The sequence below is a fragment of the Oncorhynchus tshawytscha genome, linkage group LG05 (assembly GCF_018296145.1).
Source record: "Oncorhynchus tshawytscha isolate Ot180627B linkage group LG05, Otsh_v2.0, whole genome shotgun sequence".
NCBI lineage: Eukaryota > Metazoa > Chordata > Actinopteri > Salmoniformes > Salmonidae > Oncorhynchus > Oncorhynchus tshawytscha.
In genome coordinates, this window is record NC_056433.1 from 26,538,911 (window position 1) to 26,683,089 (window position 144,179).

Here is a 144,179-nt window from a genome sequence, read left to right on the forward strand (position 1 = left end):
TCTCAATCCTGGTCCTGGGGACCCAAAGGGGTGCACATTTTTGTTTTTGCCCTAGCACTACACTCCTGATTCAAAACATCAAAGCCTGATGAGGAGTTGAAAGAGGAGGAAGGGAAGCGCTACTAAGGTACACAATAGTACATTTTCGTAGATAGAAGGTTCTCTTTGGTAAAAGGGGTAAATTGGTCATCAAAAAGAAAGGAGGACCAAGGCACTCTTCATATAATTAATTTAAATGCCTTTATTAGTATGGCATGTTCAATAGAAACAAAGTTTTTTTTTTAAACCGATGCGTTTCGGCAGCATGGCCTTCGTCAGGGAGTTGTTTATTTGAATCAGGTGTGTAGTGCTATGGCAAAAACAAAAATGTGCACCCCTTTGGGTCCCCAGGACCAGGCTTGAGAACCACTGGCCTATATGAAGGGAGGAGCAAGATGGAGTCTTTTTACCGAAGAGGTCTTAAACTCGCAATTTTACATCTAATTAAGAGGTTTGGTGCAGTATTTCTCAAGTGGAAAAATGTGCTTGGAAAGTAGTGGTCGCTCGATGAATGACAAACGCTTCATTGAAGAATCAGGTTCATAGTTCCCACTCCTACTAGGAGTAGTACTGTTGACCAATCACAGCCCCGAGAAAACATGTTGCGTTCACAAACAGCCAAAACGAACAAACATTTTGTAAGATCACTTTTTGTGAATTTTGATGCATTTATGTTATCAAAAAAGGCACGTAAAGCACAATTACAGCTGTGAGTCTCTAAGATCATTCCACACCTGGATTGTACAAACATTTGCCCATTATTCCAATTCAAAATTCTTCAAGTTCTGTCAAATTGATTGTTGATCATTGCTAGACAACCATTTTCAGGCCTTGCCATAGATTTTCAAGTAGATTTAAGTAAAAACTGTAACTTGGCCACTCAGGAACATTCACTGTCTTCTTGGTAAGCAACTCCAGCGTAGATTTGGCCTTGTGTTTTAGGTTATTGTCCTGCTGAAAGGTGAATTAAGCTCCAAGTGTCTGGTGGAAAGCCGACTGAACCAGGTTTTCCTCTAGGATTTTGCCTGTGCTTAGCTCCATTCCATTTCTATTTTATCCTGAAAAACTCCCTAGTCCTTAACGATTACAAGAATACCTAATAACATGATGCAGCCACCACTATGTTTGAAAATATGGAGAGTGGTACTCAGAAATGTTTTGTATTGAATTTGCCCCTAAAAAATATTGTATTCAGGACAAGAAGTTAATTGCTTTACCACATTTTTTTGCACCATCATTTTAGTTCCTTGTTGCAAACAGGGTGCATGGTATGCATTGTACAGGCTTCCTTCTTTTCCCTTTGTCAATTAGGTTAGTACTGTGTAGTAACTATAATGTTATTGATCCATCCTCAGTTTTCTCCTATCACACCATTAAACTCTGTAACTGTTTTAAAGTCACCATTGGCCTCACTGGGAAATCCCTGAGCCGTTTCCTTCCTCTCCGGCAACTGAGTTAGGAAGGACGCCTATATCTTTGTAGTGACTGGGTGTATTGATACATCATCCAAAATGTAATTAATAACTTCACCATGCTCAAAGGGATATTCAATGTCTGTATTTTATTTTATTTTGTACCCATCCACCAATAAGTGCCCTTCTTTGCGATGCATTGGAAAACCTCCCCGGTCTTTGTGGTAGAATCTGTGTTTGAAATTCACTGCTCAACTGAGGGACCTTACATATATTTGTATGTGTGGGGTACAGAGATGAGGTAGTCATAAAAAAATCATGTTAAACACTATTATTGCATTATGGCAGGTTGAAGTGGCCAGAGTCAAAATAGTGCAGAAGGTGTCATATGCTGAGGCAGTGAAGAAAGTAGAGGAGGACGGGTCAAGGAGGACGGGTGCAGGAACAGATAGGGTCAAAGTAGTGGAATGGGGTAGTCGGTTTTTAATGATTGTAGGTGGCAGCTGCAGAGCAGTACCTGTGTGTACGAGATTTTACGGCAGTAAAGTTATAAGATGTTTAGAGATATTAATATTTTAGGGTTAGTTGGTGGTGCAATTAGTTGAAAACATGTTTTTATCTAAAACCCTGTTTTCACTTTGTCATTATGGGGTATTGTGTGTAGATTGATGAGGACACTTTTTTTTTCATCCATTCTAGAATAAGGCTGTAACGTCACAAAATGTGGAAAAGTCAAGGGGTCTGAATACTTTCCAAATGCACTGTATATAAACTATTACTAAGGAATTATAATTCCATGTCTACCCTAAGACACACACGGTAAGGCAAGGACAATAAGCTACTGCCTGAGAAGCCCAAAGTTCAAGCACAATTACTTTGTTTCTGTTCACACCTCCAATACACTATGACTTTGTGCACCTGCCACATGCATGCAAGCCCGAAAGAATGGCGCTATGCAGCCTCACAGTGATCATATGATTCCAGTCTTGGAGAGATGACAGTATCAGGAAGCCGTCCACACCCCATCTTTTTACGACCTTATCCATGAATAGGTTGGTAATGAGTAATGCAAATGAGGTTAAATATTTGTCACGTCTATGTTTTTAATACAATAATTGACTATAATTGTTATTCATCCTCATTAACCCATATGAACTTTAGATGGGATAATTACATGGATAAATAACCAAGCTGTGGATAGGCCACACTAAAAAAAGACAGAAACAACATTTTTATGTAACCTTTATTTAACTAGGCAAGTCAGTTAAGAACAAATTCTTATGTACAATGACGGCCTACACCGGCCAAACCCGGACGACGCTGGGCCAATTGTGCGCCGACACTATGGGACTCCCAATCACGGCCGGTTGTGATACAGCCTGCATCGAGGAGTAGATTATTCTGCTCTGTAGGCTACAGTAAACATTCCAGTGTAATAACAGTCATTGTATTAAGACTCATTCAACCCTCTATTTTTACCACTGTAGTCTCTTCACGGAACCATGATAGATTTTTGCAGGGACGGTCAGCCTTCGGAATGGGGAGGTTCTAAATTCCTCGCCGCTGGTGCGTCTTGCCCTGGTGGTGGAAACTGGGAAGGGCTGAAGAAGAGAGCCCAGGTATAAAAGCACCACTATCCCATTCCAACGAAGTGTGAACAGTTTCCAGTATTGAGTGAAGGTAAAGACAAGTTACAGGCAGTCATCATGAGTCGCAGCCCAGAAAGGATGTCTTCTTACCGCCGCCACTTCGAGGGCGCCCTTACCTCCTCCTCTGCTTCCTACCAGGTGCGGGTTTCGAGCCCTTCACCGACCCGAAGGGATGTACGTCACCGCTCTGCCAGCTACAGTCGCAGCGGTGGAACCATGGGTAGGAGGAACCCCTCCAGCAGCCGTAAATCCCGTATGACCAGGTAAAACAACTCTCTTGAAGTTGTATTCTCTATGGATAGGACCATTATAGGCTACAGTTTAGGTTTTAATGCAATATCAGCATTAACTATCCATTTGTTCTTTCACAGCAATAATGCCTCATTTATAATTGTAGGCTTAGCCTAATACTCACTGAATTGATTCCTAATGGGACACTTATTTCTATTGATAAAATATATTTCACTTTGAGTATCAGACCTATTCTGATTATTTCATTACCTGAATAATCCAGATTAAAAATGTAATGAAGTCAAATATAGTGGATAGTTGATGACTGGCCTTGTTCACTCCTGTCCTCACCACAGCAGTGTGAGTATGGGGGCCCTGTGCTTCGGAATGAACAAGGGCCTGGGGCCCAGCCTGGACCTGGATGCAGCTGCAGCAGAGAACCAAGAATTCATGAGCACCCGCACAGGCGAGAGGAAGGAGATGGTGGCCCTCAACGATCGCCTGGCTATCTACATCGAGAAGGCAAGACCACGCCTCATCTCACACATTCTGTCACTCATACTCTCCTCTCTCTCACTCAAACTCTATGCCACACCCAGTCACACTTTCATGCAAACCTATATTTTCTGTGCTCTTTCTCACTCACAAACCCATGTTCTGTCCCAGGTGCGTACTCTGGAGGGGCAGAACAAGCTGCTGGAGGCTGAGATTGATGCTCTGAAGAACCGCTATATGAAGCCGTCTGGGCTGAGACAGCTCTACGAGGGACAGCTGAGAGAGCTCCACCGGATCGCGGAGCAGATGAGAGTACAGAGGGTGAGCTTTATGACCACCAATATGGCCCACCTATAGCCTATGCATGATATTTACTTTTACAATGGTGGACTGGGATGAGACAGACAGGTTTTGGGTTTGACTGTGTTTTCTCCACCCTAAGGACCTGGCTGTAGCGGCCAAGGGGGCCATGGCAGGACAGGTGGAGGTGCTCAAGGTCAAATATGAGGAGGCTCTGGAGGCCAGGAAGAATGCAGAGTTGGAGATCGAAGCCTTCCGCCCCGTGAGTGAAACACAGATGCAGACATAAACATTAAACAATGAAGTCAACATGAACTCAAATTGTGTACACACAGAATCACCTACCTCATTTACCAGGCTGTCATGAAACAATTCACTGTCTTCTCAGTTATTCCTGTGTATAAACTCTAAACTAAACAAATAATTCATCCTCTAACCTGTCTGGCAGGATGTGGATAGAGCCACCTCGGCCCGTATCGGCCTGGAGAAACAGCTGGAGAACCTGGAGGTGGAGCTGGCCTTCCTGACCAGAGTTCACAAAGAGGTAACACGTCTGGGTCTATATCTATGGCTACGTCTGTTTTCCCAACGAGGAAGGTAGCTGTATTCACAGGTATAAGTGTCTTTCACTGTCTTGATTCACAGAGGGGCAAAATACCTTTGTATCTATTTTCAGATGGAGGTAGTCCTTTTCTATCTGTGTAACATACTGTATCTTACATACTGTATGTGTCTGTAGCAGCATCTGTTTATTATGATTTGTGGCCATCACAGGCATGCAGCTGGATTCACACATTACTTATGACAGTGTATGAGTTAAAGTGGGAGAGTTTGTATCATGGGCCTAGTGATTGACAGTTTTGTGATGCAAACTTTATCGACTAACTGTGAAAACTGCATGGCGGGCTGAGTTAGGAAGTTAGGGTTTCCACAGATAAGAATGAAAGTGAAATTCACAGAAGGAATCAGTAGTCTCCATTTTATTTGCCCCGGTCAGGAAATTGAGGAACTGATGCAGCAGATCTATGTGGCGGTGGCGAAGGTGGACATGACCTTTGCCCTTCCTGACCTCTCCTCCGCCCTCAAACAAATCCAGTCCCAGTACGACAGCATCGCTGCCAGAAACCTACAGGTACCAATTGCAGATATTATTACATATTTATTACACATAACTTCATACTTGATTACATAATTACACAGAAAACTGAATCCATTTTGTTTCTGGTCTTCCTCAGGAGATGGACGCTTGGTACAAGTCAAAGTTCCAGGACCTGAACAATGTGACAACCAAACACGTTCAAAGCGTTCGCAGTGTGAGGGAGGGAATCGCAAGTTACAAGAAAGATGTAACTGGGACCCTCTTTTCTTATAATCGATAATACTGTTATTGACACCAATAGGCAATAGATTGGTGTCAATAAAAGTTTGTCTCTTGTGTGTAGAGCTTAAACCTGGAGCGTGAGTTGGAGTCTATGAAAACGAGAAATGAGTCTCTGGAGGTTCAGATTCGTGATGCTGTGGCGAGACACAAGAAAGAAGAGGAGACACTGCGTGTGAGTTGTACTACTCTCACGACACACCTTTACTGTAGAAAGAAGCATGGGAGGTCAGAATGGATATTTGCTCTACAAAGTGGGCAATAAGTGAGAGTACTTTCAAATGGACTCTAACAGCCGGTCACAATTGGCTCCCTATGACCTAAAAGCTTGTGTGTGTTTCCCACAGGAGCGTATTGAGGGGCTGAAGATGGAGCTGATGGTGATGAAGGAGAAGATAGCTCTGCTGCTGAGAGAGTACCAGGAGCTACTCAACGTCAAGATGGCCCTGGAGATTGAGATCACCACCTACAGGTGACAATCATAACTCCCCTATAGTCTAAACAGGCCTTTTCTGCTCATCATTTCCCATTGAAGAGAAAATAACTGGACAGGTAAATGCAGATTGCACCAAGTAGGTGTCCTCCATATTGCTTTCAGCTATCCTGGGTTTGTGAAATCTGTAGAGATGAAAAAGAGGAGGCATGCAGTAACAACTCTTTTGATATGCAGCCTACTTTATAGTTGCTAAGTGTAATCTGTGATTTTGCGCGTCTTCTCTGTGGTTGTGTATTTGGCAGGGCGCTGATCGAAGGCGAGGACACCCGTCTCAGCACCATGGTACAGAGCATGTCCCTGGGTGGAGGAAGAGGAGGTGTGGCCATCAGCGCTAGCTCCACCTCTGCCTCGGTTAGTGCCGCCTCTGTCAGCGGATACGGGGCCGGGCTGGGCAGAGCCCCTGGTATTGGATACGGAGGCACCAAAGAGGCCCCTGGCGGGGCGGTGATATCACCAGAGAGCCAGACGGAGAGCTTTGAGGAACAGTCAGTGGAGATGACTGAGCGGAAGACTCTTCTCATCAGGTAGAGCAAGCCTTGGTCATAATTTAAACCATACTGGGAGATAATCTTACCAATAATCTGTGGATAAAATATGGCATACTGGTAGTCTGTTTTGTCATCTGAATAAGTGATTAAGGACATTTTTATATATTTGTATAAAATATATTTGTCACCCAGTGTTGTTTTCAAACCCCTTTTTCCCTGCCCTTTCCCATTTTCTCTCAGAACAGTTAAGACAGATGACATGTATGAGAGCGACACACAGGAATGCACCATTACCATCTCTGGAGCTGCTGATGACACAGACGAGGACTAGAGATGGAAGTCCAGGCTCCTAACTCCTACACCACCGAATGAATGTTAGACCCCTTGAGACCTAAGCCCCAGCCCTTCCACCCTTGCCCCCAAAAATGTAACCCACACCAACCCCCTAGGATAGTGGTCTTCAGGATCAGGACCCCTATGGTCCTCTTCTCTGTGTCTCTTTCTCTGCCTGCACTAAACTCCCTCTTAGCCTCACATTGCCTTTCTGTTAGCCTTTAACTCCCTGTGTGTGTGTCTGAGAACCATATCGCTCTACAAGCAAGAAATTTTAAAAAAACAGCAAAGCAATTATAGTATTTTTCTCTCGATGTGGTAATTTTCAAACATATTTAGGTCAACAACAAAAAAAACTAAAAAAGTTGGACAAATTTGATGTCTAGTTTCCTATTTTTACTCCTGGTGTTCAACAATTACATCAAATCAAATGTATTTATATAGCCCTTCGTACATCAGCTGATATCTCAAAGTGCTGTACAGAAACCCAGCCTAAAACCCCAAACAGCAAGCAATGCAGGTGTAGAAGCACGGTGGCTAGGAAAAACTCCCTAGAAAGGCTAAAACCTAGAGAGGAATCAGGCTATGTGGGGTGGCCAGTCCTCTTCTGTCTGTGACGGGTGGAGATTATAACAGAACATGGCCGAGATGTTCAAATATTCATAAATGACCAGCATGGTCAAATTATAATAATCACAGGCAGAACAGTTGAAACTGGAGCAGCAGCATGGCCAGGTGGACTGGGAACAGCAAGGAGTCATCATGTCAGGTAGTCCTGAGGCATGGTCCTAGGGCTCAGGTCCTCCGAGAGAGAGAAAGAATTAGGGAGAGCATACTTAAATTCACACAGGACACCGGATAGGACAGGAGAAGTACTCCAGATATAACAAACTGACCCTAGCCCCCCAACACATAAACTACTGCAGCATAAATACTGGAGGCTGAGACAGGAGGGGTCAGGAGACACTGTGGCCCCATCCGATGACACCCCCGGACAGGGCCAAACAGGAAGGATATAACCCCACCCACTTTGCCAAAGCACAGCCCCCACACCACTAGAGGGATATCTTCAACCACCAACTTACCATCCTGAGACAAGGCCGAGTATAGCCCACAAAGATCTCCGCCACGGCACAACCCAAGGGGGGGGGGGGCGCCAACCCAGACAGGAAGATCACATCAGTGACTCAACCCACTCAAGTGACGCACCCCTCCCAGGGACGGTGTGAGAGAGCCCTAGTAAGCCAGTGACTCAGCCCCTGTAATAGTGTTAGAGGCAGAGAATCCCAGTGGAAAGAGGGGAACAACCGGCCAGGCAGAGACAGCAAGGGCGGTTCGTTGATCCAGAGCCTTTCCGTTCACCTTCACACTCCTGGGCCAGACTACACTCAATCATATGACCCACTGAAGAGATGAGTCTTCAGTAAAGACTTGAGGTTGAGACCGAGTTTGCGTCTCTCACATGGGTAGGCAGACCATTCCATAAAAATGGAGATCTATAGGAGAAAGCCCTGCCTCCAGCTGTTTGTTTAGAAATTCTAGGGACAATTAGGAGGCCTGTGTCTTGTGACCGTAGCGTACGTGTAGGTATGTACGGCAGGACCAAATCAGAGAGATAGGTAGGAGCAAGCCCATGTAATGCTTTGTAGGTTAGCAGTAAAACCTTGAAAACAGCCCTTGCCTTGACAGGAAGCCAGTGTAGGGAGGCTAGCACTGGAGTAATATGATCAAATGTTTTGTTCCTAGTCAGGATTCTAGCAGCCGTATTTAGCACTAACTGAAGTTTATTTAGTGCTTTATCCGGGTTGCCGAAAAGTAGAGCATTGCAGTAGTCTAACCTAGAAGTGACAAAAGCAGGGATAAATTTTTCTGCATCATTTTTGGACAGAAAGTTTCTGATTTTTGCAATGTTACGTAGATGGAAAAAGCTGTCCTTGAAACAGTCTTGATATGTTCTTCAAAAGAGAGATCAGGGTCCAGAGTAACGCCGACAGTCGTAAGCAGCACAGTCTTTGTAGTTGAGGTCCGTTCAAAGCAGTGCAATTACTCCACTATAAAACAGTAATACAAAATTGATCTACAATAACTGCTAATGTAAACATGTACATAATTACCACTACTTTGACAGAGGATTAAGGTTGGGTAAAAAAAGAAGAGGATTACAAGTCTAACCTTATTTAGCATATTTCCCCTTCATTGTCCAATACAGTGATTCCCTTTCATTCACATTGACAAATCAAATTGTTCAGACTCATTGAAAAGTGATAACACAGTATTAAATGCAGTGCACATTATAAAATGATTTGGCACCTGATGAAGACTACAAATCTGACGTAGAATCATGGGTTGAGGAAGTTGTCATTAGATGCACGATTAAAAAATGTGTTCGACAGACATTGCATAATGCCTGTTTATAAAGGTTTGGCCTCCTCTCCCACTCCTCCTGCGACAGGTACACTGCCAGGCTAACTTCATGTGCCAGGGCATCAGCACTCTCCTGAAACACACATCACCCTCAGACAGTGAGAGAACAGAAAAAGAAAGAGTAAAGAAAGGTAAAGGCATAGTAAGTGAACAAAGAAATGTGAATTGAGTGAATCCCTATCGCTCAGTGTTTTTTTTTATTCAAGTAGGTTTGAGTGTCAGCGTCTAAGTCCCACCTGTGTGTCTGCCTCGGCGTACACTCGGACAACATCCTCAGTACCTGAGGGGCGGACAAAGGAGCGTGCCTGTCTGTGCTTATTCACCAGGCTGTCTATGGCCTCCTGCAGACCTGCTGGACTCACTGTTCTCCTCTCTGCATCTGTAGTGTCAATCACACGCCGGTCTGCCACCTACAGGCCACACAACAACACTGCAACTGAGGCACTGGAATAAACAGTGTTAAACATATATACAAGATTTCCTTATTATACAGGCATTTAAAGTAACATACGATGCAACCACCCACGCAAACACACACCTTGACTTGAGCTGTCTGTTGGGCAGATCTGTGTAGATGGCATCCTATTGTAGTACGGTCTTCCCTCTGATGGTTAACACTGCCTCAATCAGTAGCATGTCAGAGATAGCATCTCCTACGGTCTACAGTGAGAGCGAGAGAAAATGTCAGTTATGCATACAGGATTGGACCCTTAAATTGCAACGAACGTGTGTAGTCACTATTGCTAAAAACGGTTGATTGTGTTGCCATGGCCGTGTGTGGTCATACCTGGTTGATGAGGTTGACCGTGTTCTGCAGTAGCAGTGCAGCGTTTTCCCTCTCATCGTTGGTGTTGGAGTCCCGGGCTAGCTGCTGGATCTTCACTTCTGCTTCTTTACTGAATCTACCCATCACAGATCAGTGTATAAGCATGTGCAAGTCGGTTTCCTACACACAGTCCCGTGGCCGTTGGCCTCGAAGTAAACACCAATGTCAAACTCCTGGGCTGCATGGTGAAGGTGTTTCACTCCGGTCTTGGTACACCGCACTATTACCTGGAGGGAGGAGAGGTCAGCACTGATCGCATGTGTGTTGGAGCGACTAAGGTGTGTGTGTGTGTGTGTTTGTGTGACCTCACCTTCATGGTGTCTTCCAGGTAGTGTGTAGAGCTGCCGTTAGCGTATGCCACCTGTACTACGGCTATTTGTAGGTCAAGACCAGCCTGCGCAAATCAAAACACACACAGGGGAACATGTCAGTGTGCACACTTCTGAATGAGGAGGAGTTGGTGTGTTATGTAGGGGCATGTTTAAGCATCACAGGTGAGTATAGCGAGTGCGTGGGTGTATACCTGTGTAAGCAGTTCTTTGAGGTATGTGCTGATGAGGGTGGCAATCTTGTCTCCTGTCTAGCAGGTGAAATCTCCCTGCTGAGTCGCAGTAGTAATAAACAATACGATCAGCATCACCATCATACGAACAGCAACGCTCCCCTGCACTCATCTCCACACCTAGAGAGAGATGTGAGACAAAAGAGCAGAAAGATTGGGATGGGAAAACGAGGGAGAGAGCAATACAGACAGACAGAGAGTGGATGGCTCTGACCCTTCTCTAAAGGAGTTTGGCTGAAGCCAGCAGTATACGTAATGTGATTCATTGAGATGTCTTCCTCTCTGGTGGACAAACATGGGAACAGCATAATAATATAACAAATCAGAGTGTCCTGTATTTCATTATGAGATAAAAAAGTTTCAGTCACCTGTAGCCTGAGAGAGACACCCATGGGTGGAAGTTCTGTTACGATCTCACCATAGATTTGGACACACCCAGAGTTGAGACCTGCCTCTGCCAAGGATGCGTCTCAATCATAAATAGCTTCCTTTCCTAGTTTGTTTCACTTTCCCTACACACAGCTTGCTTTTTAAAAATGAAATGTATATATATATATATATATATATATATATATATATATATATATATATATATATATATACATACATACATACATATATATACACACACACACACACACACACACACACACACACACACACACACACACACACACACACACACACACACACACACACACCTCAATACAGATGTAGTGCAGATTAAAAAAAAGAAAAAAAAAGGAAACTGGGAGAGGATGCTATTTGGGGTCTATTGAGATGCAGACATAGATAGAAAAGAGACAAGTTGAGGTCAACTCGTCTCTTTTCGCACCTATGGGAGCTTTGTTGTACTTTGACGTAGTCGGCTCCACACAGGTGGTTGAGTTTTCCGCTGGAGCCGTTGTTGAAGAGGGACAGCTGCAGCTCTTTCTTTAGGTAGGTCTCCATCTCACACACCTTCAGAGCACCAATACCATTTGCCCCATCCACCAGCAGGGCCTTCTGATCATCTGTACGGTTAGGCACCTGGAGAGAGGGGTTGAATGGGTAACATTCATTTGAATGAACAATTATTTATTATTTTACCTTTATTTAACCAGGTAGGCCAGTTGAGAACAAATTCTCATTTATAACTGCGACCTGGCCAAGTTAAGGAAAACAGTGCGACAGAAACACAGAGTTACACATGGAATAAACAAACGTACAGTCAATAACACAATAGAAAAAACCTATATACAGTATGTGCAAATGAGGTAAGATTAGGGAGGTAAAGAAATAAACAGGCCGTAGTGGCGAAGTAATTACAATTTATCACTGCCGTGATAGATGTGCAAGTAGAGATACTGGGGTGCAAAGGAGCAAAAAAATAATAACAATATGGGAATGAGGAAGTTGGATGGGCTATTTACAGATGGGCTATGTACAAGTGCAATGATCTGTGAGCTGCTCTGACAGCTGATGCTTAAAGTTAGTGAGGGAGATATGAGTCTCCAGCTTCAGTGATTTTTGCAATTCATTCCAGTCATTGGCAGCAGAGAACTGGAAGGGAAGGCGGCTTTGTGGGTGACCAGTGAAATACACCTGCTGGAGCGCTTGCTATGGGTGGGTGCTGCTATGATGACCAGTGAGCTGAGATAAGGCGGGGCTTTACCTAGCAAAGACTTATAGATGACCTGGAGCCAGTGGGTTTGGCGACGAATATGAAGCGAGGGCCAGCCAACGAGAGCATACCGGTCGCAGTGGTGGGTAGTATATGGGGCTTTGGTGACAAAACGGATGGCACTGTGATAGACTGCATCCAATATGCTGAGTGTTGGAGGCAATTTTGTAAATGACATCGCCGAAGTCAAGGATCGGTAGGATAGTCAGTTTTATGAGGGTATGTATGGCAGCATGAGTGAAGAATGCTATGCTGCAAAATAGGAAGCCAATTCTAGATTTAACTTTGGAATGGAGATGCTTAATGTGAGTCTGGAAGAAGAGTTTACAGTTTAACCAGACACCTAGGTATTTGTAATTGTCCACATATTCTAAGTCAGAACCGTCCAGAGTGGTGATGCTGGACGGGAGGCAGGTGCGGGCAGCGATCGGTTGAAGAGCATGCATTTAGTTTTACTTGCATTTAAGAGCAGTTGGAGGCCACGGAAGGAGAATTGTGTGGCATTGAAGCTCGTCTGGAGGTTAGTTAACACAGTGCCCAAAGAAGGGCCAGAAGTATACAGAATGGTGTCATCAGCGTAGAGGTGGATCAGAGAATCACCAGCAGCAAGAGTGATGTCATTGATGTATACTGAGAAAAGAGTTGGCCCAAGAATTGAACCCTGTGACACCCCCATAGAGACTGCCAGAGGCCGGACAACAGGCTCTCCAATTTGACATTCTGAACTCTGTCTGAGAAGTAGTTGGTGAACCAGGCGAGGCAGTCATTTGAGAAACCAAGTACTGCCTGTGATAGGCTCTCACTACTGGGCCTGATGTAACACAACCAATCACATTGAGTCTGCCGATAAGAATGTGGTGATTGACAGGGTCGAAAGCCTTGGCCAGGTCGATGAATATGGCTGCACAGTATTGTCTTTTATAGATGGTGGTTATGATATCATTTAGGACCTTGAGCGTGGCTGAGGTGCTCCCATGACCAGCTCGGAAACCAGATTCCATAGTGGAGAAGGTATGGTGGGATTCGAAATGGCAGTGATCTGTTGAAATGGCAGTGATCAGTGATCTCTCTTGGCTTTCGAAGACCTTAGAAAGGCAGGGTAGGATAGATATAGATCTGTAAGAGTTTGGGTCCAGTGTCTCCCCCTTTGAAGAGGGGGATGACCGCGGCAGCTTTCCAATCTTTTAGGATCTCAGGCGATACAAAAGAGAGGTTGAACAAGCTAGTAATATGGGTTGCAACAATTGCGGTGGATAATTTTAGAAAGAGAGGGTCCAGATTGTCTATCCCAGCTGATTTGTAGGGGTCCAGATTTTGCAACTCTTTCAGAACATCAGCTATCAGGATTTGGGTGAAGGGGAAATGGGGAGGCTTGGGCAAGTTGCTGTGGGGAGGTGCAGGGCTGTTGACTGGGGTAGGGGTAGCCAGGTGGAAAGCATGGCCAGCTGTAGAAAAATGCTTATTGAAATTCTCAATTATCGTGGATTTATTGGTGGTGACAGTGTTTCCTAGCCTCAGTGCAGTGGGCAGCTGGGAGGAGGTGCTCTTATTCTCCATGGACTTTACAGTGTCCCAGAACATTTTGGAGTTTGTGCTACAGGATGTAAATCTCTGTTTGGAAAAAGCTAGCCTTTGCTTTCCTAACTGCCGGTGTATAACTTCCCTGAAAAGTTGCATATCGCGGGGGCTATTTGATGCTAATGCAGTACACCACAGGTTGTTTTTGTGCTGGTCAAGGGCAGTCAGGTCTGGAGTGTACCAAGGGCTATATCTGTTCCAGGTTCTACATTTTTTGAATGGGGCATGCTTATTTAAGATGGTGAGGAAAGCACTTTTAAAAAACTACCAGGCATCCTCTACTGACAGAATGAGGTCAATATCCTTGGGGTTGTACCTGGTAGGTTCATTGATAATTTGTGTGAGATTGAGGGCATCTAGCTTAGATTGTAGGACGGCCGGGGTGTTAAGCATGTCCCAGTTTAGGTCACCTAACAGTACGAGCTCTGAAGATAGATGGGGGGCAATCAATTCACATATGGTATCCAGGGCACAGCTGGGGGCAGAAGGTGGTCTATAACAAGCAGCAATGGTGAGAGATTTGTTTCTGGAAAGGGGGATTTTTAGAAGTAGAAACTCAAATTGTTTGGGCACAGACCTGGATAGTTTGACAGAACTCTACAGGCTAACTCTGCCCCCTTTGGCAGTTCTATCTTGTTGGAAAATGTTATAGTTAGGGATGGAAATTTCAGGATTTTTGGTGGCCTTCCTAAGCTAGGATTCAGACACGGCTAGGACATCCGGGTTGGCAGAGTGTGCTAAAGCAGTGAATAAAACAAACTTAGGGCGGAGGATTCTAATGTTAAAATATATATATTTTTTAAAGGTTACCTTTATTTATACAGGTTTTTTCTCTGAGATAACATCTCTTTTCCAAGAGAGACCTGGTCCAATAGCAGCAGAGGCAACAACGTTACTGACAAAACAACTTACATACACTAACACAACATTAAACAAAACTATAAACACGCATAGAGTACAACAAAAATATTGTACATTAAAAACACAAACATGCATGAAACCAGAAGTCAACAAATGAGAGCGCCTGGGGACTGGGAGTGGAGCTAGGCGCTGAAGGGCCTGGATTAACCTTTACATCACCAGAGGAACAAAGGAGTAGGATAAGGGTACGACTAAAGGCTATAAGAACTGATCGTCTAGTGCATTCGGAACAGTAAAAGGAGCAGGTTTCTGGGCGCGGAAGAATAGATTCAAGGCATAATGCACAGACAAGGGTATGGTAGGATGTGAATACAGTGGAGGTAAACCTAGGCATTGAGTGACGACGAGAGAGGTTTTGTCTCTAGAGACATCATTTAGACCAGTTGAGGTCACCGCATGTGTGGGAGGTGAAACAAAAGGGCTAGCTAAGGAATATTGAGCAGGTCTGGAGGCTCTACAGTGAAATAAGACAATCACTAACCAAAACAGCAATATGGACAAGGCAGATTGATATTAGGGAGAGGCATGCGTAGCTGAGTGATCATAGGGACCAGTGGGTAGCTAGGCGAGCTGGAGACACGCCGATTCAGACAGCTAGTGGGCCGGGGCTAGCAGAAGGGCCTTAGGGGGACGTTGTGACGGAAGAGTCTGTTGTAGCCCCCTCAGAGTTTACGTTGGTAGTCCAGTCGTGTTTGATCGGCAGGGCTCCGTGTTGGCAGTAAAAGGGTCCAGGCCAATTGGCAAAATAGGTATTGTATCTCAAGAAATTGGCTGATGAACCTCTAGACAGCTAGCGGGCCGAGGCTAGCAGGCTAGCGGATGGGCCTTCAGGGGACGTCACGACGGACAAGCCTGTTGAAACCCCTCGGGTGGATTACGTCGCTAGACCAGTCGTGATGGAACGGCGGGGCTCGTGTCAGCAGTAAAATGGGTCCAGGCCAATTGGCAAAAAAGGTATTGTCGCCCAAGGAGTGGCTAATGGACCTATTCAGCTAGCTGGGGGATAGGCCTAGCACAAGGCTAGTTCCAGGCTCACTGGTGCTTGCTTCAGGACAGAGACGTTAGCCAGGGTGTAGCCACTCGGATAGCAGCTAGCTAGCTGCAATGATCCAGGTGAAAAGGTTCAGAGCTTGCGGTAGGAATCCGGAGATGTGGAGAAAAAGCAGTCCGGTATGCTCTGGGTTGAATTGCGCTGTGCAGACTGACAGGAGTTGAGGGCTAAGGTTAGCTGATGGCCGCTAGCAGTGGCTAACTGGCTACTAGCTAGTTAGCTGGCTAGCTTCTGTAGGGGGTTCCGGTTCTTAAGTATAGAAAATAGGAGATCCATACCACATTGGGTGAGGCAGGTTGCAGGAGAGTATGTTGAAACTGAGGTTAAAAATATAAAAAATATATACAAAGGAAAAAATATATATACATGGGACACGACAAGACAAAGACATCTGAACTGCTACTAGCAGTGAACTGCTACTTGGTTTAACCTTATAATAACAAGCAAGCAATTATAACAAGCAAGTATAAGTTCTTGCAAATGAATAAACTTGCTTATAACTGCTGACCAATTTTTGTAATTCAAACCAACAATCAAATATCAAGGTGTAGTTAAACCCAAGAGTTAATGCAACTTTACTGTGGCTTTCCAGGGCGTGGACTCCGTCCAGTACTGCCTGTGATAGGCTCTCACTACTGGGCCTGATGAAACACAACCAATCACATTAAATATCTGAGGTAACTTTGGTTGAGTTCTTATTGCATCACCTGGTGCCCCGGATGGGGTGAGTATTTTCGATCATTCCATTGGTCCTAAAGTGACATTTTTACCCACCCAGGACACCGGGTGATGCAAAATGAACTTGCCCCCTGTTATATTGCTAACCCTTGACATTCAAGATTATAGTTTACCGTAATTGCTGGACTATTAAGCGCACCTGAATATAAACCGCACCCACTGAATTATAAAAAAAATATGTATTTTGTACATAAATAAGCCGCACATGTCTATAAGCCGCAGGTGCCTACCGGTACATTGAAACAAATTAACTTTACACAGCTTTTAAACGAAACACGGCTTGTAACAAAAATAAATAGGCTTTAACGAAACACGGCGTTGTAACAAAAATAAATAGGCTTTAACGAAACACGGCTTGTAACAAAAATAAATAGGCTTTAACGAAACACGGCTTGTAACAAAAATAAATAGGCTTTAACGAAACACGGCTTGTAACAAAAATAAATAGGCTTTAACGAAACACGGCTTGTAACAAAAATTAAAACAGTAGCCTACCAAGAAAGTCATTGGTCACTATCTTCCTCCTCCTGTGCACTGAAACCACTGAAGTCATCTCCTTCGGTGTCAGAGTTGAATAGCCTCAGAATTGCTTCATCCGTGTTGGATCGTTTTCATTGTCGCTCTCGTCACTTTCATCCGGAGGCAAATACCCCGCTGAGCTCATGCTGCCCCTTCAACACGCAGCAGTCCAGCCTTTCGAAACCCGTTGATGATAGTGGATTTTTTGACAATGCTCCACGCTGTCAGGACCCACTGGCAGACTTGACCATAAGATGCTCTTCGCCTGCGGCCCGTTTTAGTGAAGGATTTCTCCCCACTTGTCATCCAAGCCTCCCACTGAACAAGGAGCGCCACCTTAAATGCACGATTTACACTGATGTCGAGTGGCTGCAAATACTTTGGGCCATCTGCTTTTCTTCCCTCTGAAAGCTTTTGTCAGTTCCTCACGCTGCTGTTTCCAACGTCTTATCATCGACTCATTAAGGCCAAGCTCCCATGCAGCAGCTCTATTTCCTTTTCCAACAGCCAGATCGATCGCCTTCAACTTGAAAGCTGCATCATATGCATTTCTCCGTGTCTTTGCCATGATGAGGGTGACAAAATTACTACCGTAATCAGAATGATGGGAAGTTTGAGCACGCTCGATTTACGTCACATTATGTGACGGTGCTCAGTTTTTTGGCGGCATTAATCTTGTGAAAGCGGGAAAAATCCATAAATTAGCCGCGTCATTGTATAAACCGCGAGGTTCAAAATGTGGGAATAAAGTAGCGGTTTATAGTCCGGAAATTACGGTAGTTTCTAGACTAGAGAATGTTAATACCCCAGTACCTTGTGTCTTTACTCACAAACACGCTGGCCTCCTGGGCCATGCTGATGGCCTCTCTCTCGATTACGTCCTTCAGGGCGGTGAGGAGCCCCTCCTCCTCTGTTTTGGCCAGCTGGGTGGCATAGCCCTCCCACGCAGGGGTCACCATCTCCCCCATGGTGTCCACCAGCTTAACCCCGTTATCCTCCTGGAGAGGGAGGGTGGAGGGATATAGTGGATGGGAAGGGAGAGGAGGAGAGAAGGAAGGAAGGGGTAAGAAAGGAACAGGAAGGGGTGATTGTAGTATAGTGTGGATATTAGGGGTGAGGTAGATGGAGAGAGGGAGGAGGGGAGAGATAAAGATAGAGATTGGGATATTGTGTAAGTCAGAAAAGCAATAGTTTCCATGAAAGCAAATCAATTCCAGACAACCTTTTTCTAATAATATCAGCAGCTTTATTTGTGGCCCTCAGAGCAGACCAGAATAGAACCAGGGACTATCGGTCAAAGACCGATCGTTCCACCTTAAAAAGCACAAGTAAGAGGATTGACACCCACCATCTCAGATTGTTCTGAAATGGTTTCTGTTGTTAGAAATATAATTTGATTTGAGCAATTAAGCACCCAAATTGGCCATCTTAATTTATAAGATTCATATAATATTATATAAATATAATACCTAACATCCGATTTGGACCAAGCATGGGTTGCTGTCATAACTTGTCCATAAACTGCTGACAGGGTAAGGAAACCAATATGTAATTTGTGTGAACTCTCCAACATTGGGGGGATTATTATATATATTTTTAAATCACCTAATAGCAGGAAGACCACCATCTAGTGGTCAGAACCTGGTATTATAAGGATGTAGGATGGGACACAAACCTAACAGCTTCAATGACTAACTTCTCTGAACAGGGTTGGAAAAAAACTTCCCCAAATTCACTGAGAATATATTACATAGTATGAAAAAACAATACTCCGAGCTGCAGCTCCATAGTACTTGTCAGAAAGAAAACAGACACAGATTATTGGTTGTTGGGGAGGGTTGGGGGAAGGGGGGTCCATGTGTGGCTTTTGACCATTTCTTTGGATTCTTCATGTCTTAATCATTGTTTTTTTCTAATTGGTCCAAATCAGATGTTAGGTACTACATTTATTGAATATTACATGAATCCTATAAATTAAAATGGCCAATTTGGGTGCAATCAATTAGCTTAATTTATCATAGATCAAATTATATTTCAACAAAATAATGTTGCAGGAATGCTATTATCTGTTTCTAACTACAGAAATTATTTCAGAACAATCTGAGATGTCATGGTTTGCTTGAAATGACATGGAATGACCCTGAAGCCATATAGGTACAGCGAAGGGTATTAAAAGGAAGCAAGTGTTAGGTTTGGCACACCTCAGGGTTGTGTGACGCAGTGACCATGACTCCAATGGTGGCCTTAGTCTTCTTGGAGCGGAGTGTGGCCAGTAAACCCATTCGGAACATGACATGGTCTAACTGCTTAGAGTTGGTGCGGAACCCAGCAGTACCATACTATAGGACCAACCCTACAGGTTTAGGATGGACAGCAGACTTCTGGGATACTTCCTCAAACTGGGCCATTCCTGAAACACCAAAACAGAAAAACAAAGGGGATGTCTCAATAATTTGAATTGGGTTCCTCTCTTCAGCTCATCTCCTTCATAAAATGTAGCCTGTATTAATCAGGGGGCTGAACATGTTTAAAATACCCCAAATAATACAAATGTGATAATATATTAATTTTGAACAGTTTACAATAATAATGATAGCCACAACCCTTTATCAACACGATTTCAATATTTGATCTGTCAATTTAATGAGGGCACTGAGAAACCATGTTCACTCATTCGTCCTAAATCCACTATGATGTAGCCATGGCACTACCAGGTCATACTCTACGGGGCAAAGTTTATTTCAAAGGTGTATCTGTGCTGCTGCTGACCATTGATAGCTAGGTAAACTAAATCAACTCATGCAGAAACATGATTAAGCTCCTTCCTCTCTATTGACAGACTGATATTGCAACATGCGTGCAAGGTAATTTACTTGTTACAATACAAATAGAATACCGGCTATTAATTTCGAAATATTTACTAAACGTATAAATAGTTTCACTTACTTGCAGTTGTTGAAGGAGTGAATTGAAAGCCTCTCGATTCTACTTGCGACGTGGCTGCAGTTCCTTGTACGTCCCTTGACCACGCCCTTGAACTGTCATGCTTTGCTACACCGCACAAAACCAATCATCTGAACACATAGTAGGCTGGGCAGATTAGACATGTTTTGATGCATTTATTCAGTGGGCACAGCTTTAGAGGACGATTTCCCCAAGGACAATTAGTGGGCTAAAAGCTTTACCCAATGTTTTTACCGACTCAAGACAATTCAATATACATATCGATTTAATTATAAGACTGTGCCCGGAATAAATGCGCCTATATAAAATGCAGTTCTTGCCTATTGTACACTACATGGCCAAAGGTATGTGGACACCTGCTCATCGAACATCTCATTCCAAAATCATGGGCATTAACTCCACTCTTCTGGGAAGGCTTTCCACTAGATGTTGGAACATTGCTGCGTGGACTTGCTTCCATTCAGCCACAAGAGCATTAGTGAGATCGGGCACTGATGTTGGGCGTTTAGCCCTGGCTCGCAGTCGGCGTTCCAATTCATCCTAAAGGTGATTGAGGGGGTTGAGTGCAGGGCTCTGTGCAGGGCTCTGTGCAGGCCAGTCAAGTTCTTCCACACTGATCTTGACTAACCATTTCTGTATGGACTTCGCTTTGTACACAAGGGCATTATCATGCTGAAACAGAAAAGGGCCTGCCCCAACTGTTGCCACAAAGTTGGAAGCACAGAATCATCTATAACGTCATTGTATGCTGGAGAGTTAATATTCCCTTCACTGGAAGTGAGGAGCCTGAACCATGAAAAACAGCCCCAGACCATTATTCCTCCTCCATCAAACTTTACAGTTGGCACTATGCATTGGGACAGGTAGAGTTCTCCTGGCATCCGCCAAACACAGACTCCTCCATCGGACTGCCAGATGTTGAAGCGTGATTCATCACTCCAGAGACTGTGTTTCCACTGCTCCAGAGTCCAATGGCGGCGAGCTTTACATCACTCCAGCCAACACTTGGCATTGTTCTTGGTAATCTTAAGGTTGTGTGCAGATGCTCGGCCATGGAAACCCATTTCATGAAGCTCCTGATGAACAGTTATTGTGATGACTTTGCTTCCAGAGGCAGTTTGGAACTTGGTAGTGAGTGTTGCACCCGAGGACAGACGATTTTTACATGCTTCGCACTTCAGCACTCGATGGAACGGAGTAAATTGAATGACATCAAACACAGAAACCATGTGTTTGATGATTTTGATACCATTCAATGATTCCGCTCCAACCATTACCACAAACCCGTCCTCTCCAATTAAGGTTACACCATCCTGTTGGTGGCCTACCACTTCGTGGCTGAGCCGTTGTTGCTCGTAGAGGTTTCCACTTCACAATAACAGCACTTACAGTGTTATACATCTGTCAGCAACGGGTGTTGTAAACTAAAATGAATCATGAAAGAACACTATAGTAAACTGAAATAAAATAATTAACAAACCCATTCGAAAAACTAAAACTACACTGAAACAGTTATCTTTGACTCCAAAAATTTACAAAAATAAAAAACAAAACTAGGATGAATGTGTGTTTATTCAATCTGGTGGGTAAATGCAACCAGGAGACAGAAATGTTTCAAATACGCCTAGCTGTGAAGGTTATGCGTGAAGGGCTATAGGAAGTCAGGCGCAGGAGAGAAGATATTTGGTAGCAAAACGGAGCCTTTTATTTGGCGAACCAAAAGCACACAGCACAAACGAACACAAAATGCAAATACAGGTTGAACATAATCCAGCACAACCAGCCTAACGTGCACATACATGAAAACAGATAAACAATACCACACAAAGACTTGGGAGAAACAGAGGATTAAATACACAACAGATAATGAGAGAAATGAGAACCAGGTGTGTGGGAAAACGAGACAAAACAAATGGAAAATGAAAAATGGATCAGCGATGGCTAGAAGGCCGGTCTACGTCGACCGCCAAACACAGCCCAAACAAGTAGAGGCATTGATTTTGGAAGAAGTCGTGACACTAGCTTGCACGTCACTATCACTAGCTATCACCTGGCTATCACTAGCTAAGAGGGAAATAAAAAATTGGCTAAGTAGCTAACTCTATTCTTCTTATATGTACAACTAAAGTTGAAACGCCTTCGATTGGTGTAAACATGGGCGAGAGAGAGTTTCTTCCACCATATGTTTTGTCTTGGAGCTATTCCTTTCAAATCAAGTCACATTGAGATTGACTATATAATTTAAACCTAACCTAACCTATGACCTGACCCATGACCTTACTGTGCATTCGGAAAGTATCAGACCCCTTGACTTTTTCAACATTTTGTTAAGTTACAGCCTTTTTCTAAAATAGATTCAATCGTTTTTTCCCCCTCATGAATCTACAAGCAATACCCCGTAATGACAAAGCAAAAACGTTTTTATTTTTGCAAATGTATTAAAAGTAACAAACTGAAAAATCACTATTACGTAAGTATTCAGACTCTTTACTCGGGACTTTGTTGAAGCACCTTCCAAACTTCTTCCTTTTAAGAATGATGGAACCCACTGTGTTCTTGGGGAACTTCAATGCTGCAGTCATTTTTTGGTACATTTCCCCAGATCTGGGCCTCTATACTTTCTCAGAGCACTAGGAACAATTCCTTCGACCTCATGGCTTGGTTTTTGCTCTGACATGCACTGTCAACTGTGGGACCTTATACATTGGCTTGTGAAAATCCCCCTCCTGGCATTTTTCCTATTTCGTTGCCTTACACCCTGGAAAAAAAATGGATTTTTGGGGGAGGTTGTATCATTTGATTTACACAGCATGCCTACCACTTTGAAGATACAAAATATTTCTTTATTGTGAAACAAACAAGAAATAAGACAAAAAAACAGAAAACTTGAGCGTGCATAACTATTCACCCCCCCAAAGGCAATACTTTGTGGAGACACCTTTTGCAGCAATTACAGCTGTAAGTCTCTTGAGATATGTCTCTATATGCTTGGCACATCTAGCCACTGAGATTTTTTCCCATTATTCAAGGCAAAACTGCTCTAGCTCCTTCAAGGTGGATGGGTTCCGCAGCCTACTATGTGCTCAGATGATTGGTTTTGTGCGGTGTTGCGGAACGTTTAGTAAATATTTCGAAATTAATAGCATGTATTCTATTTGTCTTGTAACAAGTAAATTACCTTGCACGTATGTTGCGATATCAGTCTGTCAATAGAGAGGAAGGAGCTTAATCATGTTTCTGGATGAGTTCATTTAGTTTACCTAGCTAAGTCATACCACATATTCTCAATTGGATTGAGGTCTGGGCTTTGACTAGGCCATTCCACCCGAGTGTTGCTTTAGCAGTATGCTTTGGGTCATTGTCCTGCTAGAAGGTGAACCTCCGTCCCAGTCTCAAATCTCTGGAAGACTGAAACATGTTTCCCTCAAGAATTTCCCTGTATTTAGCGCCATCCATCATTCCTTCAATTCTGACCAGTTTCCCAGTCCCTGCCAATGAAAAACACCCCCACAGCATGATGCTGCCACCACCATGCTTCACTGTGGGGATGGTGTTCCCTGGGTGATCAGAGGTGTTGGGTTTGTGCCAGACATAGTGTTTTCCTTGATGGCTAAAAAGCTCGTATTTAGTCTCATCTGACGAGAGTACCTCCTTCCGTATGTTTGGGGAGTCTCCCACATGCCTTTTGGCGAACACCAAATGTGTTTGCTTATTTTTTTCTTTAAGCAATGGCTTTTTTCTGGACACTCTTCTGTAAAGCCCAGGTCTGTGGAGTGTACGGCTTAAATTGGTACTATGGACAGATACTCCAATCTCCGCTGTGGGTTATCTTTGGTCTCTTTGTTGCCTCTCTGATTAATGCCCTCCTTGCCTGGTCTGTGAGTTTTGGTGGGCAGCCTTCTCTTGGCAGGTTTGTTGTGGTGCCAAATTCTTTCAATTTTTTAATAATGGATTTAACGGTGCTCCGTGGGATGTTCAAAGTTTCTGATATTTATTTATAACCCAACCCTGATCTGTACTTCTTCACAACTTTGTCCCTGACCTGTTTTGAGAGCTCCTTGGTCTTCATGGTGCCACTTGCTTTGTGGTGCCCCTTGCTTACATCAAATCAAATTGTTAGCAGATGTTAATGCGAGTGTGGCGAAATGCTTGTGCTTCTAGTTCCGACCATGCAGTAATATCTAACAAGTAATCTAACAATTTCACAACTACCTTATACACACAAGTGTAAAGGAATGAAAATATATGGATGAGCGATGTCCGAACGGCATATGCAAGATGCAGTAGATGGTATAGAGTACAGCATATATATATGAGATGAGTAATGAAGGGTATGTAAACATTATATAAAGTGACATTGTTTAAAGTGGCTAGCGATACATTTATTACATCAAATTTTTAATTATTAAAGTGGCTAGAGTTGAGTCAGTATGTTGGCAGCAGCCACTCAATGTTAGTGATTGCTGTTTAACTGTCATGTTCTGACCTTAATTCCTTTGTTATGTCTTTGTTTTAGTATGGTCAGGGTGTGAGTTGGGTGGGTTGTCTATGTTCGTTTTTCTATAATTTGGGATTTCTGTGTTCGGCTTAGTATGGTTCTCAATCAGAGGCAGCTGTCAATCGTTGTCCCTGACATACTTAGGTAGCCTGGTTTCACTTTTGAGTTGTGGGTGTTTGTCTTCCGAGTCAGTGTTTGTTACCACACGGGACTGTTTCGTTTATTCACGTTTATTGTTTTGTTCCAGTGTTCTGTTCTGTTTGATTAAACATTATGGACACTTATGACGCTGCGCATTGGTCCTCCGATCCTTCTCGCTACTCCTCCTCAAAGGGGAGGACAAGATCTGTTACATTAACAGTCTGATGGCCTTGAGATAGAAGCTGTTTTTCAGTCTCTCGGTCCTAGCTTTGATGCACCTGTACTGACCTCGCCTTCTGGATGATAACGGGGTGAACAGGCAGTGGCTCGGTGGTTGTTGTCCTTGATGATCTTTTTGGCCTTCCTGTGACATCGGGTGGTGAGGTGTCCTGGAGGGCAGGTAGTTTGCCCCCTCTAGAGAGCCTTACAGTTGTAGGCGGAGCAGTTGCCGTACCAGGCAGTGATACAGCCCGACAGGATGCTCTCGATTGTGAACCTGTAAAAGTTTGTGTGTTTTTGGTGACAAGCCAAATTACTTCAGCCTCCTGAGGTTGAAGAGGCGCTGCTGCGCCTTCTTCACCACGCTGTCTGTGTGGGTGGACCATTTCAGTTTGTCCGTGATGTGTACGCCGAGGAACTTAAAACTTTCCACCTTCTCCACCACTGTCTCGTCGATGTGGATAGGGGGTTGCTCCCTCTGCTGTTTCCTGAAGTCCACGATCATGTCCGTTGTTTTGTTGACATTGAGTGTGAGGTTATTTCCCTGACACCACACTCCGAGGGCTCTCACCTCCTCCCTGTAGGCCGTCTCGTCGTTGTTGGTAATCAAACCTACCACTATAGTATCGTCTGCAAACTTGATGATTGAGTTGGAGGCATACATGGCCACGCAGTCATGGGTGAACTGGGAGTACAGGAGAGGGCTGAGAACTCACCCTTGTGGGGCCCCAGTGTTGAGGATCAGCGGGGTGGAGATTTTGTTTCCTACCCTCACCACCTACGGACGGCCCGTCAGGAAGTCCAGGACCCAGTTGCAGAGGTCGGGGTCGAGACCCAAGGTCTCGAGCTTGATGACGAGTTTGGAGTGTGCTATGGTGTTAAATGCTGAGCTGTAGTCGATGAACAGCATTCTTACATAGGTATTCCTCTTGTCCAGATGGGTTAGGGCAGTGTGCGGTGTGATTGCAATTACGTCGACCTATTGGCGGGGTAAACAAATTGGAGTGGGTCTAGGGTGTCAGGTAGGGTGGAGGTGAAATGGTCCTTGACTAGTCTCTCAAAGCACTTCACGATGACGGAAGTGAGTGCTACGGGGCGATAGCCATTTAGCTCAGTTACCTTAGCTTTCTTGGGAACAGGAACAATGGTGGCCCTCTTGAAGCATGTGGGAACAGGAGACTGGGATAAGGATTGATTGAATATGTCCGGAAAGACACCAGCCAGCTGGTCTGCGCATGCTCTAAGGACGTGGCTAGGGAGGCTGTCTGGGCCGGTAGCCTTGTGAGAATTAACACGATTAAATGTTTTACTCACGTTGGCTGCAATGAAGGAGAGCCCGCTGGTTTTGGTAGAGGGCCATGTCGGTGGCACTGTATTGTCCTCAAAGCGAGCAAATAAGTTGTTTAGTTTGTCTGGGAGCAAGACATCGAGGTCCGCGACAGGGCTGGTTTTCTTTTTGCGGTCCGTGATTGACTGTAGACCCTGCCACATACCTCTCGCGTCTGAGCCGTTGAATTGCGACTTTACTTTGTCTGTATACTGACGCTTAGCTTGTTTAATTGCCTTGCGGAGAGAATAGCTACACTGTTTGTATTCGGTTGTCACGTTCTGACCTTAGTTCCTTTGTTTTGTCTTTGTTTATATGGTCAGGGCACGATTTGGGGTGGGCAGTCTACGTTTGTTTTTCTATGTTTGGTTTCTGTGTTCGGCCTAGTATGGTTCTCAAGTGTGTGTTGTGTTGCTAGTGTTGCAGGTGTTGTTAGTTTTTTTTTTCCAACTGGGTTTGGTGGGTGTTTGTTTCCGTGTGAGTGTTTGGGCCACACGGTACTGTTTCAGTTTTGTATATTTCACGTTTATTATTTTGTTCCAGTGTTCAGTTGTGTTTTTTGAATGAATCAATATGGACACTTACTACGCTGCGTCTTGGTCCGATACTTACTCCTCCTCAGACGAAGAGGAGGAAAGCCGTTACATCGGCCATGTTTCAGATCGCCTTGCCCTGATTAAAAACAGTGGTTCACAGTTTCAGCTTTGCGTGAATGCTGCCATCAATCCACGGTTTCTGGTTGGGGAAGGTTTTAATAGTCGCTGTGGGTACAACATCACCAATGCACTTGCTAATAAACTCGCTCACCGAATCAGCGTATTCATCAATGTTATTGTCCGATGCTATGCGGAACATATCCTAGTCCACGTGATCGAAGCAATCTTGAAGCGTGGAATCCGATTGGTCGGACCAGCGTTGAACAGACCTGAGCACGGGCGTGTCCTGTTTAAGTTTCTATGGTCAAGGGGTCTGAATACTTTCTGAAGGCAATGTATAGACAGGTGTGTGCCATTCCAAATCATGTCCAATCAATTGAATTTATCATTAATGCCATCCAACCAAGTTTTAGAAAGATCTCAAGGATGATCAATGGAAACAAGATGCACCTGAGCTCAATTTCGAGTCTCATGGCAAAGGGTCTGAATAGTAAATAAGGTATTTCTGTTATTTATTGTTAATACATTTGGAAAAAAATCTGAAAACAGGTCTTCACTTTGTCATTATGGGGTATTTTGTGTAGATTGAGGGCAAAAAATATTAAATCCATTTTCAAATAAGGCTGTAATGTAACAAAATGTGTAAAAAGTAAAGGGGTCTGAATACTTTCCGAATGCACTGTATGTATTACATCCCCAGTGCCCCCCAGTTGCAAGAAATGACATCCCAAAAAAACTTAAACAAAACTATAAAACACAAATGGCTCCTAGACTCCCACGCATGCTTTCTGTACTCAACACCTAAACTGAAACTAAAACGAAATACTATAATAATACCTCTGGGATGCGTGCTCAGTCCCCTCCTGTACTCCCTATTCACTCATGACTGCACGGCCATACACGACTCCAACACCATCATTAAGTTTGGCGATGAGACAGTGGTAGGCCTTATCACCGGCAACAATGAGACAGCCCATAGGGAGGAGGTCAGAGATCTGGCAGTGTTGTGCAAGGACAACAACCTATCCCTCAACTTGATCAAGACATAGGAGATGATTGTGGACCCCTTTCTCATCAACGGGCTGTAGTGGAGCAGGTTGAGAGCTTCAAGTTCCTTGGTGTTCACATCACCAACAAAATAACATGGTCCAAGCACACCAATACAGTCGTGATGTCAGGCGTCAGTGTGCAGAGGTGAGGATGGAGTCAGGCGCAGGACACAGAACTGAGTAAAATAACGCACTTTACTCGAAAAATAAACAACCATAAATTCCACGCAGGGAAAACACACCATAACACAGAAGACTAACACTAAACAAGAAACAATCACGCACAAAACATCATGGGAACCAGAGGGTTAAATAGGAAAAATAATTATTATGTAATGGGGACCAGGTGTGTAAAATCAAGACAAAACAAATGGAAAAAGAAATGTAGATCGGTGGCGGCTAGAAAGCCGGTGACGATGACCGCCGAATGTTGCCCGAACAAGGAGAGGCACTTTTACAGCTGCACCATCGAGAGCATCCTGATGGGTTGCATCACTACCTGATATGGCAACTGCTCAGCCTCCGACCGCAAGGCACTACAGAGGGTAGTGCGTACGTCCCAACACATCACTGGGGCCAAGCTTCCTGCCATCCAGGATCTCTATACCAGGCGGTGTCAGAGGAAAGCCCTAAAAATGGTCAAAGACTCCAGCCACCCTAGTCACAGACTGTTCTCTCTGCTACCACATGGCAAGCGGTACCGGAGCGCCAAGCCTAGGTCCAAGAGGCTTCTAAACAGCTTCTACCCCCAGGCCATAAGACTCCTGAACATCTAATCAAATGGCTACCCAGACTATTTGCATTGCCCCCCTCCCCCCTTCTACGCTGCTGCTACTCTCTGTTATTATCTATGTCACTTTAATAACTCTACCTACATGTACATATTACCTCAATTACCACGACACATTGACTCTGTACCTGGTACCCCCCTATTGTTATTTTACTGCTGCTCTTTAATTATTTGTTATTCTTATCTCCTACTTGTTTTAGGTATTTTCTTATTAGTGCATTGTTGGTTCAGGCCTTGTAAGTAAGCATTTCACTGTAAGTTCTACACCTGTTGTATTCGGTGGATGTGACAAATGCAATTTGATTTGATTTGAAAATATAAATATTTGTATATAACTAAACTAAAATAAAAACTATCAAATCAGGTCTGAAAACGAACTGAAAATAAACTTACTTCCAAATAATAATACAAAAACGAATAGAAATAAAAACGAATATAAAAACACAAAACTATAATAACTTTGCTCTAGGCAATACATGCTAATTATAGCGCATAATAAAGCCTATACGTGTGTGGCAACGTGTCTATGACCAGGGTAAACAACCGCAGGGAAGGATACTAACAGTAGTAATGGGAGAGCGAGTAGCATCACGAGGGCACGGGTCATTTGGAAAATATAATTCCTGTGCGCAGTGGGTTCAAATCTGTCTCTTTAATATTTTGCACCATTGCAGTAGTGCTCACTCGTAAACCCCTTGACATATTAATGATATGATTGCTAGGCTATACAGTAGGCCTAGGAATATTCCCCTTTAAGAACGCGCCACGGTGAGCGTGGGATGGACGTGTGTCGGTTTGTTAATGAAGTGTCACCTGACCCTGTCCTAACATTGCACGGGGGGAGAGGATATATAGTCCAAATAAACATACATTCGAGTGAGTGGAAGACATAATTATTTCCAACATCTCCATACAGTATAGCCTAGTAGCCTATTCAGCCTCCTTGGATTGGTGCGCCGGTCAGTGTTGGCTCTTGGCACAGGGGTTAGAGGCACATCTGCTGTCGACAGAGGCTCGTTGTCCTTCTCTATCAGATATTCTTGATCGGAAGAAAACGTCCGGAGCGAAGATTTTAATCAACGAGCCGACTGTGCGTCACTACAAAATCGTTATTTTGAAAGCGCCCCCGTGCATTTTACTCCTTCGGTTTGCCTTTTTTCCGTGCGTCGTGGAGAAGGAAACACTGACGGTGTATCCGATGCTCCTGCAAAACGGATAACGGAATATTCTATGTATGCTTGACGAAGGTTGGACATTTGGCCAAACCCATTCATTGTAAGGATAAGAAACGCTGCGCGGTCGCAACGTTTTCAATCTCCTGATTGCTTCTTTATTATTGCTTTATTGCTGTGGTCTGAGGAAATACATTGTATTTCTAGCGTAGTGTTACGTAAGAGTGACTTTATCCAAGGTGCTGAATTGAACGGTATAGTGGGACACAGAAGAAGGCAATCTTGTTTAAGTCTACCCAGGTCAGAGCACACATCAACGTGACCCAATTATTTAATGTCAAATGAAATATTGATTTATTTATTTGAGCTAATATTGCAAATTGTTCGCCCATCCAGAAGGTCACAGGCCTATACGTGGGAGACTTGGAGAGGACCGCACAGCACTGGCATCGTTGATACCCGTATTCCTGTAGCAAGACCGCCTTTTATTTCTCTCTTTGGTTAAATAAATTCTTAAGGTGGTCGACTACACGAGGAGAAAATGTCGGGGCAGACGCTCACGGATCGTATTGCCGCTGCGCAGTACCAGTTGACGGGATCAGAGGTATCTCGCGCCGTCTGCAAAGCCACCACTCACGAGGTGATGGCGCCCAAGAAAAAGCACCTGGAATGTAAGTGCATTCTCGTCCCCACCCTTTCTCTCTCTCTCCCTCACACACACACACACACTATCAGGTGAAGAACACTGCATCATGAATTGATTAGATATCTATGGGGGAAAAATGGTTGACATCCATTGTAAACATATGCCTCTGGTGCCAAACGTTGCATGTTCGAATCCAGCCATAGAACGTTGTTTTTGAGATTTTTGTTTTAAGACTATCCCAAATCTCATGCCTTACCTTAACCATTCAGAATTAATACATAACCTTAAGATTTCCCAGTTAATGCCTAAACTTAACCCTAAACATTTAGAAATGTGATGTTTGGAACCACTTAGAAATGTTGTCTAATTCTGATGTGAGACTGAGAGCTTGTTGAATCATCAACCAATGCATTACATTTCTATGCTCCTGCCCTGCATGACCAGAGGCCTACCATGTATTGATGTTACCATGGAGATGACTCCAATGGTGACCCTTAGTCATCCTACATGTGTAGCTCACAGTGATTGGAGAGAAAGGTGGTCATGACTCAAATCAGACTGACTCACACAGAGGCCTAGTCACAATACATGACATTTTCCCTTGTTCACTTGTCCTTGCACACTACACCTCCCAAGCTTCCCTTAAGTGATACATATGGCAGGAGTGGATGTCTTCAACGGCTGCAGTGTCTGCTACTGTAGTTGTCTGTGTTATTGATAAGCTAAAGAGCTTCCTCACTTGGTTTCAAAGGTGTAGCCTATACACTATATCAAGTGTGAATTAAATGGGCAATGATTAGAAAACATATAGATGTAGGCCTACTGTAGACCTATAGACCTTAATGTCCAATTCTGCTTATTCACCAGTATCCAATTTTCCCTGCATCAGCGCTACTTCCATAAAGAATCAGGGTCTGCCTCATGACAAGACAATATGAATTGCTGGCATAGGGCCTAGCAGCCCGAGTCAAACTAAAGCAGTCGTGGATGAATGGTGTTCCACCTGCCTGTGTGTGTGGTCAGGTGGCCGGCCCAGTCTCAGGCTAGGTCTAGCAAGACTCAGAACTTATGTCGTGTGATACGCTCCCCACTGAATAATGCATTAATCAGCCAATGACTGGCCTCTATTATTTACACAGCCAAAGGTGACCATGCTAATGCTAAAGTAGGCAGGAGACTGCTGGGGATTAGCATAGCATTGCACAGAGCGAGAGGCAGAGAACACAAGAGTATGGCTGTCCAGAGAAGGGAGATTCTTACCCAATAAAATACACATATGTCCTGCTCTTTCCATGGCACAAACTGACCAGGTGAATGCTATGATCCCTTATTGATGCCACTTGTTAGGGGAGGAGAAGAAGAAGAAGAAGGATCTTTAAGACTGGGAACAATTGAGACACGGATGGTGTAGGTGTGCCATTCAAAGGGTGAATGGGCAAGACAAAAGATTTAAGTGCCTTTGAACAGGGTATGGTAGTAGATGCCAGGCATACTGGTTTGTGTCAAGAACTGCAACGCTGTTGGGTTTTTCCCACTCAACAGTTTGCCGTGTGTATCAAGAATGGTCCACCACCCAAAGGACATCCAGCCAACTTGACATTGAAGCATTGGAGTCAGAATTGACCAGCATCTCTGTGGAACGCTTTCGACACCTTGTAGAGTCCATGCCCTGACGAATTGCGTCAGAGATGCAAGAGATGTCTCTTGCCTTGCAGTTAATCCTAGTGCATGTACAATGTTTATGGATTTCATGGCCCTTCAAAACTAAATAAAAATAGGGCACAATGTCTCCCTTATCTTATTTTCTTGCCACATAGTTAATGCCCTCAAGGCAACATTCAAGGCTTCAAACACCAAAACATTTAATTAGGCCAACATTTTTAGGCAAGGGCTCCGTCTAACCTAAATATATTATTGGAAACTCTAGTAGGGCATATTATTTGTCATCTCCTCAGGGATAATCCAATTCCAAACTTGCCTTGAGGCCTCAGGTATGTGATGCCGTAGTCAGACGCGCTTCCAAAGCAACCACAGAACAGAGCGTTCAAAGTTCTCCAAACAAAAGGTCATTTCATAAGCTATATTCCATAGATAATCAACGGCAAAGCGGTCAGATTTAAACTGTAAACAAAGGTATAGACTAGTAGCAGCTTAGTGGTGTAGAGGTCAAAAAACTGTATGGTGCCGCCATACGTGAGGCTTAGTAGACCCGTTCTGCCAACAACCTAAATAGGTAAAGGGAAGGGGAACACATAATGCTTTTAGAAAACCAAAAACAACGAGTTCATCAACCATGCTCTATAATGGATCATTCCATATTTATACTGATATTCAATAATAATAGTTTTCTAAATGGAGCAAAAACAATACATACAGCACAAATAAAGAAGGTATGTCTTTTACCAAATAGGGCCATCTTCTGTATACCACCCCTACCTTGTCACAACACAACTGATTGGCTCAAACACATTAGGAAGGAAAGAAATTCCACAAATGAACTTTTAACAAGGCACACCTGTTAATTGAAATGCATTCTATGTGACCTCCTCATGAAGCTGGTTGAGAGAATGTCAAGAGTGGGCAAAGCTGTCATCAAGGAAAAGGGTGTGTACTTTGAAGAATCTAAAATATATTTGGTTTTGTTGAACTTTTTTGATTACTACATGATTCCATATGTGTCGTTTCATAGTTTTGATGTCTTCACTAGTATTCTACAATGTAGAAAATAGTACAAATAAAGAAAAACCCTGGAATGAGTAGGTGTGCCAACTTTTGACTGGTACTGTATATTACATATCTCTTGGCCTTAAGTTTGATGGCATAACGCATAGATTCCACAGATAATGGTCTAGACATGGAAATGGAATAAGAGTATAGTACATCTCAATGACCCTATACACTTTGCCACAGACATTGATGTGCCAATATGATGATACATCAAACATTACCCCTCTAGTCTTTGTGTGAAGCCATTATAACAGAGAAGATAGTTGTTGTCCATCATCATTGTGTCTTGATTGCTGACCCTTGAGAGGCAGTCCGGTTGCCATGGAAACAGATTGTAGAGCGGGTCAAAGACTGGGGCTGACACAAAGGGGGGTTCTGGAAAGGCACAGTGGCGGGCAAACGACTCCAGAGTGCTTCAACAGATAGTCATTTTGGGCAGTAGCAAATCCTTAGAATGATATTTTCTGTCTTGTTTTGGTGTTTCAGAGTGAGAAATGGGTTTCAATGTTTTTTTTTATTGGTTCTTACTCTGAAGGAGCGAGATGGCTGAAATATATTTCATTTTGATTGGACTCTTCTTGTTCCCTCTTGTGGTGAAACACAGTTCGTTAAATTTGACAAACTTGTTCCTTCTGAGCAATATGATAAAAATACATTGAAGATCAGTGATGCGACAGAAATCACTGGTTTAGTGGTCAGTGCAGCCTATACCCGCATGCATGTTTTTATGCATGGGCACAGCTTGTGTGTGTGTGTGTGTGTGTGGGTGTTTTCAGTCATCTGCTAAGTGAATCATTGAGCTGATACCTCTGGACAAGCTTAACAAGTGTGTGTGTGTGTGTGTGTGTGGTCTCATAGGAGTGTTGTTAGGGTAATGGGTTGGCGTCTATACTCTGGCTTCTAGTTGATTTTAATCTGACCTATTCCAGTCACTCTAACCTCGGAGAAGTCTGGTGTGTGAGTACAACAATACACACACCCAGGCAGGCCACAAGCATATGCATGCCCGCACACACACGCACATGCACACACACAGTCCTGTGTGCCTTGTTATAGACTCCCCTACCAGTTAATTTTTACAGCTCTCCTGTCTGCTGTGGATTACTGAGTCTTTATTTAGATCAGTCAATCATCATTAGACTTACACACACACACACAAACGTGTGTGTGTGTGTGTGTGTGTGTGTGTGAACACGTTTGTGTGGGAAACAAAATAGTGGGCCACAAATATTCCACACACAGGGTTGTCTGTTGAGATGGAACATATGGTTGAGCTGTGTAGGAAGCCGAGCAAAGCAGGGACAGACATGAATATTATGGCTGTCATCACCAACTGTTTTACTGAGAGAGGCTGACACATTTAGGAGAGAGAGAACATAAAAGGGTTCTTCGGTTGTCCCTCTGTGGAAAGGGTTCTTCATGGAACCCAGAGGGGTTCTACCTGAAACCAAAAAGTGTTCTTCAAAGGTTCCTCCGGTGGGGACTGACGAAAAACCCTTTCAGGCTCTAGATGGCACCTGTTGTTTATAAGAATGTACAGGCAGTACATCAGTCAACGTTTACCAAAAACTGGACACAAAAGCTTATAATTGGAGACGTGTGTTTTTGTTCTCGTGTGTGTGTGTGGCTGTTGGGAGAGGGGTCACCACACCAGACTCCTTACTGATTTATATTAATCTGTGGACAAAGCCCCTGCCCTTTGACCATGAAATGACTAACAAGCCTTCATCATGCATCCCCTCTCTCTTTTTAGTCTGGTCAGTGTTGTTTGATAATATTGCAGCTTTCCATCCCTTGGCAGGACAAGCTTCCGCCTTTTGGAAGTACAGAAACACGGTTTGGCTATGATTTATAGCCACCTTCCCGATCTCATATCCCATATCTCATATCCCATATCCCCCTCTCTCTTCCGAGCAGCTAATCTGTCATGTACTGTATCCCAAAGAGCTGAGTTGAGGTGATTGCTCTCTGAGGCAGACCTGTCGGTCAGTCTGTCTAAATGGCAGTCTGTTTGTCTCTTTGTCTCTGTGTGTGTGTGTGTGTGTGCAATACTTCTATCGGTGTGTTGGATCCTTTCCAGCAGTTGGTGGCTCTTTGAGGCTTGGTATGTGTGTCCTGACTCCCAAATGGGTTTCTGACTCGGCAATGCCTAGCTCCACTAGGTACACAGTGAAGTGAACAACCCCCAGAGGCTGTTTTATGGCTTTCACACATTCCAGTAGCAGAATTCCCCCCCCCACACACACACACACAGCCCAGCAGTCCTACTCCAAAAATCACAGAGCACATGAATGGAGCAAGGGAGACTGAATCTCATTTGACCTGGGGTGAGGCTTCACTATCAGCTACGGCAGCACATTACACATTTTCTTGGCAGTCAGCATGTCTTAACACTTTGAAATTGTACTTACTCATCATGATTTTACAACTCTTTAAATACCTTGAGATATCCTAACAAATCCTGCTATATTCTACTGTCTCAAAATCTCTGACCGTTTCACGGATCGACAATCAATAAGAGAACCGTTTCACTGAGCTGAACAAACAGCCTCTCCCCACAGTACTAACAAACCTATCTGTATGTGTTTCAGATCTGATATCGGCTACCAATGCGACCAACGTGAACATCCCTCAGATGGCCGACACTCTGTTTGAGAGGGCCACCAACGCCAGCTGGATTGTCGTCTTCAAGGCCCTAGTCACCACACACCACATGTGTGTCCATGGAAACGAGGTCAGAGGGCAGCAATTTAGTGCACAACCACAATAAAACCAATTAGGACTGTTTGAGCACCATGGACAGCTACACAGCTGTCTTGATTCATCCCAGGGGAGCTGTGAGTGTGGCTGTCCATGGTGCTGGAAACAGTGCTATTAGTATGGCTGCAGATTAGAGCTCGTTCTGAAACATGGTTTCATGTTTCATCAATCACCATTGTGTTTGTCTGGAGCTATATTTACTTATTGAGTTGCTGTATTGCAAAAGACATGCTTTCACACACTATAAATTATAAAGTCTCAATTTTGGACTAACATACTAGCACTCAATTTGTAGTTGACTATTTCAGTAAATATGCCCTAATTTGTCTTGATTTTTTTTTCATGGATTCTGGTTTTGTTTAATCAGCCTATTTCATTGTGAGGTGTTTCAGAGTGTCAGTGCCTTATTGTCATTCTGCTTCCTCAGAGGTTCATCCAATACCTGGCCTCCAGGACCGCTCTGTTCAACCTCAGCAACTTTATCGACAAAACAGGCTCCCACGGTAAGTGCACTTCCTGTATGTTTGTGGAGGGAAGCAGGTGAGAGAGAGAGAGGCGGAGACAGGAGGAGAGGCAGAGAGAGGGGGAAAGAGACGGTAGGTGAGGTCAGAGATTGGAGAAGAGGTGGAGATGGGAGGAGAGGCAGAGAGAGGTGGAGATGGGAGGAGAGAGGTGGAGAGAGGTGGAGAAGCAGAGAGAGGCGGAGACGGGAGGAGAGGCAGAGGGGGAGGAGAGGCAGAGAGGGGAGGAGAGGCAGAGGGGGAGGAGAGGCAGAGAGGGGAGGAGAGGCAGAGAGGGGTAAAGAGGCAGCGAGAGGTGGAGAGGCAGCAAGAGGTGGAGAGAGGTGGAGAGGCGGAGACAGGAGGAGAGGCGGAGAGAAGAAGAGACAGGAGTAGAAGAAGAGACAGGAGTAGAGGCAGAGAGAAGAGACAGGAGGAGAGAAGATGAGACAGGAGGAGAGGTGGAGAGAAGAAGAGACAGGAGGAGAGGCGGAGAGAAGAAGAGACAGGAGAGAAGAAGAGACAGGAAGAGAGGTGGAGAGGCAGCGAGAGGTGGAGAGGCAGCGAGAGGTAGAGAGAGGTGGAGACTGCAGGAGAGGCGGAGACAGGAGGAGAGGCAGAGAGAGGGGGAAAGAGACGGTAGGTGAGGTCAGAGATGGGAGGAGAGGTGGAGATGGGAGGAGAGGCAGAGAGAGGTGGAGATGGGAGGAGAGGCAGAGAGGGTGGAGACGGGTGGAGAGAGGTGGAGACTGGTGGAGAGAGGCGGAGACAGGAGGAGAGGCAGAGAGAGGGGGAAAGAGACGGTAAGGAGGTCAGAGATGGAGAAGAGGTGGAGATGAGGAGAGGCAGAGAGAGGAGGAGATGGGAGGAGAGAGGTGGAGAGAGGTGGAGAAGAGAGAGACAGGAGGAGACGGGAGGAGAGGCAGAGGGGGAGGAGAGGCAGAGGGGGAGGAGAGGCAGAGGGGGAGGAGAGGCAGAGAGAAGAGAGGAGAGAGAGGGAGAAAGAGGCAGCGAGAGGTGGAGAGGCAGCAAGAGGTGGAGAGAGGTGGAGAGGCGGAGACAGGAGGAGAGGCGGAGAGAAGAAGAGACAGGAGTAGAGGCAGAGAGAAGAGACAGGAGGAGAAAGAAGAGACAGGAGGAGAGGTGGAGAGAAGAAGAGACAGGAGGAGAGCGGAGAGAATAAGAGACAGGAGAGAGGCAGAGAAGAGACAGGAAGAGAGGTGGAGAGGCAGCGAGAGGTGGAGAGGCAGCGAGAGGTAGAGAGAGGTGGAGACTGCAGGAGAGGCGGAGACAGGAGGAGAGGCAGAGAGAGGGGGAAAGAGACGGTAGGTGAGGTCAGAGATGGGAGGAGAGGTGGAGATGGGAGGAGAGGCAGAGAGAGGTGGAGATGGGAGGAGAGGCAGAGAGAGGTGGAGACGGGTGGAGAGAGGTGGAGACGGGTGGAGAGAGGCAGAGAGGGGAGGAGAGGCAGAGAGAGGTAGAGAGGTGGAGACGAGAGGTGGAGAAGGGAGGAGACGGGTGGAGAGGCAGCGAGAGGTGGAGAGGCAGCGAGAGGTGGAGAGGCAGCGAGAGGTGGAGAGGCAGCGAGAAGAAGAGACAGGAGGAGAGAAGAAGAGACAGGAGGAGAGAAGAAGAGACAGGAGGAGAGAAGAAGAGACAGGAGGAGAGGCGGAGAGAAGAAGAGACAGGAGAGAAGAAGAGACAGGAGGAGAGGTGGAGAGGCAGCGAGAAGTGGAGAGAGGTGGAGACTGCAGGAGAGGCGGAGAGAAGAAGAGACAGGAGTAGAGGCAGAGAGAAGAAGAGACAGGCGGAGAGAAGAAGAGACAGGCGGAGAGGTGGAGAGAAGAAGAGACAGGCGGGGAGGCGGAGAGAAGAAGAAACAGGAGGAGAGGCAAAGAGAGGTGGAGATGGGGGAGAGGCAGAGAGAGGTGGAGACGGGGGGAGAGGCAGAGAGAGGTGGAGACGGGGAGAGGCGGAGACGGGGAGAGGCAGAGAGAGGCGAAGACGGGGAGAGGCAGAGAGAGGCGAAGACGGGGGAGGGCAGAGAGAGGCGAAGACGGGGGGAAGAGGCAGAGAGAGGCGAAGACGGGGGGAGAGGCAGAGAGAGGCGAAGACAGGGGGGAGGCAGAGAGGCGGAGACGGGGGGAGAGGCAGGAGAGGCGGAGACGGGGGAGAGGCAGAGAGAGGCAGAGACGGGGGAGAGGCAGAGACGGGGGAGAGGCAGAGAGAGGCAGAGAGAGGCGGAGATGGGGAGAGAGGGGAGGCAGAGAGAGGCGGAGACGGGGGAGAGGCAGAGAGAGGCGGAGACGGGGGAGAGGCAGAGAGAGGCGGAGACGGGGAGAGGCAGAGAGGCGGAGACGGGGGAGAGGCAGAGAGAGGCGGAGACGGGGGGAGAGGCAGAGAGAGGCGGAGACGGGGGGAGAGAGGCAGAGAGAGGCGGAGACGGGGGAGAGGCAGAGAGAGGCGGAGAGAAGAAGAGACAGGAGAGAAGAAGAGACAGGAGGAGAGGCGAAGAGAAGAAGAGACAGGCGGAGAGAAGAAGAGACAGGAGAGAGGCGAAGAGAAGAAGAGACAGGCGGAGAGAAGAAGAGACAGGAGGAGAGGCGGAGAGGCGGAGAAGAGAGGCAGAGAGAGGCGGAGACGGGGAGAGGCAGAGAGAGGCGGAGACAGAGAGAGGCGGAGACGAGGGGGGAGAGGCAGAGAGAGGCGGAGACGGGAGGAGAGGCAGAGAGGGGCGGAGACGGGAGGAGAGGCAGAGAGGGGCGGAGACGGGAGGAGAGGCAGAGAGAGGCGGAGACGGGAGGAGAGGCAGAGAGAGGCGGAGACGGAGGAGAGGCAGAGAGAGAGACGGAGACGGGAGGAGAGGCAGAGACGGGAGGAGAGGCGGAGATGGGAGGAGAGGCAGAGAGGGGCGGAGACGGGGAGAGGGGCGGAGACGGGAGGAGAGGCAGAGAGAGGCGGAGACGGGAGGAGATGCAGAGAGAGGCGGAGACGGGAGGAGAGGCAGAGAGAGGCGGAGACGGGGGAGAGGCAGAGAGAGGCGGAGACGGGAGGAGAGGCAGAGAGAGGCGGAGACGGGAGGAGAGAAGAAAAGACAGGCGGAGAGAAGAAGAGACAGGAGGAGAGGCGGAGGGAAGAAGAGAGAGGAGAGGCAGAGGGGAGAGGCGGAGAGAAGAAGAGACATGGGAGAGAAGAAGAGAGGCGGAGATGGGGAAGAGAGGAGAGAGAGAAGAAGAGACATGGGAGAGAAGAAGAGAGAGGCGGAGAGAAGAAGAGACAGAGAGAGGGCGGAGAGAAGAAGAGACAGGCGGAGAGGCGGAGAGACAGGAGGAGAGGCAGAGAGAGGAAGAGACGGAGGAGAGGCAGAGAGAGAGGAAGAGACAGGAGGAGAGGAAGAGAGAGGAAGAGACAGGAGGAGAGGCAGAGAGAGGAAGAGACAGAGGAGAGGCAGGAGAGAGGAAGAGACGGAGGAGAGGTGGAGAGATTAAGAGACAGGAGGAGAGGCGGAGAGAGGAAGAGACAGGAGGAGAGGCGGAGAGAGGAAGAGACAGGAGGAGAGGCGGAGAGAGGAAGAGACAGGAGGAGAGGCGGAGAGAGGAAGAGACGGGAGGAGAGGCGGAGAGAGGAAGAGACGGGAGGAGAGGCGGATAGAGGAAGAGACGGGAGGAGAGGCGGAGAGAGGAGGAGACTGGAGGAGAGGCAGAGAGAGGCGGAGGCAGAGAGAGGCGGAGACGTGAGGAGAGGCAGGGAGAGGCGGAGACGGGGGAGATGCAGAGAGAGGCGGAGACGGGGGAGAGGCAGAGAGAGGCGGAGACGGGGGGCAGAGAAAGAGAGAGGCGGAGACGGGGGAGAGAGAGAGAGGCGGAGACAGGGGGAGAGAAAGAGAGCGGGCGGAGACAGGAGGAGAGGCAGAGAGAGGCGGAGACGGGAGGAGGGCAGAGAGAGGCGGAGACGGGAGGAGGGCAGAGAGAGGCGGAGACGGAGGAGAGGCAGAGAGAGGCGGAGACGGGGGAGAGGCAGAGAGAGGCGGAGACGGGGGAGAGGGAGAGAGAGGCAGAGACGGGAGGAGAGGCAGAGAGAGGCGGAGGCAGAGAGAGGCGGAGACGGGGGGAGAGGCAGAGAGAGGCGGAGACGGGGGGAGAAGCAGAGAGAGGCGGAGACGGGAGGAGAGGCAGAGAGGGGCGGAGACGGGAGGAGAGGCAGAGAGGGGCGGAGACGGGAGGAGAGGCAGAGAGGGGCGGAGACGGGAGGAGAGAAGAAAAGACAGGCGGTGAGAAGAAGAGACAGGAGGAGAGGCGGAGGGAAGAAGAGACAGGTGGAGAGGCGGAGAGAAGAAGAGACATGCGGAGAGAAGAAGAGACATGCGGAGAGAAGAAGAGACATGCGGAGAGAAAAGAACAGAGACATGGGAGAGAAGAAGAGACATGGAGAGAAGAAGAGACATGGGAGAGAAGAAGAGACATGCGGAGAGAAGAAGAGACATGGGAGAGAAGAAGAGACAGGCGGAGAGAAGAAGAGACAGGCGGAGAGAGGAAGAGACAGGAGAAGAGGCGGAGAGAGACAGGAAGAGACAGAAGAGAGACAGGAGGAGAGAGAGAGGAAGAGACAGGAGGAGAGGCGGAGAGAGGAAGAGACGGGAGGAGAGGCGGAGAGAGGAAGAGACAGGAGGAGAGGCAGGAGGAGAGGTAGAGAAGAGACAGGAGGAGAGGAGGAGAGAAGGAAGAGACAGGAGGAGAGGCGGAGAGAGGAAGAGACAGGAGGAGGAGAAGGACAGGAGGAGAGGAAGAGAGAGGAGGAGACAGGAGGAGAGAAGAGACAGGAGGAGAGGCGGAGAGAGGAAGAGAGAGGCAGAGAGAGAGACAGGAGGAGAGGCGGAGAGGAAGAGACAGGAGGAGAGGCGGAGAGAGGAAGAGACAGGAGGAGAGGCGGAGAGAGGAAGAGACGGGAGGAGAGGCGGAGAGAGGAAGATACGGGAGGAGAGGCGGAGAGAGGAAGAGACGGGAGGAGAGGCGGAGAGAGGAGGAGACTGGAGAGAGGCAGAGAGAGGCGGAGGCAGAGAGAGGCGGAGACGGAGAGGCAGGAGAGGCGGAGACGGGGAGATGCAGAGAGAGGCGGAGACGGGGAGAGGCAGAGAGAGGCGGAGACGGGGAGAGAAAGAGAGAGGCGGAGACGGGGGAGAGAGAGAGAGGCGGAGACAGGGAAGAGAAAGAGAGCGGCGGAGACAGGAGGAGAGGCAGAGAGAGGCGGAGACGGGAGGAGTGGCAGAGAGAGGCGGAGACGGGAGGAGAGGCAGAGAGAGGCGGAGATGGGAGGAGTGGCAGAGAGAGGCGGAGACGGGGGGAGAGGCAGAGAGGGCGGAGACGGGGGAGTGGCAGAGAGAGGCAGAGACGGGAGGAGAGGCAGAGAGAGGCAGAGACGGGAGGAGAGGCAGAGAGAGGCGGAGACGGGAGGAGAGGCAGAGAGAGTCGGAGACGGGGAGAGGCAGAGAGAGTCGGAGACGGGAGGAGAGGCAGAGAGAGTCGGAGACGGAGGAGAGGCAGAGAGAGGCGGAGACGGAGGAGAGGCAAAGAGAGTCGGAGACGGGAGGAGAGGCAGAGAGAGTCGGAGACGGGGGAGAGGCAGAGAGAGGCGGAGACGGGAGGAGAGGCAGAGACGGGAGGAGAGGCAGAGAGGGGGAGACAGGAGGTGAGAAGGGGAGAGAGACAGGAGGAGAGAAGAAGAGACAGGAGGTGAGAAGAAGAGACAGGAGGAGAGAGACGGAGGAGAAGAATAGACAGGACGAGAGAGGACGGGACAGAGGAGAGAAGAAGAGACAGGAGAAGAGGCAGAGAGAGGCGAGATACGAGAGAAAGAAGAGACAGGAGGAGAGAAGAAGAGACAGGAGGAGAGGCGGAGAGAAGAAGAGACAGGAGGACGGAGAGAGAGACGGAGAGGGGAGAAGAGACAGGCGGAGAGAAGAAGAGACAGGAGAGAGAGAAGAGGACAGGAGGAGAGGCAGGGGTGGAGACAGGAGGAGAGGCAGACAGGAGAGAGGCGGAGACAGGAGGAGAGAAGAAGAGACAGGAGGAGAGGAAGAGAGGTGGAGACGAGAGGAGAGGCAGAGAGGCGGAGACGGAGGAGAGGCAGAGAGAGGTGGAGATGGGAGGAGAGGCAGAGAGAGGGAGATGGGGAGGAGAGGCAGAGAGAGGTGGAGACAGGAGGAGGGCAGAGAGAGGTGGAGACGGAGGAGAGAAGAAGAGACAGGAGGAGAGAAAAAGAGACAGGAGGTGAGAAGAAGAGATGGGAGGAGAGGCAGAGAGAGAGACGGAGACAGGAGGTGAGAAGAAGAGACAGGAGGAGAGGCGGAGAGAAGAATAGACAGGACGAGAGGCGGGGACAGGAGGAGAGAAGAAGAGACAGGAGAAGAGGCATAGAGAGGCGGAGACAGGAGGACAGGAGGAGAGAAGAAGAGACGGAGGTTAGAAGAAGAGACAGGAGGACAGGCGGAGAGAAGAAGAGACAGGCGGAGAGAAGAAGAGACAGGAGGAGAGAAGAAGAGACTGGAGGAGAGGCGGGGACAGGAGGAGAGGCATAGAGAGGCGGAGACAGGAGGAGAGGCATAGAGCGGTGGAGACGCAGAGGAGAGGCAGAGAGAGGCGGAGATGGGAGGAGAGGCAGAGAGAGGTGGAGATGGGAGGAGTGGCAGAGAGAGGCGGGAGACGGGAGGAGAGGCAGAGAGAGGTGGAGACGGGAAGAGGCAGAAAGAAGAAGAGACAGGCGGAGAGAAGAAGAGACAGGAGGAGAGAAGAAGAGACAGGAGGAGAGAAGAAGAGACAGGAGGAGAGAAGAAGAGACCGGAGTAGAGGCGGAGAGAAGAAGAGACGGGAGGAGAGGCGGAGAGAAGAAGAGACGGGAGGAGAGGTGGAGAGAAGAAGAGACGGGAGGAGAGGCAGAGAGAAGAAGAGACAGGCGGAGAGAAGAAGAGACAGGAGTAGAGGCGGAGAGAAGAACAGACAGGAGGAGAGGCAGGTGGAGAGAAGAAGAGAGAGGAGTTGAGACAGGAGAGAAGAAGAGACAGGAGGAGAGAAGCAGAGACAGAGAGGAGAGGAAGAGAGGGAGGAGAGACGGAGAGAGGAAGAAACAGGAGAAGAGGCGGAGAAGGCAGAGACAGGAGGAGAGGCGGAGAGAAGAAGAGACAGAGAGAGGCGGAGAGAGGAAGAGACAGGAGGAGGCGAAGAGACATGAAGAGACAGGAGGAGAGGCGGAGAGAGGAAGAGACAGGAGGAGAGGCGGAGAGAGGAAGAGACAGGAGGAGAGGCGGAGAGAGGAAGAGACAGGAGGAGAGGCGGAGAGAGGAAGAGACAGGAGGAGAGGCGGAGAGAGGAAGAGACGGGAGGAGAGGCGGAGAGAGGAAGATACGGGAGGAGAGGCGGATAGAGGAAGAGACGGGAGGAGAGGCGGAGAGAGGAGGAGACTGGAGGAGAGGCAGAGAGAGAGGCGGAGACGTGAGAGGCAGGGAGAGGCGGAGACGGGGAGATGCAGAGAGAGGCGGAGACGGGGAGAGGCAGAGAGAGGCGGAGACGGGGGGAGAGAAAGAGAGAGGCGGAGACGGGGAGAGAGAGAGGCGGAGACAGGAGGAGAGGCAGAGAGAGCAGCGGAGACAGGAGGAGAGGCAGAGAGAGGCGGAGACGGGAGGAGTGGCAGAGAGAGGCGGAGACGGGAGGAGTGGCAGAGAGAGGCGGAGACGGGAGGAGAGGCAGAGAGAGGCGGAGACGGGGAGAGGCAGAGAGGCGGAGACGGGGGGAGGGCAGAGAGAGGCAGAGACGGGAGGAGAGGCAGAGAGAGGCAGAGACGGGAGGAGAGGCAGAGAGAGTCGGAGACGGGAGGAGAGGCAGAGAGAGTCGAGACGGGGAGAGGCAGAGAGAGTCGGAGACGGGAGGAGAGGCAGAGAGAGTCGGAGACGGGAGGAGAGGCAGAGAGAGTCGGAGACGGGAGGAGAGGCAAAGAGAGTCGGAGACGGGAGGAGAGGCAGAGAGAGGCGGAGACGGGGGGAGAGGCAGAGAGAGGCGGAGACGGGAGGAGAGGCAGAGACGGGAGGAGAGGCAGAGAGAGGCGGAGACAGGAGGTGAGAAGAAGAGACAGGAGGTGAGAAGAAGAGACAGGAGGTGAGAAGAAGAGACAGGAGGAGAGGCGGGGAGAAGAATAGACAGGACGAGAGGCGGGGACAGGAGGAGAGAAGAAGAGACAGGAGAAGAGGCATAGAGAGGCGAGGAGAGAAGAAGAGACAGGAGGAGAGAAGAAGAGACAGAGAGGAGAGGCATAGAGAGGAAGAGACAGGAGGAGACGGAGAGAAGAAGAGATAGGAGGAGAGAAGCAGAGAGAGACAGGAGATGAGAGGAAGAGACAGGAGGAGAGAGAGACAGGCAGAGACAGAGGAGAGGTGGAGACAGGAGGAGAGGCATAGAGAGAGGTGGAGACAGGAGGAGAGAAGAAGAGACAGGAGGAGAGAAGAGAGGTGGAGACGAGAGGAGAGGCAGAGAGAGGTGGAGACGGGAGGAGAGGCAGAGAGAGGTGGAGATGGGAGGAGAGGCAGAGAGAGGTGGAGATGGGAGGAGAGGCAGAGAGAGGTGGAGACGGGAGGAGAGGCAGAGAGAGGTGGAGACGGGAGGAGAGAAGAAGAGACAGGAGGAGAGAAAAAGAGACAGGAGGTGAGAAGAAGAGACGGGAGGAGAGGCAGAGAGAGGCGGAGACAGGAGGTGAGAAGAAGAGACAGGAGGAGAGGCGGAGAGAAGAATAGACAGGACGAGAGGCGGGGACAGGAGGAGAGAAGAAGAGACAGGAGAAGAGGCATAGAGAGGCGGAGACAGGAGGACAGGAGGAGAGAAGAAGAGACGGAGGTTAGAAGAAGAGACAGGAGGACAGGCGGAGAGAAGAAGAGACAGGCGGAGAGAAGAAGAGACAGGAGGAGAGAAGAAGAGACTGGAGGAGAGGCGGGGACAGGAGGAGAGGCATAGAGAGGCGGAGACAGGAGGAGAGGCATAGAGCGGTGGAGACGAGAGGAGAGGCATAGAGAGGCGGAGAGGCAGAGAGAGGTGGAGATGGGAGGAGTGGCAGAGAGAGGTGGAGACGGGAGGAGAGGCAGAGAGAGGTGGAGACGGGAGAAGAGGCAGAAAGAAGAAGAGACAGGCGGAGAGAAGAAGAGACAGGAGGAGAGAAGAAGAGACAGGAGGAGAGAAGAAGAGACAGGAGGAGAGAAGAAGAGACCGGAGTAGAGGCGGAGAGAAGAAGAGACGGGAGGAGAGGCGGAGAGAAGAAGAGACGGGAGGAGAGGTGGAGAGAAGAAGAGACGGGAGGAGAGGCAGAGAGAAGAAGAGACAGGAGAGAGATTAGCAGGAGAGAGAAAGAACAGACAGGAGGAGAGGCAGGTGGAGAGAAGAAGAGACAGGAGTTGAGACAGGAGAGAAGAAGAGACAGGAGGAGAGAAGAAGAAGAGACAGGCGGAGAGAGGAAGAGACATGAGGAGAGGCGGAGAGAGAAGAAACAGGAGAAGAGGCGGAGAGAGGAAGAGACAGGAGGAGAGGCGGAGAGAGGAAGAGACAGGAGGAGAGGCAGGAGAGAGGAAGAGACAGGAGGAGAGGCGGAGAGGAAGAGACAGGAGGAGAGGCGGAGAGAGAAGAGACAGGAGGAGGCAGAGACAGGAGAGAGGCAGAAGAGACAGGAGGAGAGAGACAGGAGAGAGGAAGAGACAGGAGGACAGGGAAGAGAGACAGGAGAGAGAGGACAGGAGGAGAGACAGGAGGAGAGGATGAGAGGGAAGAGACAGGAGGAGAGCGGAGAGGAAGAGACAGGAGGAGAGGCGGAGAGAGGAAGAGACAGGAGGAGAGGCGGAGAGAGGAAGAGACAGGAGGAGAGGCGGAGAGATCAAGAGACAGGAGGAGAGGCGGAGACAGGAAGAGACAGGAGGAGAGGCGGAGAGAGGAGGAGGAGGCGGAGAGGCAGGAAGAGACAGAGGCAGAGAGAGGCGGAGGCAGAGAGAGGCGGAGGCGGAGGAGAGGCAGAGAGAGTCGGAGATGGGGGAGAGGCAGAGAGAGGCGGAGACGGGAGGAGAGGCAGAGAGAGGCGGAGACGGGAGGAGAGGCAGAGAGAGGCGGAGACAGGAGGTGAGAAGAAGAGACAGGAGAGAGGCATAGAGAGGCGGAGAGAAGAATAGACAGGACGAGAGGCGGTGACAGGAGGAGAGAAGAAGAGACAGGAGAAGAGGCATAGAGAGGCGGAGACAGGAGGACAGGAGGAGAGAAGAAGAGACAGGAGGAGAGGCAGGCGGAGAGAAGAGACAGGAGAGAAGAAGAGATAGGAGAGAAGAAGAGACAGGCGGAGAGAGGAAGAGACATGAGGAGAGGCGGAGAGAGGAAGAGACAGGAGGAGAGAGGAAGAAACAGGAGGAGAGGCGGAGAGAGGAAGAGACAGGAGGAGAGGCGGAGAGAGCGGAGACGGGAGGAGAGGCAGTGATAGGAGGAGAGGCAGAGAGAGGCGGAGACGGAGGAGAGGCAGAGAGAGTCGGAGATGGGGGAGAGGCAGAGAGAGGCGGAGAGGCAGAGAGAGGCGGAGACGGGAGGAGAGGCAGAGAGAGGCGGAGACGGGAGGAGAGGCAGAGAGAGTCGGAGATGGGGAGAGGCAGAGAGAGGCGGAGACGGAGGAGAGGCAGAGAGAGGCGGAGACAGGGAGGAGAGGCAGAGAGAGGCGGAGACAGGAGGTGAGAAGAAGAGACAGGAGGAGAGGCGGAGAGAAGAATAGACAGGACGAGTGGCGGGGACAGGAGGAGAGAAGAAGAGACAGGAGAAGAGGCATAGAGAGGCGGAGACAGGAGGACAGGAGGAGAGAAGAAGAGACAGGACGAGAGAAGAAGAGACAGGAGGAGAGAAGAAGAGACAGGAGGAGAGGTGGAGAGAAGAAGAGACAGGAGGACAGGCGGAGAGAAGAAGAGACAGGAGGAGAGAAGAAGAGACAGGAGGAGAGGTGGAGAGAAGAAGAGACAGGAGGACAGGCGGAGAGAAGAAGAGACAGGCGGAGAGAAGAAGAGACAGGAGGAGAGAAGAAGAGACAGGAGGAGAGGCGGGGACAGGAGGAGAGGCATAGAGAGGCGGAGACAGGAGGAGAGGCATAGAGAGGTGGAGAGGAGAGGCATAGAGAGGCGGAGATGGGAGGAGAGGCAGAGAGAGGTGGAGATGGGAGGAGAGGCAGAGAGAGGTGGAGACGGGAGGAGAGGCAGAGACGAGAGGAGCGGTAGAGAGAGGCGGAGACGGGAGGAGAGGCAGAGAGAGGCAGAGACGGGAGGAGAGGCAGAGAGAGGCGGAGACGGGAGGATAGGCAGAGACGGGAGGAGAGGCAGAGAGAGTCGGAGACAGGAGGTGAGAAGAAGAGACAGGAGGAGAGGCGGAGAGAAGAATAGACAGGACGAGAGGCGGGGACAGGAAGAGAGAAGAAGAGACAGGAGAAGAGGCATAGAGAGGCGGAGACAGGAGGACAGGAGGAGAGAAGAGGAGACAGGAGGAGAGAAGAAGAGACAGGAGGAGAGAAGAAGAGACAGGCGGAGAGGTGGAGAGAAGAAGAGACAGGAGGAGAGAAGAAGAGACAGGAGGAGAGGCATAGAGAGGCGGAGACAGGAGGAGAGAAGAAGAGACAGGAGGAGAGGCATAGAGAGGCGGAGATGGGAGGAGAGGCAGAGAGGTGGAGATGGGAGGAGAGGCAGAGAGGTGGAGACGGGAGGAGAGGCAGAAAGAAGAAGAGACAGACAGCGGAGAGAAGAAGAGACAGGAGGAGAGGCGGAGAGAATAAGAGACAGGAGGAGAGAAGAAGAGACAGGCGGAGAGAAGAAGAGACAGGAGTAGAGGCGGAGAGAAGAAGAGACGGGAGGAGTGGCAGAGAGAAGAAGAGACAGGCGGAGAGAAGAAGAGACATGAGGAGAGGCGGAGAGAAGAAGAGAGAAGAAGAGACAGGAGGAGAGACAAAGAGAGGAAGAGACAGGAGTAGAGGCGGAGAGAAGAAGAGACAGGAGAGAAGAAGAGACAGGCGGAGAGAGGAAGAGACATGAGGAGAGGCGGAGACAGGAGGAGAGGCAGAGACAGAGACAGGAGGAGAGGCAGAGACAGGAGGAGGAGGCAGAGACAGGAGGAGAGGCAGAGACAGGAGGAGAGGCAGAGACAGAGACAGGAGGAGGAGGCAGAGACAGGAGGAGAGGCAGAGACAGGAGGAGAGGCAGAGACAGGAGGAGAGAGGCAGAGACAGGAGGAGAGAGACAGGAGGAGAGGCAGAGACAGGAGGAGAGGCAGAGACAGGAGGAGAGGCAGAGACAGAGACAGGAGGAGAGGCAGAGACAGAGACAGGAGGAGAGGCAGAGACAGAGACAGGAGGCAGAGACAGGAGAGAGGAGGAGAGGGAGAGACAGGAGAGAGGCAGAGACAGGAGGAGAGGCAGAGACAGAGACAGGAGGAGAGGCAGAGACAGGAGGAGAGGCAGAGACAGGAGGAGAGGCAGAGACAGGAGGAGAGGCAGAGACAGGAGGAGAGGCAGAGACAGGAGGAGAGGCAGAGACAGGAGGAGAGGCAGAGACAGAGACAGGAGGAGAGGCAGAGACAGGAGGAGAGGCAGAGACAGGAGGAGAGGCAGAGACAGGAGGAGAGGCAGAGACAGGAGGAGAGGCAGAGAGACAGAGACAGGAGGAGAGGCAGAGACAGAGACAGGAGGAGAGGCAGAGACAGGAGGAGAGGCAGAGACAGGAGGAGAGGCAGAGACAGGAGGAGGAGAGGCAGAGACAGGAGGAGAGGCAGAGACAGGAGGACAGAGACAGGAGGAGAGGCAGAGACAGAGACAGGAGGAGGCAGAGACAGGACAGGAGAGGCAGAGACAGAGACAGGAGGAGGCAGGCAGAGACAGGAGGAGAGGCAGAGACAGGACAGGAGGAGAGACAGAGACAGGAGGAGAGGCAGAGACAGAGACAGGAGGAGAGGCAGAGACAGGAGGAGAGGCAGAGACAGGAGGAGAGGCAGAGACAGGAGGAGGAGGCAGAGATAGGAGGAGAGGCAGAGACAGAGACAGGAGGAGAGGCAGAGACAGAGACAGGAGGAGGAGGCAGAGACAGGAGGAGGAGGGCAGAGACAGGAGGAGAGGCAGAGACAGAGACAGGAGGAGGCAGAGACAGGAGGAGGAGGCAGAGACAGAGACAGGAGGAGAGGCAGAGACAGAGACAGGAGGAGAGACAGAGAGGAGGAGAGAGGCAGAGACAGAGACAGGAGGAGAGGCAGAGACAGAGACAGGAGGAGAGAGGCAGAGACAGGAGGAGAGGCAGAGACAGGAGGAGAGGCAGAGACAGGAGGAGAGGCAGAGACAGAGACAGGAGGAGAGGCAGAGACAGGAGGAGAGGCAGAGGCAGAGACAGGAGGAGAGGCAGAGACAGAGACAGGAGGAGAGGCAGAGACAGAGACAGAGGAGGAGAGGCAGAGACAGGAGGAGAGGCAGAGACAGGAGGAGAGGCAGAGACAGGAGGAGAGGCAGAGACAGAGACAGGAGGAGAGGCAGAGACAGAGACAGGAGGAGAGAGAGACAGAGACAGGAGGAGAGGCAGAGACAGAGACAGGAGGAGAGGCAGAGACAGAGACAGGAGGAGAGGCAGAGACAGAGACAGGAGGAGAGGCAGAGACAGAGACAGGAGGAGAGACAGAGACAGGAGGAGAGAGGCAGAGACAGAGAGAGGCAGAGACAGAGACAGAGACAGGAGGAGAGGCAGAGACAGAGACAGGAAGAGAGGCAGAGACAGGAGGAGAGGCAGAGACAGGAGGAGAGGCAGAGACAGGAGGAGAGGCAGAGACAGAGACAGGAGGAGAGGCAGAGACAGAGACAGGAGGAGAGGCAGAGACAGGAGGAGAGGCAGAGACAGAGACAGGAGGAGAGGCAGAGACAGGAGGAGAGGCAGAGACAGAGACAGGAGGAGAGGCAGAGACAGAGACAGGAGGAGAGGCAGAGACAGAGACAGGAGGAGAGGCAGAGGCAGAGACAGGAGGAGAGGCAGAGACAGAGACAGGAGGAGAGGCAGAGACAGGAGGAGAGGCAGAGACAGGAGGAGAGGCAGAGACAGAGACAGGAGGAGAGGCAGAGACAGGAGGAGAGGCAGAGACAGAGACAGGAGGAGAGAGAGGCAGAGACAGGAGGAGAGGCAGAGACAGGAGGAGAGGCAGAGACAGAGACAGGAGGAGAGGCAGAGACAGGAGGAGAGGCAGAGACAGAGACAGGAGGAGAGGCAGAGACAGGAGGAGGAGAGGCAGAGACAGGAGGAGGCAGAGACAGGAGGAGAGGCAGAGACAGAGACAGGAGGAGAGGCAGAGACAGAGACAGGAGGAGAGGCAGAGACAGGAGGAGAGGCAGAGACCGGAGGAGACGGGCCATCTGGAAAGAGAAGAAATTGCTGGCCTTTTAATTGCATAATGAACAGCAGCAAGCATGCAATGTGCACACGTGAAACATAGTACTGTACGTGTACAGATGTGGTATCTTAATCAATCATTCAATCAATCAAATGTATTTATAAATCCCTTCTTACACCAAGTGCTATACAGAAACCCAGCCTAAAACAACAAACAGCAAGCAATGCAGGTGTAGAAGCACGGTGGCTTGGAAAAACTCCCTAGAAAGGCCAGAACCTAGGAAGAAACAGAACAGTTGAAACTGGAGCAGCAGCATGACCAGGTGGACTAGGGACAGGAGAAATAATTCAGATATAATAGACTGACCCTAGCCCCCCGACACATAATCTATTGCAGCATAAATACTGGAGGCTGAGACAGGAGGGGTCGGGAGACACTGTGGCCCTGTCCGATGATATCCCCAGACAGGCCCAAACAGGCAGGATATAACACCACCCACTGTGCCAAAGCACAGCCTCCACACCAATAGAGGGCACGAACTCGGAGAGGAAGATAACATCAGACTCAACCCACTCAAGTGATGCACCCATCCTAGGGACGGCATGGAAGAGCACCAGTAAGCCAGTGACTCAGCCCCTGTAATAGGGTTAGAGGCAGAGAATCCCAGTGGAGAGAGGTGAACCGGCCAGGCAGAGACAGCAAGGGTGGTTCGTTGCTCCAGTGCCTTTCCGTTCACCTTCAAACTCCTGGGCCAGACTACACTCAATCATAGGACCTACTGAAGAGATGAGTCTTCAATAAATAAAGGTTGAGACCGAGTTTGCATCTCTCACATGGATAGGCAGACCATTCCATGAACATTGAGCTCTATAGGAGAAAGCCCTGCCTCCAGCTGCTTGTTTAGAAATTCTAGGGACAATAAGGAGGCCTGTGTCTTGTGACCGTAGCGTACGTGTAGGTATGTACGGCAGGACCAAATCAGAGAGATCGGTAGGAGCAAGCCCATGTAATGCTTTGTAGGTTAGCAGTAAAACCTTGATATCAGCCCTTGCCTTAACAGGAAGTCAGTGTAGAGAGGCTAGCACTGGAGTAATATGATAAAAAGGTTTGGTTCTAGTCAAGATTCTAGCAGCCGTATTTAGCACTGACTGAAGTTTATTTTGTGTTTTATCCGGGTAGCCGGAAAGTAGAGCATTGCAGTAGTCTAACCTAGAAGTGACAGAAACATGGATATATTTTTTTGCATAATTTTTGTACAGAAAGTTTCAGATTTTTGCAATGTTACGTAGATGGAAAAAAGCTGTCCTTGAAGCAGTCTTGATATGTTCGTCAAAAGAGAGATCAGGGTCCAGAGTAAGTAAGTATCCGAGGTCCTTCAGTTTTATTTGAGACGAATGCACAACCATTAAGAGTAATGTGTCGATTCAACAGAAGATCTTTGTTTCTTGGGACCTAGAACTAGCATCTCTGTTTTGTCCGAGTTTAAAAGTAAAACATTTTCCGCCATCCACTTCCTTATGTCTTAAACACAGGGTTCCAGGGAGTGCAATTTTGGGGCTTCACCATGTTTCATTAAAATGTACAGCTGTGTGTCGTCCACATAGCAGTGAAAGTTAACATTACGTTTCCGAATGACATTACCAAGAGGTAAAATATATAGTGAAAACAATAGTGGTCCTAAAACAGAGCCTTGAGGAACACTGAAATTTACAGTTGATTTGTCAGAGGACAAACCATCTACAGAGACAAACTGATATCTTTCTGACAGATCAGATCTAAGCCAGGCCAGAACTTGTCTGTGTAGACCAATTTGGGTTTCCAATCTCTCCAAATGAATGTGGTGGTCGATGGTATCAAAAGCAGCACTAAGGTCTAGGAGCACGAGGACAGATGCAGAGCTTCGGTCTGACGCCATTAAAAGGCTATGATGGGGTCTAAAACCAGACTGAAGCATTTCGTATACATTGTTTGTCTTCAGGAAGGCAGTGAGTTGCTGCGCAACAGCTTTTTCTAAAATTTTTGAGAGGAATGGGTGTTTTGGTACAGGCCGATTTAAAAAAAAATATATTTATATATATTTTTTTTAAATATATATATTTTTTTTCTGGGTCAAGGTTTGGCTTTTTCAAGAGAGGCTTTATTACTGACACTTTTAGTGAGTTTGGTACACATCCGTTGGATAAAGAGCCGTTTATTATGTTCAACATAGGAGGGCCAGGCACAGGAAGCAGCTCTTTCAGTAGTTTAGTTGGAATAGGGTCCAGTATGCAGCTTGAAGGTTTAGAAGCCATGATTATTTTCATGAATGTGTCAAGAGATATAGTATTAAAAAACTTGAGTGTCTTCCTTGATCCTAGGTCCAGGAAGAGTTGTGCAGATTCAGGACAACTGAGCTTTGGAGGAATGCGCAGATTTGAAGAGGAGTCCGTAATTTGCTTTCTAATGATCATGATCTTTTCCTCAAAGAGTTTCATGAATTTATTACTGCTGAAGTGAAAGCCTTCTTCACTTGGGGAATGCTGCTTTTTAGTTAGCTTTGCGACAGTATCAAAAATAAATTTTGGATTGTTCTTATTTTCCTCAATTGAGTTGGAAAAATAGGATGATCGAGCAGCAGTGAGGGCTCTTCGATACTACACGGTACTGTCTATCCAAGCTAGTCAGAAGACTTCCAGTTTGGTGTAGCGCCATTTCCATTCCAATTTTCTGGAAACTTGCTTCAGAGCTCGGGTATTTTCTGTATACCAGGGAGCTAGTTTCTTATGACAAATGTTTTGTTGTTTTTAGGGGTGCTATTGCATCTAAGGTATTGCACAAGGTTAAATTAAGTTCCTCAGTCAGGTGGTTAACCAATTTTTGTACCCTGACGTTCTTGGGTATGTGGAGGGAGTCTGGAAGGGCATCTAGGAATCTTTGGGTTGTCCGAGAATTTATAGCATGGCTTTTGATGATCCTTGGTTGGGGTCTGAACAGATTATTTGTTGCGATTGCAAACGTAATAAAATGGTGGTCTGATAGTCCAGGATTATGGAGGAAAACATTAAGAACCACAACAAGATCACCCTGTTGCAGGAGAACTTTCCTGCAATGCTGGACATTTCAAACTTGTAGTGTATTTGAGGTTTAAAAAGGCTTCTAAAGTTTTTAATTTCCACTTTGAAATTTCATAAATTTTCATAAGGGAAAATCAAGTATCAACCCCTACCAAAATGTCCATTAATTATATTCCACATAATAATTCACATTTCCTGTTGCTGCAGGATTATTTTCCTGCTGTAGCAAACTGGCTCAAATTGAGTTCCTACATCTGTACACACATCCATGCACTCTTGCACGCACATTCACACGCACACTAAACTGCTTCCTACCTCTGATTGCGATTTCCTGCACTTGTCACCAGTGTCTTGCCCTGGTCTCATTATAGATCCCCTGTCTCATCATACTGTCTCTCATCCTAACGTAAACAAAAAAAAGAGCTACTGCAATCCTCCCCTTCAATCCCCTTCAAAACTCCCCTACAATCAGATACACGACTTGCAAAACAGAAGGGCCTTTACATTTCATCAGGAGCTTTACCTTTGGTGTGACATGAATGTGGTGCTTTCTTCTTTCTCTAGGCTATGACATGTCTACATTCATCAGACGTTACGGCCGCTACCTCAATGAGAGGGCCTTTGCCTATCGCCAGATGGCTTTCGACTTCACCAAAGTCAAGAAGGGGTCAGTCACTTCCCTGTCTCTCCTCGTCACTGAGGCCCACCTGTTGTTCACCTCGTCACTGAGGCCCACCTCATACTGTCATTCACCTCGTCACTGAGGACATTTTGTAATTTACCTCATCCATGAGGCCCTCGTTATGCTTTCCCCTGTGTGTTTCCTCCACAGTGCTGAAGGGGTGATGAGGACAATGGCTCCAGACAAGCTGTTAAAAGGCATGCCCGTCCTGCAGACCCAGATCGACACACTGCTGGAGTTTGATGTGAGTTGGACATGCTGTTTATCATTGATCTGTTTACAACTGTTTGCCTGCCTGTCTATCTGTCTGTCTGTGGGCCTTTGGTCATTTGTGAATAAGCTGACCACCGTACTATGTCAGGTCACAAAGAATACTGTTTACCTGTTGTTTATTTTCCTGTGTTACATTTTCTCTTTCTCTCTCTCTCGCTCAATAGCAATGATGCTATCTGTTCTATTGACCCTGATATTTCTGTGGGGGTGTACAATGTTTTAGTACAGCAGAATATTGCTGGAGATTAATTCATCTTCTGTTGAACTACATGAATAAAACGCGTTTGAAAGGTCTCTCTCTCTCTCCCAGGTCCACCCCAAGGAGCTGAATAACCCTATCATCAACGCAGCGTTCCTGCTGCTCTTCAAGGATCTGGTCAAGCTGTTTGCCTCCTACAACGATGGGGTCATCAATCTATTAGGTGAGCTAGACATGTCATTGTGTGCATCCCAAATTGCACTGTATTTCCTTTATAGTGCACCACTTTTGACCACAGATCTATGGGCCCTGGTCAAAAGTAATGTACTATTAAGGGAATAGGGTGCCATTTGGGAAGCAGACCAATTAAAAGATAAGTTACTTCCTTTCACCGTGTGGCGATTTAGGAGATGCTCTTATTCTTAACAACTGTTAAATGTCTGTAGAGAAATACTTTAAGATGAAGAAGAGCGACTGCAAGGAGGCCTTGGAGATCTATAAGAGGTTCCTGACCAGGGTCACCAAGATTGGAGAGTTCATGAAGCTCGCTGAGGTAAAGGAAACTTCCTAACCGTCTGTATTCTAACTGACTTATATCCAAGTGAAACTCTCACCGTGATTGCTCACATACAGTGTCTGTCTCTATTTGGAACGTAAGGTTATGATGCACAGATATGATTGTGAAGTTGTCTCTGGTGTGTGTTTTGTTCCACAGACAGTTGGTGTCGAAAAAAATGACATTCCAGACATCAACTATGTAAGTCACTGGTCTTTGTGCTTTCTCTCTGGAAGGATGATGGCATAGTTGTAACACACACACACATCCATCCTAATCTTCCTCCTGCGATCCCAGTGTCAGCACCCTCGAGTGGTGACGAACCTCATAGACTCAGACGATGAGGACTGTTCCTTTAAGCCTATCGAGGACCCGGTAACCATAGAGACGTGGAGTGGCTTGGCAGAGTGCCTGTTTGGGAGGATGGGGTTTTGGCATGGGATAATTCTGCAGGCTGACACTTCTGACTGCAGTGCATGTCTGTGTGTGTATTTGCATGTGTGTGTGCTTCCGTGCACAAACGACTGAAGAGTTTAAGTAAAAATGTTCCTTAACACTTCATTCTACAGGTCGTTGAGTTCATAGAAAAGTGGGGTTAGTGGGATGAGTTCAAAATGGAGGGTCTGGAGTGGTACTGCCATAGAAATAGAATTGGGTGCTGTGTTATTTGAAGTGTTGGCATGCAGATGAGTAAGGAAGTCAGTCACATAAACCTGTTGTTTCTGTGTCTCTGATTGGTACTCTCTTCGCTGGCCCTCAGGCTCCCAGTAGCATCCTGGAGTCTCTGGAGACACACATGAACAGCTTGGAGGGGAAGAAGGGGTAAGAGGACCCTCTCTAACCATACCATTTCAAAAAGAGCTAAAATGCAGAAATGGCTCTCTTGGTGTCTGTACACAGAGAAAATCTGAATTGAGAAATGAGAGGGTGAAAAACTAGATAGACTCATAACTTGGGCTCTATTCACCTTATTTAGCCCTGCCCACTTGACCCAGTTCCTGATCGAATGCAGCCTGGTCTCATAGACTAGATGTAACATAGTAAATGTAAATCTGGAACAGTATGATTTATTATGTTTGGTATGTTTACATAAGACAAATGGTTACTTAAGGAAAAAACGAAAGTAGGGTGGTTGGTCAGGGTGGATGGGTAGGCGTATAATGCGAACAGCAGCCCAAAGTCTACAAGTTTGAATCTCATGATGGACAACATTAGCATTTGAGCTAATTAGCAACTTTTCAACTACTTACAACTTTTAAGCTGCTTTACAACTACTTAGCATATTAACTAACCCTTCCCCAACCCTAACCTTAACCCTTTTAGCTAACCCTTCCCCTTACCTAACCCTTTAACCTAACTCCTAAACTTAACCTTAACCCCTAGCCTAGCTAACGTTAGCCACCTAGTTAGAATTCGTAACATATCATACGTTTTGCAAATTCAGAACATATATAAAACTAATTGTAATTGGTAACATATCTTACGAAATGAGTGATGGACAGCCACAAATTAATACATACAATATGAAACTTAACTTATCCTACTAAATGGAGTGTCTCGGATTTACTTACAGAAACATACGAAATGCTCTGAGGCCAGGCTGGTTTTCCTCCTTCCAGCCCATTCATAAATAAGCAAAACTATCGTTAAATATTAATTACATTTGTTAAAACTATGAAATAACGAGCACAGAATTTGAAATATATGTTAATTATATTCTGAGGAATATTATTGAAAAAAATTGTACTTGTTTTCACGTAGTAAGAACACTTCATAATATTAGACTGTGTTTAATGCTCATTATGCATACAGGCTATCCCTTTTCAATCAAAGATCAATTATTGAACTGACAGTGTTAGGCACAGAATATCAATGACAAAATACAGAAACTGTGCCTTAATGTTTATGTAGATAACAGTAGGATATTTGCAATCTGAGAATGCTAATTTGGTCATTTCAGTGTTCCGGGTGCTATTACTAGTCTACGTGATAACACACATTTACATTTTTCAATCATTTCAGTCAACATAGAATTAACATATCTTTCAAATGTGCACATCATTTATGTGTTTTGAGAAATGTAATTCCTATTTAACGATGGTTCGCTTGTTTGTGAATGGGTGGATAACAATCACCACAAATTGGATGAGGCCTTGTTGCCAGGCTGAATCCTATCTCAACACCACAGTTCCCGAAGACAGTTTTGTGTTAACTTTTCCTTTAATCCTTCTTCTCTCTTTGTTCCTTTCTGCTCATCATTGGGGATCAAAGTGAAGGGTGAGCATGAACGATTCTTTGGGGGTTTGACAGATGAGGGTATTGTAAAGTCATGAAAATAAGTTTAAAAGGTCATTTAAATGTAGATGACTTCAGCTCTGAAAGGTGATATCTTGCACCGATGAAATTTAAATATGAACTATTCCGTCTCTCTTTCAGGTCTCCAACAAAGGTGAGTTGAAGAATACAAATGATTTTCCCTGCCTTTCTATTTCTGGTTATATGTCGACACATAGATATTAAAAAGGCTCTCCCTCTCTATTCCAGGGGTCCCCCACCAATAACGTGTCCCCGACCTCCACCCCCGCCAAATCTGCAGCCGCCGTGCCCACCCTAGTGCCGCCACCCGAAGAAGCCACTGAGTGAGTGACTACTTCCTCTGCCTACCACAGTTTACCTCGTCACCTCAGGGATTTCCTCAGTTCTGGCATTCAAGCATTCTATCTGTTCCATTTATTTGGTAAAACTGTGAATAAGAGTCCATTCTTCCTTCCCCTTCCATTCTCTCTCTATCCCTTTATCTCGCTCTAGTTCTCTGTTGGATCTGGACCCTCTGTCCTCCTCTGGTCCATCAGCAGGAGCCTCAGCAGCCCCTATGTCCTGGGGAGGTAATGTCCCACATCAAAACTTGATCGTTTCATTCTTAATGGAACTACCAGTAAGTTTGAATTATCTAATGAACATTAATATAATTGCATTTTCCTCCATCACCTTCTCCCATGCTGTTCTGGTGATGCTGCCACAGACCTCCTTGGATCAGGTGAGTGTTATCCCACAGTGCCCCTGGCTTTAACCTCTCTAGTGTATTAACATTAACAGAGCGTGTCATCTCTAGATCTCCCAATGTGTTTCATAGTGTTGCTCTAGTCTCAATAGTCTATTTCTCTTTCTTTGTTTCTCTCTGCTCTCTATCCCTCCCCCACATTCCCTGGTTTGGTTCATTCGGGGCTTTAATTCTGGGGTTGATTTTGTTTTTCGGTTGTTTCTTTGAAATTGGGTTGATTTGATATCTTGATTTGGTTCTAACATGGCCTTTCTGGTTGCTTTGGTTCCTATGGGGTATTTTGGGGGATGATTTCTGGGGGTTGTTTTGGTACCTTGTTTTGGGTTTGGTTGGTACATCACGTGGGTACCTGCAGAAATGGGCGAGTCCATGCTTCCTGACCCCACCCTCGCTGTAGACACCGCTCCCTCTCCCGCGGGGGTAACGCCCACCCCTGTAGCCGCAGAGCCAGGAGTCACTCTGGCTCCTCCCCCTAGTGCGGCCGCCACCACCTCCTCCGGTGCGACGAATATGGATCTGCTGGGAGGTCAGTGGGCTTCTGGAGGATTCCCAACCACAGAATCTCTGCTGGACAGCTCAACCCCAACCAACCCTCCACATGCACACACAGGAGATGTAGTGTTCTCTACCTGCATGTACACACCCTAACGCGCATGTTTAGTCTCTGCATGTACATACACACAGTGACCCAGATACCCCAAAACAAACACATCCATTTGGGAAGAACATGTCAAGCAACACACATACTGGTATGCATTCATTTTTTAACATCTTATGCTCATTGACACAGATCTACACACAGAGACAAGCATGCTCACACTTGTAGACGCACTCAGACATGCTACCCATACATTTTCACATGCTTCATTTTGTTTGATAGTCCGACCGCTTTTTCTTAACTTCAGAGAAAAGCCAATCTATCAAACAGTGTCATGTTCTTTATTGCCGCCTAAAAGACACATTGCTTTGCTTCTGGTTCCATTCTGTGGCCTGCTTTTCCGGTTATGTAGTGCAACAGACCTAGTTCCCGCTTTCTAGTTTAGTTGTAGCTAAAGCCCGCCTTCCATAGCCTTCCATAGGCCTTGCTGTGCCTTCCATAGGCCTTGCTGTGCCTTCCATAGCCTTCCATAGTCCTTGCTGTGCCTTCCATAGCCTTCCATAGGCCTTGCTGTGCCTTCCATAGCCTTCCATAGGCCTTGCTGTGCCTCCGGTCTGTATTCTCATTTATCCTTCACCGGTCAATCATTCACGCTACAAAGTCAATGTTTTGTAACTAATCTAAACTGAATTTACTACAGTAATCAAAAGATGGCTCAGTTAAATAGTATCTCTCTGCAATAAAATAAGTATATTACATATCTTATGCCTGACATTACATTACAAGTATTTAATATAGGTACAGTATATTAAGTCAATTAAATACCTAACAAAGTGAAAGTAGTATTTCTAAACTCTGCTTAGAGGCACAGACCATCTTTTCTGACTTACTCTCTTTATTGTCTGGCTTGTTTCTTTTCCCCGTCCTTTTCTCTCCTTGCCTCTCGCTGTACCTCTCTCTCTGTCGTCTGTGTGTGTGTGTGTTGGGTATCAGATGCGTTTTCGACCCCTGCTCCCGCCTCTGATGCCTCTGCCGAAGGCGGGGCTCCAGCCCCCACGCCAACCCCAGCTGCCGACGCTGCAGCCGGTGGGTTGCAGGACGTGTGTCTCTGTTGGTGTAAATGGCTGTGTGTATAGTTTTGTGGCTGTGTGTATAGTTTTGTGGCTGTGTGTGTGTGTGTGTTTGGCTGTATTCGAGTGCTCGGTGCATCCGTGCTTATGTGTTTTTGTGTATGGAGAGTGTGTTTCAACAGTTGATCCCATTGCTGTGAGCGGGTGTAGCTAGTTTCCCTAGAAAGGTGGTGCTGCTGTTTGTTTCTGGGCATGGCTGTTGCTGTTACTATGGAGATTGTTGCTGAGGTTGATTTTAGGACAGTGGTTGACCACCATGCTAGATACCACCTGGGGTTTCCTTTCACGCTGTAAATCCCAAAATGCATCTGCAAGCTCTGTGGTTACACTCTGTAAATCTGGTCTAGTATGGGTATTTCAGAGAGTATAATGAGGGAGTGTGAATACTACTAATACTGCTTTCTCCAATATGTTTCCCTCTTTTCACAAATCGTGTTCTTTTCTTATCATTTTTCATCAGACATGCTTATTTTCCAGATTCTCTTGATCATACGGTACTTCATAGTGTTTTACATGTACTGTATGTTTATGAAGAATATGGAGCTGTGAATTCCCTAACTAAGCCTGTATCTTCAGAATTTCAGCCGAATGCACCTATTCCTCCTCTCTATTTCACAGAATACAGCTCTTGCCATACCTCTAGGTTTATTTCGCACTGTGTTATGGTGGTTGTGTAATATCTCCATCCCCCTTGTCATCCCCTCCCTGGTTCTTTCCTCCCAAAGACCCCTTTGCCCCCACTGGTAGCAGCTCAAATGCAGTAGGCCCAGGGCTGGACCTGTTTGCCATGATGCCAATGGAGAACAACTGCTTTAACTCAGTGGCGCCCCCTCCTGCCCCCTCATCCACCATCGCAGCACCCATCCCCCCCACCACCCCATCGATAGACCTCTTCAGTGGTAAATGTTTACACGTGTGTGTGGTACTTTTTTTTAACCTTTTCTTCTCTTTTTGTCCTTGTCCTCTACTCTGCATCTGTGTCCTATCCTCTCCTGCATTGTCCCTTTCTCTTTGTGAGGCTAACTTGCACATATCACACTTCCTCTGCTTCCTTTCAGCTTGGACGCATTCTCCCCAGCTGCCTCTCTGCTCCTGCATTGGCTTTCAATCACAGTTGTTAATCTAATGAGTCATTGTTTGTAGTCTGCTGTTCTCATTTAAATTGTGTGTGTGTGTTGTGTACTTGTCCTGTAGCTATGTTTGATTCAATGCCAGATCCAAGCCTCACCAAAGCAGACCCTGCCCCCAGTGGTGACATGTTTGGAGCAGGTACCCAAACCCACGCCATCTGCCCTCTTTCTCAGCATGTGTTTGGAGTGCTGTTTTTTATATGTACATTTGTGCATTATTGTAATTCAAGGATACTTATTGTATTTTGTTGTTTGTGTGAGTTTGTTTAGTTGGTATGGGTTTGTTTGGTTGTGTGAGTATGACATTTGCACATAATTCTAACCCTCCTCTACCCCTCCCCTTACAACAGATGCATTCTCCTCCCCTGCCCCCTTCCTCTCCTCAGACCCCCCAACTGACAAGGGGGCGATCATGGACATGTTTGGGGGTGGGTAAATGTACACCCTCCGCCCCCACCTCTAACTATCCCCCTTGCTATTGATCGACGATCTTCAAATGAGTGGCCTTTTGTAAAAATGTTTCGAAGCAGGAAAGCCCTAACTTTAACTGATTATTTGATTGATTCTTTTCATCATGTCATTCACCTTCATCAGCATTTCTCATTCCGTTTCTCTGTATGTTTTTGGTGACCAATAAAGTTGCTACTGAAGTTAAGTTGTTAGCTGTGGTATTCAGGATGGACTCTGACTTTTCAACGTCCTCTACAGAATTTTGAGTTTGTATTGCTTAGTAGATGTAGACTTGTCACAGCATATTGGGATCAAAGGCGTTTCTATTGGTGTGTTTGAGACTATTGGCTGTGTACGTGTGTTTACCTGTGTATGTCTACGGTCCTATCTGACAATGATAACGCTGTTCTATCTGTTTGGCGTTCCTAGTGTGGAGCCGATGGCTGACTTCTTAACTCTTCTCTGTCCTCATGCTGCACTGTTAATGGCTTGGCCCACCTTGGCCTGGTATGGTTTGGTTTGACCCATTAGACTCCACCAGTGGAGAAACCCAACCTGCTGCACCTGCAGCTGCCTCTGGTGCTGAGCTGATGGCAGGTAATGTACCTACCGATGCACAACACACCCACGAGGCATGACACAAACAACAGGCATGACCCATTCCCATTGTATGCAAGACATATAACAGTAAATACACCACATATAGGGTTACAAAGTAGGGTGTATTACTGGAAACTTTCTAAATTTACCTGTAAACGACTTGATCTTTGGTTACTTTCAAGGTTTATTTGGATTTCTATCAGATGACATCAAGTGGCCTTTTTGGGTACTTCGGATATATAATATAATCTTAATTAAATGTATATTAGATATAGATTAGGTTATTTGATTATTAATAATTGTGAATAATAATTATAATAAATATAGTAATTATATATAATTATTTATATATATACACATACACACACACACACACACACACACACACACACACACACACACACACACACACACACACACACACACACAGATGGAATCATGTAGTAACCAAAAATAGTGTTAAACAAAACCAAATTTATTTTAGATTCTTCAAGTAGCCACCCTTTGCCTTGATGACAGCTTTGCACACTCTTTGCATTCTCTCAACCAGCTTCATGAGGTAGTCACCTGGAATGCATTGCAATTGACAGGTGTGCTTTGTTAAAAGTTAATTTGTGGAATTTCTTTCCTTCTTAATGCATTTGAGCCAATCAGTTATGTTGTGACTAGGTAGGGGTGGTATACAGAAGATAGCCCTATTTGGTAAAAGACCAAGTCCATATTATGGCATGAACAGCTGAAATAAGCAAAGAGAAATGACAGTCCTTCATTACTTTAAGACCTGAAGGTCAGTCAATACAGAAAATGTCAAGAACTTTGAAAGTTTCTTCAAGTGCAGCCGCAAAACCATCAAGCGCTATGATGAAACTGGCTCTCATGAGGACCGCCACAGGAAAGGAAGACCCAGAGTTACCTCTGCTGTGGAGAATAAGTTCATTAGCGTTACCAGCCTCATAAATTGCAGCCCAAATAAATGTTTCAGAGTTGAAGTAACACAGATCTCAACATCATCTGTTCAGAGGAGACTGCATGAATCAGGCCTTCATGGTCGAGTTGCTGCAAAGAAACCACAACTAAAGGCCACCAATAAGAAGAAAAGACTTGCTTGGGTCACGAGCAACAGACATTAGACCGGTGGAAATCTGTCATTTGGTCTGATGAGGCCAAATTTGAGATTTTTGTTTCCAACCGCCGTGTCTTTGTGAGACGCAGAGTAGGTGAAAGGATGATCTCCACATGTGTGGTTAAAACCGTGATGCACAGAGGAAGTGGCTTTGCTGGTGACACTGTCAGTGATTTATTTAAAATTCAAGGCACACTTAACTAGGATGGCTACCACAGCATCCTGCAGCGATACGCCATCCTATGTGGTTTGCGCATAGTGGGACTATCATTTGTTTTTCAACAGAACAATAACCCAAAACACACCTCCAGGCTGTGTTGTTTGTACAGATGAACGTGGTACCTTCAGGCATTTGGAAATTGCTCCCAAGGATGAACCAGACTTGTGGAGGTCTACAATTTATTTTCTGAGGTCTTGGCTGATTTCTTTTGATTTTCCAATGATGTCAAGCAAAAGAAGCACTGAGTTTGAAGGTAGGCCTTGAAATACATCCACAGGTACACCTCCAATTGACTTAAATGATGTCAATTAGCCTATCAGAAGCTTCTAAAGCCATGACATCATTCCTGGAATTTTCCAAGCTGTTTAAAGTCACAGTCAACTTAGTGTATGTAAACTTCTCACCCACTGGAATTGTGATACAGTGAATTATAAGTGAAATAATCTGTCTGTAAACAATTGTTGGAAAAATTACTTGTGTCATGCACAAAGTAGATGTCCTAACCGACTTGCCAAACCTATAGTTTGTAAACAAGAAACATGTTTTAATGACTCCAACCTAAGTGTATGTAAACTTCCGACTTCAACTGTACATATGAGATAAGTAATGCAAGATACATAAACATTCTTAAAGTGGCATTATTAAAGTGACTTGTGTTCCATTTATTAAAGTGGCCAATGATATCAAGTCTGTAGGTAGGCATCCGCCTCTCTGTGCTAGTGATGGCTGTTAAACAATCTGATGGCCTTGAGATAGAAGCTGTTTTTCAATCTCTCTGTCCCAGCTTTGATGCACCTGTACTGACCTCGCCTTCTGGATGGAAGCAGGGTGAACAGGCAGTGGCTTCGGTGGTTAATGACCTTGATTATATTTTTTGCCCTCCTGTGACATTGGGTGTTGTAGGTGTCCTGGAGGGCAGGTAAGGGCTGTTTTGACCAAGATGGGAGAGTGATGGAGTGCTGCATCAGATGACCTCGCCTCCACAATCACCCAACCTCAACCCAATTGAGTTGGACCACAGAGTGAAGGAAAAGCAGCCAAGAAGTGCTCAGCATATGTGGGAAGTCCTTCAAGACCGTTGAAAATATATTCCTCATGAAGCTGGTTGAGAGAATTCCAAGAGTGTGCAAAGCTGTCATCAAGAGTGTGCAAAGCTGTCATCAAGAGTGTGCAAAGCTGTCATCAAGAGTGTGCAAAGCGGTCATCAAGAGTGTGCAAAGCGGTCATCAAGAGTGTGCAAAGCGGTCATCAAGAGTGTGCAAAGCGGTCATCAAGAGTGTGAAAAGCTGTCATCAAGAGTGTGCAAAGCTGTCATCAAGGCAAAGTGTGGCTACTTTGAAGAATTTCAAGTATAAAATATATTTTGATTTGTTTTAACACTTTTTTTGGTTACTACCTGTTTCCATGTGTTATTTCATAGTTTTGATGTCTTCACTATTATTCTACAATGTATAAAATAGTAAAAATAAAGAAACTCTTGAATGAGTAGGTGTGTCCAAACTTTTGACTGGTACTGTATATGAACATGTCTGTCTGAATGAATACATCCTGAGTGTATGTATCTTGTGAACGTACCTTGGTTTTATGGCCAATGCACATGCTGTTGTGTATGGTCATTCTCATTCTAGATTCTTTCCATAGTTGTCTCTCTCTGTTGATGCGTGCATTGGTTGACTTTTTCACATTTTACCGTGGCAACGTTCCCTGTGCTTACCAGGTTTATGATCAAGGCTGTCACTGCCCTGCATGTTATCTAAATGACGACCTGCAAGTACTACTGCTTAAGCCTTAACTCTCTCTCTCTCCTCCATCTCTTTCTCTCGCAACATTTGTCATCTCTTAACTCACTCCATTATTTTTCCCTCCACTACTGTCCTTCTGTCCCTTTCTTCTTACCCTTACATCCTCTCCCTCTTTCCCTCCCTCCCTCTGTTCTCTCTCTTTCCCTCTGCACTTTATCTCACTCACGCGCTCTCTCTCACACTCTTTGTCCTCTCTCACGTTCTATTTCTCTCTTTCTCTCTCGTCCCTCTATTGCTCCTCTCTCTCCATCTGGCTCTGGGGCTGGCTCATTGCTTGCTTCCTGCTCTCTGATTGGGTGAGTGTTCTGGCTCATTGATGCGCTGTTTCCCACAGTGCATTGCTGCATTGCAGTAAGAGAGCGACTGCTGCTGTTATTTTCCCTCTGCTCTGACAGATGCCTGATAAATAGGGTGTGTGAGATGCTCACATCACAATGCCCATTTAGCTTGGTACTTGCTTCCTCCCTCTAGAGTGGTGGCTGCATCCTTACTGTCACCAAGATACAAAGGATGATGCCCCATCTCAAACAAGCTAGCTAATAGGATAGTAATACTATTTAGTAGAGTTGAGTAGACAGCATATTTGTGCTGTTGATTTATATTACATGGAGAGTACCACTTAAACGGTGTGTGTGTGTGTGTGTTGAGGCACAGTATAAGCCCTCAGTCATACTGAGTATCAGTATGAGAACTTGCCTCTTGTTAACATTCCAATGTTGTGCTCCTCTCTGATCACTGTTGTCATGGAGACCCTCTCGATGGGTTGTCATGGTAATCCCACTCGTAAGGAGGACCCCTCTGTTATGATCAGAGAGGATTATTGTGGCTGTTTCTCACCTCTCTCTCTCTCTCCCCCCTCCCCCCATGTGTCTCCTGTAGCGTTTGATGGTCTAGGGGATGTGTTGATGCCTGCCATGACGCCCCAGACTGGGGCCGCCTCATCTCCAGTTAAACATATGGGAGGGGACCTAGACGCCACCATGGCTAACATGGCTAGCAGTAAGTCTCTGAACAAAGTCTCTGAGCAGACACAGGTCAGGGATTCTCAATTTGGCCTGAATAATTTCAGCATCATGGTGCTGTCCATCTATGCATAGACATGTTCCTATAACCAATCTCACCTTATTGTAACGTTACTTACACTCAGTGGACCGTTTATTAGGTACACCCATCTAGTACTGGGTCAGACCCCCCTTTGCCTCTAGAACAGCCTGAATTATTTGGGGCACCGTTGACACCAGGCAGGATGGGGCCATGGACTCATACTGCTTATGCCAAATCCTGACTCTGCCATCAGCATGACACAACACGAACCGGGATTCCTCGGACCAGGCAGTGGTCCACTCCTCAATTGTCCAGTGTTGGTGATCGTGTGCTCACTGGAGCCGCTTTGTTTTTATCTGACCGGAGCGGAACCCTGTGTGGCCGTCTACAGCAATAGTCCATCCGTGACAAGGACCGACGGGTTGTGGGTTCTAAGATGCCGTTCTGCACACCTCAGTTGTACTGCACTATTATTTGCCTGTTTGTAACCCACCTGTTAGCTTGCACCGACGATCATAGCAAGCTCAAAGACGCTTAGGTCACTTGTTTTGCCCAATCTAACGTTCAATCGAACAGGAGCCGAATGCTTCGATACCTGTCTGCCTACTTTATATGGCAAGCCATGGGCACGTGACTCACTGTCTGTAGGAGCAAACCTTTTACATGAACGGCTACTGAGTGTACATGGTAGTTACATAGCCAGATACAGTAGAGGTACAATAATGTTACATAGCGTAATTACAGTAGAGGTACAATAATGTTACATAGCGTAATTACAGTAGAGGTACAATATTGTTACATAGCCAGATACAGTGTAATTACAGTAGAGGTACAATAATGTCACATAGCCAGATACAGTGTAATTACTGTAGAGGTACAATAATGTCACATAGCCAGATACAGTGTAATTACAGTAGAGGTACAATAATGTTACATAGCCAGATACAGTGTAATTACAGTAGAGGTACAATAATGTTACATAGCCAGATACAGTGTAATTACAGTAGAGGTACAATAATGTTACATAGCCAGATACAGTAGAGGTACAATAATGTTACATAGCCAGATACAGTGTAATTACTGTAGAGGTACAATAATGTTACATAGCCAGATACAGTGTAATTACAGTAGAGGTACAATAATGTTGCATAGCCAGATACAGTAGAGGTACAATAATGTTACATAGCCAGATACAGTGTAATTACAGTAGAGGTACAATAATGTTACATAGCCAGATACAGTGTAATTACAGTAGAGGTACAATAATGTTACATAGCCAGATACAGTAGAGGTACAATAATGTTACATAGCCAGATACAGTGTAATTACTGTAGAGGTACAATAATGTTACATAGCCAGATACAGTGTAATTACAGTAGAGGTACAATAATGTCACATAGTGTAATTACAGTAGAGGTACAATAATGTCACATAGTACTTGCAACTATTATAAGATATTAAATGTACATTATTCTGTCTGACTGGGAAATGTCTTATTTTCTCTCTTTCAGATCTGGGAATGGGGAGCCAAAAAACGTACGTTTTTCCTGTTTTGAGGATGTGTCACTTTGTGTTTCGACATGTCATTTAATGTCATGGATTACATTCACATAGCATTTTCCAAGAGCTCAATGAGCTTTACATTCTAAGAGGTTGGGGGCCTCTTGTCTTTTCTTCCTCTCTTTCTATTTGCTTACTGACTGATTGACATCTCTTCTGCAGGGGGGAGAACACGATGGGAAGTGGAGGCTGGTCAACTCCTCAGGTAGCTCCTCCAAGTTGGGGCGCTCCCATGGTAAATCTGGTCTTTGTCATATAGCATGGAGTGCAGCCACATGGCAGTGACAGGCATGGCATGGAGCCAATCACACACACCTCTCCTCTCTGACTCTCCAGGGTGGTCCAATCACATTTGGAATATGGACATTTGGAATTTGGTGTTTGGTTTAAAGGGGTGAACATTTTGTGGGAAAACTAAGGGGTTGGACTGGGAATACTGGAGAGCTCTGAGTGCGCTGAGGTTTGTCCCAAACCAAGGAGCTGCTTGTGAAACCACTTCCCTCCTTTTCTTCCCTTAAAGTTCTGACCTCAAACAAGCCACCTGACCCCAAAATGCCCCGTTCATCTGCATATTTCCTTATTTCAATCCCCATTTTTTTGAGCAACAGCTCCTCTTCCCAGTGTCCAAAAGAAACACAATACAAATGTAGATCGCTTAATCTTCATAATTGAATTGCTGCACTAACCATTAGCCAAGAAAGGTTTTGCTATAGGGTCTGTAGTTACTGTATTAACCTATGGCTTCAGCTGTTCATTTAGCCAAAGCCTCACCACTGACATGAACATCAGATAATCAGTCGCTGATTTAAACTGGCTTGCCTGATCCATGTATTCTTATGATTGACCCTGTGGTCTTCAAATGCTTCTGCATAAGCAAATTACCTGAACCTGATTTAAGAGGTTAGAGTGTTTTTATGTGCTTTGCTGTTCTCTCTCTGCGTGCGTCTTAAAATGTTTTTTTGTTGTTGTTGTCTTTGTCTATGTTTACTATGTGTGCGTGTCAGTGGTATGTCTGTGTGTTTGTTGTTGCAGTGTTGTCTTTACTGTGCCTGTGTTGTAAGTAGTGTGGTAATTTCCCACCTCCTCTCCCCCACTCCACACCCCTAGAACGTTCCAATGGGATCCCCTTCTTTTATGGGGTCTTACCAAGGATTCAGCATGGTAAGACCACCCCACCCTCAACCTAGGACCATTAGGAGCACCTAAGATGGCCAATGACCCCTTTAGGTGGCCCATGTACGCATCTCTAAAATGGCTGCCATAGTGTCTGACTGTTTCCTCTCTCTCAGGGCGGGGCGGCCGGCGCTGGAGCTCCCATGATGCCCATGGTTAGGCCAGGCTTTGGAGCCCCTGCAGCCCCAGGAGCACCGGTAAGACACACACAGAGTACACACCGACACACACACAAAGACACACCTATTTCATGAAACACTGTTCCCTGTGACAGATGGGATCTCCAGGGATGGCCGGGAGCCCGAGGAGGCCTCCGCCCCCCAAGAATGCCCTGGATGACCTCAACATCAAGGACTTCATGTAAACCCCTCTAACCCATCCCTCTGAGGTAGGGTTCTCTCACAGTGGCACCAAACAACATGCACACAATGCAATGAAAAGAGCCAGTTACGTAATAATATTGTGGTAATCATCCATCTCTCTGCCTCTGTCTCTTCTCTCCAGAGGTTGTTGTTATGTCTGGAGCTGTGGATGTGGATGTGTGCACCCCCGTCTCCCTCCTGTCACACCCCAGCCCCTTCAGCCAATCAACCATCAGCACTACGACCCCTGTCCTCTGACTTCCCCGTAACCTCTGTCTGCTGTTGTAGCAAAAGCTGTGGATGTGAATCATAGACACAGAAAACTAAACTGTGTATGAGTGTGTGTGTACTTCAATGTTATCCTTTACCTAAACTAAGAAAAAAATGTACCATAAAAAATGATAGTGTATTTAGATTTGTTCTGGAACTCCCACGTGTCAGCTGACTTGGAATGGTGGATCTGTGTTGATTTTCTTGCGCGTTTCCCAGACGAGGATTGTGTTGTTAACCGTGGACTGTGTTCGGTGTGTGTAAACCTCACTGGCCAATCCCTGCCCTATCCTCTCCCTCGCTATCCAATCAAATTCTGTATATTGCTGTCTTTCTAACATCATTCAACACTTAGTTGTACTCCTCTCCATTAATTGAGCCACCCAGCCTCTGAGAACAGATGCAGTAATATTGAAATATGTACAACTGTCACCACAAATCTGGGTTTACGAGATGACAAATCATACGACAAAATGTTTTGTTTTTATTTTGTCTATTTTTTTGATTGTGTGTTACATGCAACATTTATGGACTATGTTCAAATTGACATATGCATTTTAGAATATTTTTAAGTATAGATTATACATATATTTCTTTAATCTTTATTTTGAGAGAAAATGTATCATATATTTTAGTTATGTCTATGAATTCTGGGTTTTAAAAAATTCAAGCAGTTTTGAAAAATATCTCTCATCTGTATTTGGAGGCAGCACTGAATGCAAACTCAGCCCCCAGTGTTTACTGTGGCTCTCCCTGTTGGTGTGGAATGTTACTGCATTTGACCATGTCAAGTGAAGTTGATCTAGGCTGCATCCAAATACTTTTAAAAAATCCTAATTTACTTGTCTCCTTTACTTAACGGCCAATTATCTGAATTGAATTGATAGGTGAAAGGCAATTGGTGAAAACCAACCAGTGGTCATGAAATGAAGGAGACAAGGAAAGGAGGTTTGTAAATATTGTTGGGACACAGCCCATGTCAACCTAAGGCTTAGGTGGCAAACTCATTCCACGGAGGACCGAGTGTCTGCAGGTTTTCGCTCCTACTTTGTAATTGATTGATGAATTTAGGGTCACTAATGAGTAAGGAACTCCCCACACGTGGTTGTCTAGGGCTTAATTGAAAGGACAAACCAAAAAAACAGCAGACACTAGGCACTTCATGGAATGATTTTGACAACCCTCACCTAAGGTCATTGTGGAGCAGTGATCAGTTAGAGTTGTATTGTCTCCCGTAGCAACTCTCCAGAGGTGTTGGGAACTCGTTAGCTGTAAACCGCTCAGATACACTGATACACTGGATGTTCCATGTGTTGTTTTTCTTCCAAAGTGACTATCTTAATCTGTTGTGGGAAAAAAGTATTGAGAAAGAAAAAGAGGAATAAAACGTATAAAATAAAAAATGTGGATAACAATATTTGCTATATATTTGGTTGAAGGCAGAGTTTGGTTCTTGGATGGCATCACTCCTCTCCTTTCCCCCACTTGCATGTGAGTCCCTTGAGATGCAATAAAATACAAATACACTGGTGGAAAGACTTCAGGCCTCATCACTTACGTCTCCACTGTTGTCATTCATGCTTGAACATGTTCAGTCCATCACAAGTTTTTTTTTGGTATTCAATGGTAGGTTTTAATATAAAGACGTTTTATTTTTGCTTTTTTTTTTTACATCACTGTTGAGCCAATTTTTTTCCAAGCAAAATATATGTTAGGGAAATACTCAACAAAATACACATTTACACTCTAAATATAGACCCTGCAAAAAATTTATTCTGATAACAAAAAGAGCATTGGCTAGATAACTGAATCATGTAGACACTAAAAACAAAGATTTACCCAAGAAAAATCATCACCAACGGAACTCATCTTAGCACCCATATTATGTGCACGATGGGTATTTCTTGGAAACAAAAAGCACATGTGACACATGTTTTTATCGCACCATAGAATTTTGAGACCTCAGTCTGGATAGGGATCTGTTTGATTGACCAAAGCAAGAAAATCATCCCATATTCCAAAGTTCTATTCCATCTGATCATTCTGTGCTGGCCATTGGTTAGTTTGTCCACCACCACCTCAGCGCTTTGAGGTCTCAGTGAAAGGAGATACATGAATGCATATCTTATTTTTTTCTTACTCTGATCAGTCGGACATATCCCTGGTGTCTCAGGCCTCCCTACACATGCTGGGATCCCCATGGATCCAGTGGCAGATCTGAGCGTATTTAGGCGGAGTGATCCTCACCGCCACATTATAGTCCCTCTGTTCACCCCCGTCCCCGTCCACCCGGCGGTGCCCTGAGAACACCCCGATAACCTTCCGCTGCCACTTCCCCTTATTGGACCCCACCACTTCCTGTCTGAGGCGGATGTATACACCAGCGCCTGACGCCCCCTGCTGGGCATCACAATGCTGATACAACAGGTCGTCTGACTCCTCCGTCACTGAACAGAAGCGATAGACCACCTTTTCCCCCCCTTCGTCCTTTTGTCCTCCCTCTGGCTCGTTGTCGAACCCTGAGAAGTGGATGCGACCTAAGGGGAAGGGCTTTGTAGGGGCCACTACACCCAGTTTCATGTGCTTCTGTTTAATTGGCTGTTTGAGCTCCAGGAGGGCGTAGTCGTAGTTGTGGGATATGGCGTTGGTTCTATCTCCTGTGTGTATCCAACCTTTGGGGATGTGGGTTTGTTTTACGCGTGTCCAGTGGAAGGAGGGCTGAGTTTTGGGTTCGGTGCTGCGTTGTACACGGCTGATTCTGCTGCCTTTCTTTCTCTGCCTACCCCCTCCTTGTCCCCTCTCCTTCTCCATGTTCCCTCCTTCACCTCCCTCTGCTCCAGTCTCATCAACCCTGTTCTGTTTCTCCCTTTCTCCCTTCCTCCTTCTCCTTCCTCTCCGTCTCTGCTCCTGTCTCGGTTCTTCTCCATCTATCCCATTCCCTTTCTCTTCTCCTCCTACCACTTCCTCTCCTTGCCCCTCTCCTCCTCCTCTCCTCCCTCCTCTCCGTCTCTCCTCCTGTCTCGGTTCTTTTCCATCTATCCCATTCCCTTTCTCCTCTCCTCCTACCACTTCCTCTCCTTGCCCCTCTCCTCCTCCTCTCCTCCCTCCTCTCCGTCTCTCCTCCTGTCTCGGTTCTTCTCCATCTATCCCATTCCCTTTCTCCTCTTCTCCTACCACTTCCTCTCCTTGCCCCTCTTCTCCTCCTCTCCTCCCCCCTCTCCTCCCACCCCTCCTACCTCGTTTAGATTTGACCTGTAGGACCCCCACTTTCAGCCTGCGGACCCCCTGCAGGTAGTCCTTCCCATCGTGGACGCAGTGGGCCGCCGTCAGTATGTGTTTTTCAGACACTTGGACCCCGGAGCAGCCCGTGGACAGGCGGACCGCCGTGGAGAACGGGTAGCTGGTGGTGAAGTGGCTGTCCGAGATGACAAAGCGCCCGTCCTCGCCATACACCTGACGTTTCCTGCGAGTGTGTGAGGGGGTGTGTAAGGGCGTGTGTGAGGTTGTGTCATTCAGGCCCTGCAGCGTGACGTTGCTGTGTGTGCGCGTGCCGTTCTCGTACACCGTCTCGTATCCCAGCATGCTCTCCAGTGTGGCCCAGTCGGGAGGGGGGCGGGCACTCTGACACTTTATCCCACACCCCCCCTCCTCATCCTCACCTGCCCCCTCAACCTTCCCACCAAACGTGGGGCTCCGCAGATGCACTGTGTGCCTGTCTAGAATTAATGGGACCCTCTGCATGGACCAGCCATACTCTTCATCAACACCATCACCGTGGCCCCCCCAGGCAAGAACACACAGGGGCAGGGCACAGAGCAGCAGCAGACACAGGGGAATGGGAGTCATCGCACTGCTCCACCAGGGCCTAAAAGACAGAGAGAGGAAGGAAGATTGCGCAAAAAGAAACAGGTGACTGGTGTATAAAATGAGGCCAGCAGAGGGCGCTCAATCCTCTACAGTCATCACCATCTGCTTGAGTGTTATCGAAGTATTCTCTCTGCAAAAGCGTTGTCACCGGCAGATAGCGCTGGTGGTGAAGTCCATTTCGTTGGTGGCACAGGGTGGGAAATTGTTACATTTAATTGGCTCCAACAATAAGCCTAAATTCCTCTGATGTTTTACAACTATTCTCTACACAAGGAATATATGATCATACCAAGCTTAAATTCAAATAAACGATTTGTTTGAATGCAGCACAAATTCAAATGCTTGATAAAAAATCTCCATCTGGGTTATGAAAGTGACCAGGAATATGATTTGTTTAATACGTCAACGAATTATGATTACAGGAAATACTGGATATATCAGAGTCACTTAGCCTATTAGTGTAATGGTGATAAAACCCTGAGACTTTCTCACATTGGTCATAGTAGCCTAATCACACAAAGCAAAGTAAATGATGCAACTGTAAGAGTGGAAATTGGATTTGATAATCCTTGATTAGTAATGCTTGATGCGTCTATACATTCCCGTCTGTCACGTGAATGTATTGAAATGGTAGTTGCTTGTAGAGTTAACAAAACAATCATACCTGCAAGCATTCGAAAATAAAAGTTGGAGAAGTCAGCAAAATTCCTCTTTAAAAAAAAAAGGTGTTATCCAGTCGGGTACCAGTCAGTGCGTGAAAGACCGCGTCCCATCATCGCCCGCGCATCAAACAACCGGAACGCAATGAAAAGCCGTGAGCGAGATCTTCACTGCACTGAGATTTGCCCATGACGAAGAAAACATTTGATGGAAAAAGGTGCCGCTCGTTCATGTTACAAGACGAGAGCGGGGGAGGTACTCCCTGGTGATGAGAAAAGCGATGAGAAGGAGGACTGAAGTTTAATTCAGTTATTGAGCCCGTGAACTGTGGGATTTTTGTTCAAAAGTAGGGAAGTCATATAAAACGTGTTGTTTTCAGCTCCCATAAACGTATTTTCATTCCCCACCTCACACATCTAGTCGAGTTGCTTTGAATTAAGCTAAATATCCTGCATTCCTGCCTTGTTGCTGACTGAATAACTTTGAGGATACATTATAATTAACCATATCAGACATCAACCTGACCAGCAGCTTTGATTTGTTTTATGACAAAATAACTACACACACACACACACACACACACACACACACACACACACACACACACACACACACACACACACACACACACACACACACACACACACACACACACACACACACACACACACACACACACATATCCACTTCTCATTTTAGTCATTTAGCAGACACTCTTATCCAGAACGACTTACAGTTAGTGCGTTCATCTTAAGAACACTAGGTGGGAAAACCATACATTACAAGCATAGTAAGTTAACTTTTTCTAAATAAAGTGGGGGGAGGCAGGGGTCACGTGCAAGGGTCGAGGTGAGGTGGGGGAATATTTAAGATGCTCTTTGAAGAGGTGGGGTTTCAGGACTCTGCTGTCCTAGCTTCAGGGGGAAACTGATTCCACCATTGGGGTGCCAGCACAGAGAAGAGCTTGGACCTGGCTGAGCAGGAGCTGCCCTACCGTAAGGGTGGAGGGCCAAGAGACCAGAGGTGGCAGAACGGAGTACTCAGGTTGGGATGTAGGGTTTGAGCATAACCTGAAGGTAGGAAGGGGCCGTTTCTCTTGCTGCTCCGTAGGCAAGCAACATGGTCTTGCAATGGATGCGAGCTTAGACTGGAAGCCAGTGGAGTGTGCAGAGGAGCAGAGTGACATTTCTCTAGGGGTCCCATAGAGCCAGTGCAGCAAACCTGAACAAAGCATGGCATTATAAGGCTTTTCAGGATATAAAAAAAACTGTTTGCCTTGTCCCTTCTGTGTAGCAATACCCCATGTCTTGGCCTAAACACACAGACAACAATGGATGCTAGTTGTAGGAGTTAAAGGAGGGTGGGCTCATTGTAATGGCTGGAATGGAATAAATGGAACAGTATCAAAGATATGGAAAACATATGTTTGATTCCGTTCCATTAATTCCCTTACAGCCATTAAAATGAGCCCACCCTCCTTTAACTCCTCCCCCTGGCCTCCACACACACACACACACACATACACACACATATCCTCTTTATGGGTGGAGCTATTAGAGGTTATAGTTCAGCTATGGGCTGCCTGGTAGATTTCTGCCATTGGTTGATGAGAACAGAGGTCAATGAAAGGACCAAAGGTGATCGCTGTTATTCATCATCATGACAGGATGGAAATGGTTTGTTACCCAGGGGTGAAAGGTAATTTAATTTTTTACCAGTACGGGACCTCCTATGTGTGCAAGCGCTTTCACACATGATCTCTGTGGGGCTCGTTGTAAAGATTTGTCATTTAACTTTTAAAATGGATGATCTTTTATTGTGGTGTAAATCACAACCAGGCGTATTTTTATCTGAATGTCAAACAATCATTTCAAAAGGGCTCCTTTACTAGGCTACCCGCACATGTTCATCTACTCACAACTTACTGTGTTTCCAGCCCTCAAACAGTGGTGGATGGAAAGAGACATCTTTTACACAAAACACCAAAAAGTGTCACGACATTAAGGCTAATGTTAGGCCCGAATTGATGCGTCCACTGCTGTCCGCATGAGCCTCTGTGTCGGCCACGCATCTCTGCCGTGGCAAAATATCAGTGTTCTCATCGGAAAAACATAGCATATTGGCACGTAGGCGATCATATTTCAGGTCCTTTCGCAAATGTTTCATGCCTCTGACATGCAGTAATGACATATATTGGTGAAATAGCCTACAGTTTTCTTCACCTTTTGTTTGAACTATTGTGATGTTTAACCGGTACGGATCACCCCCAATATTTATTTTCCCGGGATGCCGTACTGGACGGTGCCACCTTACTTTCACCCCGTTGTTACCATAACTCCCTAACGATAAATGTCATACTGATAGTGAGAGCAAAAAATGATGTACAGCAGAGTAGAGAGAACACATTGTGTGTACATGCGTGTTTGTTCTATTTCCCTTCTATTGCATCCCTCCCTAGTGAGATGTGCCAGATTGTCTCTGATTACAGAGATGATAATCACTCCAGTGTGGGTTTGAAACAATAATGTGCAAATATATATGTTCAACACTTTTCCCTTGACTGAACTTCACAGAAGGGGAGGGGAAGCACAAAGGGGATACCTAGTCAGTTGTAGACCATTCTAGAGGTGGAGCACCGAGTGTGTGGGCTCCACATGCACCAAGCACGCACACATGAGCGCCCACATACACACAGTCACACTCACTTATTATTTCCATAGGACCCGATCAAATGTTTTAGAGGTGAACTGTATACTGTTAATCTAAATGTCCAATGCTGTAACCAATGCTGACCATATACAGTTGAAGTCGGAGGTTTACATACACTTAGGTTGAAGTCATTAAAACTAGTTTTTCAACATCTCAACAAATTCCTTGTTAACAAACTTTTACAGACAGATTATTTCAATTATAATTCACTGTATCACAATTCCAGTGGGTCAGAAGTTTACATACACTAAGTTGACTGTGCCTTTAAACAGCTTGGAAAATTCCAGAAAATTATGTCATGACTTTAGAAGCTTTTGAGATGCTAATTGACATCATTTGTGTCAGTTGGAGTTGTACCTGTGGATGTATTTCAAGGCCTACCTTCAAACTCAGTGCCTCTTTGCTTGACATCATGGGAAAATCAAAAGAAATCAGCCAAGACCTCAGAAAAAAAATTGTAGACCTCCACGAATCTGGTTCATCCTTGGGAGCAATTTCTAAACGACTGAAGGTACCACGTTCATCTGTACAAACAATAGTACGCAAGTATAACACCATGGGACCACGCAGCCGTCATACCGCTCAGAAAGGAGATGTGTTCTGTCTCCTAGAGATGTACATACTTTGGTGTGAAAAGTGCAAATCAATCCCAGAACAACAGTAAAGGACCTTGTGAAGATGCTGAAGAAAACAGGTGCAAAAGTATCTATATCCACATTAAAACAAGTCCTATATGGAAGAAGCCACTGCTCCAAAACTGCCATAAAAAAGCCAGACTACAGTTTGCAACTGCACATGGGGACAAAGATCGTACTTTTTGGAGAAATGTCCACTGGTCTGATAAAACAAAAATAGAACTGTTTGGCCATAATGACCATTGTTGTGTTTGGAGGAAAAAGGGAAGGCTTGCAAGCCGAAGAACACCATCCCAACCGTGAAGTACGGGGGTGGCAGCAACATGCTTTGCTGCAGGAGGGACTGGTGCACTTCACAAAATAGATGGCGTCATGAGGCAGGAAAATAATGTGGATATATTGAAGCAACATCTCAAGACATCAGTCAGGAAGTTAAAGTTTGGTCGCAAATGGGTCTTCCAATTGGACAATGACACCAAGCATACTTCCAAAGTTGTGTCTAAATGGCTTAAGGACAACAAAGTCAAGCTATTGGAGTGGCCATCACAAAGCCCTGACCTCAATCCTATAGAAAATATGTGGGCAGAACTGAAAAAGCGTGTGCGAGCAAGGAGTCCTACAAACCTGACTCAGTTACACCAGCTCTGTCAGGAGGAATGGGCCAAAATTCACCCAACTTATTATGGGAAGTTTGTGGAAGGCTACCCGAAACGTTTGACCCAAGTTAAACAGTTTAAAGGCAATGCTACCAAATACTAATTGAGTGTATGTAAACTTCTGACCCACTGGGAAAGTGATGAAATAAATAAAAGCTGAAGTAAATAATTCACTCTACTATTATTCTGACATTTCACATTCTTAAAATAAAGTGGTGATCCTAACTGACCCAAGACAGGGGATTTTTACTTACTTAAATGTCAGGAATTGTGAAAAACTTAGTTTAAATGTATTTGGCTAAGGTGTATGTAAACGTCCGACTTCAACTGTAACTGAGCCTATCTCTGAGATGGTCCCAAACATCTGTAAGTCATTCCTGCTGTACAGAAGTTGATGTTGATTGCATCCTGGCCCATGGATGTGAGTAAATGTTATTTGTTAGTTTGTTTGAGGGAAATGAAACATTCTAATTGGGGCAATTAAGCAAAGTGCCTCCACTTTGACAGTGAAGATAACAAATGGTGTAAGGAGAATAACATACAGAAGAATTCTTCAGGGAATAAGAAAATGGGGGATTTCTGAGTGAGAGTTTTTGTGTAGAGGTTTGAATGAACGTAAGTAACCTAACGTATGTCCCTCTAACTCCCCTGAAAGCCTCTGTCGATCCTACAGCTATTTTATACAGTAATCATGTGCCTGTGAACCAGAGTTCTACTGTTAGCGCTAAGGCGGTGTGCCCTAGTAGGAAGTTCACCCTGCACTATCAGCTCAAACAGAAATAACATTGTCATGTCTACTTCTGATAAGCTTCCCAGTAAAAGCAATAAAAACAATCAATCATCCAAGAAAAGTGCTAGAAATGGCCCACATGAACATATGTAGCCTAAGAAACGAGGTTCATGAAATCAATAGCTTGCTAGTAACAGATGACATTCATATTCTGACTATATCTGAAACTCACTTAGATATTACCTTTGATGATACAGTGGTAGCAATACATGGCTATAATATCTACAGAAATGCTAAAGGTGGAAATGTGGCTGTTTATATTCAGAACCACATTCCTGTAAAGCTTAGAGAGAATCTCATGTTAGATACTGTTGAAGTAATATGGTTACAGGTTAATCTACCTCACCTAAAGCCCATTCTTATGGGAAGCTGCTAAAGACCAAGTGCTAACAACCAATATCTGGATAATATGTGTGAAATGCTTGATAATGTATGTGATATCAACAGAGAGGTATATTTTCTGAGTGCCCTAAATATTGACTGGGTTTCATCAAGCTGCCCACTCAAGAAAACGCTTCAAACTGTAACCAGTATCTACAACCTGGTTCAGGCTATCAGTCAACCTACCGGGGTATTTACAAACAGCACAGGAATTAAATCATCAACATGTATTGATCACAGCTTTACTAATGCTGCCGAAATCTGCATTAAAGCAGATTCCAAATCCATTGAATGAAGTGATCACAATTTAGTAGCCATTTCTAGGAAAAACAAAGTTCCAAAGGCTGGGCCTAATATGGTGCATAAGAGGTCATACAATAATAATATTTGCTGGTCTGTGGTGTGTAATGAGCAGCAACCAGACGCTGCACTTGACACATTTATAAAATTTCTTATTCCAGTTACTAATAAGCATTCACCCATTTAAGAAAATGACTGTACAAATAATTAAATCCCTGTGGATTTGATGAGGAATGAAAAATTGTATGGTTGAGAGGGATGCGGAAAAAGGTATGGCAAATAGGTCTGGCTGCACAATCGATTGGCTAACGTACTGCAAATTGAGAAATCATGTGACTAAACGGAATAAAAAGAAAAAACGATACTATGAAACAAAGATACATGATATAAAGAATGATAGTAAAAAGCTTTGGCACAGCTTAAATAAAAATTTGGACAAAAAAGCAAACTTGTCACGTTCTGACCTTAGTTCCTTTGTTATGTCTTCGTTTTAGTATGGTCAGGGCTTGAGTTGGGGTGGGCAGTCTATGTGCGTTTTTCTATGTTGGTTTTTGAGTTTGGCCTGGTATGGTTCTCAATCAGAAGCAGGTGTCGTTAGGTGTCTCTAATTGAGAATCATACTTAGGTAGCCTTTTTCCACCTGTGTTTTGTGGGTGTTTATTTCCTGTTTAATGTTTTTTCCATTCACCTTACGGGACTGTTCGTTGGTCATTTTGTTCATTTTGTTATTTTATTAAAAACATGAACACTTACCACGCTGCGCTTTGGTGCTCACCTTCTTCCACCACAGACGATCGTTTCAAAACTCAGCTCCATCATTCATTGAATCAGATGGCACATTCATCACAAAACCCACTGATATTGCCAACTACTTTAATTATTTTTTTCATTGCAAGATTAGCAACTTAGGCATGACTTGCCAGCAAGAAACGCTGACACTACACATCGAAGTATATCTGACCAAATTCTGAAAGAAAAACATTGTAATTTTGAATTCCATAAAGTGAGAGTGGAAGAGATGAAAAAACTATTGTTGTCTATCAGCAATGACAAGCCACCGGGGTCTGACAACTTGGATGGAAAATTGAGTATAATAGTGGACGATATTGCCAACTATTTGCCATATCTTTAATCTAAGCCAACAAGAAAGTGTGTGCCCTCAGGCCTGGAGGGAAGCAAAAGTCAAAGGATTGTTTTATGTGTACTCATGTACACGCCTGTAAGTCACGGTTGTTCGTGTACGTGAGTTATTTTCGGGACTGTTTAGTTCCCCTGTGTTTTGGGGCATTTGTTTTGAGTGGCATCTGTTTTCACCTGGTTGGTGAATAAAGAAGTAGCGCTACTCTGAACTCTCTGTCTCCTGCGTCTGACTCCTTCTTCCACTACACCCTGGGCATTACAGCTAACCAAGAATAGTAAAGCCCCCTTTCCTTTCTCAAATAGCCGACCAATCAGCCTGTTATCAACCCTCAGTAAACTTTTGGAAAAATTGTGTTTGACCAGATACAATGCTATTTTACAGTAAACAAATTGACAACAGACTTTCAGCACGCTAAAAGGGAAGGACATTCAACTACAAATACCTAGGTGTCTGGTTAGACTGTAAACTCTTCTTCCAGACTCACATTAAGCATCTCCAATCCAAAATAAAATCTAGAATCATCTTCCTATATCGAAACAAAGCATACTTCACTCATGCTGCCAAACATACCCTCGTAAAACTGACCATCCTACCGATCCTCAACTTCGGTGATGTCATCTATAAAATAGCCTCCAACGCTCTACTCAACAAACTGGATGCAGTCTATCACAGAGCCATCCGTTATGTCACCAAAGCCCCATACACTACCCACCATTGCGACCTGTACGCTTTCGTTGGTTGGCCCTCGCTTCATACTCGTTGCCAAACCCACTGGCTACAGGTTGTCTACAAGTCTCTGCTAGGTAAAGCCAGCGCTCCAGCAGGTATATCTCACTGGTCACCCCCAAAGCCAATTCCTCCTTTGGTTGTCTTTCCTTCCAGTTTTCTGCTGCCAATGACTGGAACGAACTGCAAAAATCTCTGAAGCTGGAGACTCATATCTCCCTCACTAGCTTTAAGCACCAGCTGTCAGAGCACCTCACAGATCACTGCACCTGTACATAGCCCATATGTAAACAGCCCATCTATCTACCTACCTCATCCCCATACTGTATTTATTTATTTATCTTGCTCCTTTGCACCCCAGTATCTCTACTTGCACATTCATCTTCTGCACATCTTCCATTCCAGTGTTTAATTGCCATATTGTAATTACTTCGCCACCATGGCCTATTTATTGCCTTAACTCTCTTATCTTACCTCATTTGCACTCACTGTATATAGACTTTTTGTTTTCTTTTGTTCTACTGTATTATTGACTATGTTTTGTTTATTCCATGTGTAACTCTGTGTTGTTGTATGTGTCGAATTGCTATGCTTTATCTTGGCCAGGTCGCAGTTGCAAATGAGAACTTGTTCTCAACTAGCCTACTTGGTTAAATAAAGGTGAAAAAAAACACACAAAAAAACGCACAGCACTTACACAAATGACTTATGATTGGCTGAGAGATATTGATGATAAAAGATTGTGGGGGCTGTTATGTTAGACTTCAGTGCGGCTTTTGACATTATCGATCATAGTCTGCTGCTGGAAAAACGTACACCCCCTGTTATATTGTGAATTAAGAGTTACCTGTCTAACAGAAAACAGAGGGGGTACATTAATGGAAGCCTCTCTAACATAACCTAGGTAGAATCAGGAATTCCCAGGGCAGCTGTCTAGGCCCATTACTTTTAAAAGTCTTTACTAATGACATGCCACTGGTTTTGAGTATTTTGTTTATTTATTTATCCTTTATTTAACTAGGCAAGTCAGTTAAGATCAAAATCTTATTTACAATGAAGGCCTACCCCGGCCAAACCCTCCCCTAACCTGGATGTTGATGGGCCAATTGTGCTCCGCACTATGGGTCTACGGATCACGGCCGGTTGTGATGCAGCTAGTGTGTCTATGTATGCAGATGACTCAACACTATACATGTCAGCTACTACAGCAAATTAAATGAATGCAACACTTAATAATGAGCTGAAGTCAGTTTCAGAATGGTTGGAAAGAAATAACTTAGTACTTAATATTTAAAAAACTGAAAGCATTGAATTTGGGACAAATCATTCACTAAACCCTAAACCTCAACTAAATCTTGTAATGAATAATGTGTAAATTGAGAAAGTTGCAATGACTAAACTTAGAGTAACCCTGGATTGTTAACTGTCATTGTCAAAACCTGATGCAACAGTTGCTAAGATGGGGAGAAGTCTGTCTATAATAAAGCGCTTCTCTGCCTTCTTAACAGCACTATTAACAAGGCAGCTCATACAAGCCTTAGTTTTGTCGCACTGTCCAGTCATGTGATCAGGTGCCACAAACAGGGACTTAGGAAAATTACAATTGGCTCAGAACAGGGCAGCATGTCAATCTCTCATGGCTCAAAGTAGAGGGGAGATTGACTTCATCGCTACTTGTTTTATTAAGTAGTATTGACATGCTGAATGCACCAAGCTGTCTGTTTAAAAAAAACAGATAAAAGTACACCTTATGGAACAGCGAGGACTGTGAAGAGACACAGACACAGACACACGCAAACACATGCATTGTAAAACTCAGCAGAAAAAGAAATGTCCTCTCAATGTCAACTGCGTTTATTTTCATGTGTAAATATTTGTATGAACATAACAAGATTCAACAACTAAGACAGAAACTGAACAAGTTCCACAGACATGTGACTAACAGAAATGGAATAATGTGTCTCTGAACAAAGGGGGGTCAAAATCAAAAGTTAGTCAGTATCTGCTGTGGCCACCAGCTGCATTAAGTTTTGCAGTGCATCTCCTCCTCATGGACTGCACCAGATTTGCCAGTTCTTGTTGTGAGAAATGTGGCAAAGCAATTCACTTTCTGTCCTGAATGCAAACATCATACACCTGCAAGTTCCCGGACATTTCTGGGGGGAATGGCCCTAGCCCTCACCCTCTGATTCAACAGGTCCCAGACATGCTCAATGGGATTGAGATCCGGGCTCTTCTCTGGCCATGGCAGAACACTGACATTCCTGTCTTGCAGGAAATCACACACAGAACGAGCAGTATGGATGTTGGTATTGCCATGCTGGAGGATCATGTCAGGATGAGCCTGCAGGAAGGGTACCAAATGAGGGAGGAGGATGTCTTCCCTGTAACGCACAGCGTTGAGATTGCCTGCAATGACAACAAGCTCAGTCCGATGATGCTGTGACACACCGCCCCAGACCATGACGGACGCTCCACCTCCAAATTGATCTCACTCCAGACTACAGGCCTCGGTGTAACGCTCATTCTTTCGACGATAAAACGCGGATCAGACCATCACCCCTGGTGAGACAAAACCGCGACTCGTCAGTGAAGAGCACTTTTTACCAGTCCTGTCTGGTCCAGCGACAGTGGGTTTGTGCTCATAGGCAACGTTGTTGCCGGTGATGTCTAGTGAGGACCTGCCTTACAACAGGCATACAAGCCCTCAGATCAGCTGTCCGTCCTGTCTCCCTGTTGCGCTGTCTTAGGCGTCTCACACATTACAGACATTGCAATTTATTTCTCTGGCCACATCTGCAGTGCTCATGCCTCCTTGCAGCAAGCCTAAGACACGTTCACGCAGATGAGGAGGGACCTTGGGCATCTTTCCTTTGGTGTTTTTCAGTCAGTAGAAAGGCCTCTTTAGTGTCCTAAGTTTAGTGTCCTGAGTTTAGATTTGTGGTAGTAGAGTAGTGGCCTGAGGGCACACACTTAATGTTTTGTGAAAAGTAGTATGAAATGTAATGTCATGTAAAACTGCCTTAATGTTGCTGGACCCCAGGAGGTTTAGGGAGATGTATGAGAGAAATACAGTGCCTACAGAAAGTATGACTTGTTCCACATTTTATTTTGTTCACCCATTTACACACAATACCCCATAATGACAAAGTGAAAATATTTACATGGGTATTCACCCCCCTGAGTCAATACTTTGTAGAAGCACCTTTGGTAATGATTACAGCACTTACAGAGTCTTTCTGGGTTAAGTCTGTAAGATCATTCCACACCAGGATTGTGCAACATTATTCTTTCCCAAGTTCTTCAAGCTTTGTCAAGTTGGTTGTTGATCATTGCTAGACAACCATGTTTAGGTCTTGCCATAGATTTTTAATTAGATTTAAGTCCAAATTATAACTTCTCTACTCAATCTTCTTGGTAAGAGCTCCAGTGTAGGTTTTGTAGATTTGGCCTTATGTTTTAGGTTATTGTCCTGCTAAAAGATTAATTAATCTCCTATTGTCTGGTGGAAAGCAGACTAAACCAGGTTGTCCTCTAATATTTTGCCTGTGTTAAGCTCCATTACGTTTATTTTTTAGTCCTGAAAAAACTCCCCAGTCCTTAACGATTACAAGCATACCCATTACATGATGCAGCAACCACTATGCTTGAAAATATGGAGTGGTACTCAGTAATGTGTTGTATTGTATTTGCCCCAAGAATAAGACTTAGTAATGTAAAATGTAAATGTATGATGTTTGTATTCTGGACAAAAAGTGAATTGCTTTGCCACATTTTTTGCAGTACAACATTAATGCTTTGTTGCAAACAGGATCCATGTTTTGGAATATCTTTTCCTTCTGTCAATTAGATTAGTATTGTGGAGTAACTGCAATGTTGATGATTCATCCTCAGTTTTCTCCTATCACAGCCAACTCTGTAACTGTTTTAATGTCCCCATTGGCCTCGTGGTGAAATCCCTGTGCAGTTCCGTTCCTCTCCGGCAACAGAGTTAGGAAGGTCACCTGTAATTGTACTTATTGAATCAAGACATTTCAGCTTTAATTTTTTACAATTAATTTGTAAAAAATATCTAAAAACATAATTCCACTTTGACATTATGGGGTATTTATTGTGTGTAGGTCACTGCCATTTCTTTATGACCCTTTAATGCAAGTGTGCACCAGCAACGTACTGTTGATTAGCAGTGTTGTTTTTAGCGCTCATGTGATTGCAGAGTTTGCAAAACAAATGGCCACTGGAATGATGCAAATAATAATGATATCGTTCTCCCAGGCAGGCAGAGGCTACTTTGTAGTCAACATTTAACTGAGAAGGTTTTTGGGAAATTCTTTAGATCTCTACCAGAAGAAGGTCATCATTAGCATCATCGCTAACGGCTACACAAAGTGAAGACACACACGCACCACACACACAGACATGGGCATTCCAGTGCAGTTTCAGAAAGTTGCAGTAAAATAAGAATCACTGATGCATTTTGGTCATGTCTTATGATTAACTTGAGCAAATGAATACATGTTCTAATAATTTCAATACATTCAGTTGATTTCCTATTAAGTTCATTGCATTTATTTTATATTGTTGAATTACATTTTAATATCTGGTTCCCGTGATTCTGTCTGCGTTCTCCGCAATGTGGATTTTATAGGGCCTTATCGTCACGACTTCCGCCGAGGTCCATCCCAAGCACCACAGCTCCTACGCCCATGGAGCTGGGAGGTGCTGCACGTAGGGCAACCTGAGGAGGGGCCGGTCCATGCACCATCTGTGGCCACAGAGGGTGCACTGCCAGTCGGTCGGTGCTGGAGAGGTTCCTCTGGGAGTCGAGGCAGCAGGCAGGGCACTCTTGTGTCACCCCAGGTGAGTCGGCACCAGGCTCACCCAGAGGCCTCTGTTGCACACATGTTTGTGTATATTAATTTTCCTGAGTTTTCCCCACATTCCCAGCATAAGGTGCTCGTAAATTCAGGCAACAGAGGGCTTTCACGGGGTGAGGGCTTTCACGGGGTGGTCGAGAGAGTGCTCGGGGAGTTGTTTAGGGGTTTCCGTCGGTGTGACTACGGTGGAAAGTCCAGACGGGTCTCCACCGTGCGCATCCCCTCTGAATATGCCGATTTTGCTCTTGCCTTCTGTAAGAAGAAGGCGACTCAATTACCACCCCATCGATGGGTGATTGTGTGATAATTCTCCTGGTAGAAGCAGCACTTCCCAGGAGTCACGTGTATCCCCTGTCACAAGAGGAGATGACGGCTATGGAAACATATGTCTCCGAATCCCTGGAGCAGGGGTACATTCGGCCCTCCATTTTACCTGCCTCCTCGAGTTTCTTTTATGTGAAGAAGAAGGATGGAGGTCTGCGCCCGTGTATTAACTATCGAGGCATCAACCAGATCACAGTGAGGTACAGTTACCCCCTACCTCTCATAACCAGTGCGATTGAGTCAATGCACGGGGCACGCTTCTTCACAAAATTGGATCTCAGGAGCGCTAACAACCTGGTGCGTATCCGGGAGGGGGAGGATTGGTATATGGCATTTAGTACCACCTCTGGGCACTATGAGTACCTCGTCATGCCGTACGGGTTGATGAATGCTCCATCAGTCTTCCAGGCCTTTGTAGACGAGATTTTCCGGGGCCTGCACGGGCAGGGTGTAGTGGTGTATATCGACTACATTCTTATATGCTCCGCTACACATGGCGAGCATGTGTCCCTGGTGCGCAGGGTGCTTGGTCGACTGTTGGAGCATGTCCTGTACGTCAAGGCTGAGAAATGGCTGTTTTTCCTACCTCATTTCCACTTCAGGGGTGGAGACGGAGAGTGCCCACATTACAGCCGTGCCTAATTGGCCGACTACCACCACGGTAAAGGAAGTGCAGCGGTTTCTAGGGTTTGCCAATTACTACCGGAAGTTTATCCTGGGCTTTGGTCAGGTAGCGACTCCCATTACCTCGCTTCTGAAGTGGGGGCCGGTGCGTTTGCAGTGGTCAGCTGAGGCAGACAGGGCTTTTGGTCTGTTTACCTCGGCTCTCGTGCTGGCTCATCCGGATCCCTCTTTGGCGTTCATAGTGGAGGTGGACGCATCCAAGGCTGGGATAGGAGCCGTGCTCTCTCAGAGCTTGGGTATGCCACCAAAGCTCCGCCCCTGTGCCTTCTTTTCGAAGAAGCCCAGCCCGGCGGAGTGAAACTATGGCGTGGGTGACCGGGAGTTGTTGGCTGTCGTCAAGGCTTTGAAGGCGTGGGGACATTGGCTTGAGGGGGCTAAGCACCCTTTTCTCATCTGGACTGACCACCGCAATCTGGAGTACATCCGGGTGGCGAGGAGACTGAATCCTCGCCAGGCAAGGTGGGCCATGTTTTTTACCTGTTTTGTTTTTACCCTATCCTACAGACCAGGTTCCCAGAACGCGAAGGTAGACTCACTGTCCCGAATGTATGACACATACTCCCGGCCTCTTGCCTGGTGGCACCGGTAGTGTAGGAGCTGGACACGGACATCGAGCGGGTGTTACATACAGAGCCCACTCCCCTCCAATATCCAGCTGGGCATCTGTACGTTCCGTCTGCTGTCCACGACCGTTTGATCTATTGGGCCCATACGTCACCCTCCTCTGGTCATCCGGGCATCGGTCGGACAGTGCGCTGTCTTAGTGGGAAGTACTGGTGGTCCACTTTAGCTCAGGACGTGAGGGTTTATGTCTCCTCCTGCTCGGTGTGCGCCCAGTGCAAGGCCCCTAGGCACTTGCCCAGAAAGAAGTTACAACCCTTACCCCTTCCACAACGGCCAACGGCCGTGGTCTCACCTGTCGGTGGATTTCCTAATGGATCTTCCTCCATCACAGGTTAATTCCACGATCCTGGTCGTTGTGGATCGGTTTTCTAAGTCCTGTCGTCCCCTCCCTTTGCCCGGTCTCCCTACGGCCCTACAGACTGCAGAGGCCCTGTTTACACACGTCTTCCAGCACTACGGGATGCCTGAGGACATAGTATCTGATCGAGGTCCCCAGTTCACGTCAAGGGTCTGATAGGGCATTCATGGAACGTCTGGGGGTCTCGGTCAGCCTTATGTCGGGTTTTCACCCCGAGAGTAACAGGAAGGTGGAGAGAGTAAACCAGGATGTGGGTAGGTTTCTGCGGTCCTATTGCCAGGACCGGCCAGGGGAGTGGGCGGCGAACTCTCTCCGCCACTTGTCCACTAACCTCTCCCCCTTCCAGTGCGTACTGGGGTACCAGCCGGTTCTGGCGCCTTGGCATCAGAGCCAGATCGAGGCGCCTGCGGTGGATGTCTGGTGTAGGCGCGCTGAGGAGACATGAGACGCCACTCATGTGCACCTTCAGCAGGCCGTGAGGCGCCAGAAAACCTGCGCAGACCGCAGTGAGGGCCTGGTGTTCGCACCGGGGGACCGGGTCTGGCTCTCTACCCAAACCTGCCCCTCCGCCTGCCCTGCTGGAGGTTCCTCCGCCCCCTCTGGACATCGAGGGGGCCCCGGCATATTCAGTTCAATCCATACTGTATTCGAGGCGTTGGGCGAGGGGCCTTCAGTACCTCGTGGAGTGGGAGGGGTACGGTCCGGAGGAGAGATGCTGGGTGCCGTGTCTCCATCCGGATCGCCCTGCGCCTCGCCCTCAGGGTCGTCCCCAAGGCCAGTGTCGGCGCACTGCTGGAGCCGCGCGTCAAGGGGAGGGTACTGTCACATTTCACCATGTTATTGGATTTAGGTTAAAAGTTAGCTGTAAAAAATATGAAATTCCCTTATTTTGATTACTTTTTCGCAATCCAATCAGTTTTTTTAAAACGTTGATTCAATGTCATTACATTGAATTTGTTGGATGAAATGATGTGGAAACAACGTTGATTCAACCAGTTTTCACCCAGTGCAACTGCGTGACCACTTGTTTACTGTGGTTGCTAAGCAACCGGAAAGCAATGTGCTACCTCAAATAGAACAAGGAGATAGCAAGGGTTTGTAAAAAAAAAAGAGGAATATTTGGTGCTACTGCAGCTGCTGGAAGTAGTGCAGCAGACAGAGATGAGGAGAAAGTAGCAGGCCTTAATTTTGCAATTGGAACGGTTATAAGGTGACAATGGGCATTTGCCTGACAAAAAAGCTTAACCGAAAATTCCATAACCTTCACAGCCCTACTTCATACTCTAGTTCTCCCACTACACCAATAACTAATAATTTATTTGGGTGGCTATTACTAACAGCTGGTTGTAGGCTTGAGGTGAGGCAGCTGTGGTAATGCACACCAGTGACTTCTCTATATGAAGCCTCAACACTCTTAAGTCAGATTTGGGTTGTGACCATAACTAACACATTGAGAGAGGGAATGTTCTGAGTGGGGTTTGATTGATTTGTGGTGTAATGTTCCTCATGTTGAAGGTTTAGGAATTTGGAATTGATCTTGCTGATTGCGATTGGCTTTCTGCCTCTCAAGCAAAACAGGGAAAATGCAGTAAATTCAAAACACACCCATATCACACAATTCCACTTTTATAATTTCTGTGTTTTGGTGATAGAGTGTGATAAATATATTTTTAAAACGCCTTCTGACTACATAATCATGTTTCTGCATGTATTGTAAACATACTGTATGTCCGGAGGTGAGAAAAGTTTACACGTTGAAAGGGTCAATGGGACTGTACGAGGACATGGAGATAAGATGGAGACAGAGCTAGACCGAATAACTCATTTGTTAGCGATGTTAAGAATGTTTGTCTTGGAGTCATTCCAGTGGGAGGAATGACCCTATTTATGAGATAAGATTGAAGGCGTCTGTTGAATGTGTGCATGCTTGAGTTTTAGTGTGAGCATTATGCATTCTGAATGTACCACTAATGAATAGCACAAACCTTTACAGCTCTTGTTACAATCTACAGGAAAACCAGTGGAAATTACTATTGTTCCACTAATTCATTGTCTCATGAATACATCACAGTCTTTTAAGCCTTCTTTTGAACTCTCTTCAACGCCACCTACAAGTCAATCTGTTTTAAAGCTATGAGGTAGTAAGCGACGAACTGTGTATTAAAAACATAAAATATGTTCCTCTTTTAAAATTATTATTCTGTGTGGACTACTTCTTTGTACTCTGGGGTATTATTCATTTTCTATAGAATTACTGCTGTTTTCCAGCATATTTCCTCTAAGGAATCCCTGATTTTCACAGGAAAGTCCCTCTCTCCTCTCATATCGCTCCAAAGACAACTCTCTCTCTATTTCTCAGAAAAATAGGGAGTGCTGCTTTGCCTGACCTAAATATACTGGACAAAAATATAAATGCAACATAAAACATTTTCCAAGATTTTACTGAGTTACAGTTCATATAAGGAAATCAGTCAACTGAAATGAATTCATTAGGTCCTAATCTATGGATTTCTCATGACTGGGAATACAGATATGCATCTGTTGACCTCCATTTGGCTCATGCAGCGTGACACATCTCCTTCTCATAAAGTTGATGAGGCTGTTGATTGTGGCACGTGGTATGTTGTCCCACTCCTCTTAAATGGCTGTGCAAAGTTACTGGATATTGTTGGGAACTGGAACACGCTGTCATACACATCGATCCAGAGAATGCCTAATTGGTGACATGTCTGGTGAGTTTGAAGGCCAGGGAAGAACTGGAACATTTTCAGCTTCCAGGAATTGTGTACAGATCCTTACGACATGGGCCTGTGCATTATCAAGCTGAAACACGAGGTGATGGTGGCGGATGAACGGCACGACAATGGGCCTCAGGATCTCATCACAGTATCTCTGTGCATTGCCATTTAATAACATGCTATCGATAAAATGGAATTGTGTTTCTTGTCGGTAGCCCATGCCTGCCCGTACAGCGGTGCTTGAGGCGTCACTACAGACACCCTGGTTCGATTCCAGGCTGTATCACAACCGGCCGTGATTGGGACTCCCATAGAGCGGCGCACAATTGGCCCAGCGTCATCTGGGTTTGACAAGTGTAGGCTGTTTGTCACGCCCTGATCTGTTTCACCTTGTGATTGTCTCCAACCCTCCAGGTGTGATTTATTTTCACTAGTGTATTTATCCCTGTTTCCTGTCTCTCTGTGCCAGTTTGTCTTGTATGTTCAAGTCAACCAGCGTTTTTCCCATGTTCCTGCTTTTCTATTCTCTTTTACTAGTCTTCCTGGTTTTGATCTTTTCCTGTTTTTCTGGACTCCATTCCCAACTGCCTGACCATTCTGCCTGCCCTGACCTCGAGCCTGCCTGCCATTCTGTACCTCTGGAACTGGTTTTGACCTTTTGCCTGTCCACAACCATTCTCTTGCCTACCCCTTTTGGATTGTTAATAAACATCTTGGACTCTAACCATCTGCCTCCTGTGTCTGCATCTGGGTCTCGCCTTGTGCCCTTATACCGTCATTGTAAATAAGAATTTGTTCTTAACTGACTTGACTAGTTAAATAAAAGTTAAAAAATGTAATAAAAATAAGAAACATCTCAATTGGGTTGAGGTCGGATGATTGTGGAGGCCAAGTCATCTGATGCAGCACTCAATCACTCTCCTTGGTCAAATAGCCCTTACACAGCTTGGAGGTGTGTTGGGTCATTGTCCTATTGAAAAACAAATGACAGTCCCACTAAGAGCAAACCAGTTGGGATGTTGTATCACTGCTGATCCTGTGGTAGCCATGCTGGTTAAGTGCGCCTTGAATTCCAAATTCAGTGTCACCAGCAAAGCACCCCCACCACACCATCACACTTCCTCCATGCTTCATGGTGGGAACCACACACATGGAGATCATCCGTTCACATACTCTGCGTCTCACAAATACGCGGTGGGTAGAACCAAACATCTCAAATTTGGACTAATCAGACCAAAGGACAGATTTCCACCGGTCTAATGTCCATTGCTTATGTTTCTTGGCCCAAGCAAGTCTCTTCTTCTTATTGGTTTCCCTTAGTAGTGGTTTCTTTGCAGCAACTTGACCATGAAGGCCTGATTCACACAGTCTCCTCTGAACGGTTGATGTTGTGATGTGTCTGTTACTTGAACTCTGTGAAGCATTTATTTGGGTTTCAATTTCTGAGGATGGTAACTCTAATGAACTTGTCCTCTGCAGCAGAGGTAACTCTGGGTCTTCCATTCCTATTTTGGTCCTCATGAGAGCCAGTTTCATCATAGCCCTTGATGGTTTTTGCAACTGCACTTGAAACTTTCAAAGTTCTTAAAGTAATGATGGACTGTCACTTCTCTTTGCTTATTTGAGCTGTTCTTGCCATAATATGGACTTGGTCTTTCACCAAATAGGGCCATATTCTGTAGACCACCCTTACCTTGTCACAACACAACTGATTGGCTCAAATGCATTAAGAAGGAAAGAAATTCCACAAATGAACTTTCAACAAGGCACACCTGTTAATTGAAATGCATGAAGCTGGTTGAGGGAATGCCAAGGGTGTGCAAAGCTGTCATCAAGGCAAAGGGTGGCTACTTTTGAATAATATATTTTGATTTGTTTAACACTTTTATTTTTGGTTACTGCATGATTCCATACAGTATGTGTTATTTTATAGTTTTGATGTCTCCACTAATATTCTACAATGTAGAACTTTTTTTTTAAATAAGAAAAACCCTGGAATGAGTAGGTGTGCCCAAACTTTTGACTGGTACTGTAAGTGGCATTGTGATATGTGAAAAAACTGCACATTTACGAGTGGTCTTTTATTGCACCTGTGTAATGATCATGCTGTTTAATCAGTTTATCAATATGCCACACCTTTCATGGATTACATTGGCAAAGGAGAAATACTCACTGACATGGTATGATGTAAACTAACTAATTTGTGCACAAGAATGTAGAGAAATAAGCTTTTTGTGCATATGGAAGGAACATACCTGGGATCTTTTATTTCAGCTCATGAAACACGCTTTACATGTTGCGTTTATATTTCTGTTCAGTGTATATCCAAAAGTATCAACATTTGTGCTCATTAGATTCAAGTTAATAAATCAATCATGAGACGGTCACAGAATGGCTATGGTTAGATCTTGAATTAAAAATAAATGTTTCTCTCATGGCTAACTACCAGGAAGTTTGAAAAGACATGCTGAGTGGGTGGGGATCTTATATTCATGAGCTCGCCTTGACTGACCGCTCTATGAAACGCCTATGTCAAGCAACATGGATGCAGTGAGCGGTGTTGCAGTAAAATCGTCTCAAGCTAATTTGGTGAAACACAAAGCAACTCAAACAACATTGAAAATGTATCAATGTTATATATATTTTTTATGCATCTCCCGTTTGGCATGTCACAGCATCACTGACGGATGTGTTGACTTGACAACACATCGACAAAGTTTTGAACAATCTTTCCCCCCCCTTTTGTTCCATAATGGCTGAAGACCTAGCTAGCTAGTAACTAACGGACACCAGACACAGATGAACACCTAGCTAGCCAGTAACTAGCGAACACCAGACACAGATGAAGACCTAGCTAGCCAGTAACTAGCGAACACCAGACACAGATGAAGACCTAGCTAGCCAGTAACTAGCGAACACCAGACACAGATGAAGACCTAGCTAGCCAGTAACTAGCGAACACCAGACACAGATGAAGACCTAGCTAGCCAGTAACTAGTGAACACCAGACACAGATGAAGACCTAGCTAGCCAGTAACTAGCGAACACCAGACACAGATGAAGACCTAGCTAGCCAGTAACTAGCGAACACCAGACACAGACGAAGACCTAGCTAGCCAGTAACTAGCGAACACCAGACACAGATGAAGACCTAGCTAGCCAGTAACTAGCGAACACCAGACACAGATGAAGACCTAGCTAGCCAGTAACTAGCGAACACCAGACACAGATGAAGACCTAGCTAGCCAGTAACTAGCGAACACCAGACACAGATGAAGACCTAGCTAGCCAGTAACTAGCGAACACCAGACACAGATGAAGACCTAGCTAGCCAGTAACTAGCGAACACCAGACACAGATGAAGACCTAGCTAGCCAGTAACTAGCGAACACCAGACACAGATGAAGACCTAGCTGGCCAGTAACTAGCGAACACCAGACACAGATGAAGACCTAGCTAGCCAGTAACTAGCGAACACCAGACACAGATGAAGACCTAGCTAGCCAGTAACTAGCGAACACCAGACACAGATGAAGACCTAGCTAGCCAGTAACTAGCGAACACCAGACACAGATGAAAGGGGAAACATATACAGTGCATTCGGAAAGTATTCAGACCCCTTGACCTTTTCTCCATTTAGTTACATTACAGCCTTATTCTAAAATGGATTAAATCGTTTTTTACCTTATCAATCTCCACACAATAACCCAGAATGACAAAGCAAAAACAGGTTTTTAGAAATGTTTTCAAATTGATGATGAATATTTTTTTATTTAGTCAATTTTAGAATAAGGCTGTATCGTAACAAAATGTGGAAAAAGGGAAGGGGTCTGAATACTTTCCGAATGCACTGTAAGTGTCTTTGCCATAGATGAATAGCGTTGTACTCACGGACGCTTAGTAAAGCTCAAACCAAGTTTATTCACCCACTGGGTCATTCAGGTGTATAAGACAAAGACATGGTTCCACCAGTGGTAGTATGCATTATATATCCTCAATTTGGGTGGCGCATCCTCCTTCCCGCTAGGCACGAAGTGGGCAATAAAGTGTTCCTTCTCCCTTAATGTGACTTCCTCACTAAACCACATATCTCCACCCTTATCAGTGCCTGCAACCATGTGATTGCCTTTACTTGACTCAGTACATTCCAAGCTTAATTGCCTCCACCATATTCATTCCTCCGACAGATAACCATTAACTTCTGGTCTAGAAACCAGGCTATGGAACTCCTCATTTCAAGTTTAAGAGTCAGAACCCATCAGTGTAAACTTTTAATTGTATTTGCTGACAACCTACAGTCAAAATGTGCCTTCAGTAGATTAGCTATCTATCTATATAAACCACACCCCTCTACAAACATGCATTCTCGAATGTTGGTTACAAGGCATTACTTATTAAATTAGGTAAGAGAATATCATGTTACCATTGGTGTATTAAAATGATAGTTACGGTGATCTCACCTTAATAATTAATCCATGTCTTTGACATGGGGGAGGGGACCAGTAACTTTATGAACAAACTTTATCAGTTTAGAAGCAACAGATATTTTTCATACTTTGGTCACCATACTTTGACCTGGTTTCCTTCAAATATAATTCAATTTAATAAAAAACATGATCTTGACTGTTCATGACCTTTAAGTACAACATGCAACATTAACTATTTTTCTACTGGAATTACAAAGCCTATATCGGGTATGTTACAACAGACGCATACCAGCAAATATGCCTTTATTAGTATGTACTTCATCATACATTATGAAGGCATGTACAGTGCATTCGGAAAGTATTTAGACCCCTTGACTTTTTCCACATTTTGTTACGTTACAGCCTTATTCTAAAATTCATTAAATCTTTTTTTCCCCCTCATCAATCTACACACAATATCCCATGACAATGCAAAAACAGGTTTTTAGACATTTTTACAAATGTATTACAAATAAAAATTGTTGTCACATTTACATAAGTATTCAGACCTTTACTCAGTACTTTGTTGAAGCACCTTTGGCAGTGATTACAGCCTCGAGTCTTCTTGGGTATGACGCTAAAAGCTTGGCACACCTGTATTTGAGAAGTTTCTCCTGTTTTTCTCTGCAGATCCTCTCAAGTTCTGTCAGGTTGGATGGGGAGTGTTGCTGCACAGCTATTTTACGGTCTCTCTAGAGATGTTCGATGGGGTTCAAGTCTGGGCTCTGGCTGAGCCACTCAAGGACATTGAGAGACTTGTCCGGAAGCCACTCCTGTGTTGTCTTGGCTGTGTGCTTTGGGTCGTTGTCTAGTTGGAAGGTGAACCTTTGCCCCACTCTGAGGTCCTGAGCACTCTGGAGCAGGTTTTCATCAAGGATCTCTCTGTACTTTGCTCCATTCCTCTTTCCCTTGATCCTGACTAGTCTCCCAGTCCCTGCCACTGAAAAACATCCCCACAGCATGATGCCACCACCATGCTTCACCGTAGGGATGGTGCCAGGTTTCCTGCAGACGTGAGGCTTGGCATTCAGGCCAAAGAGTTCAATCTTGGTTTCATCAGATCAGAAAATCTTGTTTCTCATGGTCTGAGAGTCTTTAGGTACCTTCTGGTAAACTCCAAGCGGGCTGTCATGTGCCTTTTACTGAGGAGTGGCTTATGTCTGGCCACTCTACCATAAAGGCCTGATTGGTGGAGTGCTGCAGAGATGGTTGTACTTCTGCAAGGTTCTCCCATCTCCACAGAGGAACACTGGAGCTCTGTGTGACCATTGGGTTCTTGCTGACCTCCCTGACCAAGGCCCTTCTCCCCCGATTGCTCAGTTTGGCTGGGCGGCCAGCTCGAGTCTCATAGCAAAGGGTCTGAATACTACTAAAAATATATTTAAGCAATTTTAGAATAAGGCTGTAATGTAACAAAATGTGAAACAAGTCAAAGGGTCTGAATACTTTCCGAATGCACTGTATGTAAGCTCACATGGTAAGAACTACACATGGTAAGACCTATGTCTAACGGAGTGTCCATGCTTCATTGGTCTCACATGAACTCCTATCCTGGACGTTCTCGCAAGGCAACATCTCACATGACCTTCAATCCTGGTATTTCTCCAGAGGCAACATCTCACAGGACCCTACGTCCTGGACCTTCTCCCAAGGCAATATCTCACAGGACCCTCTGTCCTGGACCTTCTCCCAAGGCTATATCTCACAGGACCTTCCATCCTGGACCTTCTCCCAAGGCAATATCTCACAGGACCCTCTGTCCTGGACCTTCTCCCAAGGCAACATCTTCACAGGCCAAATATCCTTCCACCACACACTCTATCATTTCAAACCCTGAGAAATAATGTTTTAATTTCCCCCAGGGTGAGTAGAGGTTACAAATGACGTGACACATCATAAAACATAAATATTCCTATAAAAGAAACACAATAAAATAGACTTATAAAATGAATGTGTGAGCATGTTTTACATGTGCCCATGCCAATTGCCTAGAGCCCATAGGATTCCAGTTGGCATTTAATATGATGGTATAATTGTACCCTCCAACCTGTCTTGTTAAGTATATTGCACACCCTATGACTTGAGCAACATAATTTGGAAAGTAAACACCTCCCCCCTCCCCCCACACACACCTCACCTCTATAATGTATGTCAGTTAATCCCAGATGTGTGTATAGTCTCAAAGTGTGAATTGTCCTCCCTATTTAGAGAGGTGAGTGATGTTAACATGTTTATGTATGCTTGTGTTGAGCTGTGGAAAGTTAATCAAGACCAGATATAGACTATTAAATCTAAAAATGTCCGTGTTAGCATTTGCCAGCCGGTCATCAACAGCTCAAGGCTACATCAGAAATCGGACTACTTAAACACTGAGCACATTGATTAGATTATCACTCCAAGGGAACGTTCCATTTAGCTCCGCATAACAATAAAGGGGGGATTAAAAGTGGACAGGAAACTGTAAAGCTCTCTGTTACACGGCACAGGGAGATGTATAGAGCCAAGACAAACCCATCCTCTCCTCCGCCTCTCGTCGGCACTTGGCCTCGGCAAGATCTCTCTCCTAAAGCTACTCCACTTTACGTTCCTCTGCCCCTCTGCCAGCTGGCCTGCGAGAGACCTGGTGAAGTGGTGGGGGAAAAACAATGAGAGGGGTAAAGGGATGAAGACAGAGGTAGACAGAGTAAGATGGAGGAGAGAAGAATGAATGAATGATTGAATGAAAAAATAAAAAGTCCCAATGTAGATCCATGATAGTACGATCGAAAGGGAGGAAAGTAGAGCAGTAGAGTGAGAACAGAGAGAGGTAGATGAAAAGAGAAAGAAGGAACCAGAGAGATGAGGGTCAGCAGCACAACACATAAGTGTGAGAGAGTGAGAAGATGAGCATGACATGTCCTGTTGATGACTCATCTCATAGACACAGGCAATATAGTGCTGTTATCACTAGCCCCCTAGGGACCAGACCTATCCACCAAAATGAATAAAAACTAATTCAATCTCATTATCAGCCTGGATCCCACCACACACACCCTGTCCAACTCCACTAACCCCACCATACAAGGGTCTAACATCATAAAAACCCTCTTGATGAGTTCAATACAACCCTTCATGTAAGATGTACAGTAAGAAGACATCTACCGTGTACCCTTGTTTAAGGGGAAACCCACAGTATATGTTTATTCATAAAACCTTGCTACTTCATTGTCTGAACCCATTCATACTAATTCCATCTTTGTCATGTTTAACCCACAGTAGTACATCCTTCTCACTGTGCTTGCACAATCAACTAGGTCTTACCTCCATCATTAAAGTAATAATGATTGCTAAAACCATGATTGACTCAACATTCATGTCAATAAACATGGCCACTTTGGACATACAGTAAGTGGTGAAATCAAAACATGTGGTGCTATTTCAGAATAACAAAATACAGTGCCTTGCGAAAGTATTCGGCCCCCTTGAACTTTGCGACCTTTTGCCACATTTCAGGCTTCAAACATAAAGATATAAAACTGTATTTTTTTGTGAAGAATCAACAACAAGTGGGACACAATCATGAAGTGGAACGACATTTATTGGATATTTCAAACCTTTTTAACAAATCAGAAACTGAAAAATTGGGCGTGCAAAATTATTCAGCCCCTTTACTTTCAGTGCAGCAAACTCTCTCCAGAAGTTCAGTGAGGATCCCTGAATGATCCAATGTTGACCTAAATGACTAATGATGATAAATACAATCCACCTGTGTGTAATCAAGTCTCCGTATAAATGCACCTGCACTGTGATAGTCTCAGAGGTCCGTTAAAAGCGCAGAGAGCATCATGAAAAACAAGGAACACACCAGGCAGGTCCGAGATACTGTTGTGAAGAAGTTTAAAGCCGGATTTGGATACAAAAAGATTTCCCAAGCTTTAAACATCCCAAGGAGCACTGTGCAAGCGATAATATTGAAATGGAAGGAGTATCAGACCACTGCAAATCTACCAAGACCTGGCCGTCCCTCTAAACTTTCAGCTCATACAAGGAGAAGACTGATCAGAGATGCAGCCAAGAGGCCCATGATCACTCTGGATGAACTGCAGAGATCTACAGCTGAGGTGGGAGACTCTGTCCATAGGACAACAATCAGTCGTATATTGCACAAATCTGGCCTTTATGGAAGAGTGGCAAGAAGAAAGCCATTTCTTAAAGATATCCATAAAAAGTGTTGTTTAAAGTTTGCCACAAGCCACCTGGGAGACACACCAAACATGTGGAAGAAGGTGCTCTGGTCAGATGAAACCAAAATTGAACTTTTTGGCAACAATGCAAAATGTTATGTTTGGCGTAAAAGCAACACAGCTCATCACCCTGAACACACTATCCCCACTGTCAAACATGTTGGTGGCTTTCTAAAATTGATGGGAAGATGGATGGAGCCAAATACAGGACCATTCTGGAAGAAAACCTGATGGAGTCTGCAAAAGACCTGAGACTGGGACGGAGATTTGTCTTCCAACAAGACAATGATCCAAAACATAAAGCAAAATCTACAATGGAATGGTTCAAAAATAAACATATCCAGGTGTTAGAATGGCCAAGTCAAAGTCCAGACCTGAATCCAATCGAGAATCTGTGGAAAGAACTGAAAACTGCTGTTCACAAATGCTCTCCATCCAACCTCACTGAGCTCGAGCTGTTTTGCAAGGAGGAATGGGAAACAATTTCAGTCTCTCGATGTGCAAAACTGATAGGGACATACCCCAAGCGACTTACAGCTGTAATCGCAGCAAAAGGTGGCGCTACAAAGTATTAACTTAAGGGGGCTGAATAATTTTGCACGCCCAATTTTTCAGTTTTTGATTTGTTAAAAAAGTTTGAAATATCCAATAAATGTCGTTCCACTTCATGATTGTGTCCCACTTGTTGTTGATTCTTCACAAAAAAATACAGTTTTATATCTTTATGTTTGAAGCCTGAAATGTGGCAAAAGGTCGCAAAGTTCAAGGGGGCCGAATACTTTCGCAAGGCACTGTATTTATCAGTAATCAACACAAAAATGTATGCAAATAACAATGAAATTGTTCTTAAAATATACTGACTACCTTGCCAATGTTGGTTCTGTGTTAAATGTCTTTGAAAGTTCTGGGTTAGTGTGTATTGGTACAGTATATGAAACAGCTGGGTTAGTGTGTATTGGTACAGTATATGAAACAGCTGGGTTGGTGTGTGTTGGTACAGTAATGATCAGAAAGGAAAATAAACTGAATGATTAGTAAATTTAAAACAGATCAGTGAGTAAATCAATGTGGTTGCTACAATAGACTGTGTAAATAGACATCTCAGGTCAACATAATACATTATTATGTACAACCAGTTGTTACTGCTCTGGAGTCTAGTTGAAAAGCTCAAACGTAGCTAGTTGTGAAATCCTAACAGGTGCCTGCCCTCTAAAACTTGGAATAACATCTATGCGGCATCTTGCAAGGAGCTGATACTCTGTGTGTTAGCATTGATTATATGTTGTTTTTTAATTAATCAGAACCACACTGACAACCCACACCTCTTTTTCAGAATTAAACACCCTCAGAGGAGATATACAAAGATAAGTGATATACACAGAGAGAGAGCGAGGGAGGGAATGAGTCAGACAGCATATACCTTTACCAAAGCCAATGAGACGGATCTTGTTCAAGCATTGCCACAAAACCCCACTGAACAGTCAAACTTTATAATGACCACGCATTTAGTGTGTCCAACTACACTGAAATATTACTACCTGCCCTTTTGTTTTCTGCAGATTATAGTACTATTCAACAGTTCTGGCAGCATTTGTATAAACACAGCCTCTTGTGTGTTAATGTCATGTGTCATCACATATCGTAATAGTTTTATTCTATATCAACTCCAGATGTTTTTGGGATTCCATCTCTACAATCTGTGTGTTTGTAAGTGTGTGTGTGGACCATATTGCCTGTTTACGCATTTGTTATTAATAATAATAATAATAATAATTAATGATAATGCTCACTCGTTTGGAGTGTTGTTGTATTTACTGTCCTCAATCTCTCTGGCCTGTAAACCATGAGATACACACCGACCACCATGTCATATGGAGTCTCGATCTCACGCTGAAAGATGCAGTCTGGGATATTAAGCACAACAAATTTGTAACATATTGTACAAATTATATTACCCCCCTTTTTCTCCCCAATTTCGATCTTGTCTCATCGCTGTAGCTCCTTAACATGCTCGGGAGACGACGGTCGAGTCATGAGTCCTCCGAAACATGACCCGCGCTTCTTAACACCCGCCTGCTTAACCCGGAAACACTGTTCAACTGACGACCGAGCCTGCAGGCGCCCGGCCCACCACAAGGAGTCTCTAGAGCGTGAGGAGCCAAGTTAAGCTCCCCCCGGCCAAACCGTCCCCTAATTCAGACAACGCTAGGCCAATTGTGCACGGCCCTATAGGACTCCCGATCACGGAGATTTGTGATACAGCCTGGGATCGAACCCAGATATATAGTGACGCCTTTAGCACTGCACTGCAGTGCCTTAGACCGCTGCACCACTTGGGAGGCCCCACAAATTGGATAATTAGCATATCATACAAATTGCAACAAACAAACAGGACATATGATGTAGTACACAAAAAAACAGGGACCCATTTATAGCTTGTGAGCACCACTTTCAAAACTACTGTCTGAAATTATCCAAAAGTACTGGAACATCACTTTAAGATATGCATCCTTTGAATCAGAGATGGGTTAAATCCGGTTTTCTACCATAATGATTTCACCTATCCAAGTCAGATGAGTTATCACATCAAGTAATTTGTGGTAGAACACAGAAAAGAAGGCAAACTCCTAGATAATACCGACTGTGTGTGTTGCTTAATTACCAGTGTTTACTAGTTCTTTCTCTTCTGACTTTCCTATGCACAAGGTGTAGTAAAGAGGGATTCTCTGTAAGGCCAACACAATCATCAAGTATACCACAGAGAGACAAATGGGGAGGAAAACAGTGCAGTGGAAAACACAGTGTAATCTCAGACAGTGGGAGAGAGTTGGCACTGTTGACCCCACATAGTGAAATATCAAGACCTGGGTAAATCATTCAACTCTCTACTGTTTTCCTCCTTTTCTGCCTCTCCTCCCCGTACTCCTCCATTCGCTCTCTGTTTATGTGTTCACCAAACTGCAGCATCTCTGCCAATTTGGTAAACACATAAACAACTGGAGATGCAGGATCTCTTTTACATTCTCTCTCTTTGTCCAAACCTGAAGGGAAATCCATCATTTCTTTCTGTAAAAACATTTATGCCAAAATGGAACCTGTAATTTATCCCCCAAATCTGCATCACATTCCCCTTGTCACGTTCTGACCTTTATTTCCTTTGTTTAGTATTTATTTAGTATGGTCAGGGCGTGAGTTGGGTGGGCAGTCTATGTTTGTTTTTCTATGATTTGGGTATTTCTATGTTTCGGCCTAGTATGGTTCTCAATCAGAGGCAGGTGTCATTAGTTGTCTCTGATTGAGAATCATACTTAGGTAGCCTGGGTGTCACTGTGTGTTTGTGGGTGATTGTTCCTGTCTTTGTGTTTTGCACCAGATAGGACTGTTTAGGTTTTCACACGTTTTTGTAATCAGTTGTTCATGTTCACGTATTAAAAGACCCATGGACACTTACCACACCGCATATTGGTCCTCTGATCCTTTTCACCTCTTCAGAAGAAGAAGAGGAGGAAATCCCTGACAACCCTCCACTCTATCGATCATTTAATCCCGGTTTACATTTCCGTTCTCATTTTTATATCCTTTTTTATCAAATGCAGGATGACTGTAAATGTCCAACGTCACTGTCATATTCAGTCTTTAATGATGTGAAGTCATGGTTACTCTTTTAGATTACAGTATGTCAATTCATCAGAGAGAGAAAAAAGTATTATTTGTGGCCTCACAGTACAGTGGTCAGCTAATTCACAAATGACTAACAGATTATTCTTGTGACACTACAGTACCAATCCAGCCCTAACCCATGTCACTGGCCTAAGATCTTTAGAAAATAAATTCATGAAGTCCAGTCGCACTGTTGATCACAATCTACAAGTCCAAATAACATGCATTTACCAGGACCAGCTTTGTGACTATTATGCAATTCTGTCATCATTGGGCTGGCATAGAACATATTATATCCATATTTCCCCTCTGTATGAATCTAGTTAATATTGAAATAAACTACTTTTCTCTCTATGAACCAGAGGGCTGAAATATTCTCTCTGATGTTCACCAGCTGTTCATTGCACTGATTGGTTTTTCATAGTGCATCGTTATGTGAGAAAGGGGGAACCTGAATCAGGGTTTGTATTACTGGCTGGTGCTTGGTGATATTTAGGGCCTATGTCAGCTGGGTAGGAAATAAGGAGTCTCCCCTCTACTGTAGGACTGTAGGACTGGAGAAGTGAGCGCAAACAGTTTCTTAAGCTCTGGTCTCAGTTTCTGAATTACCGGTGCACCCATGGCTCAACACCCCACAAACACAGAGTCAATCTGTCTGACTTAATGTTGATAATGCTCTCATTCAATCCTTTGTTTTAGACCACTAACATTCTTTGTGTTGTGTCTGTGAGGTAAGAGGGAACCAAGCCTATCTTCCCTGAACAGGAAACTATATGATTATAAACATACAAAATATTTGTTAGTGTCTTGGAGAAGAATAATATGAAGTCCTCAGTGAAAACAATTCCGTAAACACTAATATTGTGCTCGTAAACTAAAGTCCAAATAATTAATAAAAACTGTTGACGAAGTATTGGCTGTTGATTTGATTTGATTTGATTTCAAACTGTGGAGTTGGCTTCAGAGATGAGCTTCCAAGATTCTCTCTTGCGCTCGCTTTCTCTCTGTCTCATCGCCCACACACACACCCAACATGTGTGTCAGGAATGGGTTCTTAACTTCCCACACCCATTTGAGGTACACTACATGACAAAAAGTATGTGGACACCTGATTGTCGAACATCTCTTTCCAAAGTCATGGGCATTAATATGGAGTTGGTCCCTCCATTTGCTGCTACAACAGCCTCCACTCTTCTGGGAAGACTTTCCACTAGATATTGGAAGATTGCTGCGAGGAATTGCTCCCATTCAGCCACTAGTGCATTAGGTCAGGCACTGATGTTTGGCGATTAGGCCTAGCTCGCGGTCGGCATTCCAATTCATCCCAAAGATGTTTGATGGGTTGAGGTCAGGGCTCTGTGCAGGCCTGTCAAGTTCTTCCACACCAATCTCGATAAACCATTTCTGTTTGGACTTCGCTTTGTGCATGTGGGTCTTGTCATGCTGAAACAGGAAAGGGCCTTCAAACTGGACAGTTTTATCTCAATCTCTTCATTCAAAGACTCAATCATGGACACTCTTACTGACAGTTGTGGCTGCTTTGTGTGATATATTGTTGTCTCTACCTTCTTGACCTTTGTGCTGTTGACTGTGTCCAATAATGTTTGTACCATGTTTTGTGCTGCTACCATGTTGTGTTGCTACCATTTGATGCTATGTTGTGTTGCTACCATGCCGTGTTGTCATGTGTTGCTGCCTTGCTATGTAGTTGTCTTAGGTCTCTCTTTATGTAGTGTTGTGTTGTCTCTCTTGTTGTGATGTGTGTTTTTTCCTAAATTTATATTGTTTTTATTATTATTTTTTCATCCCAGGCTCCCGTCCACGCAGGGGGCCTTTTGCCTTTTGGTAGGCCTTCATTGTAATTAAGAATTTGTTCTTAACGGACTTGCCTTGTTAAATAAAGGTTAAATAAAAAATATAAATACATTTACTCGGCCATGGAAACCCATTTCATGAATGTCCCAACAAACAGTTATTGTGCTGACGTTGCTTTCAGAGGCAGTTTGGAACTCGGTAGTGAGTGTTGCAACTGAGGACAAAAGCTATGCGCTTCAGCACTTGGCGGTCCCATTCTGTGAGCTAGTGTGGTCTACCACTTTGCGGTTGAGCCGTTGTTGCTCCTAGAAGTTTCCACTTAACAGCACTTACAGTTGACCAGAGCAGCTCTAGCAGGGCAGAAATTTGACAAACTGATTTGTTGGAAAGTTGGAATTTTATGATGGTGCCACGTTGAAAGTCACTGAGCTCTTCAGTAAGGCCATTCTACTGCCAATGTTTGTCTATGTAGATTGCATGGCTGTGTGCTCAATTTTATACATCTGTCAGCAACGGGTGTGGCTGAAATAGCCAAATCCACTAATTTGAAGGGGTGTCCATATACTTAAAAAAAAATATATATATATATATAGTGTATTTGCTTTAATTCGTTTGTTTGTTATTTCACACTGGAGCTTCCAATAAAATAGAGAAAACAAAGTAAAAGAATAAGAGCAAAGTTAGCAAAGGAGAGAGAGACACAGAGGAAAGAGAGAAAAATTGAAGTTTTGGATGATCTTGGACTGTTGGATCTGATCGATGGGATAATGACTCAGAGCGCTGATCATTTGATTGCATTGTCTTCTATTTTACCAAGCACCTTTTTTCCTCTAGTTGTTCACCTTATTCTCCTCCGAATCTCCTCTTCCACCTACTTTAGGCTCTCCTCTCCACCTCGTCATACTCCCCCATCCTATTACTTTTCCTTCTCCTTCTTCTCCCATCCTATCCTTCTCTTCTTCTCCCCCCTCCTCCACAAGAGTAGACCTGGCTTAAGGCAGATGTGGATAACCCTAGCCAAGCGAAGAAAGGTGAAATGACCACAACCCAGAGAGCGCTCTCTCTCTCTTTTCCCCCTCTCCTTTGTCTTCTACACACTCATCAGTAGACAAGCATCTCCCTAAATCACACTGAACACATAAACCAAGCAAGCAGAAAGCAGAGTAAGAAAGGGACCTAGTCTAGACCTTCCACACTAATATAACATTTTAAATAAGGGAGTTTACATGCATTAGAACAGTGTTTCCCAACTCCAGTCCTCGAGGCGACAAAACAAATGTGTCCTGTTGGGGGTACTTGTGACCTGGAGTTGGGAAACACTGCATTAGAATAGCCATATTGCCACTGACTGAACATCCATACTGGGGGTGGCAGTGGACTTATCTCTGGAGAGCAGGGAGGGGAGAGAGACATAGCTGAGACTCAGCTGTGTGGGATGGTGTACTTTTGTGTCAACTGAACATGCCTGCAGACAGGGAGTGTATTCCTCCTCCTCCTCTCTGGCAGTCTACTCTCCTGATCATGGGAGACCTGTTAACAGGTTACAGATGTGTGCTGCTTGGAGCAGGTCTGACTGCAGCCAACACAGAGCACTGTCAGTGAGCACTGTGGAAAATATCAGCTTTCACTCAGTTTAAGGAACACATGGAAATGTCAAGATACACCCACACACTTTTATACACAGGGATATAGACTACTATTCATATTACATGCTCTATCACGGACAATCACATTCATACATACACTCACATGCCTACAGACATGAAACCCACATGCACACACGCATGCATGCACACTCTCTCTCTCTCTCTCTCTCTCTCTCTCTCTCTCTCACACACACACAGTCACACAGTCACACAGTCCACACACACACACACACACACACACACACACACACACACACACACACACACACACACACACACACACACACACACACACACACACACACACACACACACACATGACACACAAACCGAGAATGCATACACACAATCACCTCAAACACACACAAACTTTGGCACTGGATTCAAAGTAAACACTTTTACCTTTGCATCACTGTGGTTATAAATCAATCATATTCAACCAATATAACTCGTCAATCATAAAGTAACACCCTAAGGCAATAGGGTACGATGGTTACTCAGGGAATGTCACAGGATAGGCAGGCCCTGCTGCATGTGTAGAAGTTAATGGGGATCTTAAAAAACTAAACTAAACCGTGCTGTCACTCACTTCCAGCCTTGACCTTGTACATACTAGAGCACTTCAAGTCAATTCTCCATATTCTCCATAATTTCAATGATTGAAAAACTGTGGTACTCTCTCTCTGTGGATGGAGGACTGTGGCTGACTATATGCATATCTTACTGGCTGTGCTAATTTTGTGGGAGTTTAAGTGGATCCTTTGGAGTTTGGTCATTAATTGGAGTTTACTCATTTGTGTTTGGTCCAGAACATCCCGCTGACCACACCACTCTCCTTTGAGGCAAATAAAACAGTAAATTGTTCAGCCAAGTTTCCTACATTTACCATGTTGCGCTCTATACAGCAACAATGCATGCTAGAAATCGTTAAAGGGAAATGTCACCGCTGCTCTATTACACTGTGTATGTCCATTAATATGTTATGAACATATTCTGTGTCAAGGAAATTGAGAATTTCCTCACTACACGCAAATATGAGCGTTTCTGCATCTCATTGGTAGAAACGGGTCAACTACATTTCCTGGTTGTAAGCAAACCACAATATCCAGAATTCCTAGCGATTTCAGCGGAGGTAGGTCCAGTGGAGGTGGATATCTAAATGTCTGTGTTTGTAGCCAGCACTTTCAGCCGGAGGATTTCGATATGGACCTGAAGTCTCAGCTGATGAGGTTGCCAGTGCATCGAACGTTTTAAAGTGATGCTATTCTATTGAATTTCCCCTTCACGTCAAAGAGGAAAGGTATCCGATCAGCCAACATCAGCACAGCAGAAAATAAGTCGAACTGAGATAACGTAGCTAACTACGTTTGTTTATCTAAACCAAAATCTAACTACCTAGCTCTTATAATATAGCTAACTACGTTTGTTTATCTAAACCAAAATCTAACTAGCTAGCTCTTATAATACGCTGGCTAGACATTCCAACGCAAATCAATGTAATTAGCTAGCAGCTATCTGGCAAAGTGATTTGTAACTTTGCAAGCTAACATTGGCTACATTAGATTACGTAGCTACAGCCCAGGATCGTAGATAGCTAGCTAACTAATTGACTAACTAACAGCACCGTAGAGGCTAACGTGACTATGTGTTCGATCCCATCAATATCTGCAGCGGCATCAACATCAAGCTCAGCACCAGGAACTAGTGTAAGTTACCTTTGCTAAACATTTCAATGATAGATAACATGATGAGTAAATAAAAATACTGGAGCTAGGCTTATTATACGTGGTCCGTGTCTTGTTGTCATCGCTGACGTTTACAAGTAGGCTACAACTTCTACTGTCGTTTTGTCTGTGTAGTGGAGGCTTAGTTGATTGTTCATACAAGGCTTGAAGTCTACATTGGAGAAAATAAGGTATTAGTAAGGAGGTGTGTGTGTGTGTGTGTGTGTGTGTGTGTGTGTGTGTGTGTGTGTGTGTGTGTGTGTGTGTGTGTGTGTGTGTGTGTGTGTGTGTGTGAGAGTGAGAAGGTTAATCTATTGACGTGAGGGGGTGGGTGGATATAGTACCTTGTTTTCGTGTGTATTGATGGGGGACACATTTGTCAAATGTTGGCTAATCACTAATACTGAGTGTCCTACATATGCTTTGGCATGGGGGAGAGAGGTTGTTAGTTTACTCTTCCAACATATGTACTGTATTGTTGGCAGTGCTTGTCTCCCCAACAACACAACTGTAGGCACTCATATACAACAATACACAACTGGACTGTACAAGTCAAGCCCCCATTAAAAGTTTCACATCTTTGTTAACAGTCCATCTCAATGCCCCATTATTGACTCTGAGTGTAACAGAACACATACTGTACCCGTCTACTGTATCCTTTTTTGGTTCAAGTGTTATTGGTCGTATGTACGGGATACACATGGTATACATCATCCCCAAAAACTTTTACTTGTAGGTTCCTTCACGATAATGCAACAACAATGAGATATTGTAAAAGATAAGAATACAAACATAAAGTAAATGGCAGAATATAATAAACATTTTACCATAAGTATTATACAGGAAGGCACAATGTATAGTACAATATTTACATGTGTATTGGAGAAGGGGGGTGTGTGAGGGACAAGGGAATAAATTGAGCAGTATAATAACAGTTTGGTAGCAGTAGTTGTGATGTGTGCTAAGGTGCAGAGAATCAAAGCAGGTGGTCAGTCAAGTTCAAGTGTTCAGCAGTCTTGTAGATACCAACAGGCTCAGATAATTTCTATTAGACCTCATTCTCCGATACCACCTGCCTGACGGTAAGGGAGAGAACAGCTTGTGTCTGGTGTGTGTGGGGTCCTTGATAATGCTGCGAGACTTCCTCAAGCACCGTTTCGAGTAGATGTCCTGGATGGGTGGAAGCATGGTCCCAGTGATGTATTGGGCCGTCTTCACCATCCGCTGGAGGGCCTTGCTGTCGTGGACGGAGCAATTCCCGTACCAGGCCGTGATGTAACCGGTGCTCTCGATGGTGCAGCGGTAGTATTTAGAGAAGACCCGGGGCGGCATGCCAAATTTCTTCTGCCATTTACATATTAACATGGTTTCTTGTATGGTTACACATCCTCATGATCAGTCTTTGTTTTACACATCCTCATCAGTATTCATGTCTTTCCAGGAGACGTGCAGTACAAACACATCTTCTGTAAGAGGTCGACGCAGTGGGTGGTGAAGAAAGTGTATGAGCCCAGAACCCACCACTTCAGGGAGAGGCTTGTCCACCTGTCTGTGGAGTGCAAAACAACTTAGAATGTTGTCTACAAGGAGCCAGAGACACAGCTCCGCAAACCCAACATCTCTGCCAACATCGCCACCACGTCAAAGTCTGCAACACCAGCTTCCATTACCCAACAAGATGAGTTTCACCAGCTGAAGAACAATCTGGAACCTGCCTGGAGCATTCAGCCAACACAACATCCATATTCAGTTAGACTGATGTTGTAGTATAATATAGAATGCCTAGTATGCTCACAACTGCATTGTGGTATAGATAGTGCTAGCTCTGGTACATAAACTCCAAAAAAGAAACGTCCATTTTTCAGGACCCTGTCTTTAAAAGATCATTCGTAAAAATCCAAAGAACTTCACAGATCTTCATTGTAAAGGGTTTCCCATGCTTGTTCAATGAACCATAAACAATTAATGAACATGCACCTGTGGAATGGTCGTTAAGACACTAACAGCTTACAGACAATTAAGGTCACAGTTATGAAAATGTAGGACACTAAAGAGGCATTTCTACAGACTCTAAAAAACACCAAAAAAAGATGCCAAGGGTACCTGCTCATCTGCGTGAACGTGCCTTAGGCATGCTGCAAGGAGGCATGAGGACTGCAGATGTGGCCAAGGCAATAAATTGCAATGTCCGTACTGTGAGACGCCTAAGACAGCGCAACAGGGAGACAGGACGGACAGCTGATCGTCCTCGCAGTGGCAGACCACGTGTAACAACACCTGCACAGGATCAGTACATCCGAACATCACACCTGCAGGACAGGTACATGATGGCAACAACAACTGCCAGAGTTATACCAGGAATGCACAATCCGTCCATCAGTGCTCAAACTGTCCGCAATAGGCTGAGAGAGGCTGGACTGAGTGCTTGTAGGCCTGTTGTAAGGCAGGTCCTCACCAGACATCACCGGCAACAACGTCGCCTATGGGCACAAACCCACCGTCGCTGGACAACACAGGACTGGCAAAAAGTTCTCTTCACTGATGAGTCACGGTTTTGTCTCACCAGGGGTGATGGTCAGATTCCCGTTTATCGTCGAAGGAATGAGCGTTACACCGAGGCCTGTAGTCTGGAGCGGGATCGATTTGGAGTTGGAGGATCCGTCATGGTTTGGGGCGGTGTGTCACAGCATCATCGGACTGAGCTTGTTGTCATTGCCGGTAATCGCAACGCTGTGCGTTACAGGGAAGACATCCTCCTCCCTCATGTGGTACCCTTCCTGCAGGCTCATCCTGAAATGACCCTCCAGCATGACAATGCCACCAGCCATACTGCTCGTTCTGTGTGTGATTTCCTGCAAGACAGGAATGTCAGTGTTCTGCCATGGCCAGAGAAGAGCCCGGATCTCAATCCCATTGAGCACGTCTGGGACCTGTTGGATCGGAGGGTGAGGGCTAGGGCCATTCCCCCCAGAAACGTCCGGGAACTTGCAGGTGCCTTGGTGGAAGAGTGGGGTAACATCTCACAGCAAGAACTGGAAAATCTGGTGCAGTCCATGAGGAGGAGATGCACTGCAGTACTTAATGCAGCTGGTGGCCACACCAGATACTGACTTACTTTTGATTTTGACACCCCCTTTGTTCACGGACACATTATTCTGTTTCTGTTAGTCACATATTGGTGGAACTTGTTTATTTTATGTCTCAGTTGTTGAATCTTATGTTCATACAAATATTTACACATATATTAGTTTACATTAAGTTTGCTGAAAATAAATGCAGTTGACAGTGAGAGGACATTCATTTTTTTGCTTAGTTTATGTATATAATGGCGTTTGATCAAAAGTTTTATATAATACTATATATAAACCTCTTAAGGATCCACTCCTTTAAAAAAAAAAATCACCTAAAATGTCATACCCAAATCTAACTGTCTGTAGCTCAGGCCCTGAGGCAAGGATATGCATATTCTTTGTAGAATTTGAAAGGAAACACTTTGAAGTTTGTGGAAATGTGAAAGGAATGTAGGAGAATATAACACTTATCTGGATAGAGATTACTACAAAGAAAAAACAGCTTTTTGTGTGTATCATTATCTGTGAAATGCCATAATGTATTATTCCTGCCCAGCTGCAATTTAGATTTTGGCCACTAGATGGCAGCAGTGTATGTGCAACGTTTTGGACTGATCCAATGAACCATTGTATTTCTGTCAAACATTTTGCGCCAATTTAGCCCAAATGTGCCTAATTTGTTTATTAATAACTTTTCATTTTCAAAGCAATGCACTCTCCTCAAACAATAGCATGGTATTATTTCACTGTAATAGCTACTGTTAATTGGACAGTGCAGTGGGAAATTTTCTTGTTCCTTACAACCTCATGCTAATCGCATTAGCCTACGTTAGCTCAACCGTCGCGCAGGGGACCCACCAAGCCTGAAGAAGTTTTAAAGTGTAGTGACTAGATGATTACAGCTGCACCAGAAAGCAATAAATTGTTGTCTTCAACTTCTGCATCTATTAATTGTGATATTCATTAAATGTACCTGTATTTGGATAAACTAGCTACAAACTTAATTCTAAAACAAGTGATGCAGGGAGTTGGTGTATCATTTCAACTTTCATTTGTTGGCAAGTAAACATGTTTCAATAAAACAGTAGATTAGTCTATCAATAATAGCAAATAAATAGAAGCCATGTATACTTAAGAAAAAGTTTATTTTCTCTGGAGACCGAGGTGAATTAGCACAGCAGTATGCAGGAATAGTTATGGCAATGTATGACATACTGTATATACAGTAGAAGAAAAATATACTACTAACGCCTAAAATAAATACTATAGTTCTACAGTGGGAATACTTGCAAATGGTGTTTTTGGGTGGTTCAGAGTCACTTTGATACATGGGCAGATTGTTTTCTGGGACCTTTCACATCTCCTCTTGAGAGTCTTAACTTCTTGGTATCCAAGCGGTATTGTCTGAGAGAGAAAGACAAAAACGCTATAAGACATTCATGGGCAATCGCTGTGTACTGTCTGTTCCTACCGTAGTAGCATGGTGTAGAAAATGAGACATCTCACAGACACATGTTAGCTAGCTAGCTACAACACACAGGTATAGTTACTCCAAGACTAATAGGAATAGCAAACAGAGCTAGCTAGCTAAACTTGGCTAGCTTGGCTTGTAGTCGTACAAGCAAGCCCCGTTATTGCTGAATCGATCACGGAATTGTACTGTACTAAACAACACTGCCTTGTATAAAAAGAGCGCTTATATTGCTAGCTAGCTGCCGACACCAAAACAACTTACTGGTTTGTCATTTGCCCTGCTTGCTGGTCTCATTGTTCTTTTTCTCACTGTCTCAACTCCTCTTCTGTGTATTCCTGTTCATGTATGTATGTTCCTTTGTAAAATAACATTTAAAAAAAGGATCGATCAGAAGCAGCCCTTGTAATTATTGAGCAATTTTGGATAAACACTCCATATAGTGTTTAGAGGTGAAGTTTCCGTATAATGTAAAGATTATTGTAATCATCAATCATGAAGAAAACTCTAGGTTTCTCACGTGACCTGGGTTCTATAAGCATATGAGTGCGATGTCTTACTATAGGATGTACCTGGGCGTGTCCATGAGCTTGAAATATCCAATCACACAGCGTCTGTTGGAAACTGACAGACCGGTCAAGTGGTGAATGAGGTGAACCCCTCTCCTCTGTAAAGGGAGCCACTCGCCTGCCAAGCTGATATTTCTCAAGCTTGCCTCTCTTCCTTGAGCTTTTGCGAGCAGTGGAAAGCTGTGAAACTAATTGCAAAATTCAGTGAACTTTCAATAAATTCCCTGGTTTTCCAGAAATCCTGGTTGGAGGACTCTGGATTTCCTGCTTATTCCCTCCTGATTACAGGAATCCTGGGAATACCCAAGAATTTATTGAAAGTTCCCAGAATTTTGTAACTCTAGGTTAACATCTCACTCATATACTCTTAGAACCAGGATTACGTGAGTTTCAAATACTGATTTTGGTGTCTCAATATTGGATATGGCCAGCTCCCGTGACGCGGACATGCTCTCCTGAAGACAGTGTAGTTCCAACAGCATCACCTCTGAGGTTGCAAACGTGAGGGAGTATGCCCCAAAAAAGGTGCAGTCACATCCAGTCAGTAAAGACCTTGGTCATAGAGGGGCTCGAAGATGAGGGATAAGACTGTTACCTCGCTCAGTTAGAGTGGAGGGTGTCAGGTCTAGGAGAGGGGGAAATTTAAGGCATTACTCTTGAGGGTGTGCCGGTGCTTCCACCCTATATGGTGTGTAACTACCATATAGGGACCGGGTTCTCCAAAACCCTCAGGGTTGTCGCTTTCTAACTGTCTTTTGAGTCAGTCTGGATAGATGCAGAGGGCGAGCTCTCAGGAACAGGTTTGAAGTGCTAGTACGTGCGTGTCATGCACACCCCAGGGCGTGATAACGTCACCGGGTGGCACAGGGCAGAGAGTGTCCCATTGCTGAGATATCCTCATAATGCATATGGGCATAATATTTATTTCAAAACATGCCTGATCCCCTTGGACTGTGTCTCTAGCATATTGCAATGGGTATGGCTATACCGTGTCACTGAGCAGGGATTTTGCATGAGAGTGGCCAAAGGAATGAAATAAGGCACCAATAGGTGTAGCTGAAAGGAAGAAGGAAACAGGCTGGTAACCCAGATGTCCTAATACCATGTGTCTGGTCTGTCTTAGTCCTACCCTGGAGGAAAGGGCTGACGAGCAAAAATGTCCCCAGCAGCTTACAAGTGCCCGACTGTGTGAACCAAGAGCAGGTAAGAATGGGACAAGGGAAAAATGCCAGAGTGTTGTAGACCTGAGATGGCTGTTTGTGGCTTCCCAGCAAAGTATGAATCATGGAATTCTGTATTGACTGTTTTCTATTTTTCAATTAACAGAGCTAAGTTGCCATAAGATTTCCCAAAAAAGTGAACCCCGGGAACCTGTTTTCCAGTTTTATCATATGAAAACAGAATTGTGTCAGCTCTCTTCCCTGCCTTACCCACCTAGAGTGGGAGCCCTGGTTATGACAAATGGCAATCTGTCATCCAGATCCATAAGTCACAAGACCAGAGGGAGAGCGGACATGTTGAGTTTCGTCCTGGCTCAAAACCTGAGGTGCCAAGGGGATAGCTGGAGAGGGGATGGCACTTGGGGTTAGGAGTGCACATCCCCATTTTGCCATATGAGCAAAGACCTGAAAAAGCACTGTTACACAGGAAATATTATCCCCCTCCAATGCAGATGGGCCCCCCCCATTGTTGTGCGAGGCAGAGAGGGGGAGGGACGGCTTCAGCCGCAGCAAAGAACTGTTGAACTACAGGTTTGCCTCTTAGCAGGTGCTACACTGCAAAAATGTAAGATTAAATATCTTGAATCAAGGCAATATATGCTTGTTTTTTGTCTGACAAGATATTTCTTCTTACCAGGCAGTTTTTATGTTGGAGCATTTCACTTGTTTCAAGCTTTTTTTGTCCTTAAGGATCTTAAGATAATACAACTTGTTACTGAGATTGTATTTCTGAGTAACTTTATGCTCAACTAGAATTACCAGAATTCTAAAGCTGTTTGATCAACACTGACAAGTACGAAACTGGTTTGTCAAAGTCCACATTTCTTATTTCAAGCATCTTATTCTTTTCATCTCTTCACATATTAACAACATATAATGACCAAATTGAATTCACTGTTTTATTGTCAATCCCAGCACAGAAATCATGTGGACAAAATACAGTACAGAACAAAGACGGTACACTTTTCATATCTGGGGAACACACTATGAGTCATTTGAACTGTTGTACATTTCTATTACATCCCCAAGATGGTATTTGACTTGTACATAAGTTTGTCTCTTGTTGCTAATTGTGTAATTAGAGGTCAAATCAACTAGCTTTTCAGCATCCACTAACTCAGTGGCCTGTGCAAGGTGTGGGACTTCAACTTGATAAGCAATGATGTTTCTATCAAAGCGTATAGTTTGAAATGGTTGATATACCAAACAATAAAGCCTAGAATCAACAAGAAATATGTATTTGACCAGTCCAAATTCTGGCATATTACCATTCAGTACTTTGGCAAAGATCATGGACTTCTGAGTTATGTATTTATTACAATTTATCACAAGCTATTTGACTGATACAGCATGGTTTACTTCATTGAAACCTAGGAAGTCCCTACATTTTCCACATAAATATTGTAGATCTTTAACCTCTGATACAGGTCCCATCTCCCTTTCATTTGAAAAAATTGGGTGCATTGAACTGTCAACATTCTGGCAGCTCTCATATATTTGGTTCTGATCAAAGACTTGCAAATATTTTTTAAATTGAGCTTGGAAGCCCATTGTTTAAAGAAACCCTGTTTAGACTCAAACCGCACACACATATGTCTAACCATTGGCCCCAATGACTTTATCTGTGATGGCAAATGTATCATATAATGTGGTTTAGGTGTAACATTGCAGTCTGGAAAAAGCTCCTTCCAATGCTTCAAATAATTTTCAATGAGTCACTTCAACCTAGACACAGTCACAATGGAAAGAACAGGTGCAAATACTATCTGTACAATCTCTATTAGCTCATATCAGTTGCATATATGTATTGACATCCAAACTCTCCAAAACAAATGGCAATATCCTTAGCAGGACAAGCATTTGCCCAGATCACTGTTTTAGTTTACCATCACTTTAATGTACTAACAGAAATAGGGGATGACTGATCTCTAACATCTAGAGGGGAATAAGGGAAACCAAGAATAGCAGAATTCACTGAGTCCAGATCAATCTGTCCTGACACAACAAGATGATTCAAAACACATTTGATTTCCAATGGGGGTATGCCCTCCAGAATTACATGTATTATGTCTTGCGGAGTTTGTTGTATGACATCAAAGACTGGGAATTCAACTAACTTGCTCCTTCTATTGATCCCATATGTTGTTCTCAGGCTGTGGCGAAGCAAGTCCGTCTGTGCCTTTTCTATTTCATCACACTGTCTGACATGCTTCTCCAATGTCCTTTTAGTATATGCATCCTCATTGAAGTGTGACTGCATGTCCTCAAAAGAACCCTCAGTGTCTGCACTTACTGTAGGCAAAGCCCACACTCTCTTTGAACCCTGCTAGTTCATGTTGTGCAAGGGTGTCTCCACAGAGAGAGACCATGGCACCATATATCGTTTTCTCTCCGTTAATAGTTAGCATTTTAACCCAACTGTACATTGCATCCATGTCTTCCTTGATTCTATTCAATATTACATCTACACCAGATTGACGGAGGTCTGCTGATCTAGACATGGCAGGTAGCCTGATAGCAGCCAGTTTAGACCTCCATTTTGGATTTATATTTCCTAGGGTGTAGTACACCATTAACAGCTTGCTTTTTGATGCAAAGGATCCTAGTGAATGACAGATCTCTATTCCATCCGCGTACAGAACAATCTGTAATGCCTTTGGTTTCTCTGAAAATAAGGGATGTGATTTTAGAAGAGCACCATCAACAATGTCATGAAAAAAACTTTCCCTGCACATCTGGGGTCCCTTTTCAACCATAGACAAAATCCTTGGGTGTGATAAGAACTGTTCTAGAATTTTGACTAATGGTACATAGTAAAATAATTGATGAAAATGTCTTTGATCCTCCACATTTCATCCTGCATATGGTTCGATCAATGTGAATTTCCTCTGCGTCCAAACAGCTAAACTGCTTCTTAATAACACTGTCCTGTCTAAATGTTGTTGCAACGCCAGCAAAAGGCTCAATGAAATTGTCAAATATATCCATTGCATATCTTCTTCAAGTTGACATGATGTGCATCCTGAATGCTTCTTTAGCACTGCCTCCATCTGCTTCCTGAGGTTGTCCAATAGTGATGATTGATACTGCTGTACCCCAGCAACAATGTCATTCACGCCTTTCTGAAAAGAGAGAGAGCGAGAGAGATGTCATTAATCATGGAGGTTGGAACACACCATGATGTATACCTATGATATTCAGATTTTCTTATGACATATTCATTAACATAAGGACATAAGGGACCAACAATAGTAAGGTGGACAACCTAGCACTGACAATGAACTCGACCATCACTGAACCACTACAAAATGCTCTGCATAATGTAACAAACCAAATGCTGTGCTCTGTTCAGAAAAAGCATCTTACCTGTGGGAAACGATGCTTGGTTCTGGCATTTATCACAAAAGTATTGGCATGTGTTGTCAGATCCTAAAAGAATGTTGACATTGAATGTAGTATCCTGACATGTGCAGGCTGGACATTACTAGTTCATGACAAGTATAATGTTTGTGACAGGAGAAGTGGTTGTGAAGACTGATTATGAATGCTATTAGTAAATCTAAGTACTTAAATAAATATGGTCAATTTCAGTAGATTGCCACCAACTGAGTAACTTACTTGTTGCACTGTGACAGCTCCATGTTGGTCAATGCCCCTTTGCCTTTCATCTGAGTGAGATGTATGGAGTTGCTGATCAGTGAAACTAGAAGCTGATCGGTTTGAATGTTGTCCTGTGTTCAACACATCAAAGAAACGGATTATTATTTGAAATTGTATTTAGTTTCATCAATAGATTTATTTAAGTGTTTTGTTCCTATTTATCATTGATTATTTTCACATTAACCCAGCTTTAGTTATTATTATCGAATAGCCTATGGACAGTATGACTTTCGTCCGTGTATTGTCCGTTCATTAAATTAGTCTTTTTTAAATCCAGAGAACCAAAAAAGAAATGCTAACTAGCTATTTACTTGTTCCGGTGGTACTTGGCTTTCCTCCGATGGTTGTTCATCTGGTCGGGTGCAATCAAGTAGGTGTTGAAGGGGGTTTCTCTTTACATGATGATAGAAGGAATTGTACACTATATTCCTCACTGCATCCGTCAATACCACAGAGCAAACAGAAATCAGGGCTATGACTGTGCAATCTATTGATATGGATTTATAATATGACCAAGCAATTTGATTGGAGTAGAGTACAACAGCACCGGGACTTTTAACTATACATGTATCACTCCGCTTTACAGGTGTTCTAATAACCGTTAATTACATTAACGATTGTTATCTATCTTAGATTGTAACAAAGTTCGCACCGCAAAAATGAACATATTTCCACAAATAACATTTGAGTTAAATTATGAATGGTCGTCAGGAGAGGACGGTAACGTGTAGACCTACACAAAGTAGCAGTAGCAAGCTAGTGTGTAGGAAAATGTATATGTGGTGCTTGGCAACAGTCCAGTCCCAGTCCAGTTGTGGAACTATGTGTCCCAGACCAGTTGTGGAACTATGTGTCCCAGACCAGTTGTGGAACTATGTGTCCCAGACCAGTTGTGGAACTATGTGTCCCAGTCCAGTTGTGGAACTATGTGTCCCAGACCAGTTGTGGAACTATGTGTCCCAGACCAGTTGTGGAACTATGTGTCCCAGACCAGTTGTGGAACTATGTGTCCCAGACCAGTTGTGGAACTATGTGTCCCAGACCAGTTGTGGAACTATGTGTCCCAGACCAGTTGTGGAACTATGTGTCCCAGACCAGTTGTGAAACTATGTGTCCCAGACCAGTTGTGAAACTATGTGTCCCAGACCAGTTGTGGAACTATGTGTCCCTATCCAGTTGTGGAACTACAGAATGAGTGTTGGTGGAGCCAAATAAATTATTAAATAAATAAACAAATCATAATCTGTTGTCGCTTATTACTTTTAATTAATAAATTGCGCTTGTAGAACTGTTGTATAAAAGCAATATCACACTCGAGGTCTTGCTGTTATACTGAATATTATTATCTGCGGCCTCGTACCCACGACCGAATCACAGCCGTGCTGATATTCAGCACTCCCTCTCATGTAATATTGCTTAACAGACGTAAGTTCATCACATTATCGAGCTACATAAGCTAGGCCTATAAATAAAAAGTCAAAGACGGTCCAAATCTTTGAGTCATCTAACAACACCATGAATGAAGATGGAATGGATGACACATATCCGGGCATGGATCATATATCAACCGCAATATTAAAAGGTAATGTTCATTTGGTTATACCCGTCTACCTTTCTCCTTAGCAAGCTAACATTAGCTAACGTTCATTTGAATTGGAAATTTGGCAAACCAAGTTAGCATGCTAATTTTAACTATGTAATGTTGACTGTTAGCGGTTAATAACTGCACGAACGGCCATTCGTTGAAAAAACTTGAACTTTGGTTAGATTGATAGTGCTTTATTGCCAGAAATAGTGTTAATGAGGTGTAAATGTGCCCTAATGACTGACACCGTCGATTATTTAGCTTCACCATCTTTGGCACCCTTTCTATTGACAATAGAAAATAAATAAAAAGAGCGCCAAAGACGGCAAAGTAAAATTATCAATGGTGTCAGTCATTGTATACAATCTTAGCTAGGCAAGCAAAGATGAACTACCTAAGATTTTCAATATGGGAGACAATTTAGCGTTAACGTTAGTGCAATCTTTTGGTTTAAAGTAATTGACGTCAACGTTAATGTCATACTGGTAGTCTAATTAGCTAGCTTGGTAAATCATTCCTGCATTAACTGGAAAGGGAAGACAGTATGCTAATGTCTCATAACCTATATCAAATTGACACTTTGTGTCTATAAACTATGATTTAGTTGCTAATTAGTTAACTATTTACCATGTGGTTAAATGTATTTTTCAGCTGCTAATATAAGCACAGACATGCTGCCCAGCTTCTCTAAGGAGGATTTACGTGATCTCTTTCCCGGGCCAGAGCACTTCAGAAGGAGAACCATTTGGAGATTTACTCATGGTGAAAATGAGGTAATGTTAGATTTTGACATTTGGGAGACATTTAATCTAACCATGCAGATATTGTTTCCTGTTATCAAAGTAGAATTTCCTGGCCATCATTACAGTACATGTATCTAAAGATGTAGTTGTTTTGGTGTTTGCTCTTAGGTTGTAGTGAGGGTTCTACCTGAAACTAAAAAAGGGGTCCTTAAAAGCGTTCTCCTATGGGACAGCCAAATAACAATTTTTGGTTCTAGATACACTGCAAAAAGTTAGCTCTTAAAAACAAGAAAAAAAACAATACAATTTGGGAAATATTACTTAAAATAAGCAAACTTATCTGCCAACAGAACAGGAAAAATGTTGCGCCTAAACAGCATTATATGATACATTTGCCATCACAGATAGTCATTGGGTCCAATGGTTAGCTACTGCTACTCTCTGTTCATCATATATGCATTGTCACTTTAACCATATCTACATGTACATACCTCAATCAGCCTGACTAACCGGTGTCTGTATGTAGCCTCGCTACTGTATATAGCCTGACTTTTTACTGTTGTTTTATTTCTTTACTTACCTATTGTTCACCTAACACCTTTTTTGCACTATTGGTTAGAGCCTGTAAGTAAGCATTTCACTGTAAGGTCTACTACACCTGTTGTATTTGGCCCACGTGACAAATAAACATTTTTAAGCAATTGGCTTCCAAGCTAAATTTTAAAAATATTTGCAAGTCTTTGATCAGTCAGAACCAAATATATGAGAGCTGCCAGAATGTTGACATGCACCCACTTTTTTCAAATTAAAGGGAGATGGGACCTGTATCAGAGGTTAAAGATCTACAATATTTATGTGGAAAATGAAGGGACTTCCTAGGTTTCAATGAAGTAAACCATGCTGTATCAGTCAAATAGCTTGTGATAAATTGTAATAAATACATCAAATCAAATCAAATGTATTTATATAGCCCTTCGTACATCAGCTGATATCTCAAAGTGCTGTACAGAAACCCAGCCTAAAACCCCAAACAGCAAGCAATGCAGGTGTAGAAGCACGGTGGCTAGGAAAAACTCCCTAGAAAGGCCAAAACCTAGGAAGAAACCTAGAGAGGGACCAGGCTATGTGGGGTGGCCAGTCCTCTTCTGGCTGTGGAGATTATAACAGAACATGGCCAAGATATTCAAATGTTCATAAATGACCAGCATGGTCGTATAATAATAAGGCAGAACAGTTTAAACTGGAGCAGCAGCACGGTCAGATGGACTGGGGACAGCAAGGAGTCATCATGTCAGGTAGTCCTGGGGCATGGTCCTAGGGCTCAGGTCCTCCGAGAGAGAGAAAAAAAGAGAATTAGAGAGAGCATATGTGGGGTGGCCAGTCCTCTTCTGGCTGTGCCGGGTGGAGATTATAACAGAACATGGCCAAGATGTTCAAATGTTCATAAATGACCAGCATGGTCGTATAATAATAAGGCAGAACAGTTTAAACTGGAGCAGCAGCACGGCCAAGTGGACTGGGGACAGCAAGGAGTCATCATGTCAGGTAATCCTGGGGCATGGTCCTAGGGCTCAGGTCCTCCGAGAGAGAGAAGGAGAGAATTAGAGAATGCACACTTAGATTCACACAGGACACCGAATAGGACAGGAGAAGTACTCCAGATATAACAAACTGACCCTAGCCCCCCGACACACAAACTACTGCAGCATAAATACTGGAGGCTGAGACAGGAGGGGTCAGGAGACACTGTGGACATAACTCAGAAGTCCATGATCTTTGCCAAAGTACTGAATGGTAATATGCCAGAATTTGGACTGGTCAAATACATATTTCTTGTTGATTCTAGGCTTTATTGTTTGGAATATTAACCATTTCAAACTATATGCTTTGATAGAAACATCATGGCTTATCAAGATGAAGTCCCACACCTTGCACAGGCCACTGAGTTAGTGGATGCTGAAAAGCTGGTTGATTTGACCTCTTATTACACAAACTTATGTACAAGTCAAATACCATGTTGGGGATGTAATAGAATTGTACAACAGTTCAAATGATTCATAGTGTGTTCCCCAGATATGAAAAGTGTACCGTCTTTGTTATGTACTGTATTTTGTCCACATGATTTCTGTGCTGGGATTGACGATAAAACAGTGAATTCCATTTGGTCATTATCTGTTGTTAATATGTGAAGAGATGAAAAGGATAAGATGCCTGAAATAAGAAATTTGGACTTTGACAAAGCAGTTTTGTACTGGTCAGTGTTGATCAAACAGCTTTATAATTCTGGTAATTCTAGTTTCGAGCATAAAGTTACTCAGAACCAGTAATACAATCTCAGTAACAAGTTCTATTATCTTATTAAGATCCTTAAGGACAAAAAAAGCTTGAAACAAGTGAAATGCTCCAACATAAAAACTGCCTGGTAAGAAGAAATATCTTGTCAGACAAAAAACAAGCATATATTGCCTTGACTTACCATATTTAATCTTACTTAGATTTCAATGTTTGCAGTGCTTTTGGTTGATGGTAGAACCCTTTTGGGTTCCATGTAGAATTCTTTCCACAGAGGCTTCCAAAAAGGGTTCTACCTGGAACCAAAAAGGGTTCTCCTATGGAGACAGCCGCAGAACCCTTTTTTCTAAGAGTGTAGTCTGCTGAGTCGCAGGGGTTTTTAAATTTTTAATGTAATTTTTTAATTTTTGTTATTTTTTTACCTTTATTTTACTAGGCAAGTCAGTTAAGAACAAATTCTTATTTTCAATGACGGCCTAGGAACAGTGGGTTAACTGCCTGTTCAGGGGCAGAACGACAGATTTGTACCTTGTCAGCTCGGTGATTCAAACTTGCAACCTTTCGGTTACTAGTCCAACACTCTAACCACTAGGCTACCCTGCCGCCCCGTTTTGGGCCCCCAAAGCCAGCTTTTTGCCCCCTCCCTGCTGTGAGGCTAGGGCGAGTTGCAGTGACCAACGGGCTTTGGCTTCTTTCTTACACATCACACGACATAAAGGCCGAACAACTCTTTGGGTGTCACAGGGACATCCAGGAGCTCCACTTTCTCTTTGGCTAAGCTTGTCCAGCTTAACAGACAAAGTGCCCTTTCATCCACCACCGCCAGGCTCATGGTGCAACCACAGACGGATGACATTATGGGAGGCCTGGAGGTTTAGATCCGTAATCATACAGATCTCATCCCAAGCATCCTGATTCAGGGTCCAGTTGATTCAGTTGCTTCCCCACATCCTCCAGTAACTATGCCTGGTAAGCCAACACGTTAGGTGCTCTGATTGATAAAGCCAAGGCTTTGTATGTCTTTTGAAAAATGGAGGCAGAAAAGCGCTTTGTCTTTCCAGGGAGAGAAGTGCCAGTAGTGCTAGCAGCACTGCACGTGGGGTGGAGGTGGTCTGCCAGTGACTGCTCCACCATGAGAGGGTTGCAACACCCAGATTCTTCCATATTGTGCATGTCCATGCTCGGGGAAACTACTAGCCAGGATTTTGCTGGTAAGGGAGCTTATCCCATGAGCTCCTAGCCTCTTTGAGACAGGCTGGGACCGCAGGAAGCAGTTGCTATGCGGGATGGGAGTCTTTTCCCATCATATAGGTCCCTTCCGGGGTCCTGGCTCCCCAAAAGAGCTTGCCACACAATATCAAGTCTGCCCGTGGTTCGCTTGCAAATGTTTAGGAGCCCGTATTCCAAGGGGATATCATCTGCTCCTCTGTCTTGGGGGCAGGGGGACCTCGGGATTTAAGATGGGGGGAAAAACAGGTTTCACCCTCCATGTCAGTCACAAAGTCGACCAGACCCACGATATTAATCCCGTCGTTGTCTTCGTCATCCCCTAGCTCGACTTCCCCCGACACTATGTTGTCAGAGAGCGAGAGTAGGGATTCAAGCTTGGCTTTCGTTTTGAATATAATTAATAATTTTCTAATCTTCAGTCTCCAACTAGCTAGCTCCACATGGCTAGCTATCGAGGTTCGGTTAGCCCTGGTGAATGGTGGTTCAGCTGTGAGTCTGTCTGCAGGCAAGTCAGCCATCTTTTGGTCAACTAACCTCCCTCTAACCTTGCGGCAGGTGACAGACACACTTGTGAATGATACCAGAGACCAGACGTTTGCTCCCAATAATCCAGAAGCCTGCTGCTCAAATAGCTCCATCTGAAAAATGATGGCCTTGGTGAGCCACTTGCTCGTGATAATGTCTTACCATTAGAGTGGCAACATGATGTGTCCGTGGGATGAGAGGATGTTTTTCGTCTTGTAACATGTCGGTGGAGGATAAGCGGCCTCCCACCTTCAGCAACCCATCCTCATCAATCACTGGGTTCAGTGAACACAGTGAATGATTGCTGTTTTGGCTTGTGACAACTCACTTGTACCGCATGGTTTATTACAGTCATGCTAGCCTCTGCAGCTGGTGTTGTCCGCACCTTCATGGAAGGATCTGGCAACATGAATGAGTCATGCTGTGGCTCGAATTGAGAGCTTTCCAGCTTGAGAACTTCTCAAAGTGATGAGAGCCAGCCGAGTTGAGCTCCAGAAACTTTAGAGGCAAAGACAGTGACGTCTGATCGAATCTCTGCGTCTGCGTGAGGCTCTATAAGTTCAAAATTTACCTTCTCACGCTTACTCGAGTTTGTTTGTGTCAGGAATGGTGGACCTGAGAACCAACTGGTGTGCTTTAAGAGTGCAGCAAGTATGGGCCTGGTTGCATGGTCTGCTGGATTGCTGTCAGTGTTTACATAACACCACTGATCTGGATGGGTAGACTTCCTGATGCGAGTTACCCTATTGGCAACATAAACAGAATCTTTTGGTGACATTGTGGATGTAACCGAGAACTATCTTACTGTCTGTGTAGAACTTGGCCGCATTTACATCAATGTCAATTTCGTCTCTGATCAGTTCATACATCTCAACAGCTAGCAAAGCCGCACACAGTTCTAGGCGTGGGATAGTGTGGGCCGGACGAGGGGCCAATTTTGATTTCCCCATGACAAATCCAACATGGCATTGACCTTCCGAGTCAATAACTCTCAGGTAGGCTACCGCTGCTATGGCTACTGTAGAGGCATCCGAGAAGATGTGTAGCTCTCTTTGAGTGGTAGACAAGGAGACTGGGATGTAGGTCTGCTGAATATACATATGTTCCAACTCCATCAAAGATTCCTTCCACATGTTCCATTCCTCTTCTTTTTCTGTAGGAAGAGGGGCATCCCACTCTCTGATCAGAAGAGAGTTCTCTGATTAAGGCTTTACCTTGCATCGTTATTGGAGCCACAAACCAAGGGGGTCATAAAGACTATTCACTGTGGACAGGATGCCTCTCCACGTAAAAGGCTTCTCATTGTGGGACACCTGGAATGAGAAGCTGTCTGTTTCCAGGTTCCAGGAAAGTCCCAGACTCTGTTGAAAGGGGAGAGGATCCACTCCTAGGTCCAGATCTTTTAAGTCTTTCGCACGGTCCTCCATAGGGAAGGCTTCCATAACTGTTTTGCTATTGGATGCAATCTTGTGTAGTTTCATGTTGGACTCCGCCAACATTGCTTGTGTTTTTCTTAGAATGTTGATCGTTTCTTCTGTAGTAGCTACTGATGTCAGACCATCGTCGACGTAGAAGTTCCTCACTCCATATTGCTTGGGTTCTGACCTTTGTTCCTTCTCACCCTGTAGCGCTGCTCGTCTCATGCAGTAGATGGCTACGGCTGGTGAAGGGCTGTTCCCAAATACATGGACTTTCATCCTGTACTCAGTTATGTTTCTATCTGGGTTGTTGTCTTCATACCAGAGAAACCTTAAGTAATCTCTGTGATCCTCACGCACACCAAAACAGTGAAACATTTGTTGCACATCTGCTGTTAGTGCAATGCAATCCTTGCGGAGACGCATTAGGACACCCAAGAGTGTGTTGTTTAACTCTGGACCACTGAGCAGAACATCGTTAAGTGACACGCCTTGTCACTTAGCACTGGAGTCAAATACTACTCTTATTTGTTCAGGCTTTTGTGGATGGTAAACACCAAATATGGGCAGATACCAACGTTCTTTGTCTCCCTCTATTGGCGGTGAAGGTTCGGCTTGGTCGTTATCCAGCATCTTTTGCATGAAGTCAATAAAATGACGCTTCATGTCAGGCTTTTTGTCTAAAGTCCTGCGAAGTGATGTGAGACGGTTCATGGCCTGCTCCCTGTTATTAGGGAGGCGACGTCTAGTGGGGCGAAAGGGTAGTGGAGGCACCCAGTTGTTTCCATCATCCTGGAAAACCTGTTTGTCCATAATGTCCAAGAAGGCTTTGTCCTCCACTGATGGTGCTGGTTTATCATCATCTTGTGTTTTGTCGAACACGGAACATCCCAGGCTGTCTGTGTTCACAGTTGTGCTTGGATCTCTCGAGTGCACTGTAGAGGGAGAGATGTGTTTCTGAGCTACGCTGCTGTAGTTCTCTTTTACCTGGATGATGTCAGGGCAAGGGCTCAGATAGGATGTGCGACCATTTTGAAGTATGTTTGTCCTGAACACGTTAACATTGGCTGGTCGGTGAGCCGTTCCCAGACAGACCTCACCCACGATGACCCACCCGAGGTCGAGTCGCTGTGCATGAGGAGTGTCGTGGGGCCCATTGATTTGCTCTCGTAACTTGTGTACCCTTAAGATGTCTCGTCCTAAGAGCAGGAGGATGGGAGCGTCTGGGTCCACAGCTGGAATTTTGTCCATAACTGGTTGCAGATGGGGATGATGATACACAATGTCGGGGAGGGAATCTCCATCATATCGTCTGGCATCATATCACACTCTATCAGTAGGGAGAGTGAGCTGCATGTGTCCATCTATAGACTCCACCATGAAGTTGACGGCTCTCCTGCCTGAATTCTCTGTTACCCCAGAACACGTCTTCATGGTGTATGGAGCAAAGTTCTAATTGATGTTGAAGAGATTGAAAAACTCTGTCTTGGCCAGAGATTTGTTACTCTGTCCATCAAGCACTACATGCATTTTGACAGCTTTCTCTCTTATCCCAGCCGGATAAGCTTTGACTAGGCATATTTTTTAACATGATCTTGGATTGACTGCCTCACCACAGATCTTTGTACACTTTGAGGTGACAGATGGAAGAGCATCGTCACCTTGCTCCCCGCCATGCTCTTTCTCTGAGGTAGCAGTGTCTGTATTTGAAGGGGCTGGGCCTGGATGCAGAGCAGCAAGATGTCTGTCGCTGTCACACTCAGAGCACTTGATTGACACCTTACAGTCTTTAGCTCTGTGCTGAGTTGACCCACAACATCGGAAACAAATGCCATTCTCTTTGAGATATAATTTGCGCTGATCTAGAGTTTTGTATCTAAACCCACAACATTTTTTAAGAGGATGAGGCTTGTTGTGTATTGTGCAGTGATGGTCAGGGTTTTCAACCTTTGTCTTACTGGGTTTGGCTTGATGGTCTGATGGCTCAGATGACACATCTGTTTTGTATACAGTCACAGGTGTCTTGCTGCTGTACCTGGCAGGTTTCTCACTTTTCATAGACACCTGGTTATTTGAGGTTTAGAGGGTGAAACTGGCGTCGTTTCTAGTTTTCGCCTGGTTCCTGATGAATCTCCAGAAGAACGAGAATGGTGGGAATTTTACCCGATAGTCCTCCTTATATTTGGATCCCTGTGCTATCCATTTTTCTTGTAAACTGAATGGAAGTTTCTCTACAATAGGGTTTACCCCCCGAGATGTGTCCAGCTAAGCGAGGCCTGGAAGGTACCCTTCTACTCTAGCACACTCCAGTTCGAGAAGAATGTCACCTAGTTCTCTTAGTTTGTGATTGTCTTTGTTAGCCAGTTTTGGAAAATCATCAATTTACTTCAACAGTGCATTCTCGATCACTTCGGGTGTACCATAGCACTCTTCTAGTAGTTGCCAGACCATGTTAAGCCCTGCTGTTGCGTTGAAAGTATGGACAGATCTAATTGTCTTTGCTTGCTCAGACGACTCTGCCCCAAGCCACTTGCATTGAGAAAGGATGCTTTCCATGCCCAATAATTTTCAGGGCGATCATCAAACTTCAGGAGTCCGGAACTCACCATCTCACGGCGTAGGAGGTACTTGATGAGGTCTGGTGACACTTGTGACTCAGGGAAGCTTTGTGACGGTGACTGGAAGTGGGCTTGTTTTCCATTTCCACCATGCTGCAGTTCATTTATTTTGAACGGGAGTGTCTCTTCTCTTGCTCTGTTTGCTACTTTCTGGATGATGGCATGTAGCTGGGTCAACACTAAGCTCTTGTTTCTCTACTTCAAATGGAAGTTCAGCAAAGTAGGGCCTAGCATGTTGTTGCATATACTCACATGTACGTTGGACTGGACTTAAGGGCTGTGTGTCTGTGTCTAGTTCTTTGCGAAGCTCTCTGCGTTCTGATTCTACAGCTTCTTCAAGGGCTGCAGCTTCAGCCAACGCAGCAGCAGCTGTTTTCTCAAATTGGAGAACATACAAACTTGCATCGAGGTCAGCTTTTTGCTTCATCACAGAAGCTTCCTTCTCAGCATAGGAGACTTGAGCATGTGCTGCGTCCGCCTTGGCACGTGCTTTGATGGCTGCAGATCTCGCCGTTGAGGATCTGCTTGACTGTTTTGATGACCTTGATCTTGTAGAATGAGACTTGGTCCCAATGTGCTGAAGAGGCTCCTCCATCTCTCTCTGTTGAACACCTGGCTCTGGTTGTTGCATCGTAGACTGCTGGTCTTCCCTAGGATAAGAGGCTTTGTTGGCTGATGAACGTAGAAACATAACCACGTGTGCAGTTATTCTTGTGCTTGATCCCGCCGTGATGATGTTTTTTCACTATTCCGCCCTTGAGTTGCGTTCTCATGCAAAACTAGACAGATAGCTAACAACTAAGTCTTCAATAAAACTCCCAAGGTGTGACTTTTCTTGAATGAATATATTGAAAACGTTTATGTTGTGAAACTGCAAAATACAGAAAATAATATACTTTGGTATTCAATTCACACCGACATACTGTAGCTGTACATTAAACATTTGAAGTTGCATAAATACAAGCACGTGCTCAGGTACCATGCATCTGGCATGATGCCAAACCATATAGCTAATTGTTACTCATATGGTAATTGGCTAACTCCTTTCATTACTCTAATACTGTACAACCATCTATGTAGAATAACAAAGCATATTACAATAGAAACAGTAACAAAACTACAGTATTGTATATTTTACAATTCGTTTGCATGATGCACGAGCAAAGTAGTACAGCTAACGACATACATGAAAGGCATTGCAATTTGTGTGAGTAAATGCAACCAACCAACATTGATATGTAAGCAACTCTATCAATAACAAGATTATCATCACTAGCTAAATGCTTGAATCGAACTTACAAACAAATATTTTCCAAGGCTGAAGTGTGACAAGAAATAACTACACTGAAAGACCTGCACCGTATCGTTGTTTTTAGCTGTTTCCTTGCGTTCAGAACTAATTCTCTACTTCCTGTTTGCGTAGTATTAAGTACCAGAAAGCTCCACTAGGGGACGAATAACGCCATGGAACACAATGAAAATACATTTTAACCATTGTAATAAAATAATCTGTTACCTTCTAACAGGATGGCGGAACAGTTGTAATGCAACAAAATAGAAAAACGCCAATGGGGATTAATACTTTTGCAAGGTCAAAAGTTTGGACACACCTACTCATTCAAGGCCTTTTCTTTATTTTTCCTATTGTCTACTTTGTAGAACATTAGTGAAGACATCAAAACTATGAAATAACACATTTAGGAACTGAAAAAGTGTTAAACAAATCAAAATATATTTTAGATTTTAGATTCTTCAAAGTAGCCACCCTTTGCCTTGATGACAGCTTTGCACACTCTTTAACATTTTCTAAACCAGCTTCATGAGGTAGTCACCTGAAATGCATTTCAATTAGCAGGTGCGCCTTGTTAAAAGTTATTTTGTTGAATTTCTTTCCTTCTTAATGCATTTGAGCCAATCAGTTGTGTTGTGACAATGTAAGGTTGGTATACAGAAGATAGCCCTATTTGGTAAAAGACCAAGTCCATTTCATGGCAACAACAGCTCAAATGAGCAAAGAGAAATGACATTCCATCATTACTTTAACATGGTCTGTCAATACCGAAAATGTCAAGAACTTTGAAAGTTTCTTTGAGTGCAGTCGCAAAAACCATCAAGCGCTATGATGAAACTGCCTCTCATGAGGACCGCCACAGGAAAGGAAGACCTCTTTCTTACCTCTGCTGCAGAGGATAAGTTCATTAGAGTTACCAGCCTCAGAAATCAGCAATTAACTGCTCCTCAGATTGCAGCCCAAATAAATGCTTCACAGAGTTCAAGTAACAGACACATCTTAACATCAACTGTGCAGAGGAGACTGTGTGATTCAGGCCTTCATGTTCGAATTGCTGCAGGAAAACACTACTAAAGGACACCAATAAGAAGAGACTTGCTTGCGCCAAGAAACACGAGCAATTGATATTAGACCGGTGGAAATCTGTCCTTTGGTCTGACGTCTTTGTGAGACGCAGTGCAGGTGAACGGATGATCTCCGCATGCGTGGTTCCCACTGTGAAGCATGGAGGAAGAGGTGTGTGGGTGCTTTGCTGGTGACACTATCAGTGATTTATTTAGAATTTAAGGCACACTTAACCAGCATGACTACCACAGCATTCTGCAGCGATACGCCATTACATCTGGTCTGCGCGTAGTGGGACTATCATTTGTTTTTCAACGGAACAATGACCCAACACACCTCCAGGCTGTGTAAGGGCTACTTTTACCAAGGAGAGTGAAGTGCTGCATCAGATGACATGGCCTCCACAATCACCCAACCTCAACAAAATTGAGATGGTTTGGGATGAGTTGGACTGAAGAGTGAAGGAAAAGCAGCCAACAAGTGCTCAGCATATGTGGGAACTCCTTCAAGACTGTTGGAAATGCATTCCTTATGAAGCTGGTTGAGAGAATGCCAAGAGTGTGTAAAGCTGTCATCAATGCAAATGGTGCCTACTTTGAAAAATCTATTTAGATTTCTTTAACACTTTTTTGGCTACTACATGTTTCCATATGTGTTATTTCATAGTTTTGATCTCTTCACTTTTATTCTACAATGTAGAAAATAGTACAAATAAAAATGAAATAAAAACATGAATGAGTAGGTGTATCCAAACTTTTACTGTACTGTAATTGTTTGCTCTGACTCAGTACATTTTATTAGCTAGCTAGCGATTAGTATTAGCGATTAGCGGCTAACAGGATTAAGGCCCAACTTGTTAAGTAAAGACGAACTCGCTGTTTGCAGATGTAAGAAACACAAACTAATTGTGTAATTCTAAAATGCTAGTGAATTTATATTAAGAAGCAAAGTGAAAACAGCATCATTGTCATCACCGTTGTTGCATGTTCTACATTGATCATGCAGACTAAACACAAGTGTCGAGGAACAACAAAACACGCTACTTGAGTGACAGGGGGTGGGGCTATGTCTGTGTTAAGCGGCATGGAGAGAGAGTATAGAGATGACTCAAGTAGCGTTGTAAAATATAAAAATGGACGTTACACACGGCGTATCACATTTAACAAAACATTTAAATACCGTTATAGAATGTAAAGTAGAAACCCAAACCGGTCCGTGCATCAATACCGGTATATCGTTAAATACAGTATTCCGCCCAGCCCTAGCAAGGAGTAAGGAGTGTTGTAGGATAAACTGAAACGGAATAGACTTAAGCACAGGCAAAATCCTAGAAAACCTGGTTCAGTCTGCTTTCCAACAGACATTGGGAGACAAATTGACCTTTCAGCAAGACTATAACCTAAAACACAATGCCAAATATACACTGGAGTTGCTTACCAAGACCACGTTGAATGTTCCTGAGTAGCCTAGTTACAGTTTTGACTTAAATCTGCTTGAAAATATGGCAAGATTTGAAAATGGCTGTCTAGCAATGATCAACAACCAACTTGACAGAGCTTGAAGAATTTAAAAAATAAGAATGTGCAAGTATTGTACAATCCAGGTGTGTAAAGCTCTTAGAGATGTGTAATCACTGCCAAAGGTGATTCTAACATGTATTTGACTTGGGGGTGTGAATACTTGTGTAAATGGGATATTTCTGTATTTCATGTTCAATACATTTGCAAAAGTTTCTAAAAACATGTTTTCACTTATTGTGTGTAGAGAAAAAGAAATTGAATCCATTTTGAATCTGAGTCTGTAACACAGCAAAATGTGGAATGTTAATTGGTATGAATACTTTCTGATGGCACTGTACTTCTATCACTCCAGTATATCACTCCAGTATTGTAAATATGGTATTGTAACTGACTGTATATAGCTTCTTACTTACTCATGTTTTTATTTATTTTTTATTTTTCCTGTGTTTTTTCTACCTTGTGCTATTTCTAGTGCTATATTGATTACTGCATTATTGGGTTTGGAGCTTGCAACTAAGGCATTTCACTGTACTTGTGTGTGACATTAAAACATAGTAGTTATGACCACTTCAAGCCTGACTGTGACTCACCCTTCAGTGCATGCGACAGAGACAGTGCACTCATGGTCTCATCAACTATAGAACCTGACTCCAAACCAGCTGGCTCAGACAAACTGACTGTATAATGCCCACATGAGTTAGTAAGTATGGTCACGGTCAGCATTTTCTCTCCCCCCAAAAACCATCAGAACAGTGATTGATACAGAATGGAACGTAAATAACCTCAGGATAAGCAGAGAGGGGATTAGAGTATGTTTACGGAAGGATATTTGATTGAAATCATGGCTATTTGGAGAGAAAAAATAAAAACCTTCGGGCCCTTTTCAATCAAATGTTTCCGGATGAGTCAAAATCGAATTCTTCCCATGCAAGAAGACAACATTTGCATTTCCTAATGTCTCTTGTAAATATTTATTTGAATTTAATAGGGCCCTTAGCAGAGTTTTTTTTTAAACTTCCTGTATGGTCATTGAACCAGATAATAGCCCATGGACATAACACAGTACACACTACAGCGTTATATTATGGTCTGTAATACACACGTAACTATCTTACTTATGAGCGTGATATTAAGATTGGATAGTGGTTCCAACAGTGATGCCCCTGAAGGATCATATACTGTGGGAAACCCCAGATACTGTATGTTGATTTAACCCCACAGTATGTTTTTGTAGTGTTGGTGTTACCAGGGAGAAATACCTGTAGGAGGTGAATGAGGGGTTGACAGGTTGTATCAAATCCAGTAGCCTGTAGACACCAAATGTAGAACCATAACAACAGAACTGCTTTACAAACGTGACAATAAAGTTGTATTCTATTCAGTACTCCAGGCTACAGAAAGATTGATGATATAAACCCTCAGAACCCAAAATGTACGCTTGTTTTACTTCAGTGTTTGTAAACAAAGTCAATGTAAACAAACAGTATATAGCCTCAAAATATGGTTAAAACTATCATTTTAATATCATGGATGGTCAGACCTTGCATCCATAGCTCTGTCTATGAATTTGAGTGGTTACATTTCTCCAGCCCCATCACTCAGCTTTTTACTGAAACAGGGATGTTGAGAGCAGTTTGTTGTTTCTACTGCTTAGACTAAAACATATCTGAAATTAATCCATTTCTACCAGATATGGGAGAAATGACACTTTTTTTAATGCAACTAGAGCAGTTATTTGCTTATGTCTCAGTCACCATAATGACAAACACTAGTTGACATTCTGATTCTCATTTGTGTTTGAACTTTTGTTTAATTGAAATGCTTTGTTTGACAACCAGCAGAAGAGAACCTACTTACCATTTGAGACCTTACTGTTTGACTGGAGATGACAAAAAAGGATTTTGCCACCACCATTCTTCACCGTAGGTATGGTGCCAGGCTTCCTGCACACGTGACGCTTGGCATTCAGGCCAAAGAGTTCAATCTTAGTTTCAGCAGATCAGAGAATCTTGTTTCTCATGGTCTTAGAGTCTTTTGGTAAACTCCAAGCGAGCTGTCGTGTGCCTTTTACTGAGGAGTGGCTTTCGTCTGTCCACTCTACCATAAAGGCCTGATTGGTGGAGTGCTGCAGAGATGCTTGTACTTCTGGAAGGTTCTCCAATCTCCACAGAGGAACACTGAAGCTCTGTTAGAGTGACCATCGGGTTCTTGGTGACTTCCCTGACCAAGGCCCTTCTCCCCTGATTGCTCAGTTTGGTCGGGCGGCCAGCTCTAGGAAGAGTCTTTGTGGTTCCAAACTTTTTCCATTTAATAATGATGGAGGCCAATGTGTTCTTGGGGACCTTCAATGCTGCAGAAATGTTTTGGTTCCCTTCCCCAGATCTGTCCCTCGACACAATCCTGTCTCGGAGCTCTACGGACAATTCCTTTGAACTAATGGCTTGTTTTTTGCTCTGACATGCACTGTCAACTGTGGGACCTTATATAGACAAGTGTGTGCCTTTCCAAATCATGTCCAATCAATTGAATTTACCACAGGTGGACTCCAAGTTGTAGAAACATTTCAAGGACGATCAATGGAAACAGAATGCAGTGGAGCTCAATTTTGAGTCTCATAGCAAAAGGTCTGAATACTTAAACATGAACTCCCATCCTGGACCTTCTCCCAAGGCAAAAATCTTACAGGACCTTCAATCTCGGTATTTCTCCAGAGGCAACATCTCACAGGACCCTCCGTCCTGGACCTTCTCCCAAAGCAATATCTCACAGGATCCTCCGTCCTGGACCTTCTCCCAAGGCAATATCTCACAGGACCCTCCATCCTGAACCTTCTCTCAAGGCAACATCTTCACAGGCCAAATATCCTTCCACCACTCTATCATTTCAAACCCTGAGAATAAATAATGTTTTAATTTCCCCTGGGGTGAGTTGAGGTTACGAGTGATGTAACACATCATAAAACAGAAATATTCCTATAAGAGTAACGCAATAAAATAGATGTATAAAATGAATGTGTGAGCATGTTTTACATGTGCCCATGCCAATTGCCTAGAGCCCATAGGGTTCCAGTTGGCATTTAATATGATGGTATAATTGTACCCTCCAACCTGTCTTGTTAAGTGTCTTGCACACCCTATGACTTGAGCAACATAATTTGGAAAGTAAACACCTTCCCCCTCCCCCCACACACACCTCACCTCTAATGTACAGTGCCTTGCGAAAGTATTCGGACCCCTTGAACTTTGCGACCTTTTGCCACATTTCAGGCTTCAAACATAAAGATATAAAACTGTATTTATTTGTGAAGAATCAACAACAAGTGGGACACAATCATGAAGTGGAACGACATTTATTGGATATTTCAAACTTTTTTAACAAATCAGAAACTGAAAAATTGGGCGTGCAAAATTATTCAGCCCCTTTACTTTCAGTGCAGCAAACTCTCTCCAGAAGTTCAGTGAGGATCTCTGAATGATCCAATGTTGACCTAAATGACTAATGATGATAAATACAATCCACCTGTGTGTAATCAAGTCTCTGTATAAATGCACCTGCACTGTGATAGTCTCAGAGGTCCGTTAAAAGCGCAGAGAGCATCATGAAGAACAAGGAACACACCAGGCAGGTCCGAGATACTGTTGTGAAGAAGTTTAAAGCCGGATTTGGATACAAAAAGATTTCCCAAGCTTTAAACATCCCAAGGAGCACTGTGCAAGCGATAATATTGAAATGGAAGGAGTATCAGACCACTGCAAATCTACCAAGACCTGGCCGTCCCTCTAAACTTTCAGCTCATACAAGGAGAAGACTGATCAGAGATGCAGCCAAGAGGCCCATGATCACTCTGGATGAACTGCAGAGATCTACAGCTGAGGTGGGAGACTCTGTCCATAGGACAACAATCAGTCGTATATTGCACAAATCTGGCCTTTATGGAAGAGTGGCAAGAAGAAAGCCATTTCTTAAAGATATCCATAAAAAGTGTCGTTTAAAGTTTGCCACAAGCCACCTGGGAGACACACCAAACATGTGGAAGAAGGTGCTCTGGTCAGATGAAACCAAAATTGAACTTTTTGGCAACAATGCAAAACGTTATGTTTGGCGTAAAAGCAACACAGCGCATCACCCTTGAACACACCATCCCCACTGTCAAACATGGTGGTGGCAGTATCATGGTTTGGGCCTGCTTTTCTTCAGCAGGGACAGGGAAGATGGTTAAAATTGATGGGAAGATGGATGGAGCCAAATACAGGACCATTCTGGAAGAAAACCTGATGGAGTCTGCAAAAGACCTGAGACTGGGATGGAGATTTGTCTTCCAACAAGACAATGATCCAAAACATAAAGCAAAATCTACAATGGAAGGGTTCAAAAATAAACATATCCAGGTGTTAGAAAGGCCAAGTCAAAGTCCAGACCTGAATCCAATCGAGAATCTGTGGAAAGAACTGAAAACTGCTGTTCACAAATGCTCTCCATCCAACCTCACTGAGCTCGAGCTGTTTTGCAAGGAGGAATGGGAAAAAATTTCAGTCTCTCAATGTGCAAAACTGATAGAGACATACCCCAAGCAACTTACAGCTGTAATCGCAGCAAAAGGTGGCGCTACAAAGTATTAACTTAAGGGGGCTGAATAATTTTGCACGCCCAATTTTTCAGTTTTTGATTTGTTTAAAAAAGTTTGAAATATCCAATAAATGTCGTTCCACTTCATGATTGTGTCCCACTTGTTGTTGATTCTTCACAAAAAAATACAGTTTTATATCTTTATGTTTGAAGCCTGAAATGTGGCAAAAGGTCGCAAAGTTCAAGGGGGCCGAATACTTTCGCAAGGCACTGTATGTCAGTTAATCCCAGATGTGTGTGTGTATAGTCTCAAAGTGTGAATTGTCCTCCCTATTTAGAGAGGTGAGTGACAGAGGTGAGTGATGTTAACATGTTTATGTATGCTTGTGTTGAGCTGTGGAAAGTTAATCAAGACCAGATATAGACTAATACATCTAAAAATGCCCGTTAGCATTTGCCAGCCGGTCATCAACAGCTCAAGGCTACATCAGAAATTGGACTACTTAAACACTGAGAGAACCAGAGAGATGAGAAGAGGGTCAGCAGCACAACAAATAAGTGTGAGAGAGTGAGAAGAGGAGCATGACAGGTCCTGTTGATGACTCATCTCATAGACACAGGCAATATAGTGCTGTTATCACTAGCCTCCTAGGGACCAGACCTATCCACCAAAATGAATAAAAACTAATTCAATGTCATTATCAGCCTGGATCCCACCACACACACCCTGTCCAACTCCACTAACCCCACCATACAAGGGTCTAACATCATAAAAACCGTCTTGATAAGTTCAATACAACCCTTCATGTAAGATGTACAGTAAGAAGACATCTACTGTGTACCCTTGTTTAAGGGGAAACCTACAGTATATGTTTATTCATAAAACCTTGCTACTTCATTGTCTGAACCATTCATACTAATTCCATCTTTGTCATGTTTAACCCACAGTAGTACATTCTCCTCACTGTGCTTGCATAATCAACTAGGTCTTACCTCCATCATCAAAGTAATAATTATTGCTAAAACCATGATTGACTCAACATTCATGTCAATTAACATTACCACTTTGGACATACAGTAAGTGGTGAAATCAAAACATGTGGTGCTATTTCAGAATAACAAAATATTTATCAGTAATCAACACAAACATTTATGCAAATAACAATGAAATGGTTCTTAAAATATACTGACTACCTTGCCAATGTTGGTTCTGTGTTAAATGTCTTTGAAAGTTCTGTGTTAGTGTGTATTGGTACAGTATATGAAACAGCTGGGTTGGTGTGTATTGGTACAGTATATGAAACAGCTGGGATGGTGTGTATTGGTGCAGTATATGAAACAGCTGGGTTAGTGTGTATTGGTACAGTATATGAAACAGCTGGGTTAGTGTGTATTGGTACAGCATATGAAACAGCTGGGTTGGTGTGTATTGGTACAGCATATGAAACAGCTGGGTTGGTGTGTATTGGTACAGTATATGAAACAGCTGGGTTGGTGTGTATTGGTACAGCATATGAAACAGCTGGGTTGGTGTGTATTGGTACAGTAGATGAAACAGCTGGGTTAGTGTGTATTGGTACAGCATATGAAACAGCTGGGTTGGTGTGTGTTGGTACAGTATATGAAACAGCTGGTTTAGTGTGTATTGGTACAGTATATGAAACAGCTGGGTTGGTGTGTATTGGTACAGTAGATGAAACAGCTGGGTTAGTGTGTATTGGTACAGTATATGAAACAGCTGGGTTGGTGTGTGTTGGTACAGTATATGAAACAGCTGGTTTAGTGTGTATTGGTACAGTAATGATCAGAAAGGAAAATAAACTGAATGATTAGTAAATTGTTAAACGGATCAGTGAGTAAATCCGTGGTTGCTACAATAGACAAGTGCTTACTGATGTTATGTAGGATCCTAGTTTTCCCCTTACTGTCCAGGGAAAACACAACTCACTCCAAACCCAAATATATTTATTTACCAGAATAAAGGAGTGGGGAGAGAAATCTCTATTTGTTCACAGGCTTACACTTCCTGACTTACAAAAACAAATGTTAGCAGAAACGGACTTGCTCACACACACACTCGTGCATGCACTGCACACACACTGAGAGAGAGAACGTATAAGGGTTTAGACATGCTTAACTTCCGTCTGCATTGGGTCAAAACCTTTGCTGAAGGACAATATATAATAGTAAATAAATAAAATGCATTCAATTGATTCCAAGCATATTGGCTGTATTACAGACTACAAATAGAGGGGAAGTCATCCTTGTAGGAGATTGAGCCATTGAAAACCCAGACATATTGACTGAGATTGAGCCATAGAAAACACACGCATAGCCTAGGAAAATCTGGGGAGAAAACACACAACCTCCCATACACACACAGTATTTTTCATTGTGGCCCTTATTGTATCAGTTGTCTTAATAGTGGCATGTGTGTCCAGAGAGAGAGCACAGGGTTATGAGAGAGAGAGACTTTGTTTTGGTAGATTTGATGTGTATGTGTTGTAGAGATGAAAGAGAACAATAGCACAGAGCATGGGTCTGTTGAGTACATACACACACATGTCATTTTCCTCTGAAATAATACTCTGGAGCTGCAGTGAATTCCTATTTCCAATAATAAATGTTGTGCATAATCACCTCTTAAACTATTGGAAACGAGTCAAGGGCCAGACAGAAACTGGAATTCATCCAACAGCCATTTTCTTGATCGTGTACACATTGAGTATATAAAATATAATGTTTGTTTGAAGTGTTACTCTATAAGCTAATATAGTAAAAGCAGGAGTCTGGTGGTTCTGACTGTTTAAATAGACATCTCAGGTCAACATCGTTGTCACGGCTGTTGAAGGAAGTAGACCAAGGTGCAGTGTGGTGCGCATTTATTTTATTATAAAAAATGACGCCAACAAAACAACAAGCGAGAAAGCCTGTAGCTTCTTGGTTGTTATGTGCCATAAACAACAGTCAACTTCCCACAAACACAGGTGGGGGAAAAAGGCCTAAATATGGTTCCCAATCAGAGACAACGATAGACGGCTGTCCCTGATTGAGAACCCCTACCCGGCCAAAACATAGAATACCCACCCCAACTCACGCCCTGACCAAACCAAAATGGAGACATAAAAATTATCTGTAAGGTCTTTGGTGCGGGGACCCTCACAGCTGGCCTCGGACTGGGGACCCTCGCAGCGGGCCCCGGACTGGGCACCCTCTCTGCGGGCCCCGGACTGGAGAACGTCGCTGGAGGCTCCTTGCCATGGATCTTCACTGGAGGCACCGTGCCATGGATCATCACTGGAAGCTTCGTGCCCTTGATCATTCTTGGAGGCTTCGTGCCCTTGATCATTCTTGGAGGCTTCGTGCCCTGGATCATCACTGGAGGCTTCTTCCCCTGGATCATCACTGGAGGCTTTGTGCCATGGATCATCACTGGAGGCTTCGTGCCATGGATCATCACTGGAGGCTTCGTGCCATGGATCATCACTGGAGGCTTCTTCCCCTGGATCATCACTGGAGGCTTCGTGCCAAGGATCATCACTGGAGTCTTCTTGCCATGGATCATCACTGGAGGCTTCTTGCCATGGATCATCACTGGAGTGGAGAAACACACAGGAGGCCTGGCTCTGGGAGCAGGCACAGGACTCACCAGGCTGGGGAGACATAAGAGGCTTCTTCCTTGGCCGAGGCACCGGATACACTGGGCCGTGGAGGCGCACTGACTGTCGCGAGCGCAGAGCTAGCACAAACCGTTCTGGCTGGATGCCCACTTCCACCCGGCAAATGCGGGATGCTGGCACAGAGCACACCGGCCTGTGAATGCTCAACCGAGACACCGTGCGCATCACCCCATAGCACGGTGCCTGACCAGTCACATGCTCGCCACGGTAAGCACGGGGAGTTGGCTCAGGTCTGAATCCTGACTCTGCCACACTCCCGGTGTGCCTCCCCCCAAAATAATGTTTTGGAGTGGCCTCCCAGCCCTTAGTGCCAGCCGTGACTCTATGTAAACCTGGGCCCCCTTTCTCGCTACCTCCACCTTCCTCTCTGCTTCCAGCTGCTCCCACGGAAGGCGATCCTTTCCCGCCAGGATCTCCTCCCATGTCCAGGATCCTTTGCCATTTAGGATGTCCTCCCATGTCCAGTCCTCCTGAACACGCTGCTCTTCCTTACCATGCTGCTTGGTCCGTTTGTGGTGGGAAGTTCTGTCACGGCTGTTGAAGGAAGTGGACCAAGGTGCAGCGTGGTGAGCATACATTTTCTTTTATTATAAAAAATTACGCTGAACAAAACAACAAACGAGAAAACAACTGTGAAGCTACAGGTTAAGTGCCATAAACAAAAGTCAACTTCCCACAAACAGGTGGGGAAAAAGGGCAGCCTAAGTATGGTTCTCAATCAGAGAACAATAGACAGCTGTCCCTGATTTGAGAACCCTACCCGGCCAAAACATAGAACTACACAACATAGAACATAGAATACTCACCCCAACTCACACCCTGAACAAACCAAAATAGAGACATAAAAAGGATCTCTAAGGTCAGGGCGTGACAATCGTACATTATTATGTACAACCAGTTGTTACTGCTCTGGAGTCTAGTTGAAAAGCTCAAACGTAGCTAGTTGTGAAATCCTAACAGGTGCCTGCCCTTGGAATAACTTGGAATAACAACTATGCGGCATCTTGCAAGGAGCTGATACTCTGTGTGTTAGCATTGATTATATGTTGTTTTTTAATTAATCAGAACCACACTGACAACCCACACCTCTTTTTCAGAATTAAACACCCTCAGATGAGATATACAAAGATAAGTGATATACACAGAGAGAGAGCGAGGGAGGGAATGAGTCAGACAGCATATACCTTTACCAAAGCCAATGAGACAGATCTTGTTCAAGCATTGCCACAAAACCCAACTGAACAGTCAAACTTTATAATGACCACGCATTTAGTGTGTCCAACTACACTGAAATATTACTACCTGCCCTTTTGTTTTCTGCAGATTATAGTACTATTCAACAGTTCTGGCAGAATTTGTATAAACACAGCTTCTTGTGTGTTAGTGTCATCACATATCGTAATACTATATCAACTCCAGATGTTTTTGGGATTCCATTCCATCTCTATATTCTGTTTGTGTGGACCATATTGCCTGTTTATGCATTTGTTATTATGATAATGCTCATTCGTTTGGAATGTATTTACTGTCCTCAATCTCTCTGGCCTGTAAACCATGAGATACACACCGACCACCATGTCATATGGAGTCTTGATCTCACGCTGAAAGATGCAGTCTGGGATATTAAGCACACCAAATTCGTAACATATTGTACAAATTATATTTCTCTCCAATTTCGATCTTGTCTCATCGCTGAAACTCCCCAAAACGCTTGGGAGACGACGGTCGAGTCATGAGTCCTCCGAAACATGACCCGCGCTTCTTAACACCGCCTGCTTAACCCGGAAGCACTGTTCAACTGACGACCGAGCCTGCAGGCGCCCGGCCCGCCACAAGGAGTCTCTAGAGCGAGATGAGTCAAGTTAAGCTCCCCCCGGCCAAACCCCCCCCTAATTCAGACAACGCTGGGCCAATTGTGCACAGCCCTATGGGACTCCCAATCACGGAGATTTGTGATACAGCCTGGGATCGAACCCAGATATGTAGTGACCCCTTTAGCACTGCGCTGCAGTGCCTTAGACCGCTGCACCACTTGGGAGGCCCCACAAATTGGATTATTAGCATATCATACGAATTGCAACAAACAAACAGGACATAACACACACGAAATATGATGTAGTACACAAAAAAACAGGGACCCATTTATAGCTTGTGAGCACCACTTTCAAAACTACTGTCTGAAATTATCCAAAAGTTCTGGAACATCACTTTAAGATATGCATCCTTTGAATCAGAGATGGGTTAAATCCGGTTTTCTACCATAATGATTTCACCTATCCAAGTCAGATGAGTTATCACATCAAGTAATTCGTGGTAGAACACAGAAAAGAAGGCAAACTCCTAGATAATACCGACTGTGTGTGTTGCTTAATTACCAGTGTTTACTAGTTCTTTCTCTTCTGACTTTCCTATGCACA

The 144,179-nt window shown here is 44.8% G+C and overlaps 3 protein-coding genes and 3 long non-coding RNA genes across 17 annotated transcripts; 3 read left to right on the forward strand and 3 right to left on the reverse strand.

Moving 5' to 3' along the window:
- The first annotated feature begins 3,157 nt into the window (after positions 1–3,157).
- LOC112251749 (glial fibrillary acidic protein-like) lies at positions 3,158–6,889 on the forward strand. The gene is made up of 11 exons (XM_024422700.2): positions 3,158–3,363; positions 3,688–3,853; positions 3,998–4,147; positions 4,269–4,388; positions 4,575–4,670; positions 5,124–5,258; positions 5,362–5,472; positions 5,569–5,679; positions 5,852–5,976; positions 6,243–6,524; positions 6,729–6,889. The coding sequence occupies exons 1-11, from the start codon at positions 3,158–3,160 to the stop codon at positions 6,817–6,819; spliced, it is 1,593 nt and encodes a 530-aa protein (XP_024278468.1). The 3' UTR covers positions 6,820–6,889.
- Positions 6,890–8,700: 1,811 nt separating this feature from the next.
- On the reverse strand, positions 8,701–10,128 carry LOC112251503. Its single transcript, XR_006083516.1, has 4 exons — positions 10,033–10,128; positions 9,784–9,905; positions 9,482–9,655; positions 8,701–9,318 (listed from the first exon to the last, which is right to left on the reverse strand). It is a non-coding gene; the product is annotated as an uncharacterized LOC112251503 (long non-coding RNA).
- A 257-nt stretch (positions 10,129–10,385) lies between these two features.
- LOC121838713 lies at positions 10,386–16,488 on the reverse strand. Its single transcript, XR_006083517.1, has 4 exons — positions 16,426–16,488; positions 11,469–11,662; positions 10,595–10,753; positions 10,386–10,465 (listed from the first exon to the last, which is right to left on the reverse strand). It is a non-coding gene; the product is annotated as an uncharacterized LOC121838713 (long non-coding RNA).
- A 13,005-nt stretch (positions 16,489–29,493) lies between these two features.
- On the forward strand, positions 29,494–71,765 carry LOC112250400 (clathrin coat assembly protein AP180). 12 transcript variants are annotated; one of them, XM_024420505.2, is made up of 28 exons: positions 29,494–30,219; positions 30,316–30,590; positions 35,884–36,026; positions 36,480–36,555; positions 54,566–54,668; positions 54,834–54,927; positions 55,267–55,378; positions 55,602–55,708; positions 55,871–55,912; positions 56,472–56,533; positions 57,983–57,988; positions 58,148–58,160; positions 58,256–58,350; positions 58,520–58,596; positions 58,734–58,748; positions 59,128–59,298; positions 60,364–60,456; positions 61,226–61,399; positions 61,695–61,769; positions 61,981–62,058; positions 62,612–62,677; positions 66,720–66,824; positions 68,381–68,405; positions 68,592–68,664; positions 69,537–69,590; positions 69,719–69,799; positions 69,877–69,990; positions 70,107–71,765. In XM_024420505.2, exons 2-27 carry the CDS (start codon positions 30,461–30,463, stop codon positions 69,964–69,966), a joined length of 2,160 nt encoding a protein of 719 aa, XP_024276273.1. In that variant the 5' UTR covers positions 29,494–30,219; positions 30,316–30,460; the 3' UTR covers positions 69,967–69,990; positions 70,107–71,765. The 12 variants fall into 12 exon arrangements, with proteins under 12 accessions (XP_024276273.1, XP_042177690.1, XP_042177691.1 ...); XM_024420503.1 differs by having other exon boundaries at positions 29,495–30,219; positions 66,705–66,824; XM_042321756.1 differs by lacking the exon at positions 59,128–59,298 and having other exon boundaries at positions 66,705–66,824.
- Positions 71,766–71,861: 96 nt separating this feature from the next.
- LOC112250402 (inactive serine protease 35) lies at positions 71,862–75,101 on the reverse strand. The gene is made up of 2 exons (XM_024420516.2): positions 74,766–75,101; positions 71,862–74,099 (listed from the first exon to the last, which is right to left on the reverse strand). Exon 2 carries the CDS (start codon positions 74,078–74,080, stop codon positions 72,404–72,406), a length of 1,677 nt encoding a protein of 558 aa, XP_024276284.2. The 5' UTR covers positions 74,081–74,099; positions 74,766–75,101; the 3' UTR covers positions 71,862–72,403.
- Positions 75,102–108,639: 33,538 nt separating this feature from the next.
- On the forward strand, positions 108,640–110,730 carry LOC112251750. Its single transcript, XR_002953704.2, has 2 exons — positions 108,640–109,220; positions 110,680–110,730. It is a non-coding gene; the product is annotated as an uncharacterized LOC112251750 (long non-coding RNA).
- The last annotated feature ends 33,449 nt before the right edge of the window (positions 110,731–144,179 follow it).

Coding starts and splice junctions, on each gene's coding strand:
- LOC112251749 (XM_024422700.2), top strand. CDS start 3,158: ATGAGTCGCAGCCCAGAAAGGATGTCTTCTTACCGCCGCCACTTCGAG. Junction 5,473..5,568: donor TCGCAAGTTACAAGAAAGAT/GTAACTGGGACC, acceptor TCTTGTGTGTAG/AGCTTAAACCTGGAGCGTGA. Junction 6,525..6,728: donor CGGAAGACTCTTCTCATCAG/GTAGAGCAAGCC, acceptor ATTTTCTCTCAG/AACAGTTAAGACAGATGACA.
- LOC112250402 (XM_024420516.2), bottom strand. CDS start 74,080: ATGACTCCCATTCCCCTGTGTCTGCTGCTGCTCTGTGCCCTGCCCCTG.
- LOC112250400 (XM_024420504.1), top strand. CDS start 30,461: ATGTCGGGGCAGACGCTCACGGATCGTATTGCCGCTGCGCAGTACCAG. Junction 36,027..36,479: donor TGTGTGTCCATGGAAACGAG/GTCAGAGGGCAG, acceptor CTGCTTCCTCAG/AGGTTCATCCAATACCTGGC. Junction 54,669..54,833: donor TTCACCAAAGTCAAGAAGGG/GTCAGTCACTTC, acceptor TTTCCTCCACAG/TGCTGAAGGGGTGATGAGGA.